This window comes from Mobula birostris, chromosome 6 (assembly GCF_030028105.1).
Source record: "Mobula birostris isolate sMobBir1 chromosome 6, sMobBir1.hap1, whole genome shotgun sequence".
NCBI classification, from domain to species: Eukaryota; Metazoa; Chordata; class Chondrichthyes; order Myliobatiformes; family Myliobatidae; genus Mobula; species Mobula birostris.
Window position 1 is genome coordinate 156,486,720 of NC_092375.1, and position 142,530 is coordinate 156,629,249.

The 142,530-nt window shown below is 41.9% G+C and overlaps 1 protein-coding gene across 1 annotated transcript; it reads left to right on the top strand.

The window, feature by feature from the left end:
- Positions 1-52,800: 52,800 nt before the first annotated feature.
- On the top strand, positions 52,801-110,235 carry slc40a1 (solute carrier family 40 member 1). Its single transcript, XM_072261698.1, has 8 exons — positions 52,801-53,289; positions 53,465-53,532; positions 72,119-72,278; positions 80,863-80,978; positions 84,947-85,073; positions 100,933-101,178; positions 105,391-106,035; positions 108,337-110,235. The coding sequence occupies exons 1-8, from the start codon at positions 53,247-53,249 to the stop codon at positions 108,669-108,671; spliced, it is 1,740 nt and encodes a 579-aa protein (XP_072117799.1). The 5' UTR covers positions 52,801-53,246; the 3' UTR covers positions 108,672-110,235.
- The last annotated feature ends 32,295 nt before the right edge of the window (positions 110,236-142,530 follow it).

The window sequence follows — 142,530 nt, forward strand, 5'->3', positions numbered from 1 at the left end:
ATCCCCTGATGGCCTCGTGGACGCCGCAGACCCCGCAACCTGCTGGCGAATCGACCACGGTTGCTGTCAGTTGTGAGTCCGCAAAGTGCTACTTCTGCGGACTGGAGAAGCACCCCCAGAAATGCTGCCCAGCCCGAGAAGCTACCTGCTCCAGCTGCGGAAAGAAGGGCCACTTCGCCAAGACCTGTAAGTCCAAACTGCAAGTGGGATTGAGCAGCACCACGTGCGACGCATGGTGGTCGCCAGCTTGCCTGCACCCCGCCACCATGTGCGAGACATGGGGGCGGCCATCTTACAACCCACGGGTGCTCACGGGGCACCCCACCGCGCCCGGACCAAGACAGCGACTCAAATTGGCCTCCGTGACCCTTGATTAAAGCACTCCCCACCAGCTCGCAAGGTCAATGATGGACATCCCGGTGGAGGGGCGCAGGTCAAGCTGCCTGTTTGACATGGGCAGCACGGAGAGTTTTATCCACCCGGACACGGTGCAGCATTGTGGACTCGCGATACAGCTGGTAAGTCAGAGGATCGCCATGGCTTCTGGGTCGCATACAGCAGACATCTGAGGTGGTTGTGTAGCGACACTAGTGGTGCAGGGCACAGAATATCGAGACTTTACGTTACTGGTCATGCCTCAACTGTGTGCCCCTGTGCTATTGGGGCTCGACTTCCAGAGCCACCTGAAAAGCGTGACAATGGAGTATGACGGGCCCCTCCCACCGATCACTGTCATAAGTCAACAGGAATTCTGCAGATGCTGGAAATTCAAGCAACACACATTAAAGTTGCTGGTGAATGCAGCAGGCCAGGCAGCATCTCTAGGAAGAGGTGCAGTCGACGTTTCAGGCCGAGACCCTTCATCAGGACTAACTGAAGGAAGAGTGAGTAAGGGATTTGAAAGTGGGAGCGGGAGGAGGAGATCCAAAATGATAGGAGAAGACAGGAGGGGGAGGGACGGAGCCAAGAGCTGGACAGGTGATAGGCAAAAGGGAAATGAGAGGATCATGGGACAGAAGGTCCGGGAAGGTGGGGTGTGGGGGGAAACCAGAGGATGGGCAAGGGGTATATTCAGAGGGACAGAGGGAGAAAAAGGAGAGAGAGAAAGAATGTGTGTATAAAAAATAAGTAACAGATGGGGTACGAGGGGGAGGTGGGGCCTTAGCGGAAGTTAGAGAAGTCGATGTTCATGCCATCAGGTTGGAGGCTACCCAGACGGAATATAAGGTGTTGTTCCTCCAACCTGAGTGTGACTTCATCTTTACAGTAGAGGAGGCAGTGGATAGACATGTCAGAATGGGAATGGGATGTGGAATTAAAATGTGTGGCCACTGGGAGATCCCGCTTTCTCTGGCGGACAGAGCGTAGGTGTTCAGCAAAGCGGTCTCCCAGTCTGCGTCGGGTCTCACCAATATATAAAAGGCCACATCGGGAGCACCAGAAGCAGTATAACACCCCAGCCGACTCACAGGTGAAGTGTTGCCTCACCTGGAAGGACTGTTTGGGGCCCTGAATGGTGGTAAGGGAGGAAGTGTAAGGGCATGTGTAGCACTTGTTCCGCTTACACGGATAAGTGCCAGAAGGGAGACATCTTCCCCTCCCCCCCCCTCTCTGCCACATCTTCCCCTCCCCCCCCCCTCTCTGCCACATCTTCCCCTCCCCCCCCCTCTCTGCCACATCTTCCCCTCCCCCCCCCTCTCTGCCACATCTTCCCCTCCCCCCCCCTCTCTGCCACATCTTCCCCTCCCCCCCCTCTCTGCCACATCTTCCCCTCCCCCCCCCTCTCTGCCACATCTTCCCCTCCCCCCCCTCTCTGCCACATCTTCCCCTCCCCCCCCCTCTGCCACATCTTCCCCTCCCCCCCTCTCTGCCACATCTTCCCCTCCCCCCCTCTCTGCCACATCTTCCCCTCCCCCCCTCTCTGCCACATCTTCCCCTCCCCCCCTCTCTGCCACATCTTCCCCTCCCCCCCTCTCTGCCACATCTTCCCCTCCCCCCCTCTCTGCCACATCTTCCCCTCCCCCCCTCTCTGCCACATCTTCCCCTCCCCCCCTCTCTGCCACATCTTCCCCTCCCCCCCTCTCTGCCACATCTTCCCCTCCCCCCCTCTCTGCCACATCTTCCCCTCCCCCCCTCTCTGCCACATCTTCCCCTCCCCCCCTCTCTGCCACATCTTCCCCTCCCCCCCTCTCTGCCACATCTTCCCCTCCCCCCCTCTCTGCCACATCTTCCCCTCCCCCCCTCTCTGCCACATCTTCCCCTCCCCCCCTCTCTGCCACATCTTCCCCTCCCCCCCTCTCTGCCACATCTTCCCCTCCCCCCCTCTCTGCCACATCTTCCCCTCCCCCCCTCTCTGCCACATCTTCCCCTCCCCCCCTCTCTGCCACATCTTCCCCTCCCCCCCTCTCTGCCACATCTTCCCCTCCCCCCCTCTCTGCCACATCTTCCCCTCCCCCCCTCTCTGCCACATCTTCCCCTCCCCCCCTCTCTGCCACATCTTCCCCTCCCCCCCTCTCTGCCACATCTTCCCCTCCCCCCCTCTCTGCCACATCTTCCCCTCCCCCCCCTCTCTGCCACATCTTCCCCTCCCCCCCCTCTCTGCCACATCTTCCCCTCCCCCCCCTCTCTGCCACATCTTCCCCTCCCCCCCCTCTCTGCCACATCTTCCCCTCCCCCCCCTCTCTGCCACATCTTCCCCTCCCCCCCCTCTCTGCCACATCTTCCCCTCCCCCCCCTCTCTGCCACATCTTCCCCTCCCCCCCCTCTCTGCCACATCTTCCCCTCCCCCCCCTCTCTGCCACATCTTCCCCTCCCCCCCCTCTCTGCCACATCTTCCCCTCCCCCCCCTCTCTGCCACATCTTCCCCTCCCCCCCCTCTCTGCCACATCTTCCCCTCCCCCCCCTCTCTGCCACATCTTCCCCTCCCCCCCCTCTCTGCCACATCTTCCCCTCCCCCCCCTCTCTGCCACATCTTCCCCTCCCCCCCCTCTCTGCCACATCTTCCCCTCCCCCCCCTCTCTGCCACATCTTCCCCTCCCCCCCCTCTCTGCCACATCTTCCCCTCCCCCCCCTCTCTGCCACATCTTCCCCTCCCCCCCCTCTCTGCCACATCTTCCCCTCCCCCCCCTCTCTGCCACATCTTCCCCTCCCCCCCCTCTCTGCCACATCTTCCCCTCCCCCCCCTCTCTGCCACATCTTCCCCTCCCCCCCCTCTCTGCCACATCTTCCCCTCCCCCCCCTCTCTGCCACATCTTCCCCTCCCCCCCCTCTCTGCCACATCTTCCCCTCCCCCCCCTCTCTGCCACATCTTCCCCTCCCCCCCCTCTCTGCCACATCTTCCCCTCCCCCCCCTCTCTGCCACATCTTCCCCTCCCCCCCCTCTCTGCCACATCTTCCCCTCCCCCCCCTCTCTGCCACATCTTCCCCTCCCCCCCCTCTCTGCCACATCTTCCCCTCCCCCCCCTCTCTGCCACATCTTCCCCTCCCCCCCCTCTCTGCCACATCTTCCCCTCCCCCCCCTCTCTGCCACATCTTCCCCTCCCCCCCCTCTCTGCCACATCTTCCCCTCCCCCCCTGCATTCCGCAGGGATCGCTCCCTACGCGACTCCCTTGTCCATTCGTCCCCCCCATCCCTCTCCACTGATCTCCCTCGGCCGAGGATGGTGCTCGGAGAGGCTGTGTCGGAGGGGCTGGTCAGAGGCTCGAAGTTTTCGGACGGACTCAGAGTCTGCTGCGGTTGGGTGCTTCTAGGATGCTGCATCGGCAAGTTTGCGGCGCTTGGAGGTTCATGGCAGGGAGAGTTTCTCCCTTCTGCCACCTGCGTGAGATGATGAGGCTATTGAGACTTTGAGACTTCTTTTTTACCGTGCCCATGGTCTGCTCTTTATCAAATTATGGTATTGCTTTGCACTGCTGTAACTATATGTTATAATTATGTGGTTCTGTACGTTTTAGTCATGGTCTGTCCTGTGTTTCTGTGATACCATTCTGGAGGAACATTGTATCATTTTTTAATGCTTGCATTTCTAAATGACAATAAACGAGGACTGAGGGTCCTCATAATCTAAATCTAATCTACAAAAAAACTTTAAAGTGTTAGTAGATGCCCATGCTGGCATGATTCAAATGAATCTTTGATCCTTATGACCTGTGCTGTCTAATCCTTAGAATTGCAGTCCAGGTAACTCCTTCAAATCAGTACCTGTTTAAGCTGTGGAAATCAAAGGCACAGTCATTCTCAGCTTCCTAGCCCTGTACCTTGCTGTTTTTATGTAACCCATAAATCACAGAGTATTGACTGACTACCAGTGTTTCTTATTGCATAAAGAAAATTGAACTACCTCAACATTATCACACTTTAGTTATACTTTGAACGAGGAAGTAATTATACTGGTATGTGTGGATGATCAGCTTGTGATTTTGTTTTTGAGATTTAGATTCAAAGCTTAAAGTACAAAGTACATTTATTATCTAAGTATGTATATGATATACAATTTTACAGGCAGCCACAAGACAAAGAAGCCCAATGGAACCCTTTTTGAAAAAAGGCAGTAAAGCACTCAATGTCCAGAGAAAAAGAAAGACAAATTGTACAAACAATAAAAGTAAGCAAATAATATTTGGAACTGAAGTCCATGAAAGTGAGTCCACCGCCACAAAGCCACTCATCACTACAGACGATTCAGGAGCCTGTTAGTTGCAGGCCGCAGCCTCGGCTCTGCACAGTAAACCTCATGGAGTAGTGAGTGAACTGGCCTGCCCCGCGCCTCTGGGCTTGGCCTTTTCAATCATGCCCAGCGCTTAAATTGTTCATACCTTGGTTATTTCTCACTCTTGTGCCTGGGCCTTGCTGCTTCGATTCGGCCCATACCTGACCTTTCCAATTCCGCCCGGCACTTAAATCAATCAAACCTCAGGTCTTTCCTTGCTGTAGGCCTGGGCCCGGGTCCAGGGCCGGATTAACCTAGTAGCATATGTTACGGGCCCTGCATTTTCGAGGGCCCCACCCGCACTAAATGCTTACAAGCTGCAGTCTGGTGCAGCATCTCACCGTATTCTCATGACTGTTAGAGTGAGTTTTGGGTAGACGATTCATTTACACTTAAATAAGTGACTTTGGCCATCAGTCTTCTGTTCTTTGACAAAGTATTGTGGATTGAGTTCATAACAATGCATTTCCTAAAAGCTGTGAACCCAGTTTCATTTGTAACAATGCATCTCTGGTGCCTCTGAGACAAGAATGCTAAGCTTACAGGTAGTTGCAAAGACACCATATCTATGCTTTTTGAATATGAATTGTCCTCTATGTTAGCACGTAACATACCAAATAATGTATTATGGATTTTAACTTGCATTCCTAAAGGCCATGAATGCTAGCTTAGGCATACTGGCGCCGGTAGAATGAACTTAATCAAAAGATGTGAAAACCTCAAAGAATTATCTATACTTGTAACTATGAACTGTCCTTCGTGTTTAGCAAATAAATATCAAGCCTCAATCACAAGGCGGTTAGACTGTTTTGCCAGGGTCTCTGCCTGCTGTAATCTTGTTTTGTCAAATAAAGAAACTGCCTTGTACCTACTGGTAACGCAACACTCTGTGATTTCATCCACGCCACAACAAGGATGATAACTCATTGCCTTCTACCATAGGCCACAAACTTATCAATCACCCCTGTTGTGTTATTAACTTCAAACTTTCTGCATAATCACTCAAAGAGTTGTGCATGTAAAGAGCTGTATAACTCATCTCCTTCTACCTTAGGCCACGAACCTATCAATCACCCCTGCTGTGGGCACTTTCTGGAGATCCAAGATCCGTATGCTTCATGACAGCTGGACTAAGTATGTAAATGTAGGAGGGGACTATGTTGAAGAATAAATGTGCTAGGTTTTCTAAAATTGACTCCTTCTACCTTAGGCCGTAAACTTATCAATCACCCCTTGTAATGACATTTCAGGAATAAATGGATCAGCCATGATGAAATGGCAGAGCAATCTTGATGGGACAAATGGCCTAATTCTGCTTCTGTATCTTATGGTCTTATGTTCTAAGAATCACTCAATTCTGGAATGGTTCTGGAGGACTGAAAAATTGCAAATGCCACTCCATTCTTTTGCAGGGAGGGAGGAAGAAAAAAGTCATTGTAGGCCAGTTAGCCTGAATTCAGTGGTTGTCAGGGTGTAAGGAGTCCATTATTAAGGATGAGGTTTCAAGGTACTTGGAGTCAGATGATAAAGTAGGTCAAAGTCAGCATGGTTTCCTTAAGGGGAAATCTTGTCTGACAAATCTGTTGGAATCCTTTGAGGAAAAACAAGCAGTATAGACAAAGGAGGGTCAGTGGATGTTGTATACTTAGATTTTCAGAAAGCCTTTGGCAAAATGCTGCACATGAGGCTGCTTAACAAGATCAGAGCCCATAGTATTACATGAAAGATAGTAGCATGGATAGAAGATTGGCTTCCTGGCAATGTTGGAAATGAAGGGGTCTTTTTTGGTTAGCTGTCATGACTAGTAGTGTTCTGCAGGTGTTGGTGTCGAGACCACTTCTTTTCACACGATATGTTGATTTGGATGACAGAATTGATGGCTTTGTAGCCAAATCTGTGGATGATACAAAGATAGATGGCCAGGCAAGTAGTGTTGAAGAAGCAGGAGTCTACAGAAGGATTTAGACTGGGGTGGGGAATGGACAAAAAAGGCAACTGGAATAGAGTATAGGCAAGTGTATGGTCATTCAACATGGACAAATACTGCAAAGGCAATTCAAAGACGTTGTAAAAATGTAATAACAGAGCCTGTTAACTATCCAGTGGTAGAATAGCAGTCATTATCATGATTGTGCATAAATGAATACCAGGATTCTATTTTAAATCAGAGCACTAAAGATTCATTGAAGAAAGATGGGATATGAAATACGATTTTTGTTAAAACATGGTAGTTTTGTTTCTGTGGAGACAATTGAATTGACTTTACTACTTATGTCCTTTAAATACTTCAGTAAAGATCTTTATGTTACATCTCTGTTCAAATGTGCAATGTGCAATTATGGTCATTTATAATTTACAACAGGACAGTCAATATAACATAGAAATACAATTGTGTCAGCATGAATTAACCTGTCTGATGGCCTGGTGGAAGAAACAGTCCCAGAGCCTGTTGGTCCTGGCTTTTATGCTGCGGTACCGCTTCCCGATGGTAGCAGCTGGAACAGATTGTGGTTGGGGCGACTCAGATATCCAGTGATCCTTTGGGCCCTTTTTACACACCTATCTGTGAATGTCCTGAGTAGCGGGAAGTTCACATCTACAGATGCGTCGGGCTGTCCGCACCACTCTCTGCAGAGAACTGTGATTGAAGGAGGTACAGTTCCCATCTAGGCAGTGAAACAGCCAGTCAGGATGCAACCTAAAAAAGAGGCCTTTTCCTTTTAGAATGGAAAAGTTGAAAACAGAACCGGACATCTTTCTGCAGGGATTACTCCCTCTGTGATTCCCTTCTCCATTCAAACCTTCCTACTATTCTCCCTTCTGGCAAGTGACAGAAATGCTACACCAACAGAGGCTTGACTTGGATAATAGCTGGAGCAATTATAAAGCTAAGATACTTGACTGTATCCCTTTCTACTCTGTCCCTTGTAAAAATGCTATTCCCTTTACTCAGTTACTTCTTCTCCACCGCATCACTCCCTCCATGTTTCCATTGTCCATTTGTCGCTCCCTCCTGACTCATCTCCCTGCAAGTGAAAGAAATGGTACACCTACCCATTCACCTCTTCCCTCGCCTCCATTCAGGTACTCAAGCAGTCCTTCCAGCTGAGGCAACAGTTCAACTGTGAATCTGCTGGGGCTATCTATTGTGTCCAGAGCTCACAATGAGGCCTCCTCTACATTGGTGAGACCGGTTTTTGAAGTTAGAAAACATAACTTTGGCGACATGGTAGTTTTAAAATGAACCGGATATGGCTACTGACCTGTTGAAGCAGAGCAAGACGTTTGAACTAAAAAAAGAACGGAGCGAGGAGTGGTTGAGTTAAACACAGCACAGAACGGTTGAGTTAAATGCAGCCCAGCACACGCAGAGACGTCGAGTTTAAAAAAGGGCAGTAAACGGAAGAATTTAGGGTTCATAAAGAATGAATACTGGGTGATAACAATGATTTAAAAAAAAGTCAGAAATGGCTTGCTACGTTGGAAAGATTGACAAGTTTGAGTACATGACAGATGACTGGATTTTATATACTGAGCAAATTGAGCAGTATTTTGAAGCAAATGAAATAACCAATGAAAAGCAAGTACCAGAGAGAGATGATGAGAATTAATCTAAGGGAATTGGGGGTCAGGGTACTTTTTGCTTTCTGAAGGAATACAGGGTTTCCTTTAAGAGGATATGATGGATAAGCAGGAATAGGGTACTAGGGTGGCCAAAGATGGGAGGATAAAGTGTAGGTTAGGGTGTGTGTGTGTGTGTGAGTGAGAGATCGGGTGAAGGATTTAGAATGTAAGTCTATCGTACACTCCGGAGCAGAAGGTGGTGGTAATGCACCATTAAGCTGGGTTCCAACCACCGTAAAACAAGACGAGGAAGAAGTACCACCAATTTTACTGTGTTCATTGGATTTAAAGGCATACAATTTGCTTTGAAGTTCAACTGCTCCAGCCAAACCATCAGAAGTGAGTTTTGCTGCCATTGTAAAAGTGATGCAGGAACACTTTGAACCAAAGCTATTGTTGATTGAAGAACGTTTTAGGTTTCATAAGTGAAATTGAAAGGAAGGAGAGTCTATTTCAGTATAAGTAGCTGATTACATAAGAAATTGGCCGAGCATTGTCAGTGCTGTACCGGGCTTTAATGATGCACTGAGAGATTGTTTAGTTTGTAGAATCTTCAAGGAAAGCATTCAAAAGTAGTTCCTAACTAAAATAAAGCTTTCATTTAAAAGAGCAGTGGAAATCATTGTTTCAATGGAAACTATAGCGAGAGATTCAATTGAGTTGCAGCCGGGGGTGGAGAAGATTAAATTCCTGGGTGTTACTATTTCAAAGCAACTGTCCTGGACCCGGCACAAAGAAAGCACGGCAGTGTCTCTACTTCCTTAGGAGTTTGTGGAGATTCAACCTGACAGTCAAAACTTTGACAAACTTCGATCGATATATGGTGGAGAATATATTGACTGGCTGCATCAGGCCTGATGGAAACACCAATGCCTTTGAACGGGAAATCCTACAAAAGATTCTGCCCAGTATATCATGGGTAAAGCCCTCCAAATCAATGTGCACATCTATATGAAATGCTGTTATAGGAAAGAAGCATTGACCAACAGAGATCCCCACCACCCAGGACATGCTCTCTTCTTGCTGCTGCCATCAGGTAGAAGGTGCAAGAGCCTCAGGACTCGCACTACTAGGTTCAAGAACAGTTACTATCCCTCAACCATCAAGCTCTTGAATAAAAGTAGATAACTACACTCACTAAACCCATCATTGAAATATTCCTGCAACCAATGACCTCACTTTAAGGACTCTTTATCTAATTACCTCATGTTCTCATTATTTATTGCTATTTATTTATATTTGGATTTGCACAGCTTGTTGTCTTCTGCACTCTGGTTAACCTTTCATTGATCCTGTTATAGTTACTATTCTTTTGATTTGCTGAGTAAGCTCACAGGAAAATGAAACTGAGGGTTATATATGGTGATATATATGTACTTGATAATAAAATTTACTTTGAACTTTGAATGAAAGATAATAAAATTGCAGCATCTAAACAGAAACCGGTCTGGCCAAACAAATTGTGCTAACATTGTGCCGGGGCTCAGGTTCACCAAACAAATGTAGGTTTAAAGGCAAAATTTGCAGAAAATGTGACAAAGTAGGTCATATACAAAGAGCATGTCAGGCAGACAAAAAGTAAATGGTCAAGTTGCAGTTTCAAAAAGAGCATTAATCTGCACACGGTTGATGAAAAATCTGATAATGATGAGTGTGACACAGGACTGTGTAGCCTTGAGATTTATCGTGTGAACATTAGCAATAGCCAAACAATATGGCTTATGCCAGAAGTGAATGGCAAATTCATTAAAATGGAATTACCGACACTGGTTCAGCTGCTTCAGTCATTCCACAAAATGAGTTTGAATGGCACTTGAAAGATATTAAACCAAAGCCTGTAGATACTCAATGAAGAACTTATATTGGATAAAAGATAACTCCTATGGGAATGACATTCATACTGAAATACAACAAGCAACAAACCACATTACGCTTGTTTGCAGTAAAACAGAGGGACCAGCATTGTGGGGTCATGATTGGCTGAGACAACTAGAATATTTTTGTAAATTTTATGTTAGATCTTTAATTGGATACATTAAGTAATTATGCAAGGGTCCAGACTATGCAACTGCAATGACAGTGGAATGGTGAGCACTTGGTACACCAAGAGCAAATTCTGTCATCTGCACATGCGCAGTTAAACATGGAACTACAAAAGCTGCCGCAGTGTTCCACCTCTTTGTTTCTACTTATTAGCTTTGCAAGTGTCCTGAGTGCCGCAAACACGAGGAATTCTGCAGATGCTGGAAATTCAAGCCACACACATCAAAGTTGCTTGTGAACGCAGCAGGCCAGGCAGCATCTCTAGGAAGAGGTACAGTCGACGTTTCGGGCCGAGACCCTTTGTTCTTCCTTCAGTTAGTCCTGACGAAGGGTCTTGGCCCGAAACGTCAACTGTACCTCTTCCTAGGGATGCTGCCTGGCCTGCTGCGTTCACCAGCAACTTGTATGTGTGTGGCCCGAGTGCCACATCATTGCTTTCTGATGACATTTAACTTCTTAATTTAAGAGCCATTTAAAATGATAAGCATTATTGAAAAACAGTGCATCAAAGTGTTTAATGCCTTATTAAGATAAAATAACTGCTGAACAACTTCACCAATCGTAAATAAAATAACTTAATGTATGTAAAATTCTCATTCCCACAGAATAATATATTAAAAATCTGTAGTTTAAAAAATGGGGAAACTTGACTTTGATTTTTTTTAATTTACCAATAATACTTAAGCTTCTACTTTAATAACTTTAATATTTATCTCCACTTCCATGAACTATACAAATGTAGTGCCTTTCACTTCCTGGTTGACTAGCAATCCAAATGTGTCAAGGGAATTGTCCTGACGAAGGGTCTCGGCCTGAAACGTCGGCTGCACTTCTTCCTACAGATGCTGCTTGGCCTGCTGCGTTCACCAGCAACTTTGATGCGTGTTGCTTGAATTTCCAGCATCTGCAGAATTCCTGTTGTTTGTGTCAAGGGAAATGGCTGTTTACCCAGTTTAATGACATAACGGATATTGGATGCTACAGATGCCCCATAGATGGCGCTTTACTGCAACCCCTGGGGAAAGACCTTCGGAGGCAGGTTTATGTGAAATCAAAGGCTACTTGACTTGGCAGAAAAACTGGTTTTACAGTCTATGAGTTTTCCTTTAAAAGGTTATGAACAAATCTTTTCTACAATGGTTGGAAACCATGGTAGTTTTGAATGGTATGTACTTTCTGACCATTGAAAACTCGGGAATTTCACCGAAGTTCAAAGTTCAAAGTAAATTTATTATCAAAGTACATATACGTCATCATATACAATTCTGAGATTCATTTTCTTGCAGGCATACTCAATAAAGCCAATAGCCATAATGGAATCAATGAAAGAGTGCACCAACAGGGCAGACAACCACTATGCAAATGACAACAAACTGTGCAAATACAAAAAGAGAGAGATAAAAGAAATAATAATTCAAGAGCCTGATGGTTGAACCTGGGGTGGTGTGAGTTCTGAGGCTCCTGTACCATCTTCCTGATAGTACAGGTGCACATTCCTTTATCTGAAATTCTGAAATCCTAAAAGCTCCGAAAACCGAAGTTTTTCCGCCAACAACTGACGTCACTCAGGTGTGACGTGGCAGCACTAACATAGGCCGCCATACGTCAGTTGTGGCTCAGCGCTCGTACTGGTTACACGTGTATTTGCTGTTCACTGATATTTTGTGTTCACTGTTGACTTTGTGTTTAATTTCACTGTGAAAATGTCAAAAAGAGCTGCAGATACCCCTATGGGTAACACTGAGAAAAAGAGAAGGAATCTTCTCCATCAATAACGCAGAAAGTGGAGTTATTGCAGAAGCTTGATCGTGGTGTGTCTGTGCGGCGTCTAACTGAAGAAAATAGTGTCGGAGCTATCGCTGTATATGATTTAAATAAACAGAAAGACAAGTTACTGAAGTTTTATAGTGACAGTGATGTTCCATATTTAATCCAATAAGTCATTTACCATGTGTTTGATTTGGTTCGTTTGAAGCTGTATATTTTAACGTTTTATTGAATGTTTTTGCTGGAAAAAAATCTCTTCTTGTCATTATTCCCTAAACAATACAGTATAACAATTATTTACATAGCATTTACATTGTATTAGGTATTATAAGTAATCTAGAGATGATTTAAAGTATACAGGAGGATGTGTGTAGGTTTGGTGCGCTGCTGGGTCCTAAAGTCCTCTGCACTGAGACAGGTTAAATAAGGGACTTGGGCATACGTGTTTTTTGGTATCGGGGGTGGGGGGGGGGTCCAAAATCCGAAAAATTCTGAATTCCGAAATGCAACTGGCCCCAAGGATTTCGGATGAGGGATTGTGGACCTGTAGCTGCGAAAAGAGAGCATCACTAAGTGGCAGTTTGATACTTATTATTGTTGATCTGAAGAAGTGTACAGAAGCAAATATCTCTCAGTTCCATTCATACTTGGCTTTCATACCACCTATTTCTTCTGCATATGTGTTTAGTTTGCTGATGACACAAAGGTTGGGGGTGTTGTGGATAGTGTGGAGGGCTGTCAGGGGTTACAGCAGGACATCGATAAGATGCAAAACTGGGCTGAGAACTGGCAGATGGCGTTCAACCCAGATAAGTATAAGGTGGTTCATTTTGGTAGGTCAAATATGATGGCAGAATACAGTATTAATGGTAAGACTCTTGGCAGTGTGGAGGATCAGCGGGATCTTGGAGTCCAAGTCCATAGGACGCTCAAAGTTGCTACGCAGGTTGTCTCTGTGGTTAAGAAGGCATACGGCACATTGGCCTTCATCAATCGCGGTATTGAGTTTAGGAGCCGAGAGGTAATGTTACAGCTATATAGGACCCCGGTCAGACCCCACTTGGAGTACTGTACTCAGTTCCTCACTACAGGGAGGATGTGGAAACTATAGAAAGGGTGCAGAGAAGATTTACAGGGACGTTGCCTGGATTGGGGAGCATGCCTTACAAGAATAGGTTGAGTGAACTCAGCCTTTTCTCCTTGGAGCATCGGAGGATGACAGGTGACCTGATAGAGGTGTACAAGGTAATGAGAGGCATTGATCACGTGTATAGTCAGAGGCTTTTTCCCAGGAATGAAATGGCTAACACGAGAGGGCATAGTTTTAAGATGCTTGGAAGTAGGTACAGAGGAGATGTCAGGGGTAAGTTTTTTTACACAGGGAGTGGTGAGTGCGTGGAATGGGCTGCCGGCGACGGTGGTGAAGGCAGATACAATAGGGTCTTTTAAGAGACTCCTGGATAGGTACATGGAGCTTGGGAAAATAGAGGACTATGGGTAACCCTAGGTAATTTCTAAAGTAAGTATATGTTCAGCACGCATTGTGGGCCGAAGGGCCTGTATTGTGCTGTAGGTTTTCTATGTTTCTATGTTTTAACCTGTCTTCGCAGTTAAAAAACTTATTCTGCAGTGATATTCATTGTGTTGTTTTAATGTCACTTCTACAAAGAATAAGTACAGCCATTTGAAATATAGCTTTTAATATAGTTTGTCTCCATATTTTAGATAATTCTATTAGTAAAGTAATTGAGAAAGATGATTTTAAACTAGATTAACAGCTGCTGTTCAATGCAGCACAAATAAAAAAGGCCTTTAAAGTTCATTCATCATTTGTGACAAATATTTCATTTGTTGGTTTGGAGCCACAAGATACAATGATGCAAACAGCATCAACAGACATGGAGCATCTGGCCCTTTGCCCCACGATGCTGTGCTGATCTTTTAACATGCTCTAAGATCAATCTAACCCTTCTCTTCTATATAACCTTCCATTTTTCTCTCGTCCATGTGCCTGTCTAGGAGTTTCTTTAACGCCCCTAATGTATCTGAATCTGCCACCACCCCTTGCAGGGCATTCCACATGCAGATCTCTCTGCAAAAATGTTACCACTCATGTTGCCCTATGCTCTCCTCCAATCACCTTAAAGGTACCCCTGGGAAATGATGCTATAAGCCACAAACATCTCTTCAGTTTTTTTTTGCCACTACAAGCAATATTTCATGTGGATGTGGGCTTCAGTGTACAAACCAAGATCTACGTGATTATCATGTGATGACGGAAAGATATTATGTTAAAGGAAGATCAAATTTCTTAATTTCAGGAAGCTCCAATTGCCTTTTAGCCTATCTAGCCATTTGAACAGTATTTACTTTTATATTGTATTTACAACATCAAAATTATATAATTATGTGTTACATTTTGGTGCATATTTTGTCCAATGAACAATAATGACTGAGGAAATAATATTGCTGTATACTTTATTCAAGTGAGAACCATGTTAGTTCAATTATGGAACTGCCTTTGGCTAAAGAATGTAGACAGTGGTCATACAGCTAAATTTATAGGCATCCTTGAAAACTTTTAAGGCCCTTTAAATTTTAATGAGTAGCTTAAAGCCAATTACGAATATTCTGTTTTACACTTTGTTTTATGAGCACAACTTTTTGTACAGTTGAATCATAAGCAGCTTGTGCAGTTAATTTTGTGTAGGAATACTCATTAAATATCATTAGTTTACATTCTACAGCCAAACCTGGTGAGAGGGAATGGGATGAATAAAGAGACAATATAAAATGTCTCTGATGATGAGAAAAGAGAGGAAAAAGGAATCACTGACACAAGAGTGTGCAGATGCTGTAATTTAAGAGCAAAAAAAAACCAAACAGCTGTAACAACCCAACATCTATGGAGACAAAAGGGTGGCTGATGTTTCAGGTCATATCCCTACATCGGGACTGAGGGTGCAGAGGGAAGGTAGCCAGTATACAGTATAGCAATGAGAGGGAGAAGAGAGACACAGGTTGATAGGTAATGGGCAGAATCAGATGGGGGTATATGATGGTTGGATGGAGCCAGGTGGGGGAGGAACAGTGTTGAGACAGAGGCTGGAAGCAATTGATTTTGGCATAATTATCATCATTGTCCTGTGATTTCATTTGCTTTTCCACCTACAGGTTATTCCTGAGCAACAAACGTATTTCAAGTTGATTTTGTCCAAGTCAGAATCAGAACACAGAAGACTGGTAAAAGCGAGGAAACCAGTTCTGCCATTCACAGGAACTAACGTTTGTCGGACTTTTGATTTTATCAATATCATGGGAGCTCATGCGGGTTCACAAGTGTCCATAAGTTGTTCGCTCGTAACCCTGGGACAGTCTATATATGTCTCACACGAGGAAATCTGCAGATGCTGGAATTTCAAGCAACACACATAAAAGTTGCTGCCTGGCCTGCTGCGTTCACCAGCAACTTTTATGTGTGTTGTTATATATGTCTCTTAATTTTGTTGATCATTTTCTCTCCTCTTCTGTTGTACTTTGCTGTCACAATCAGAATCAGAATCAGAATCAGGTTTAATCTCACCAGCATATGTCATGAGAGTTGTTATATGACAGCAGTACACAGCAATACATAATAATAAAACTGTGAATTACAGTAAATATATATATATTTATTAAATAGTTAATTTCAATAAGTAGTAAGGTAGTGTTCGCGGGTTCCATGTCCATTCAGAAATCAGCTGACAAAGGGGAAGAAGCTGTTCCTGAGTTGTTGAGTGTGTGCTTTCAGGCTGCTGTACTTGCTTCTTGATGGTAGCAATGGGAGGAAGGCACGCCCTGGGTGATGGGGGTCTTTCATAACGGATGCTGCTTTTCCAAGGTTTCGATTCTTGAAGATGTCCTGACTGCTATGGAAGCTAGTGCCCATGATGGAGCTGACTGAGTTCACAACTTTCTGCAGCTTCGTTCAATCCTGTGCAGTTACCCCCCACCAATACCAGGCGGTGATGCGGCCGGTTAGAATGCTCTCCAGAGTACATCTGTAGAAATTTGTGACTATCCTTGGTGATCTACCAAATCTCCTCAAACTCCTAATGAAATATAGCCACTGTTGTGCCTTCTTTGTAACTCCATCGATATGCTGGGCCCAGTATAGAACCTCAGGGATGTTGACACCCAGGAACTTGAAATTGCTCACCCTTTCCACCACTGATCCCTCCGAGAACTGGTGCGTGTCCCCTTGACTTCCCTTTCCTGAAGTTCACAATCAATTATTTGGTCTTACTGACATTGAGTGCAAGGTTCTTGCTTATGACACCACTCTATCTCGCGCCCATACACCATCTGAAGTTCCACCAACAATAGCTGTGTCATCACCAAATTTAAAAATAACACTTGAGCTGTGCCTAGTCCCACAGTCGTGTGTAGAAAGAACAGAGCAGTGGGTTTAGCACACATCCTTGAGGTATGCCAGTGAGGTGGAGATGTCATTTCTGATCCACACAAATGGTGCTCTTCCAGTAGGAAGTCGAGGATCCAGTTGCAGAGGGAGGAACAAAAGCCCAGGTTTTGGAGCTTTTTGATCAGAACTATAGGAATGTTTGTGATAAATGCTGAGCTGTAGTCAATAAACAGCAGCCTGACATAAGTGTTAATATTGTTGAGGTGCCCCAAGGCCACATGAAGAGCCAATGAGATCTCACCTGCTGTAAACCTTTTGCAGTGGGTCCAGGTCCTTGCTGGGACAGAGGTTGTTTAAAGCCATAACCAACCTCTCAGAGCACTTTATCACCATAGACGTGAGTGCTAGAGGACGATAGTCATGAAGGCAGCTCACCCTGCACTTCTTGCGCATTGGTATAATTGTTGCCCTTTTGAAGCAAGTGCGACCTTCCGACTGTAGCAATTAGAGATTGAAAATGTCTTTGAACACACCCGCCAGTTGGTTGGCACAGGGTTGCAGATCCTTAGCAGGTATCCCATCGAGGGCTGCTGCCTTGTGAGGGTTTACCCCTTGAAAGATGTTCTGATGTTGGCCTCTGAGACAGAGATCACAGGGTCAATGGACGCTGCAGGAATTCTCGTAGCTGTAGTTAAAGTCTCCCTTTCAAAGCGAGCATAAAAAGCATTGCGCTCATCTGGTAGTGAAGCATCATAGCCATTCATGATGTTAGGTTTCGCTTAGTGGGGCGTTACGGCCTGCAAACCCAGGCAGAGTTGACGTGCCTCTGATTCCTCCTCCAATCTCGTTCAAAATTGTTCCTTTTCTCTTGAAATAGTTCTCCATAAGTCGTACCTGGCCTTCTTGTATAGTGTTGGGTCATCAGATTTGTATGCCACAGATCCAGCCCTCAGCAGACTATGAATCTCCTGGTTCATCCATGGTTTTGATTTCGATATGTACGGTAAGTTCTTGTAAGCACACACTCATTCACACAGGTTTTAATGAAGTCGGTGACAACTGTGGCGTAGTCATTCAGACTCAAAGATGAATCCCTGGATACAGTCCAGTCCACTGACTCAAAGCAGTTCTGTAAGCACTTCTGCACCTCCCTTGTCCAGACCTTCTTGGTCCTCATTACCAGTGCTGCAGTCTTCAGTCCCTGGCTGTACCCAGGTAGTAGAAGTACAGCCAGGTGATAGGTGTTCAGACTTCCCAAAGTGTGGGCGTGGGATAGTACGGTAAGTGTTCTTGATGGTAGTATAACTGTGGTCCAGTGTGTTGGCTCCTCTGAATCCACAAGTGATATGCTGGTAATAATTATTTATGAACTTTTTCAAGCAGGTCTAGTTAAGATGCCCCCAAATTATGGTGAAGGCATCAGGGAGCACTGTTTCATGCCTGGTGATTACGTCGCTCAGTTTGTCTAAAGCCTGTTGACACGGGCCTGAGGCAGAATGCTCTTAATGTCCCTCTTGTATAGCAGTCTTGCTCTGCATTCTTTGATTTTATTTACCAGAGACTCTTTGGTACAGAGACTGTACCAGCTATCCTGTTAGATAGCTGGTATTATGAGTCAAAAACCTCATCTCACTAAAAGACATTTTAAACCAGCACGGCATTCACTCTTCCGCCGTCTAATAGGGAAACCACACCCTTTAACTATTCTTAATAACTTGGTGGCACATTTTTATTTATGTGTAATTTTAGACAATTAACAACTGCAGTATCAGAGCCACTTGTAATTGGACTCACGGTTCAATGCATAGCAGGAAGTATCCTGTCCCTGAGGTGCACAGGACGCTGTAATGATAATGACATGACTCTTCCTCTGGCTAAAAGCAGAAACTCCACAGTCCAGGAATCAAAACTTGTGTCTGTTGTCTATATGGGTTAACCATTCAGGGCACCGAACTTTGAAGTAATTCTCTTCATATGATGTAGTTTCCATCATCTCTCTCTCTCCCACCCACATACACAACTATCTACCGATTGTTCTGTGCATTCCTTTTCAAACATTATAGTGTTTTTTTGCCTTTGGGTCTTTTGTTAATCATTGAAACATAGATTTAATTCTGTCTTTCACTGGTTTTGCCACTTGAAAAGCATAGGCTTATTAGAGATAGCCATCATGGCTTAATGCAGGCCAGCCCATTCTTTACAAACTATTGCGTTTTATGAGAAGGTAGTGAAGGTGATTGATGAGGGTAGGGCAATGGATGTGGTCTACATGGACTTCAGTGAGATATTTGATAACAAACCTTTCTGTAGGCTAATGAAGAAGATTAAGGAGCATGGGATCACTGGCGACTTGCAAGATTGGTCTCAGAATTGGCTTGAGCCTAGAAAACAGAGGTAGATGTGGATTCTGATTGGAGGTCTGTGAACAGTGCTGTTCGACAAGGGACCAGTGTGGGATCTCTGTTATTTGTGATATACAATTCTGTGCAAAATTCATAGGCTCATGCATATAGCTAGGGTACCTAAGAATTTTGCACAGTACTGTAGTAATTTTATGCATTGCACTATACTGCTGCTGCTTCTGCAAAAAACAATTTTCATGACATGTGTAAGTGATGATAAACCTGATTCTGATATAGGTCTCAATTGTGGACTGAGAGTGGGAAGTGGGTGGGGAAGGGGAATCATTATTAGAAAAAGGGGAAGGGGAAAGAAGAGGGGAGGGAGCAGAAAGCACCAGGGAGACATCCTGTAATGATCAATAAATTGGTTGTTTTGAATTAAATGACCTTGCCTTGTGTCTCAGGGCAGGGTGTATCTGCACCCATGCCACCCTCACCCTTGGCACTCCTTCTCTGCCACCTGTCACACACCCCTCCTGTGGTGCATCATCCTCATTATTCCCAACATCCTTTGCTCCCGCCAGATCGACAGACTCACTCTCCGCTCTGCATTGACAAATTACAGTACTGTACAAACGTCTTAGGCACCCTAAATGATACAAACATTGATGGAATTGTGGATGGTGAAGAAGGCGTGAAAGGATTCAGCAGTATAGAAACATAGAAACATAGAAAATAGGTGCAGGAGTAGGCCATTCGGCCCTTCGAGCCTGCACCGCCATTTATTATGATCATGGCTGATCATCCAACTCAGAACACCGCCCCAGCCTTCCCTCCGTACCCCCTGACCCCCGTAGCCACAAGGGCCATATCTAACTCCCTCTTAAATATAGCCGATGAACTGGCCTCAACTGTTTCCTGTGGCAGAGAATTCCACAGATTCACCACTCTCTGTGTGAAGAAGTTTTTCCTAATCTCGGTCCTAAAAGGCTTCCCCTCTATCCTCAAACTATGACCCCTCGTTCTGGACTTCCCCAACATCGGGAACAATCTTCCTGCATCTAGCCTGTCCAATCCCTTTAGGATCTTATACATTTCAATCAGATCCCCCCTCAATCTTCTAAATTCCAATGAGTACAAGCCCAGTTCATCCAGTCTTTCTTCATATGAAAGTCCTGCCATCCCAGGAATCAATCTGGTGAACTTTCTCTGTACTCCCTCTATGGCAAGGATGTCTTTCCTCAGATTAGGGGACCAAGACTGCACACAATACTCCAGGTGTGGTCTCACCAAGGCCTTGTACAACTGCAGTAGTACCTCCCTGCTCCTGTACTCAAATCCTCTCGCTATAAATGCCAGCATACCATTCGCCTTTTTCACCGCCTGCTGTACCTGCATGCCCACTTTCAATGACTGGTGTATAATGACACCCAGGTCACGTTGCACCTCCCCTTTTCCTAATCGGCCACCATTCAGATAATAACCTGTTTTCCTATTTTTGCCACCAAAGTGGATAACTTCACATTTATCCACATTAAATTGCATCTGCCATGAATTTGCCCACTCACCCAACCTATCCAAGTCACCCTGCATCCTCTTAGCATCCTCCTCACAGCTAACACTGCCACCCAGCTTCGTGTCATCCGCAAACTTGGAGATGCTGCATTTAATTCCCTCATCCAAGTCATTAATATATATTGTAAACAACTGGGGTCCCAGCACTGAGCCTTGCGGTACCCCACTAGTCACCGCCTGCCATTCTGAAAAGGTCCTGTTTATTCCCACTCTTTGCTTCCTGTCTGCTAACCAACTCTCCACCCACACCAATACCTTACCCCCAATACCATGTGCTTTAAGTTTGCACACTAATCTCCTGTGTGGGACCTTGTCAAAAGCCTTCTGAAAATCCAAATATACCACATCCACTGGTTCTCCCCTATCCACTCTACTAGTTACATCCTCAAAAAATTCTATGAGATTCGTCAGACATGATTTTCCTTTCACAAATCCATGCTGACTTTGTCCGATCATTTCACCGTTTTCCAAATGTGCTGTTATCACATCCTTGATAACTGACTCCAGCAGTTTCCCCACCACCGACGTTAGGCTAACTGGTCTATAATTCCCTGGTTTCTCTCTCCCTCCTTTTTTAAAAAGTGGAGTTACATTAGCCACCCTCCAATCCTCAGGAACTAGTCCAGAATCTAACGAGTTTTGAAAAATTATCACTAATGCATCCACTATTTCTTGGGCTACTTCCTTAAGCACCCTGGGATGCAGACCATCCGGCCCTGGGGATTTATCTGCCTTCAATCCCTTCAATTTACCTAACACCACTTCCCTACTAACGTGTATTTCGCTCAGTTCCTCCATCTCACTGGACCCTCTGTCCCCTACTATTTCTGGAAGATTATTTATGTCCTCCTTAGTGAAGACAGAACCAAAGTAATTATTCAATTGGTCTGCCATGTCCTTGCTCCCCATAATCAATTCACCTGTTTCTGCCTGCAGGGGACCTACATTTGTCTTTACCAGTCTTTTCCTTTTTACATATCTATAAAAGCTTTTACAGTCCGTTTTTATGTTGCCTGCCAGTTTTCTCTCATAATCTTTTTTCCCCTTCCTAATTAAGTCCTTTGTCCTCCTCTGCTGAACTCTGAATTTCTCCCAGTCCTCAGGTGAGCCACTTTCTCTGGCTAATTTGTATGCTGCTTCTTTGGAATTGATACTATCCCTAATTTCTCTTGTCAGCCACAGGTGCACTACCTTCCTTGATTTATTCTTTTGCCAAACTGGGATGAACATTTGTTGCAGTTCATCCATGCAACCTTTAAATGCTTGCCATTGCATATCCACCGTCAATCCTTTAAGTGTCATTTGCCAGTCTATCTTAACTAATTCACGTCTCATACCTTCAAAGTTACCCCTCTTTAAGTTCAGAACCTTTGTTTCTGAATTAACTATGTCACTCTCCATCTTAATGAAGAATTCCACCATATTATGGTCACTCTTACCCAAGGGGCCTCTCATGACAAGATTGCTAATTAACCCTTCCTCATTGCTCAAAACCCAGTCCAGAATAGCCTGCTCTCTAGTTGGTTCCTCGACATGTTGGTTCAAAAAACCATCCCGCATACATTCCAAGAAATCCTCTTCCTCAGCACCTTTACCAACTTGGTTCACCCAATCTACATGTAGATTGAAGTCACCCATTATAACTGCTGTTCCTTTATTGCACACATTTCTAATTTCCTGTTTAATACCATCTCCGACCTCACTACTACTGTTAGGTGGCCTGTACACAACTCCCACCAGCGTCTTCTGCCCCTTAGTGTTACGCAGCTCTATCCATATCGATTCCACATCCTCCCGACTTATGTCCTTCCTTTCTATTGCGTTAATCTCTTCTTTAACCAGCAACGCCACCCCACCTCCCCTTCCTTCATGTCTATCCCTCCTGAATATTGAATATCCCTGAACGTTGAGCTCCCATCCCTGGTCACCCTGGAGCCATGTCTCTGTGATCCCAACTATATCATAATCATTAATAACAATCTGCACTTTCAATTCATCCACCTTATTACGAATGCTCCTTGCATTGACACACAAAGCCTTCAGGCGCTCTTTTACAACTCTCTTAGCCCTTATACAATTATGCTGAAAAGTGGCCCTTTTTAATGCTTGCCCTGGATTTGTCGGCCTGCCACTTTTACTTTTCTCCATAGTACTTTTTGTTTCTACCCTCACTTTACACCCCTCTGCCTCTCTGCACTGGTTCCCATCCCCCTGTAGTCAACTAACCTCCTCACGCCTAGCCTCTTTAATTTGATTCCCACCCCCCAACCATTCTAGTTTAAAGTCACCTCAGTAGCCCCCGCTAATCTCCCTGATCTAGATTAGTATCTAGATTATTTGAAGATATGGTTGAAAAATGGCATCACACCAGACAAGTGTAAGGGATTTTGCACTTAGGCCGGTCAAATGTAAGGAGAAAGTAAACAGTAAATGACAGGATCTTTAGGCACATTAATGCACATTGTGATGTTGGAGTGCAAGTCCAAAAGTCTCTGTAAGTGACTACACAAGAAGATAGGGTGGTACAGAAAGTGTACAACATACTTGCCTTCATTGCTCTGTGCATGAAGTATGAATGTCAGGAAGTCATGTGGCAACTCTATAAGAACTTCAGTTGGCCACATTTGGAGTATTGTGTGCAATACTGGTGATTGCATTACAGGAAGATGTGGATGTTATGTTTTGCAACTTCAGAACATGAAACTAATTCAAAGGGAGACTGGGGAGTCCAAAATGTGAGTCTAACTTCGTGTTTCCTTTAAGTGAGGCGTGCACGTATCACATGGTAGTGCCAAGATGTATGCAGTTAATGTATTTTTACATAAAAACTGTAATGAGTTATTGATATGAACAAGAATGCTTAATCAACCAATATATATGAAAGATTACTCAAATATTATTGAAGTATTAAATACACATCCTTCCTGCTTAGCTATAAACTCCAACACAATAGTGAATGCAGCTCAACTATATACATAGTATAACAGAAATACAACTACTATACAGACATCCACAGCATAGTAAATTGTCCCAGTCAGCTCTAAAGATTTAATCACTGTGTAGGATTTCTTACTCTTGTGGGATGAAGTCTTTCCTGACAAAGAGTATGACTTTGCTTGGCAGGTGAGACATGTGACAGTGAAACTAATCTCATGTTCTGGGATTTCTGTGTGGTGGCTATAGGTATGACTCTGAGACTGCAGGAAATGCTTATGACAGCTATGGACACCTTTCTTCTTCCTTTTTCTTCTTCTAGTTTGTGCATCTGATCTAGGGAAGGTGCATTTAGTTCACTAGTGTATTCTTTTATTAATCCTTCTATTGCCCCATTATGATCTGATCTTTCCTCTTGGTTTCTGCATCACAATACCATCTCATGAATTTGCTGTTTTCTTATCTCCATTAACTCCTTTCTCTTTGATCTTCCATTCACCCAGCTGGCTTTTGGTCTTTGTGTCTACTTTCACCAGCATCTTCTTTGTCTCCGACTTGAAGTTCATGCAATAACCTTAATGCACACAGAGCAGATTCTGGTTCTTTATGCTCACAAAAACCGAATGCTTGCAACTTTCCTGAAACTCCTTGAACTCTCTTTCAGCTTAAAACCAAGCCACATTTCTCAAGTAACTGCCTGATTAACATATCAGAGGCTTTCTCAGATATGTTGCCTACAAAAACTGTTGTAGTCAGACTGCTGCTTTTGTCACTTTCATGATTCCTCTAAGCATGGTCCTTCCTTGGTTCAATATGCTTTCCAACCAGGGGCACAGAGGTCGGCACCAACACCTGTTGGTCAATGGTTTATGGTGTTCGGCATGGAAACAGTTGTGGCATCATCCAATAACTTTCTTAATTCACTTTCAGTTGGCTTTATTGTAGGGGATGTGGCATGCAAATGATGGATGGATCTCCAATCAAGTTCTAGTTTTCTCATCCTATAACATCCCCACAATGCTGGCCCTCCTGTTTTTACTACATACAAGCCCAATGTAGCTTGTTGGTTGTTGTTTCTCATTGTCAAAACAGGAGGTTGGGTATCTGCAGGCTTCAGTTTGGTATCTTTGAAATGTCATTCGAACTAATTTTGTAGAATGACTGAAACAGCCAAGCTGGTATCCAATTCTGTTTTAATTAATTTGCCATTCTCTTCTGGGGTAGGCTTGTCTGTTGTTAATTTTCTCATTGTAAATCTCAAGGCTACACATTAGTGTGTCACTCTGATCATTACCATCAGCATTATGCAGATTGGTGCTCTTTTTGAAACTGCAACTTGAATTTTTATCTTTTTCTCTTCTCTATGCTGTCCATTTATTTTTGGCTGCTCGACATATTCTTTGTATGTTATTCTACTTTGTTGCCTTTTCTACAAGTTTTGCCTTTAAATCTGTGTTAGTCTGGTGTATGTGAGCCCCTGCCTCAATGGTGACACAATTTGTCTGACCAAGCCGGTTTCTGTTTAAATTGCAATTTTATCCATGCTCACTTTCTTTTCTGACTGCAACTCTATTGCGTCTCTGACAACTGTTTCCATTGATACAGAGATTTCAACTGCTCTTTTAAATGTAAGCTATGTTTCATTTAGGAGTCATTTTGGAATGCTTTCTTGTAAGATTGCATAAAGTTAAAGAATCTCTCAGGGCATCATTAAGCCCATCATTGAACTGACAATGCTCAGACAATCTCCTTAATTCAGCCATGTACATTAAAATGCACTCCTTTTCCTTTTGATTTTGCTTATGAAACCTAAAGTGTTCTGCAAACAAAAATGACTTCCCTTCTCTGTGTTCCTGCATTACTTTCACAATATCAACAAAGCTGATTCCTGCAGGTTTGGTTGGAACAGTCAAACTTCAAATGCTGTTGCCTTTAACCCCATGCACTCAGCAAAATTGGCACTCATTTCTCAATGGCTATTTCATTTGCTTCAAAATACTGTACAATTAGTTCAGCGTACATGAGCTAGTTAACCATCAAGCAATTGAATGTGTCAATCTTTCTGATGTAGCCAGCTGTTGCTGCTCCTTTCTTAATGATTATTATCACCCGATACTCACTCTGTATGAACCTGTGAATTCTTCTGTGTCCTGCCTTTTTTCAAAACTGGATTGTATCTTCCCTTCCAAAGGACATCTGCTGCTCTGCTTTTTTTAAAAAAATACTCAACTGTCTTTGTACGTGTCAGACTGCACTGTTTTTCTTTTACTCACTTAAAGTAAACTTTCTCTTTACTTTAAGTGAGGCATGTGTATCACGTATTTTACATATAACCCATAATGAGTTATGTAAATAAACAAGAATGCTTAATCAACCAATGCTTAATACAAGATTACTCAAATATTATTGAAATACTAAATACACAACAGTGGAAGCTTTAGAGAGGGACTGAAGGGGTTTATCAGGCTGTTGCCTGGATTAGAAAGTATTAGCTGTATAGGAAGTTTGGACAAATTTGGATTGCTTTCTGTGAAGCATTGGAAGGTTATGAGAGACTTGATAGAGGCTTATAAAATTTTGAGAGGCATATATCACATATGTAGTCAGTCGTTTCTAGTTGGAATTTCAAATACTTGAGGGCATAGATTTAAAGTGAAAGAGGAAGGTTTAAAAGAGATGTGCGGAATATATATTTTTTTTAACAAAGTAGTAGGTTCAAAGGTTCATTTTATTATCAAAGTATGTACGCAAGATACAACTCTGAGATTTGTCTTCTCCAGATTGCCATAGAATACAGAAAAACTATAGACGTAGTTGAAAGGAAAAACATCAACCATCCCCCACATGAAAAGAAAGAGAATCAAAAACTCACAAACCCCAAACTCCTCCCTTGCTCACAAACTAACAGATCATCCACACGGAGAAGCAGCAAGAAATCACACCCCAGATCCCCAGCCTGCCATTCAGTGTCTGGAATGTACTACTGGCATGTGGTGTGGGTTGGAGCATAGGTGGTGGTAGATGCAGACATCAAAGTGGTGATTAAAAGGCATTTAGAAAGGCACATAAAAATGCAGGAAATTTATTTTTATTTATTGAGATATAGTGCAGTGTGGGCACGTGGCCAAGTAGTTAAAGCATTGGACTAGCCACCTGAAGGTCGTGAGTTCAAGCCCCAGCCGAGGGAATGTGTTGTGTCCTTGAGCAAGGCACTTAATCACACATTGCTCTGCGACGACACTGGTGCCAAGCCGTATGGGTCCTAATGCCCTTCCCTTGGACAACATTGGTGTCGTGGAGAGGGGGGACTTGCAGCATGGACAACTGCTGGTCTTCCATACAACCTTGCCCAGGCCTGTGCCCTGGAGAGTGAAGACTTTCCAGGCGCAGATCCATGGTCTCGCAAGACTAACAGATGCCTTTATCACAGTGCAGAATAGACCCTTCCAGCCGTGCCACTCAGCAACCCCCCGACTTAACTCTCGCCTAATCATGGGACAATATACAATGACCAATTAGCTACCAACTGGTATGTCTTTAGACTGTGGAAGAAAACTGAAGCACCCAGAGAAAACCCACACACTGGAGGAGAACATACAAACTCTTTACAGACAGTGGGAAATGAACTCAGGTCACCAGTAAAGTGTTGTGCTAACCACTAGGGATGCCAGCAGAAGGTGTTAATTTGGTGTCATGGTCAGCATAGACAATGTGGGTCAAAGGGCCTGTTCCTGTGCTGTGCTCTTCTATATTCCATGTTTCAAATTTGTCCTCAGTTGTGGGTCATTTTACAGTTCAAGACTGGTATCAGTTTTTCTGTGGCCAAAGGAATGACAATAAGATGAAATCATATTTTAATTGAGACTATAATGTCACTCTTACACATCAACTTGCGTCAGAATGACAACTGTGATTGGTAGCATCATGAAATTAACACAAGGCATTTGAAGAGCACATCTACTTAATTCCATCAGAGGTACCTGATGAAAATTGCATTCCTGTCATTTTCACAGTTCTTTGAAAGTACTGAGATGTAAAAATATTCTCCCTTTATTTTGCATTTGATTGCTTTCCTTTTGACACTTGTGGCAAACTAATGGTAAATGTCAATACAAAGTTATCTCTTAATTTAGCTCCAGACTCCTGCGTGAGATGTTTATTCACTTTAATCAGCAAGTATAAAGCAAAGTTAGAGAAGTTTGAACAAAGAACACAACCTGCTCTTGTGACTGCATCATATGATTTTCGAGCACAGTCAATGATGCAATATACAGTATCTTCACTTCCCTTTTATAAATTACTGCTGAATCATCTTATGTTAGCATTATTTTCTGTTCCTTATTGCTTCACCCTGAAGCCAGCTGACATGACAAATGGAGAATAAAGTACAGTATGTAAACATTTCTGGAAGGAGAGTCAATCTTCAGCTTTTAGTAAAAAACATTGAGGTTGAGAGACCTTTACACACCAGGAACCACTGGGACTAGTTAGAGAGAGGTTCTGGGAGCAGTGACAAAGGCACCTAACATGGTTACATCAAGGCTGTTCTGCATGCACTGTACTTTATATATATATATATATATATATATCTGGGTACACACACACCCGACTTAAGAGCCCCGCATATAGGTAGGTTGGCAGAATACAAACTACTGTGACTACCGTGTCGTCCTCAGCAGCTCCATCCCTCACCCATTGTCTCTGACACCCTATAGTCCTTCCCCTCTATCCTGATCACCATCACTTTGATTCCTCTTATTTCCCACTTCATTTCTCCTCCCACACTCAATCCTCCCATCCTCTTCCCATTCAGACCCCACTTTGGCCAGGTTTCATTTTCCCCTCCTCACTCCTTGGCATTCCTGATTTGCTGCTATCATTTCCCCTCACACCCACCACACTGACTGTTCTTTCCCTGCCCCAGCTCTCCAGCCCAAGAAAAAACATCAGGAAATGCTTACACATGTTCACTGCTGCCTGAAGTTCAAAGCTTTAGAAAACGTTTCAGTTGGTGATTTTATTCAGGCTGAACCCACTTTTCCCTGGACCTAGAGCCCTCACTGCCTGAGGCCTGCATTCTGACAAAGACCCCTCCCGGGCCTCCTCCGGAAGCTACAGCAGGATTGCAGCTGCTTGGCCGATACTGACTGATACCAGTAATGTGTGATCATCTGGTGTGTTGCTTGGTCCTGGTGTGTTACCAGGCAATAGGACAGCAACAAACACCATACATAATTTTTTCCCTAAGCTTCCAAACTCTTTTGACTCCCCATTAACCGAGGGGAACTGTGGAGACTCCTCCTCAAGTTTGGCTGTCGTTGGAGATTTTTGTCAATTTGAGACTTGCTACAAAATGGCATGAAATCATGACTCTCTCCAACAGATCCCACACTCCTCCAATTCCAGTGCAGGAACTATCAAACGAGGTTGTGTCTTTGCTCTTGATTCTTTTCTTAGTCTATCTAACTGTATCACAAAAACTCACCTCCAAAAAACTTCCCTCTGGAGTGAGGGAAATCAATGGGATGAATTGAATTGACTTTATTTTTACATCCTTCACATACCCGAGTAAAAATCCTCATGTTACATCTCTGTCTAAATGTGCAATATGCATTCATAATATGTTATAATTTATAATAAATAGAAGTCAATGTAACATAACGTGAGTTAATCAGTCTGATGGCCTGGTGGAAGAAGCTGTCCTGGAGCCTTGTTGGTCCTGGCTTTTATGTTGTGGTATCATTTTCCGGATGGTAGCAGCTGGAATAGATTGTGGTTGGGGTGACTCAGGTCCCCAATAATCCCATGAGCTCTTTTTTCACATCTCTCTTTGTAAATGTCCTGAATCATGGGAAGTTCACAATTACAGATGTGCTGGGCTGTCCGCACCACTCTCTGCAGAATCCTGCAATTAAGGGAGGTACAGTTCCCATACCAGGCAGTGATGCTCTCAATTGTGCCCCTGTAGAAGGTTCTTAGGATTTGGAGGCCCATACCAAACCTCCTCAACTGTCTGAGGTGAAAGAGGCACTGTTGTGCTTTTTTCACCACACAGCTGGTGTGTACAGACCATGTGAGGTCCTCGATGATGTGGATGCCAAGGAGCTTGAAGCTGTTTACCCTCTCAACTCCAGATCCATTGATGTCAATAGGGGTTAGCCCATCTCCATTCCTCCTGTAATCCACAACCAGCTCCTTTGTTTTTGTAACATTGAGGGGGAGGTTTTTCTTGACACCACTGTGTCAGAGAGATGACATCTCCCTGTAGGCCTCCTCATTATCGTTTGAGATTAGGCCAATCAATGTAGTGTTATCGGCAAATTTAATTAGCAGATTAGAGCTGTGGGTGGCGACATAGTCATGGGTATACAGGGAGTAAAGGAGGGGACTTAGTACATAGCCCTGAGGAGCTCCTGTGTTGAGAGTCAGAGGGAGCCCAGTCTTACCACCTGCTGGTGATCTGAGAGGTAGTCCAGGATCCAGCTGCACAAGGCAGGGTCTAGGTCGAGGTCTCTGAGCTTCCTGTCAAGCCTGGATGGAATTATGGTATTGAATGCTGAATTGCAATCCAAGAAATTTAAGGAGAACATGAGGGGAAACTTCTTCCCTCCAAGGGTCGTGAGAGTGTGGAATGAGCTGCCAGCACAAGTGGTCCATGCAAACTTGATTTCATTGTTGAAGAGAAGGTTGGATAGGTACATGAATAGCAGGGATATGGAGGACTACGGTCCCAATGCAGGTCACTGGGAGTAGGCAGTTTAAATGGTTTCAGCATGGACTAGATCGAAGGGCCTGTTTCTGTGCTGTACTTCTCTATGACAGATTGAATAACACAGTGGATTTACATCTACCCCTTTCTGGTAGATTATTTCACAAACTTAATGTATCCCTGTCCAATGATTTTGTTGATTTCTGATGCTAAACATAACCCTCTGTTGGTTTAAGGAGTCAGCCTTTGCTCAGTGGCAGATTAAACTCACCTAAGTCAGGGATTTGTGGTTTCAACTCATGCAGAAGAAATCTGAATGTAATAGGTTGAGCCATATTTCCCTATTGCTGCACGTTCGGTAAAGGATCCAGTGATATCCTCTCCACAAGCCACACTTTCCTGACCTCTGACTCTGCTTAGCACTGACTCCAGGGGCACAGCTCCATTATCTGAACGAGGGACTTATTGTATCTGGCCACTTACACATATACCAGCCAGAGCTCGAGTTAGTCCTCTGGTTCCATACGTTGAGTGGGGTCACTAACTGTGTGCTGGAGTGCGCTCATTAAACACATTCCTTACACACAAACATTGCTTTGTCATTCTGCTGTCGTTGTACTGAGTGAACGCACTTCAAAGTCTTCCCCCATATATTCTCATAGTCGGCCCTAAACCGAGCTGATACACTCGGGTTTGCTTTATGGTGCCTTTCCTGCCATACACAGAGGAATATTCCATTTCTTTAGTAATCAGGATATGGAAATGTGTATATGTTGTTTGTATACTGTATTTAAGGTAGAAACTTTGTTTATTTTGTAATATGATTGTAACTATATTGTGCAGAGCATCATATTCTAATTCATGTGGAGTCTTAAGTTAACTTTGTTGGTAATTGAAGATAGTATGTCCTAGTGCCAAATAAAAAGAAGCTCATCGCCCTCACTGGAAGAATGGGGCTGCTAGGATCTCACAGTGGACAAAATACAGAGCTCTTCTTTCATTTTCTGACAGATATCTTTTTGTAAATATTGTCAGTTTTCTTTTCAACTTTTTCACAAATTTTTGTGAGTTTGATTTTTGATGTACCTAATAAAACACCCTTGTACTAAAGTGCTAAACGACTCCAGGCATTTCTCCTTTGGTCATAATCCAAGTATCGAACAAACTGCAAAAAATGTTGGTGCATATGAGTGTTTTGCTTTATATTATTCATTTTAATTAATCAATATGAATGTTTTAATGTCTGAAAATTAAAGGTGCTTCATTAAATCTATTATTTGAAAAAAAATTAACTTTGAATTATTTAAATCTATTTTAATAGCTTTTAATTGTCTCTGATTGTCAGAGATATTTTATGAACAATTGAACAGGCTTCTGACAGAATGGGTTCTCTGATGTTTCAGCACTGCCTGCATCAGACCAGGAAGGACCACATCCCTTTTGATCTTTCCACCCCTTGTGATCACCCTTCAGTACATCTCTATGAATGCACTAAGCTTTTGCAGTCTTGCAAGTCTAATCAAGCTCTAGGTTTTGCTGTTCCTTGCCCATCCTACAAAGCAGAGGTTTTGTGATAAGGTCATAGGTTCATTGCCTCATGAAATTTGGTGTGTTACCTATGCCATTGACACCGAGTACTAAACTTTAATCTCACTTTAACTTATCTCAGCTGAATGGAAAAAGTTGATCAGGGTCACTTAATTGCAATACTCATATTAATTCTCATGATTTATGATACCATGAAAACTTAAGTAATAAAGAATTAAAACAATTAGTAGTCCAAATACCTGACACCCAGTGATGTTGCAACATGATTAGTTAATTACAGGGCAAGAGCATGAATCAGCTGATAAACTGAACTAACCTCCCATTAATTACATCCAGACTGCCTCTACTACTGCTTATTGAAGCCACACTCCAGGTAAGGAGGTATTGCAGCTCCTGTATTTTTAGCCCCTGGTTCTGATCCGCCCTACAGGTTGAAAAGGCTTCTGTATACTTCCTCTACAAAACCTGTCATACCTTCAACAGTTCTGTCCAGTTGCCTCTCCCTATAGATTAAAAAATGTTCCAACTTGTTATGTGATTCAATATTGATTTATTGAATTATTGATTTATTGATTTCTATATCATTTCAGTAAATTATTTTCATAACCTCTTTTATTACCCCCATATCCTATTAACTAATATCAAAACTAGATCATTGCAGTGCTCCAAATGTCATCTAACCTAGGATTGACATGTTCAGTGTGCCATTTCTGCTTTCTGTTATATTCCTCTGGAAATGAATTCCATTGCTTGATCTACCCTTTAATGGATATACTCATGTTTTTGCTTTTAGTGGTCAATATACTGTAAATCTGAATCCCTAGATCTTTTTGACCACTCGCATCATTTTAGAGCCTTACTTTCTTATTTTCCATACTGAAGTAGACCAAATCACACTCAACTCACTGAAAATCATTGTGGGCAGCCATTCTCAAGTTTAGTAATGTCTTCTGGTAGTTTGTCACATTTTGCTCTACTTTATCTAGTTTGGAGTCATCCAGAATATTTTGAATATTACTTTTTCCCATTTTACTTGCTTCTGTTAAAGTTCAAAATAAAACATATACCTATATTTTTGGAAGGTATTTAAACTGCTTTCTTCAATGTTACTTTCCACAGGAATACTGACCTTTAATTCACGAACAAATTAACTCGGACAATCCAATACTGTCCCTCCCAGGATATGCTTCCCTTCTGTTATTCATCTCTTCAATGCCCTCCTCACTCCCCAACCACACTCTCTCCAACAAGGTAATAATTTGGCAGCTCTCCTGCTATTGAAATCTTCCAAGTGTCATTCTTCTCCTTTCCTCTGCCCTTAAAATAAAAGAAAATGAAATCAAATCCTTAGAAAGAGGTGACATAGGATCAGAAGCCGGAGAATCTTTGTGGGTAGAGTTAAGAAAAAGCAAGGGTAAAGAGAATTATATACAGTTTTCTGTACAGTAGCCAGGATGTGAGCTACAAATTACAAAGAGATTTTTAAAAAAGCATGTAAAAAGGGCAAGGTTATGATTGTCATGGGGGATTTCAATATGCAGGTGGATTGAGAAAATCAGATTGGTGCTAAATCCTAAGGGAATGAATTTGTAGAATGGTTTTTTTAAAGAGCAGTTTGTGGTTGAGCCCAGTAGTTGTGCGATGGGTGTTGTGCAATGACCCAGATTTGATTAGGGAGCTTAAGGTAAAGGAACCCTTAGAGACAGTGATCGTAATTTCACAGAATTTGCCAAGCAGGTTGAGCAGCAGAAACTAAAATTGGATGCATCGGTATAACAGAAGAGTAAAGGGAATTATAGAGGCATGAGAGTGGAGCTGGCCAAAGTTGATTGGAAGGGGATACCGGCAGGGATGATGGCAGAACAGCAATGGCTGGAGATTCTGGAAGCAATTCAGAAGGTGCAGGAAAGATACATCCCAAAGATGAAGAAGTATGTATTCTAAAGGGAGGATGAGGCAACCATGACAGACATGGGAAGTCTAACACAGAATAAAAACAAAAGAGAGACCATATAGTAGAGCAAAAAAAAATGGGATGGCAGAGGATTGGGATCCTTTTAAAAACCAACGGATGGCAACAAAAAGTCATAAAGAGGGAAAGGATGAAATATGTAGGTAAGCTAGCCAATAATCTAAAAGAGTATACAAAATATTTTTTTCCTCCAATGTATAATGGGTAAGTGCGAGCACGTGGCCAAGTGGTTAACGCATTGGACTAGCTACCCGAAGGTCGTGAGTTCGAGCCCCAGCCGAGGGAACGTGTTCTGTCCTTGAGCAAGGCACTTAATTACACATTGCTCTGCGATGACACTGGTGCCAAGCTGTATGGGTCCTAATGCCCTTCCCTTGGACAACATTGGTGTCGTGGAGAGGGGAGACTTGCAGCATGGACAACTGCTGGTCTTCCATACAACCTTGCCCAGGCCTGCGCCCTGGAGAGTGAAGACTTTCCAGGCACTGATCCATGGTCTCACAAGGCTAACAGATGCCTTAATAAAGGGTAAAAGAGAAACAGGAATGAATATCAGACCACTGAAAAATGGTGCTGGACAGGTAGTAATGGGGAACAAAGAAACTGTGGACAAACTTAGAAGTGTTTTGCATCAGTCTTCACTGTGGGTGACACAAGCAGAATGCCAGAAAAGCAAGAGTGTCAGGGTGAAGAAGTGAGCATCATTGAGAGGGTGCTTGGGAAGCTGAAAAATTTCTAGATAAGTCTCCTGGACCAGATGGACAACACTCCAGGGTTCTGAAAGAGATAGCTGAAGAGATTGTGGAGGCATTAGTGATGATCTTTCAAGAATCATTAGATTCTTGAATCATTCTGGAGGACTGGAAAATTGCAAATTTTACTCTTCAAGAAGAGAGGGAAATAGAAAAAAAATAATTTATAGGCTGGCAAGATGTGGGAGTCTATTAATAAATATGAAGTTTTGAGGTATATGACAAAATTAGCCCAAGGAAGCATGATTTCCTTAAAGGAAAATCTTCCCTGACAAACCTATTGGAATTCTTTGAGGAAATAACAGACAGGATAGCCAAAGGAGAGTCAGAGGATGTTGCTAACTTGGATTTTCAGAAGTCCTTTGAAAAGGTATGAGGCTGCTTAACAAGATGAGAGCACATGGTATTACAGGAAAGATACTAATATGGATAAAAGAGATAACTGGTAGGAGACAAAGAATGGGATAAAGGGGGCCTTTTCTGGTTGGCTGCTGGTGACTAGTGGTGTTCCACAGGGGTCTGTGTTCGGATTATTTCTATTCATGTTATATGCCAATGACTTGGATAAAGGAATTGATGGTTTTGTGGTCTGGTTTATGGATGATATGAAGGTAGGAGGAGGGGCAGGTAGTGTTGAAGAAGCAGAGAACCTACAGAAGGACTCAGATGGATTAGGAGAACAGGCAAAAAGTGGAAGATGAAATATAGTGCAGGGAACTGTATGGTCATGCACTTTGGTAGAAATAGTAAACGTGTATTCTAATTTCTAGACAGAGAAAATTTAAAAAATCAGAGGTGCAAAGGGAACTAGGAAACAGGATTCTCAAAGGATTAACTTGCAGGTTGAGTCAGTGGTAAGGAAGGCAAATACAACATTAGCATTCATTTCAAGAGGACTAAAGTATAAAAGCAAAGATGTAATGCAGAGGCTTTATATGTCAGGCCTGCACATGCAGGCCCCTCCCAGTCTCCAACCAGCTAATAGGAGTCATCTGCTAATCCTTTCTAACGCAACACCTGCAGCCTATTTAAACCCAGCTCTCATTCATAGTCCTTGTTTACTCATTCAACCAGCCAGCCTCAACCAGTTGCTCCTAGCCTTCAGTTACCTTGTGGCTATTGTGTCTGGTATTGATTCTCTCGTTTTGTGGCCCCTCATGGCTTGTTATTTTGGTAGTCTATTATTAAATTTAATCCCCATTGCTGAATCATCTCTGCTTTTGGGTCCAGCCTCCTCTATATTTTCTGACAGGATGAGTGAACTATCTTTTTCTTTTTAAATCTTTTTATTAAATAAGTATACAAAAGGTAAACCATATAAGCACTAATACACTATTAGAAATTACAGGAGATATTAATACAGAAAAAAATTGATACAAACAGTACAATTTAAACATAAAATAATAAGGTAAAATAATAGTATACTAATTATATATATCAATAGAGAAAAGGAAAAAAAAAAACCCAAAAAAACCCACTATGCAACTAAACTAAAAGCAAAGCAATGGGCTAACTTGGAAACAGGTAGAGTTAAAAAACTTAAAATCACATCCTCAAACCCGACCTCCATTAAAAAGAGTTAAAAAAAAAAGCAAGGGAATATAAATATGAAACAAAAGAGAAAAAAAATTACATTAAATGAAAATATTGAATAAAAGATCTCCAGGTCTGTTCAAATTTAAATGAGGAATCATAAAGATTACTTCTAATTTTCTCCAAATTTAAGCATAATATCGTCTGGGAGAACCAAAAAAAGGTAGTTGGAGCATTAGGCTCTTTCCAATGTTGTAAGATACATCTTTTCGCCATTAAAGTAAGAAATGCAATCATTCTACGGGCTGAAGGGGAAAGATTACTGGAAATTTTAGGTAATCCAAAGATAGCAGTAATAGGATGAGGAGAGATATCTATATTCAATACCTTTGAGATAATGTTAAAAATGTCTCTCCAAAAAGTTTCCAGAGTAGGACAAGACCAAAACATATGAGTTAAGGAAGCTATCTGCCCCGGACATCTATCATAAAAAGGATTAATATAATAAAAATGAGCTAATTTATCTTTGGACATATGTGCTCTATGAACAACTTTAAATTGAATTAAGGAATGTTTAGCACAGATAGAGGAAGTATTGACTAATTGTAAAATCTGCCCCCAGTCATCCACGGAAATAATAGAACCCAATTCTTGTTCCCAATCTGACCTAATCTTATCAAATGGAGCTTTCCTAAGTTTCATAATAATATTATAAATAATAGCCGTTGCACCTTTCTGACATGGATTAAGGTTAATTATAGTATCTAAAATATATGTAGGAGGGAGCATTGGAAAGGAAGAAAGTATAGTACTTAGGAAATTTCTAACTTGAAGATATCTAAATAAAAATGTATTCTTGGTAAATTATATTTATTAGATAATTGTTCAAAAGACATAAGGGAACCATCTAAAAATAAATCCAAAAACCGTGAAATACCCTTAGTCTTCCAAATTTGAAACACATGATCCGTGAAAGAGGGAGGAAAAAATATGTTACCTAAAATAGGTATCGCTAGCCCAAATTGGTTAAGATCGAAAAATTTTCTGAATTGAAACCAAATATGTTAGGTATATTTAACTATCGGGTTAGAAACCAGTTTGAGGCATTTCAAATCGAAAGGAAGAGAAGAACCTAAAATAGAGCCAAGTGCATAGCCCTGAGCAGATTGTAATTCCAATACTACCTATTTAGGGATGGATAGTGTATCTTGCTCAAGTAACCAAAATTTCATGTCGAATATTAATTGCCCAATAATAGAATCTAAAGTTAGGTAATGCTAAACCTCCATCTCTCTTAGCTTTCTGTAAGTGTATTTTACCCAGTCTCGGGTTTTTATTTTGCCAAATAAATGAAGAAATTTTAGAGTCAACTTTATCAAAAAAAGATTTTGGAACAAAAATTGGTAATGCCTGAAATATATATAAAAATTTTGGCAGAATAAACATCTTAACTGCATTAATACGACCAAAGTTAAATATAATGTAAAGCATTTAGATGAAAGTTGAGTAATATGATCAATTAAGGGTAAAAAAATTAGTCTTAAATAAATCTTTGTGTTTATAAGTAATTTTAATCCCAAGATATGAGAAATAATTATTAATCAATTTAAACAGGAAGTTATGATACAAGTTGTTTATTAATCAGAAAAAGTTCACTCTTACTAAGATTTAATTTATAACCTGAAAAAAGACTGAATTGTGCTAATAAATCTAAAGCAGCAGGGATATTTGAGGATTAGAAATATATAAAAGTAAGTCATCAGCATAGAGTGATATTTTATGGGACTTTAAGCCCCAAGTTATCCCAATAATATTTAGAGATTCTCGAATGGCAATTGCAAGAGGTTCTAATGCAATATCAAATAATAAAGGACTAAGAGGACAACCTTGTCGAGTACCTCGAAAAAGAGGGAAAAATGGTGAGCTTAAAGAGTTAGTACGGACCGAGGCCATAGGAGAATGATATAACAGTTTGATCCAGGATATAAATTTCGAGCTAAAATTAAACATTTCAAGCACCTTAAATAAGTCAGGCCATTCTACTCTATCAAAAGCTTTTTCAGCATCTAAAGAGATAACACACTCAGGAACATTTTGCGAGGGGGTATAAACAATATTTAACAGCGTGCGAATGTCATAGAAAGAGTAACGACCTTTAATAAAACCAGTTTGGTCTTCCGAAATAATAAAAGGGAGAACTTTTTCTAATCTGTTTGCTAATAATTTAGAAAAAATTTTTAGAATCAACAGTTAATAAAGATATTGGTCTATAAGATGCACATTGAGCAGGATCTTTATCCTTCTTTAATATTAGAGAGATTGACGCTCTATAGAAGGATTCGGGAAGTTAACCAAGTTTTAATGAAGCCTCCAAAACCCTACCGAACCAAGGGATTAATGAAGGTGCAAAAAACCTATAAAATTCCACAGTAAACCCATCAGGGCCAGGAGCTTTCCCCAGGTTCATAGAGGAAATAACATTCTTAATCTCATCAGTGGTAATGGGAATATCTAGCATAGAAGACATATCCTGTGAAATCTCAGGGAAATCTAGATTATCTAAAAAGTCATTCATATATTTAGAGTCTCGTAAAGACTCAGATTGATATAAGGAAGAATAAAAATCAAAGAAGGTTTGATTAATCTCCGCATGAACAAATATCAATCGATCATTTTGATTATAAATCTGATTAATTTGAGATTTAGTATAATTAGACTTCAATTGGTTAGCCAACAATTTGCCAACTTTGTCACTGTGTACCTAAAATTCACTTCTTGTTTTCTTTAATTCGTTTACAATCGAAGACGAAAGTAATAAACTATGTTCCATTTGAAGTTCAGTTCTTTGTTTATACAACTCCTCAGAGGGAGCTGTAACATATTTCTTATCAATTTCCTTAAGCTTGTCCACAATGACCAGCTCCTCCTGCTTCAGCTTCTTCCTCAAAGCAGCAGAATACGAGATAATCTGACCATGAATATAAGATTTAAAAGTATCCCAAAGAATGTTCACAGAAATATCCTCTGTGTAGTTGATTGTAAAAAAAAAATCAATCTGTTCATTCATAAAGTTAACAAAATCCGAATCCTGAAGCAGCAACAAATTAAAACGCCATTGTCTATTATTTTGTGCATTGACCTGAATTTTAATAGAAAGCTTAAGTGGAGCATGATCCAAAATGGTTATAGAGTCATAATCACATTTAATCACTGAAGAGATAAGCCGAGAGTCAATAAAAAAATAATCAATTCTTGAATAGGAATGGTGAACATGTGGAAAAAAAAGAAAAATCTTTTTCCTGAGGATGCAAAAAAAAAACGCCAGATATCCGTCGACCCAGAATCGGAGAGGAATGAGTTCATCAAAGTTGCAGATTTATTAGGATGAGTGAACTATCAATTGACCCAGAGTTTGTGTACCAAAAGGAAGTTGTCCATTGACATGAGCACATGATAAAGAAGCAGCAGGAAATCATTGACCATCTGCTCATCACTCTCAACCAACTCTCCCTTTCGATACAACAACCAGTCAACCTCCTCCAGTGCCCAAACCCGTCGATGGATCCCCAATCCGAAGCTGCAATTTCCTGCTCCAGGGCCTCTTATACTTCAAGCTCCAGTCATTTATGTATTTAATGGACTGAACGAAGATTCTCTTCATCATCTCTCTTTTGACTGAGTTCTGACCTTGGCTCCTGCTAATCAAAACCCCATTTGGAACAAATCTCAAGATTTCACTGCTGAGAGGTGCTGGGTTTTTGACCATCTGGGAGTGGAAGAGAGGTGGTGGATCAGATACTTCACCTGAGTTGAGGCTTATGCTCTGTGCTGGATTACACCATGGAGTTCAGGACCTTCGCGGTGAAGTGCAGCATATGCAAATGAGCAGAGAGCACTGGAGGTCCATCCAATTCCTCCTGGTCAACACACCCAATACTCATCTCATCTTGAGTTACACCTGGCTCTCCAGTCAGTACCCTCACTTTACCTGGTCATTTGGTCATTGCTGAGTTGGGACATGCTTGCCAGCCCACCTGCCTGCAACCCCAGTTGATTGCCCTCCGTAAATCCGTGGTGACGGAGGAAACACCCGACTTCACCAAAGCAACGCCATGAATTAGCCATCACCCTCAATAAAAAAGAAACCAGCATCGTGCCACATCACAGACCACACAACTGTGTGATTGACCTTCTCCCAGGCCCCACCCCTCTCTGAGGTTATGTTTTTTTTTCCCTCCCCTCTCCCTCTTTCCCTCATCCTGAGACACAGGCTATGAATGACTACCTTGCCAAAGTGTTACAGCATAGCTTCATTTGACCATCCCAGTCATCAGCCAGTCCAGGATTCTTCTTTGTTAAAAAGTAAATTGCAGGGTCTTTGTTCATGCATTGACTACTGTGGACTCAACAAAATCACCATTAAGAATTGCCACCCTCTCCCCTTGATGGATAGCACATTCCAAACAATCCATGGGGCCAAGATCTTTATCAAGTTAGATCTACAAAACACTACAACCTTATCCCCACCTGTCAGGGGAACAACTGAAAGACAACATCAATACACCCCCTGCTCACTATGAATACTTGGTGATGCTTTTCTGACTTTCCAACAGTCCAGCTGTTTCCCAAGCCTTCATCTATGAGATATTCCAAGACATGCTACACAGGTATGTGTTCGTCTATGCCATCCTCATCTCCAAGGACTCCCAAGATTATGTCTGCCACATCTGTTCAGTCCTTCAGCATCTCCTCAAAAACAAGTTGTACTGCAAGTTAGAGAAATGCTAGTTCCATACCCCACTCATTTCCTTCCTAGTGTTATGTCCTCTCACCCCAAGGCATAACCACAGATCAAGAGAAAGTGTGCGTTGTTGTTGAATGGCCCCAATTGTGCTCACTCAAACCACTACGGCACCTCTTGGTCTCCAGCTTCTACTGCTTTATCAGAAACTACAGACAACTTGCCACTCCTCGGATCTCCCTCTCCAGGTCACCTACCTCATCGATAACCTAGTCTGCTGCCACTCATGGAGCTCAAGAGACACTTCACTCCTGTTCCATTCTCCACCATCTGAATCCCCTCCAGCTCTTTTGTGGTAGAGGTGGACACCACCAGAGAGTGGTGGATGTATGGAATGCTCTGCCCCAGAAGGCCGTGGAGGCCAAGTCTCTGGATGCTTTCGAGAAAGAGATGGATAGAGCTCTTAAAGATAACAGAATCAAAGATTATGGGGATAAGGCAGGAACTGGATACTGATTGTGGATGATCAGCCATGATCACAGTGAATGGCGGTGCTGGCTCGAAGGGCCGAATGGCTTACTCCTGCACCTATTGTCTATTGACACATCTATCATGGGCATTGGGGCCATCCTCTCCTAGCAAGGACCAGATTGGAAGACAGACCCTTGTGTTTTCTTGTTGTACAAGTTTAACTCTAAACAGTGCCATAATGGAGTAGGAGATAGGGAGCGACTCACCATTAAATAAGCCTTGGAGGAACGGGGACATTGGCTAATGGGATATATCAAACCTTTAATAATCTGCATTGACCACCAGAACCTCATCTTCATACAGCATACTGGCTATATCAATCCATGTCATGCTTGCTGGGCACACTTCAAGCCATTCAACTTCATCTCTTATCCACCCAGTTCCAAAAACCCTATAGCAAAAGACTGCTTCGGCCGATGCACCTAACAATTGTACGTACCAGCAGCCACGCGCTCTGAGACAGTCTAGTGGACCATGATCGCAGATGTATATCAGTTCATCACTGCCTGCCCTTAATGTGCCCAGTCCATTTCCCCTAACCAGTGCACCCCTGGGCTCATGTATCACCTTGGGTTTCATCACTGGTTTACCATCTTCTGATGGGGCCAGGATGACCATGATAGTGTAGGCAAGGCAGCCCACTTTATTGTCCTCCCCAAACTACTGCCAGCTATCGAGCCAGCCTATCTGGTTCTCCAACATGTAGCTAGCCAACAAGGCTTCCATCTGGACATGTCAGACTGGGGTTCAGAATTCACATCCCACTTTTGTTCCCTGCTGCAAACCTCAGCAAGTTTGTCCTCTGGCTATCATTCGCAGACCAACAATCAGTCCAAAAGAGGCAAACAGCAAGTGGAGAAGATTCTGTGATGCTTTGCTACCTCTAACCCTTCTACAAGGGAAAAGTATCCCATGCAAGGCTTATTGAGAAAGTAAGGAGGCATGGGATCCAAGGGGACCTTGCTTTGTGGATCCAGAATTAGCTTGCCAACAGAAGGCAAAGAGTGGTTGTAGATGGGTCATATTCTGCATGGAGGTTGGTGACCAGTGGTGTGCCTCAGGGATCTGTTCTGGGACCCCTTCTCATTGTGATTTTTATAAGTGACCTGGATGAGGAAGTGGAGGGATGGGTTAGTGAATTTACTGATGACAAAGGTTGGAGGTGTTGTGGATAGTGTGGAGGGCTGTCAGAGGTTACAGTGGGACATTGATAGGACGCAAAACTGGGCTGAGGAGTGGCAGATGGAGTTCAACCCAGATAAGTGTGAAGTGGTTCATTTTGGTAGGTCAAATATGATGGCAGAATATAGTATTAATGGTAAGACTCTTGGCAGTGTGAAGGATCAGAGGGATCTTGGGGTCCGAGTCTATAGGACACCCAAAGCTGCTGCGCAGGTTGACTCTGTGGTTAAGAAGGCATACGGTGCATTGGCCTTCATCGATCGTGGGATTGAGTTTAAGAGCCAAGAGGTAATGTTACAGCTACATAGGACCCTGGTCAGACCCCACTTGGAGTACTGTGCTCAGTTCTGGTCACCTTACTACAGTGGAAACTATAGAAAGGGTGCAGAGGAGATTTATAAGGATGTTGCCTGGATTGGGGAGCATGCCCTATGAGAATAGGTTGAGTGAACTGGGCCTTAACTCCTTGGAGCGATGGAGGATGAGAGGTGACCTGATAGAGGTGTATAAGATGATGAGAGGCATTTCTCATGTGGGTAGTCAGAGGTTTTTTCCCAGGGCTGAAATGGCTAGTATGAGAGGGCACAGTTTTAAGGTGCTTAGGAGTAGGTACAGAGGGGATGTCAGGGGTAAGCTGGTTTGTTTTTTTTTAAATATACACAAGAGTGGTGAGTGCGTGGAATGGGCTGCCAGTGACAGTAAAGGAAGCAGATACAATAGGATGTTTTAAAAGACTCCTGGATAGGTACATGGAGCTTAGAAAAATAGAGGGCTATGGGTAGTTCTAAGGTAAGGACATGTTCAGCACAGCATTGTGGGCTGAAGGGCCTGTAGGTTTTCTATGTTTTCTATGTTTCATGCTGACTATTCCTAATCATATTATGCTTCTCCAAATGTTCATAAATCCTGCCTTTCAGGATCTTCTCCATCAACTTAACAACCACTGGAGACTCAGTTTGGAGTCATCCAGAAATTTTGGAATGTTATGTTTTACCATTTTACTTGCTTCTGTTAAAGTTTAAAACCAAATGTATACCTATATTTTTTGGAAGATAATTGAATTGCCTTATTTCATGCTCCTTTCCATAGGAATACTGACTTTTGATTCACTGACAAATTGACTCAGACAATGCAATACTGTCCCATCCAGATCATGCTTCTGTTCTGTTTATCTTGTCAGTGGCAGCACAGTCGAATTGGCAGAGGAGGCCTCAAGCAGTAGCAAAGCTAAATAAAAGTACAGCAGGGACAAGTGGAGCAGCCATTGTTGGAGTGGACCAGTGTTAGAGTGGGGAGGCTTTGGCTCATCAAGTTTACATGATGCACATATCTGGTAAGCTGTTTCTTCATTCTTTGTTTGGTAGTACTTGGAGCAGTCAGAACAGCTCCAGGGGCTGAATTGTGTTGTTTATGTGAGATGTGAGAATTCTGGGAGACCTCCAGCCTCCCGGATAACCACATCTGCACCAGGAGCACTGAGCTGCAGTTCCTCAAAGAATGTATTAAGGAATTGGAGTCTCAGCTCATATGGGAAACTGAGAGGATGAAATATAAGAACTACTGGGAGATAGGCACCCCTAAGTTGCAGGAGGCAGAAAAATGGGTGACTGTCAGGAGAGGAAATGGAAATGAGCAATCAGTACAGAGTCAATCCAAAGGAACACACACAAAATGCCGGATGAACTCAGCAGACCAGGCAGCATCTGTGGAAAAGAGAAAACAGTCAACGCCTTGGGCCAAAACCCTTCATCAGTTCCTTTCTATAGATGTTGCCTGGCCTGCTGAGTTCATCCAGCAGTTTGTGTATGTTGCAATATATTAATTTGACAGTTTTCCTGCTATTCAATGCTTCCAAATATTATTATTCTCCTTTCCTCCGCCCTTAATTAACACTCTCATGTTCCCCTCTGCATTACTGCACCCATTTTCCTTCCTTTTTCCCCTTCCCTGAGGTACCAAAACTCCCCTCCCCCCATTCCCTTGCTTCAAAGCCAAGGAGACTCACTGGTAGTCTCCAATTTGTCACCGTCACCTCTGCTGCCAGAGAGGTGTCCCACTGCACAGTATGGGTGGAAATCTCATCTTGAAGGTATTTCATTAACAACGTGGACCAACATTTAATTGCTGACAGTAGTCCAGCTGGCAGATGAGAGTCCAAGACTTGCACTTTGAACTGGGAGGGGCACAAAAGGAGTACCATAATCTAAAATTATTTTTCTAATCTGGCTGAATATTTGACACAATTATGGACTCACTTTCAAGGATTCTACAACTCGTCCTTGATATTAATTGCTTATTATTAATATTTTGCTTTCTTTTTTTGTATTCGCACACTTTGTTGTCTTTTGCATATTGGTTGCTTGTCCATCCTTGTGTGCAGTTTCCTTGTATTCACTGTGAATGCCTGCAAGAAAATGAATCTCACGATAGTATATGATGACATATGTACCTTGACAATAAATTTGCTTTGAACTTTGATTTAATTTCTCAATACTCTCTTGCATTATAATGCTCAGAGAGACTCAAATAATTTTGATTTTTTTTTAAAAACTCTCTGCTCTTGTCAGTTCTGCCAGCTTTTACTCCAGACTAATTTCTCCTAAAACAGACTGAATAGGTTTCCTTCTGCCATTTTAAGAATAATCCTCAATGACGCTGGGCTGCCCAATCTTGGAAGAATATTTCTGATCCTCAATATGTGGCAGATCTGGGGTAATCTCATAGGTTGATTACAGGTTCAAGTTTAATTTTCATTCAACCATACACATGAATACAGCCAAACAAAACAACATTTCTCTGGGGCCAAGGTGCAAAACACAGAACCAACAGTCACACACAGCACAAAGCACATACAATAATGACAGCAGTCATACAGTCACAAAGTAATATAGCCCAAGACCCTGAATGTCATCGTCTGTAGATTAATGTTGTCCTGAAGCCAAGTTTCCACAAAAACCGCATGCAGCAGTTTCTCATCATGTGCTAATGCTGCCGCAGGCAAACACAATCCAGCTTGTCTTCCCCCGAGTGAACACAGGAGTGCAGCACCAATGGGAGGGGCCAGCCTCCAATCCAGCCACACCACACCGCACCTCCTGCGGCGCCTCCTCCCCTGAGCAGCTGCAACAGGCAACATTGAGGCATGAGGGCCTAGTCCACACAACACTCAAGGCAACACAGCTCCCTCGTCAGTCTTTCCAATGAACCGGGCTTGCAGTATCCGACATTAAAATTGTCCAGAGACTTGAGATCTCAAGAAAAATTTCCAAGATGATAATTTGCACTGTTTGTTGGACTGTGCACTGCCTCTGACGCCTTCCTCCTTGGGTGGCTGTGGCAGGCAACGTAGTACACAGTAAGTCTGGCTCCACCACTATCAAGCAACTCCCTGATGGGGTAGATCTGCAGTACCTAATGCTCTTAATATCTAGCAGTGTCTAGTGATAGTAAAAAAAAACCACGTAAAGGACAAACAATTACACCTTTGTTTGGACCCACAGAGGCCACTGCTACCGAGCACGCCACCATTAATGTATGCAAAACATTATGAGCCACTTAGAAAAGCATGTGGATCATATCCATCATGGTCAGCATGGACACTGTGGGCCAAAGGGCCTGTTTCTGTGCCGTGCTATTTGTGTTCTATATTCTGTTGTGAAGATACTCACCAGCTTATGAAGATTGACACACTACCTTCCAGCTGAACTCACAGTCATCATCTTGTGAACCTGTACTCACATCACAAAGATCTACAGCAACAGTAAAACAATTTACCAGCCCATTTGTTTATGTTAACTGTCAAGCAACAGAAGGAGAACTTCTGTTCTTCACGGAGGCGCCTAGTGATCTATTTACAGTTCTGTGCAAAGGTCTTAGGCACCTTAGATTTTTTTTTATGTAAATATTGTTTTAGATGTTTATCTTTCATCTTCTGTATCTGTGTTTCAATAGAAAAGAACAAATTTTAGATTTCCAAAAATTCATTTTCCAAAAAATTAAATGTCACAGAATTTCTAGTATTTTTAAAAAGGTAACATATTAAGTGATAGGCTACTTTTCAAAATAAAACTTGATGACTTGTAGGTATACAAGACCATAAGACAGAAGAGCAGAGTTAGGCCATGTGGCCCATCGAGTCTGTTTCACCATCAAATCATGCCTGATATTTTTTTTCTTCCTCTCCTCTGCCCCACTCCTCGTAGCCTGTGATGCTATGGCCAATCAAGAACCAATCAATCTCTGCCTTAAATACACTAAATGACCTAGCCTTCAAAGCTGCCTGTGCTAACAAATTCCACCAATTCACCACCCTCTGGCTAAAGAAATTTCTCTGCTTCTCTGTTTAAAATGGATGCTCCTCTATCCTGAGGCTGTGCCCTCTTGCTCTACACTCCCCCACCATGGGACACATCCTTTCCAGATCTACTCTATCTAGGCCTTTCAACATTCGAAAGGTTTCAATCAGATCCCCCCTCGTCCTTCTAAATTCCAATGAATACAGGCCCAGAGCCATCACATGTTCCTCATATGATAACCCTTTCATTCCCAGAATCATCCATGTGAACCCCCCTCTGAACTCTTTCCAATACCAGCACATCTTTTCTGAGATAAGGAGCCTAAATCTGTTCATAATACTCAAGGTGAGTCCTCCCCAGTGCCTTATAAAGCCTCAGCATCATATCCCTGCTCTTATATTCTAGGCATCTTGAAATAAATGCTAAAATTGACTCCAACATCTTCCCAACCACAGAGGTCAGGCTAACTGGTCTATAATTTCCTTTCTTAAAGAGGGGAGTGGCATTTGCAATTTTCCATCCCTCCAGAACTATGCCAGAGTCCAATGATTCTTGAAAGGTCATTACTAATGCTGCCACTATTTCTATTGCTACTTCTTTCAGAACTCTCGGGTGCAGTTCATCTGGTCTGGGTGATTTATGTAGCTTTAGGTCTTTCAACTTTGTGAGAACCTTCTCCCTTGTAATAGTAACTGCGCTCACTTCTCTTCCCTCACATCCTTCAACATCTGGCACACTGCTAGTGTCTTCCACAGTGAAGATTGATGCAAAATACTCATTTAGTTCATCTGCCATCTCCTTGGCCTCCGTTATTATTTCTCCAGTCTCATTTTCTTGCACTCCTATGTCTACTCTCCTCTCTTTTTTTTTAAAAATATACAAACATCAGTGTGTGTATATACACACACACACGAAAAAGATTTTTCTATCAACCTTGATATTGTTTGGTAGCTTGCTGTCATATTTCATCTTTTCCCTTCTAATGATTCTTTTAGTCACTTTCTGTAGGTTTTTAAAAGCTTCCCAATCCTCTATCTTTTTGAAAATTTTTTCTTTTACATTAGCTTTGACTTTCCTTGTCAGCCACCGTTGTACTATTTTGCCATACTGAGTATACTTAGTTTTTGGAATACACCTATCTTGCACCTTCCTCATTTTCCTCAGCATCTCAAGCCATTGCTGCTCTGCTGTCATTCCTGCCAGCATCTCTTGGCCAACTCCTCTCTCATACCACCGTAATTTCCTTTACTCCACTGAAATACTGCTATTCTTTCTGCTGTACCTTTTCCCTATCAAATTTCAAGTTGAACTCAATCATATTATGATTTCTGCCTCCTCAGGATTCCTTTACCTTAAGCTCCCTAATTGCCTCTGGTACACTGCATAACATCCAATCTAGTATAGCTGATCCCCTAGTAGGGTCAATGACAAACTACTCTAAAAAGCCATCTCACAGGCATTCAACAAATTCACTCTCCTGGGATCCATTACCAACCTGATTTTCCCAATCTACCTGCATGTTAAAATCTCCCATGACAATCATAACATTTCTCTTTTGACACACCTTTTCTTTTTCCCATTGTAATCTGTACTCCACATTCCATCTACTGTTTGGAGGCCTGTGTATAACTACCAGTGTTCTTTTACCTTTGCAGTTTCTTATCTCAACCCACAAAGATTCAACGTTATGATTATGGTTTTATCTTCCGATCCTATGTCACATATTTCTAATGAGCTGATGCCACTCTTCACCAGCAGAGCCACGCCACTCCCTCTGCCTACTTTCCTATTCCTCCGATACAACGTGTAACCTTGGACATTCAGCTCCCAACTACAACCATACTTCAGCCATGAGTCAGTGATGGCCACATCATACCTGACAAACTGTAAAAGTGGAACAAGATCATCCACCTTATTTCTTATACTTTGTGCTTTGAAATTTTGCAGTTTGAGTTCTGTATTTGCTACCCTTTTTGATTCTATTTCCCTAATGCACTGATGCACATCCTGGTGGCTGCAATTTTGTCCTGTCATCTGCCTACCCTTCCTGACAGTTTGACTGCACACTATCTTTGTCATTTTACCATCCATCCTATCCTGAGCTCCTTCACTCCGGTTCCCATCAGCCCAGTGTTTGATTAAACAAAGATAACAAGCTGGTGCTAATGATCAATGAGCTGAATGGAACTAAACTGAAACAAAAGGAATCAAACTGGGTGAAGGACAACCAAACTGAAAGGTAACGTTCTGCCAGATGTGGCAATTTAACCTTCAAATCATCAATTGTTACACCATGGAAAGTGTAAGCAGAGCAACAAAGTCAAGATGGTCATCCTGCATCAGGAGGGTCTCCCCCGAGCAGAAATTTCATGACCGTCTGGAGTTTCAGGATGTGCTGTCCAAGCTCTTTTGGGAAAGCACCAAGAAATAGGTCTTAGAGGCAACACGCAAGGCAAAAGTAAAAGAAGTCATAAAGGAAGATCCCAGACCCATCCCTTTGTTACCAAACTTGCTGGTACGTACAATACGAATCTGAAGCCAAAGAATGACAAGAATCAGGATCCAATTGAAGAAGTGAAAGCACAAGTGAAGGAATTGGGAAGTTTTATTGAAATGATGTCTCAGCATAAAAAAGATTACACAGTTAATGAATGAATTGCGATTTCTTCTCAAAGACCTCAAGAAAGAGCCAACTTCAGAGTTTCAGTTAACTGATGCAGACCAGACAAAACATGAAAATAACAATGAAACACAAGAACTGTGTGACTCGTGTTCATAAACCTCCAGAGAGACTGATAGAGACATGTTAAATTATGCATTTGTTTTGATTAATGTTGCTAATTGTTTTTCTTTTTAAGGAAAGGAAGATGTGCTATCATGTGTCACGTGACAGAGTTCGGAGCATGTGCAGATATGACAACGATTGAGAAGCTTGTATGTTAGACATAGTTGCTGTTTGCTGTTAAATAAAAGTTCTAGTTATGTTCTTCCAGAATATGTGTCTTTATGAGTAACCCATGGTACATATAAAGAACACAACAGGAATAAACTACCAGCTGATTTTCTTAAAAACAGAAAATCTGCAGGTGCCAGAAATCCAAGCAACACACACAAAATGCTGGAGGAATTCAGCAGGCCAGGCAGCATCCACGGAAAAAGAGTACAGTTGATGTTTTGGGCCTAGACCCGATTTTCTTATAAAACTGCACAGCGGTGTATCTAAAAGAATTGATCTATAAGATGATGAGGGGTATTGATCGTGTGGATAGCCAGAGGCTTTTTTCCAGGGTTGAAATGGTTAACACGAGCGAGCATAGTTTTGCGGTGCTTGGAAATAGCTACTGAGGGGATGTCAGGGGTAGGTTTTTCACACAGAGAGTGATGGGTGCGTGGAATGCACGGCCAGCGATGGTGGTGGAAGTGGATACAATAGGGTCTTTTAAGAGATTCTTAGATAGGTACATGGAGCTTAAACAAAAAGAGGGCTATGTGCTAGGGAAATTCTAGGCAGTTTCTAGAGTAGTTTACATGGTTGGCACAACATTGTGGGCCGAAGGACCTGGAATATGCTGTAGATTTCTATGTTCTATGATGCGATTTTAAAGGCAAAGGTAGTCACACCAAAAATTGATTTGATTTAGTTATTTTCCTGTTTAAAGAACAGTAATTTATTTGATATTTAGAAACTTGTCATTTCATTACTACTGAAATAATCTTTGCTTTACAGATTTTTTCCACACGTGCCTAAGACTTTTGCATAGTGATGCTAACCAAGAAAGCAGACAACAAAAGACATGTCAGAACTGATGAAGAATTTGTTTTTGGGAAATTACTATATTTAGCATTCAGCTCTATTTAGAAAAACATAAAAGCAAAACACAGTAGTTGCCAGATTTTATAATTCAAACAGAATATCCTGGAAATACTCACCTGGTCAGTCAGTATTTTCTACCAGACATAAACACCACTGGCAGGACAACAGAAAGTAGCTGTGTCTGATTGTCCTTGAGAAGACAGTGAACTATCTTTAACCACTGGAGTTCTTCTGGTGAAGATTATCCCCCAGTGTTGTTAGAATGTGTTCAGTAAAACTCTGATGGTCTGCTGGTTTGGCATTTGGTTCACTAGGTAAAGTAGGCTGTAACCCTTCCTAATTTGCCAGACCCCAATTCCCTCTTTTCCCACACTCCCACTCACTGGTGCTTAATTATCCATGCTTCCTTTCACTCACCCAGCCTCCAGTTCCACTGTTCTCTTTCTCCTCACTGGGGCATGGTTCCTATGCTCTTTTTCCATCAGCTAGGCCCAAGTTCCCACCTTCCCTTTTCACTCACCTCTAAATGGGGCCCTGATTCTCACACTCCCATTCAGTTCACTGGGGCTCTGTTTCCCCTCCTCCCTTTAAACTTAAGAGATTCACTGGGAAATTCATTATAATACTCTATAACAGCTTAAAAAATGTGAATTTAAATATATTGGTCCATTAGTAGAATGACATCCAATTGCTAACCCAACACCACCAAAGACCAGAGCTTCATTGGATATTGATTATATACCTATTCTTTCACAATTATGTGCACCACCTGGAACAACTTTTGACAGATTATTGCATCAGTCACTGCTGAAAGCTTAATAGTATGCACCCTCAGTCGAGGATGTTTAGTTAACTCTATGCTTCCAATGATAGAGACATACAGAATTGAACCACACCAAAACAGGTCCTGCAGCCCACCATGCCTGTGCTGACATTTTTTGCCCACTTTAGGACCATATCTCACTAAGCCTTGCCTATTTAAGTATCCATCTAAATGCCTCTTAGGAATTGCGATTGTCTCTATTTCCACAGATCTCCTTTGCTGGCAGGTTTCAAATAGCAACCAAAAAACAACTTACCCTTCAGGTGAACTTTCTGCCCCCAACCTCTCAACTTATATCACCCCCTCTTTCTTTTTGATACCTTATTAGTTACTTTACTAAGCAGCAACACAGAAGAACATGTGGTTACCCCATTTAGGGAAATCCAGGACCTCGACCCAGACTGAAGGAAGAAAGGGCGAACAACCTGCAAGTGATGGTGTTCCAATAAATCTAATACCCATGCCTTGGTCTAAGAACACTGAGGCTGTCTACAAGAAGTGTCAGAGCCGTCTCTATTTCCTGAGGAGACTGAGGTCCTTTAACACCTGCCGGACGATGCTGAGGATGCTCTACGAGTCTGTGGTGGCCAGTGCTATCATGTTTGCTGTTGTGTGCTGGGGCAGCAGGCTGAGGGTAGCAGACACCAACAGAATCAACAAACTTATTCACAAGGCCAGTGATGTTGTGGGGTTGGAACTGGACTGTCTCACAGTGGTGTCTGAAAAGAGGATGCTGTCTAAGTTGCATGCCATCTTGGACAATGTCTCCCATCCACTACATAATGTACTGGGTGGGCACAGGAGTACGTTCAGCCAGAGACTCATTCCACCAAGATACAACACTGAGCGTCACAGGAAGTCATTCCTGCCTGTGGCCATCAAACTTTACAACTCCTCCCTTGGAGGGTCAGACACCCTGAGCCAATAGGGTGGTCCTGGACATTTCATAATTTACTGGTATAATTTATATATTACTATTTAACTATTTATTACTATTTTCTATTACTATTTATTATTTCTATGACCATTACTATTTACTAATAGTAATATTACTATTACTATTTATTATTTATGGTGCAACTGTAATGAAAACCAATTTCCCCCGGGATCAATAAAGTATGACTATGACTTGGGGTGGTATAGGAGCTATTGGGTTCAGGAGGTGATCTCCGACTGGCCTGGGACAGAAACAGCTCTGAATCTGGAGGAATAACCCGACTTCTAGACTTTGCATTCGCAACATGCCTTATACATATGACATAGCTCCTATACTTAGTCACAATCCGGGTGCTCATTTGAGTCTTTATGTATCATACACTATTTGACGTTCCCTTCACATATTTCACAGACGGTTTTTCTCACAAGCAGTGGGTTTACTGATTACGTTCTTCTTGTTCTTGGGGTGCTGTGAAAGGAAAGCTGCAACAGAGTGGAGAAGGGGGCGGTGACGGGAACGTTGACTCTGCGTGACACAGCCGCCCGGTGTTCAGAAGCGGAAGCCAGCCGGAGGAGGAGCTCGAGTGTATTTTCAGTTTTCGTCGCCCGCTGCTGCAGCTCTGTGTTCGCAGTCGTCGCAAAGTCGGGTTTTCTGCATCGAATCACGTCACGGGGTCGGACTCTCTCCCCTGGAAACGCCTTTGATCAAGGCTCACAAAACTCCCAAATGATGTGAAAGTTTGAGATTCAGGAGCCGGACCGTGCGGTTGGTCTGAGGAAAGTGGCGCAGTGTAAACCTATCATCTTATTTTAACGACCACTCTCCAGACTTCAGCTACAGTGCTAGCTAAGTCTGGAAACACAAATAGCAAAACACCTGGCGGAGCTTCATTTTTTGAGACTGTTGCTTTTGTTCAGGGACAATTTTCGACGTTTTGTTTTTTGTGAAAACAATTTACAATAGCAATCAAACAGAAAATAACCTGTCAGGGAAAAATAAAACTACCTTAATCCATGGAAAAACCGGGAAAAGAGTCGAGGAAGAAGGGGTGCTGTGGTAAGTTGCTGACATCATTTGGGCACTTTTACACCTGAATTTAGTTGTGATACTTACTTAAGACTATTTAATATATTCAGACGATAAGCATCAATATTTAATTGGGGATGCATAATTTATGTTTATTTGATTTCATTTTAAAGTAACTTTTTTTTCTTTGTTCTTCATATGACAGCCTCTTTTGTTGGTTACTTCAAGACCACCAGATTTCTTATTTATCTGTGTCACGGACTGTCTTCATGGGTAAGTTGGTCTGCAAAGACAAGGCTCTTGTTTAATTCTGATTTGCTTCCTTCGGGTGAGATCTGGTCAGTGAGGCTCAGGATTCACCTGCCAGTCCTCAGCCACGCACTGGTATGAAGTTTCATCGGTGTAAAGCTTGCTATGAGATGGTAATAGGTTTCTTTTGGAAGCAGTCTGAAGTTTTTCTGGAAGTGGTTGGTGAAGGGAGAAGGGCCTCATTCATAAGATTGGACCTAAACTTCGAAAAATTGCAGCTGATTTGCGGAGAAGATGGGCAAAATTGGGTTCAACTATCACTGACATTTTATTAATAGCTTCTAGAATTAGTGGACATGTGTATTACTGAGAGCAAGACAAAAGGCCTTTTTTATACTTGGCTCCAAAACTTTGCTTGCATATAATGGTATGACTTTATGGTCCATGTTGTGAACCTGCTGAAGTCCACCTCACCCGTCATCCACTGAGCATTGGAGTCTGAATAGGAATGACAAAAATAATATGGAGCAGGGTAGCGGTGCTGCTTTGTTCTGTCTCACACCTGGGCTGGGGGTGGTAAGTTGAAAGTTATTTGTTCAGTTGAATGTAGCACATAAGACCATTCAAAAAAAAATGCAGTGTTTCCTTCCTCTTTGGCAACATTCCTCTTTCAGCCAACATAGCCAAAATGCGATCAATTGGCTTTTTATTTTATTGCTAGTTGTAGAGCCTGACAGTGCGTAAATTGGTTGCTGTATGGAACCTGGGAACAAGGCCAGCTAACTTCTTGTCAGCTACGCAGACACTTGACCACGCTCATTATTTTTCTGTGCTCCGACAGTTATTGACCCGGGTCCATGATGATGCACCCTCCCCACCCTACGTGGTGTAGATCTGCCTATTCCCTCTCTTCCAAAACAGAATAAGTGAGTGAATGAGCAGCTAACACCTAATGCCTCATTTGGATGAAATCCACAAAATCACAATTTAGTCCATCAGAGGATGCTGACTTTTCAACTACATTCACGTAGAAATGATTTATTTCAAGCTTCAGGTATTAATCAGTTGACCTTCAGAAATGTTTGATAAGATCAGTTGAAATGTTCAGTCCTAAAGATGAAAAACTCCTTATTCATCAGCGAACATCAGCTTGAATGTAAGCATGAATCTTTTGAACATTACAGTTAGGGTTTTCTGAACAAGGATCAGTGAGGGTTTTAAAAGGGAGCTAAATAACTGCTAGTCAGAAATTAACTTCCAGATGACAGGGAAGCAGAAACGCACTGGGAATCATGGAATTGTTCTTGGGAAAGCCAGTACGGATTCAGCGGACCACATGACTTCCTGTGATCCTTAGACCAGATTGTAGGCTGGGCGATGTTTTGCTGGCTAAAACTGATTTCCTCATACAAGTGTGTGAAGTTCGCAAATTGAATTTTTAAATATTTGAATTGTTCAGGGATCCACAAGTCTAAGATAAAATGTTGGGATTAATCAGGAAAATCGTTGTGAGGAAATGGCCTCCCAATGAGTAGTCAGTAAGAAATTTTATTTTGTTTTGACAAGGTAATTTATTTTGATTTATGTCCAAGGCATATGTCTATAGCTAGTGAGAAATTTCAACCAATTGTTTCATTTTAAGTACACTAGAATATTAAATCCAAGATGTTTTCCTTTTTATCGTCTTAATTTCTACCACTCAGTGTCAATTTGGTTTACTCTTGCCTCTAAATCAACATTGGAACTCATTATAATAGTTGGTAGCATACTCCCACACTTGAGTATATAATCTCAGCTGACACTTTGTTGCATCACTGAAGAGTAATGTGTTTTTGATCCAATTGTATAATACGGATGGAATGTTAAATTGAAGTTATTTGTTCAGTTGAATGTAGCATATAATACCATTTTTTAAAAAAAATGCAGTGTTTCCTTGTTCTTTGGCAACATTCCTCATTCAGCCAACATATCCAAAATATGATCAATTGGCTTTTTATTTTATTGCTATTTGTAGAGCCTGACAGTGCGTAAATTGGTTGCTGTATGCAAATAAAGAACAACTTGTTGCTACATTCCAAAGGTAATTTATTGACAGTGAAAAACTTTGAACTATCCAGTGGGCAGTGTTGGAGCAGGTTGCAGAGTGATAGGGCTTTGGCTCAACGGGCTTAGGCAGAAACGGGAAGAGGCTTCCTGCGACCGTTGAGTCTCATAATAAAGGGGTAATTTACAGGCTTATTTATTTAGTAATAACAGTAGCATTAGAGGTATGCATCTAGGATTAGTGTTGTGCTTAGAGTGCCAGATGTGGGGATCCTGGGAGACTCCCAGCCTCCCCAAGGATTACATCTGCACCGGGTGCATTGAGATGAGGCTCCTTAAGGACTGTGTTAGGGATCTGGAGCTACAACTTGATGACCTTCAGCTAGTTACGGAAAGTGAGGAGGTGATTGATAATACCTATAGAGAGATAGTGGACAGCACCCCTGTGACAGTCCCCCTCAGAAATCCCTCTTAGATATTGTTGGAGAGGTTGACCTGACAGAAGAAGACCACAGCGAATGGGACTCTCGCACTCTGCCCAGTGCCGTGATCAAGAGAGCAAGGAGAAATGAAGCAGTTATAGGGGATTCCATAGTGAGGGGAACAGACAAGAGATTCTGTGAGCCGTACAAGGATACCCGGATGGTGTGTTGCCTCCTTGGTGTCAGGGTACGAGATGTCTCAGATTGGGTCCAGAGTACTCTGAGGAGAGAGGGCGAGCAGCCAGAAGTCTTGGTACATGTTGGTACCAATGACATAGACAGAAAAAGAGAGGATGTCCTGAAGGAAGATTACTGGGAGCTAGGAAAAAAATTGAAAAACCAGACCTCCAGAGTAATAATCTCAGGATTACTGCCTGAGCCACGCGCTAATGATGGTAAGAATAGCAGAATTAAGCAGACGAATGTGTGGCCAAGCAACTGGTGCAGGGGGGCAGGGCTTCAAATTCTTGGATCATTGGGATCTATTTTGGGGAGGTATGACTTATACAAAAACGATGGGTTACACCTAAACTCAAAGGTTACTAATATCCTGGTGGAATTGTTTAATATAGCTGTTAGGGAGGGTTTAAACTAAGTTGACAGGGGGAAGGAAAACAGGGTGTTAGGGTCGAGGAAGAGGAAAATAGAGATAAGTCAAAGATACTGTGCAGCAAAGATGGCAAGAAGGACAGGCAGGTGAATAGTTAGGATAATTTGCTGTGCGATAGAAATATAGCAAAATCGGTAACAGATACTTATCTAAATGTACTGTACTTAAATGCGTGCAGCATTAGAAATAAAGTGGATGACCTTGTTGTACAGCTACAGGTTAAAAGATATGACATTGTGGCCATCACCGAGTCATGGTTAAATGATGGATATGATTGGGAGCTGAATGTCCAAGGATACACAGTGTATAGGAAAGATAGGAAGGTAGGTAAAGGGGGCAGCGTGGCCCTGATGCTAAGTAACGATATCAAATCACTAGAAAGAGGGGACATAGGGTCAGAAGAGGTAGAATCCGTATGGGTCGAGTTAAGAAATGGCAAGGGTAAAAAGACACTAATAGCAGTTATGTACAGGCCTCCAAACAGCAGCCGGGATGTGGACTACAAGTTACAGCTGGAAATAGAAAAAGCGTGTCAGAAGGAAAATGTCAAGATAATTATGGGGGATTTTAATATGAAAGTGGATTGGGAAAGTCAGGAAGGTTACTGGATCTAAGGAGAGGGAGTTTGTAGAATGCCTACGGGATGGCTTTTTGGAGCAGCTTGTCCATAAGCCCACTAGGGGATCGGCTGTTTTTGATTGGGTGCTGTGTAATGAACCTGAGGCGATTAGGGAGCTGGAGGTAATGGAACCCTTGGAAGTAGTGATCATAATATGATTGAGTTCAGTTTCAAATTTGAAAAGGAGAAGCTGGTATCAGGCGTATCGATATTTCAGTGGAACAAAGGAAATTACAGTGGTTTGAGAGAGGAACTGGCCCAAGTCAATTGGAAAAGTAAGCTAGATGGAGGGACGGTAGAGCAGAATTGGATGAAATTCCTACAAGTAATAAGGAAAGAGCAGGTAAAATATATTCCAAGGAAAAAGAAAATCATGAGTGGAAAAATGGCACAAATGTGGCTAACGAGAGAGGTTAAGGCTAAAATAAAAGCAAAAGAGACGGCATACAAGGAAGCAAAATTTAGTGGGAAAACTGAGGACTGGACGACTTTTAAAAACTTAACGAAAGAAAACTAAGAGTCATTAGGAAAGAAAAGATGAATTATGAAAGGAGTTGGCAATTATCATAAAAAAGGATACTAAGAGTAAAAGAGTGACATGGGTAGACATAGGACCAATTGAAAATGATGCTGGAGAAATTATAATGGGTAACAAAGAGATGGCAGAGGAATTAAATGAGTATTTTGCATCAGTCTTCACAGTGGAAGACATTAGCAACATACCTGATAGCCAGAGGTCTCAGGGAATAGAATTAGGTACAGTCAAGATTACTAGAGAGAAAGTGCTCTGGAAGCTAAATGGACTAAGAATAGATAAGTCTCCCGGTCCGGATGAGGTGCACCATGGGTTCTGAAGGAGGTGGCTTTGGAGATTGTGGAGGCATTGGAAATGATCTTCCAGGAATCAATAGACTCTGGCATGGTTCTGGAGGACTGGAAAGTCGCAAATGTAGTTCCACTGTTTAAGAAAGGAGGGAGGCAGCAAAAAGAAAATTACAGACCTATTAGTTTGACATCGGTAGTTGGAAAGTTTATTGGAGTCAATCCTCAAGGATGAGGTTATGAAATACCTCGAGGTGCATGACAAGATAGGCCCAAGCCAGCATGGTTTCATGAAGGGAAGATCCTGCCTCACCAACCTATTGGAATTTTTGAGGTAATCGCAAATAAGATTGACAAGGGAGAGGCTGTGGATGTTGTGTATTTGGATTTTCAAAAGGCCCTTGACAAGGTGCCGCATAAGAGGCTGCTTAATAAGATGAGAGCCCGTGGAATTACAGGAAAGATATCGGAATGTGTGGAGCATTGGCTGATAGGCAGAAAGCAAAGGGTGGGAATAAAGGGATCCTACTCTGATTGGTTGCCGGTTACTAGCGGTGTTCCACAAGGGGTGGTGTTGGGGCCGCTTCTTTTTACAATGTATATCGATGATTTAGATTATGGATTAAATGGTTTTGTGGCTAAGTTTGCAGATGACACCAAGACAGGTGGAGGAGCAGGAAGTGTCGAAGGTACGGAAAGGTTGCAGAGAGACTTGGTCAGTTTAGGAGAGTGGGCAAAGAAATGGCAGATGAGATACAATGTTGGGAAATGTACAGTTGTATATTTTGGAAGAAGAAATAATCGGGCAGATTATTATTTAGATGGAGAGAAAATTCAAAAATCGGAAGTGCCAAGGGACTTGGGGGTCCTCGTGCAGGATATCCTAAAGGTTAACCACCAGGTTGGATTGGCGGTAAGGAAAGCGAATGCTATGTTGGCATTCGTTTCAAGAGGAATAGTGTATCAGAGGAAGGTGTTGATGAGGCTCTATGGGGCACTGATCCCCTATCTTAGAAGGGATGTACTGATGTTGGAGAGAGTTCAGAGAAGAATTACGAGGATGATTCCTGGAATGCAGGGGCTAACATATGAGGAGCGTTTGTCGGCTCTTGGACTGTATTCATTAGAGTATAGAAGAATGAGAGAGGATCTCATAGAAACATTTCGAATGTTGAAAGGGTTGGACAGAGTAGATGTGGAAAGGCTGTTTCCCTTGGTGGTTGAGTCCAGCACAACAGGCCATAGTCTTAGAATTAGAGGGTACCCATTTAAAACAGAGATGAGGAGAAATTTTTTTAGCCAGACGGTCGTGGATCTATGGAATTCATTGCCACGTACAGCTGTGGAGGCCCGATCATTGAGGGTGTTTAAGGAGGAGATTGATAGGTATCTAATTAGTCAGGGTATCAAGGGATATGGGGAAAAAGCCAGAAATTGAAACTAGATGGGAGAATGGCCTATTCATGGTGGAGTTGCGGAACAGACTCAATGGGCCGAATGGCCTACTCCTGCTCCTTTGTCTTGTGGTCTTGAAAAATTCTGAAGACAAGAAAGACTGTTGTTGTATCAAGTAACACCAAGTTATTTTATGATTTTCTATCTGCAAAAGGGGAAAAATATGTATTTAAATCTAACTCTGTAAACAATCTTTAAAGGCAAAGCACATCGGAATTTTTCTTATGATTGCCTTTCACTTTATGCTAACTAGACCCAGTTTTCTTCCTCTTACTTCAAATACTTTTGAATTGATGCTTGAATATAATTTCTTTAAGGAAACCTGCTTATCTTTTTGCCCCTGCATTTTTTTTTCATTTTTTATTCCGATTCTGCTGTGCAGTTCTTAGTTTTGCTGAAAATCTAATCTTCTAGCTGTTTGGCACAGTTCCTTTTTGCTTGTTTAGTTACCAGGAGATGGTTCAGGGGTGCTTGAGAAAAAAACGACTTTTCTGTGCCACAAGCACGTTACTGTATACAGAATACAACTGGCCTTGCAGAGCAAGAAAAAAAAGCTTTTGCTTCTTCTATTGAAATAGTCTGCACATCTTTCTCCTTTCTCCCAGAAGAATTCTATATAGTAGTACTTTGCTTAAAGCATTAATCAGCACAATTCTGCTTTGCAGCTAATTGGACTCTCGGAGATTTCGCAATTACTTATGTTTGGCGAAACTTGTTTTAGACTTTAAATTCATTTGAGTATAATGCAGGATGTTTGAGATCCAAGAGTGCTAGGATATATCACTTCTGATTTGTAGTGTTGCCCATCTGCAAGATGAGCCCACTTCCCCAAGACTGACACTACATCTCCAGTTTTCTGGTTCACTTCAGCAGAATAACTACTGCTGACCTGTGTTGCCTATCTGTAGTGAGGGATAGCTTCCAGAATACCTGATTACTACTCTTCACTGGAAATAAAAATGAGTCATTCTGCAAAGAGCAATTCTGAAGAATATCTATTTTGACTGTAATAATGAAGTAAGATGATTCAATATTTTGCATAGTTTTGATACCTGTAATCATGGTGTATTAAAATAATGGTATAAGTATTTAGCTGTCCTAAATATAGGCAAACCCAGTGTTATAGCCATTGTGGTGGCTGAAATTCACATTTACTGAAATTTCAAATCACTGTCCTTAAATTTGAGATATGGAATAACACTTCTCACAGAACTTACGTGGGGAAAAAAAGTCAATTCACGTTTCTTGATAAATGTGAAGATGATGTAGCTTGGTTTACTTATTTATTTTGAGACAGTGTGCAACAGACCCTTATGGCTCAACGAGTTGCACTACCCAGCGACCCACCTACTTAACGCTAGCCTAATCACTTTGACCAGTTAATCCTCTGAGTTACAGAAAATTGTAATACAGACAGGTTGGCTCGGTCATCGCCACTGTTTATGATTGTTCCCTTTCTCACTCACATAATTAATTGGTATTCAGCTATTAATTCTCTTCTCCATCATATGCTTATTTAGATGCCTTGTAAATGCAGTTGTACCGTTCACCTCAACCATTCCTTGGGAAGGTGAGTTCCATGTTCATAACTCTCCATGAGTAGATAGGTTCCTTCTGAACTCTCTGCTAAACTTCTTGGTCCTATTCTATATTGATCCCATTCAGTTTGGCTCTTCCACACAAGTAGAAATCTATACTCTTCGTCAACCCAAGTGGTCAGCCCAAAATATCAAGATGAGAGACTCAAAAATTTTACTTTTTTTTTTACAAGTGTAACCTCACCATGCCTGCATCAACTTGATAGAAACCTTGTTCACTGTCTCCACCCTTTATCATGTTTGAATTGTGGTAACAAGAACTGTTTGTGGTGCGGGGTTGTGGCCGCAGTGCCTTTAAAATAATCATAATGAAAGTCCTCGTGGCCATCATTGTTTTATGAAGTGAAAATTATTTTTGAACATAGATCATAGAACATTACAGCATACTACATGCCCTTTGGCCTTCAGTGTTGTGCCAAACTATATAAATGTACTCAGAGATCAACCTTTCTTCCTTCACAGCCAATAACACTACATTTTGCTTACATCCATGTGTCTGTCTAAGAGTCTTTTAAATGTCCCTATATTATCAACCTCTATCAACCCAGTCAGTGTGTTCCAGGCACCATCAACTCTCTTTAAAAACAATAAAGCTTCCTCTAAATTCTTTCTAAATGCATTTCCCCTGGTATTGGCCATTGCCACCCTAGGGAAAAAGCTGTTCTCTGTCTACTCTATCTATGCCTCCCATATTCTTAAACAACTCCATCAGGTCACCTCTCATCCCCTGTCACTGCAAAGAGGAAAGCCCTAGCTCGCTCAAGCTTTCCTCAGAAGACATGCTGTCTAATCCAGACAGCACCCTGATATGTCTCCTCTAAACTCTCTCTAAGGCTTTCACAACCTTCCTCTAAATGAGGCAACCAGAAATGAACACTGTACTCTTAACTGTGATCTGTCCAGAATTTTATAGAGCTGCAAAATAGCCTCACAGCTCCTGAAATTAATTCCCTAAATAATGAAGACCAGCAAACCACACACTGTCTTAACCACCTTGTCAGCTTATGTGGTACCTGTGAGGTATCTGTGGATTTGGACCCCAAGATCTGTCTGTTCCTACACACTGCTAAGAATCCTGCTACCAACCTTGTACTTCACCTTCAAGTTCAGTCTTCCAAAGTGATTCACTCACACTTTTCCTGATCGAGCTCCATCTGCCATTTCTCTGCTCAACTCTGCATTCCGCCTGTATCTTATTGTAACCTATGACAACCTTGTATGCTATTCAAAGCACCACTGATCTTTGTACCATCTGCAAGCTTACTAATGCATCCTTCCAGTTCTGCATACAAGTCCATTATAAACTTTACAAAGATCAGGGACCCCAGAATGGATCATGCAGAACACCACTACTCGTAATATTTTCCATCTACTGCCAACCCCACCTCCTTTGAGCAAGACAATTCTGCATAATGCAGCTAAGTCTCCATGGATCCCATGCCTCAATGCTTTTTGGACGAACCTAGTATGGGGAAGCTTGTCAGAGCCCTTATAAAATCCATATACACCACATCCACCACTCTACCTTCAATTTGTTTTGTCATCTCCTCAAAAGCACAACTTGCCCTTCAGAAAGCCACTTTGACTATCCCTAATCAGGCTATGCTTTGTAAATCCTCATAAATCCTGGTACCAAGAATCCTCTCCAATGGTTTGCCCACCATTGATGTAAGAATCACTGGTTTATAATTCCCAGAACAACATTTGCACCCTCCAATGCTCTGGAACCACTCGTGTGGCCAGGACAGATGCATATATCATCATCAGTGCTGCAGCAATCTCTTCCCTCACTTCCTAAGGTAATCTTTTCTGGTCCTGGTAACTTGTCTATCCTAATGTTTTTCAGAAGCTCCAACACTATCTCTTTCATAACCTCAACGTGTTCCAGTACTTTAGCCTGTTCTATATTGACCTCCCAATTGTCAAGATCTCTTGCCCTGGTGAACACTGAAGCAAAGTTGAGGAATTCTGCAGATGCTGGAATTTCAAGCAACACAAATCAAAGTTGCTGGTGAACGCAGCAAGCCAGGCAGCATCTCTAGGAAGAGGTACATTCAACATTTCGGGCCGAGACCCTTCGTCAGGACTAACTGAAGGAAGAGCTAGTAAGAGATTTGAAAGTGGGAGGGGGAGGGCTCTTCTTTCAGTTAGTCCTGTCGAAGGGTCTCGGCCCGAAACGTGGACTGTGCCTCTTCCTAGAGATGCTGCCTGGCCTGCTGCGTTCACCAGCAACTTTGATATGTGTTGCCTGAAGCAAAGTATTCATTTACAACCTCTCGACCTCCTCTGCCTCCAAGCACATTCCTTCTTCATCCCTGAGCGGTTCTACCCTCACTTTAATTATCTTTCTGCGCTTCATGTACATGTAGTATGGCTTGGGGTTTTCTTAATCTTACTCACAAAGGTATTTTCATGTCCCCTTCTAGCTCTCAGGTCATTTCTTAAGCTCCTCCCAGCCTAACTTATGATTCTCAAGAACCCTGCCTGTTACTTGTTTATTGAAACTTAAGTATGCTTCCTTCCTCTTGACTAAATGTTTTGCCTCTCTTGGCAACCATGGTTCTTTCACCCTACTATCCTTTTCCTGTCTCAGTGGTGCAAACCTATCCTGAAGCCTGTACAAGTGGTCCCTCAACAATCTCCACATTTCTTCCCTGAAGATCCTTGTAGCAGGAGAGCTAAGAGACTTGTTGTACCTGAATTTTCAAAAAGCTTTTGATAAGATTATTGAACAAAGGATTTTACATAAAATAAGTCCCAGGGCTAGAGATAATATAGTAAAATGTATTATTTAAGGTTGTATACGAGATTAGTTAAAGATCAGAAAACAAAGAAAAGGATTAAATAGCTCTACATCAATTTGGCAGATTGCCATAGATGGGATATTATTTGGCCCTCCACCATAATACTTAGATGAAAGTACAGGGAGCTCGTTTAGTTTTTCTGCTAATATTATGCTCTTTTGGAAAAGTAAGCTATTAGGATGCAAAAAGTATTTTCATCATGGGGCTAGAAGGTGACTGATGGAAAATGTCAGATTATCCATTGTGCTAGGAAAAAAAGAAAAAAACAAAATGCAGATTAAATTATAAGATACTGGTGAATGATTGGGAAACAAAGGATTCATGTGTGTTTGTTCATAAAGAACAGAAAGTAAACATGCAGTTACCTTGGTGATTGTGAAGACAAATGGCCTTAATTACAAGGAGGTTGGAGTACAAAGGCACAGAAGTTTTGCTGAGGTTGCAGAGAACTCATTCGGAGTACTGGGCTCTCAACATAAAGAGGGATGCACTGAGGTAGGAGAGTGTTCAGATTAGATTGACTGGGTTGACTTGGTTGTCCTTTGAGGAGAGAATATGTAAGATTATCGTGTACTAATTGGAGTTTAGAAGTATCAGTTGATCAGCTGAGGAGAATTGAAAGACTAAACACTGCGAGGAAGTTTTGCTGCCTGCAGTGTATAGAAATGAGTGCACTCCTTTGTTTACGTAATTCATTAAGGGTTATATGTAAAAGTACATGAATGGCATATGTTATTATGCCATGGCATCATAGGTGTGTGCCTCACTAAAGTAAAAATAAATATACACCATCATCCCGACTCCAGTATTTTTCTTTCAAATAGTTTGGAGTTACAAAACATAACGGGTAGCTTTACCTCTGTTTCCTATCCTTTACAAACTCTGCGCTCATCTGTATGTTCTGAATTTCATTCATTTATTATATGGTAACTTTTGGAAGTCTGATTTTGTAACATACATGACTGGTTGTGTAGCCTGTTAACTTCTCAAAGAAATAGCCTTTGTCAAAGCTGGAGACCAGCCACATCCTCAGCCCAGATCACCAGCAGGCCTGCTGGCCGTGGCATCTGATGGTGACTGAACGTCAATCTTGGCAAGCAATTAAAGTTCCCTGACTTCATCGTATCATCATCCCTGAGGCCTGACATGGTCATTCTGTCAGAAACCTCAAAGCAGGTGGTAATGGTAGAACTGACAGTTCCTCAGGAAGACCGGATTGAAGAGGATTTGAGCATGAGAAAGCCTAATACAAGGAGATGGTACAGCTGTGCCAAAGACAAGGGAGGAGGGTATGATGTAGACGTTTTGCTGGCTGCTCACTGTGCAGAATCTACTCTCGTCTTGGCATTACAGGGGCTGTTTAGAAAAGAGACATCAGGACCATCACAGAGTCTGCTGAGCAAGCCTTCGGATGGCCTTGGATCAAGAGGTGTGACCCCGTGAACCAATGCTGCTGGGATACCAGCCAGCGTCTGATCAACCCTGGCTGGGTCGCTGATGATGTTTCCCAGCACACCCTAGGATGTACAGTGCCTATTAAAAAGTATTCACACCTCATGGAAGTTTTCATGTTTTAGTGTTTTACAACATTGAATCACAGTAGTGGATTTAATTTGGCTCTTTTAACACTGATCAACAGAAAAAGACTTCTTTTGTGTCAAAGTGGAAACAGATCTCTACAAAGTGATCTAACTTAATTACAAATATAAAACAAAAATAATTGTTTGCATAAATGTTCATTCCCTTTAATATGACCCAACAAATCAGCACTGGTGCAGCCAATTAGTTTTAGAAGTCACATAATTAGTTAAATGGAGATCACCTGTGTGCAGTCAAGGTGTTTCAATTGGTTGTAGTAAAAATACACTTGTATCTGGAAGGTCTAACTGCTGGTGAGTCAGTATCCTGGCAAAAACTGCACCATGAAGACAAAAGACTACTCCAAGCAACTCTGCAAAAAGGTTATTGAAAAGCACAAGTCAGGAGATGGATACAAGAAAATTTCCAAGTCGCTGGATATCTCTTGGAGTACAGTTAAGTCAATCATCAAGAAATGGAAAGAAAATGGCACAGTTGTAAATCTGCCTAGAGCAGGCTGTCCCCAAAAACTGAGTGACTGTGCAAGAAGGGGACTAGTGAGGGAGGCCACCAAGAGACCTATGACAACTTTGGAGGAGTTACAAGCTTCAGTGGCTGAGATGGGAGAGACTGCGCAGACAACAACTGTTGCCTGGGTGCTTTACCGGTTGTAGCTTTATGGGAGAATGGCAAAGAGAAAGCCACTGTTGGAAAAAAAATCTCACATGAAATCTTAGGTAGAGTTTGCCAGAAGGCATGTGGAAGACTCTGAAGTCTGCTGGAAGTAAGTTCTTTGGCCTGATGAAACCAAAATTGAGCTTTTTGGCCATCAGACTAAATAAGCGAAACACACATTCCCTACCGTAAACCATAGTGGTGGTTGCATCATGCTGTTGGGATGTTTCACTGCAGCAGGCCCTGGAAGGCTTGTGAAGGTAAAGCCTAAAATGAATGCAACAAAATACAGTAAATCCTAGAGGAAAACCTGATGCTGTCTGCAAGATAATTGCGACTTGAAGAATTGTTTTCCAGCAAGACAATGACTCCGAGCATAAAGTCAAAGCTATACAGAAATGGCTTAAAAATAACAAAGTTAATGTCCTGGAGTGGCCATGTCAGAGTCCAGACCTCAATCCAATTGGGAATTTGTCGCTGGACTTGGAAAAAGGCTGTTCACTCACAATCCCCATGCAATCTGACAGGTTTGTAAAGAATGGGGAAAAGTTGCAGTGTTCAGAACTGCAAAGCTGATACAGACCTATACACATGGATTCAAGCCTGTAATTGCTGCCAAAGGTGCATCTACTTGAAGGAGGTGAATATTTAAGCAATCAATTATTTTTGTGTTTTATATTTGTAATTAATTTAGATCACTTTGTAGAGATCTGTTTTTATTTTGACATGAAAGAATCTTTTCCTGTTGATCAGGGTCAATAAAAGCCAAATTTAAACATGCTGTGATTCAGTGTTGTAAAACAAAACGTGAAAACTTCTGGGGGAAGGGGGTGAATTCTTTCATAGTGTCAAAGAATTTTAATCCCGGGGAACAGGACACTAGGTCTCCGATCTTCTCTCCAACTAGTAACAATGCTGCCTTTCATTTGCTGTGCCATTGACTTAGACCTTGTGCTCCTACTATTTGATCTCTCTGTTGTGGAAAGTAACCCAAATAACTCCATACACAATTACTTACTTTATACATGCAAGTAAATCCCAGTTCAGAAAAATACAGCCATAACTCAAAGCATCATTCTCCACTAAAGGCAGAATCCTCACAGTTCTCCGTTATTACCAATGTAGTGCTATCAATTCCTTCCTACAATGTAATAACTGGAACTAGATGAATTACAATTTGGCACTTCTACCAAAATCTTCTCCAGGCAGTTAAATTCTGTCAAGGTTGTTTCAAGTCATTTCCAGTACACTCCGGATCCAGTGCAGCACAAAAAAACAGAATAAAATAAAGAAGACAATAATTTAAAAAAAAATATAAATGCCTAAGATAGATCATATACATTGATTGTATGTCCATAAAGTAACACAAGGCATAGGTATGTCTGTACATAAGGTAACAGGAAATGGTGGTGGAGGGGTGGGTTATTGGGTGGAAGTGTTGCTCAGCCTTACGGGTAAAATAACTGTTTGTGAGTCTTATAGCCTTGGTGTGGATGCTTTGTAGCCTCCTCCTTGGTGGGACAAACAGTCCATGAGCAGGGTGGGTGAGATCCTCCTTGATGTTACTTGCCCTTTTCCAACACCTTTCTGTATACCTGTCCTTGATGGCGAGTAGGCTGGAGCCAGTGATGCATTGGGCAGTTTTGAGTACCCACTGTAGAACCTTCCTGTCTGCCACTGTGCAGTTTCCGTACAATACAGTGATGCAGCATTTTAGGATGCTCTGTACTGCACATCTGCAGAGTGACATGAGTAGAGGTGTGTATAGTCCAGCACCCTTCAGCCTTGAGGCATTGGTGAGGCATTTGCAGATGAGAACTCTTGTATTCAAAGTGCAAGTGTGATGTGTGCATTGAAGGTGGCCAATCAAAGACTTCAGAATGATCATGTCTGAAATTACCGAGAAAATTCAAAATCCAGGTTGAAGAGCCTACGTGCTGTCATTGAAAGGATGGAATGGAAATGAACTGTTGACAACAATTTCTGAAACGATACACAGTTGCATCAATGAGTTGTTGTGTGAGCTTGAGTATATCAAGTGGGGTCATTGACTGACGATATCCATTCCTCTGAGGAAAACTGATGTGCGGGAAATTCGTACTTTATACACAAAACAGAATGAAAACGATTGCAAGAAGTTGTTATAAACTGGCCTTATTTGGCCCGTAAATCATTGTTAAGCAAATAGTGTTTTTATCAAATTTGTACAAACAAGCTAACAAAGACACATCAATGCAATAGTGGTCATGGTATTCTAAACCCTTTCAGAGAGTGATCGTGACAAAGTAATGTAACTGTTTCCTAATATTAAATAATAATCACATAAAGTGGGTTGAAGTGAAACATACTGGTTGATGTACCATGAGTATATATGCATGACAATGACCTTAAGTTTAAATAACTCTGCTTGTAAACTTCATGTAGGAAGTATAACTCAGTCATGTTTCTTCAAGTGAACTGCTTTAAATGGAGAAACTGAAAAGTTAGTCAGAATACATGAGAAATCACCCAAGCAGCTAGTGTAGAGCGATAGTCAAAACTAAACATGAAGCATCACTTGGACAATTTCTAGCTGAAGTACAGAACAACTCTGCAAACTACCCCACAATATACATGTGCCAAACTCAGTGGTAAGGAAATAGAGAACACAGTTGAGCTTTGTTCAACAAAATTTTGCTTCCACAGCTGCAGAAAACTGATTAAGTCAAACATGTCACTGTGATACTAATCAGAAAAAATGCATTTTCAGGCAAAATAAGCTTGTTTGGATTCTCAGCTTTCCAGGGGTCAAGGACTTCACAAGGAGGAGATAGCAGTCTTAAGAGAGGTTTGCAAAATCAAGTCTTTATGAAGATCAAATGATCATTCAAGTCTGGATGGTGAACCTCGTGGTCATAAAGTTGTCTCTGAGTTGGGTCCAGGCTAGTCGGACAGAAGCTGAACTTATTCCAGAACCAAGCAGTGTTAAAGTATTTGGCAAGAAGAAAGATGCTGAAAATGGTTTCTAGACTGGATTTATTCTTGTTAAATTAAAAAGAAATCTGGTGAAGTGTGTAAGTTGGTACTTGTACGTCGTGTGGAAAAGGATAGAAACAAAACTACCATTTCATAAACACAAGCGATTCTGCAGATGCTGGAAGTTAAGGACTTCGTGATGAAGGGTCTTGGCCTGAAATGTCGACTGTTTAGTCGACTCCATTGATGCTGTGTGACTTGCTGAATTCCTCTGGCAATTTATGTGCGTTGTTCAAAACTTCTGTTTCCATTAGATAAAGGAAAAAATATATCTATATGAATGGATATACTGTTTTGTGTAATGTGTGTGGATATGCAGTTGGACAAATGAACTGTGACACCGTATGTAACAGGACCTTGAACACTAAACATGTGTATTCATTACTTGTTTAGTCTTTCAGAATAAACTATTGTCTCTTTTCGTGAATACATGCAGTGCAATAATAGATTTGAGAAGTTGTTATGGATTAGATGTAGGGGCTATTAGGAGAAAAGTTAAGAAACACTTTTACATGGCCAGAGTCTGGAGCTTCCTTATACAAATAGTTTTTCATTTTGTTCCATTGTTAAAACTGAAACTTTTGTTCACCAGAGGTATTAAGGGATGCAGAACAAAGGCAGATGTTTAGAATTGCATTGCACATCTGTCAAAATCTCACTGAGTGGCAGAACAGATTCAAGAGTTTAAACTACAGGCACGATAAAATCTGCAGATGCTGGAAATCCAAAACAAAACACGCAGAATGCTGGAGGAACTCAACAGGTCAGTCAGCATCTATGGAAAAGAGTAAGCAGTTGACGTTTCAGGCCAAGACCTAGCTCCTCCAGCATTTTGCATGTGTTGCTCAGGAGGTTAAATGACAGAATCCTATTCTTATGTACTGCTATGTCAAACTGACTCTTAGAAGAAGGCTTATACATGTGAACAGTGTGAGAGTAAATCATTGATCTGCTGACAAAATGGTTGCTGGTGTAACCCAAAGTTCTGGGAACCAGACTTTTATATTTGCTGTTCTCCAGAAGTCATGTAGGAAACCAGTTCCTGAGAAGATTTACTGTAGCAGTGAGATGGTGATTCAATAATTGATTCCATTCCATCAGTGCTCAGTCTGACCCATGAATAGTCAACTGGCTGTGCATAACACAGAGGTGTTAAACATGTCTAGAGCATTATTTCAAAAGTTAGTTTTTAAAAGAATAGTAATAAATCCAATAAATGTATTTTCTGATAAAGAATCTTAATTTTACTGAATATTCAACATGCTGAAATGCTGAAAGGATCACTCTTGAATCATTTCCCTTAGAAGTCCAATCTGAGTTTAGAAGGTACAATTCTTCCATTACACTGGCCAATAACCAGCCCCATTTTCTCAGGCAATGTGTGCTCGGTGATGTCTGATTACACTGAATAACAAAGAGTTTGCTTCCTGAATACTTTTGGGTGTATGTTATGGATTTTGGGCTACTGATCATAAATATCACCGTGAAATTTTCAAATCATGCACAATTTGTTTTGGAATCATCTATATTTGTTATTGCAATTCATAATTCAAGTCAATTAAACTGTTAGCCACATTGTAAGCTTTGGGTTTCCAGCATGACCCACAACAATGGTGTATTTTTATTGATCCTTCAGTGTTAAGCTTGAAAGCTGTGCTGCCACACAATGGCAATGTCCACCCTTCAATACCAATCGACTGTGCAGTACACATGAAAGAAAACTACCGAAATTTGTGTATCTCGTTGAAACACAAACAGTATGGCAACTACAACTGGAACACCTGTGGTGATCTGAAAGTAGTTTTGCTGGTACTTGGGAATGCTGCTCGGATACACCAAGCAGTGTCGTTTCATTTGTGAATGGGACAGCCGTGCTAAAGAATCTCATTACTTTAAAAAGGATTGGCCACTCTGTAAGCAGTTGGTTCCAGGGCAAAAAAAGTGTGACTCATAAACCACTTGTAGAACCAGCAAAAATAGTTTTGCCTCCTCTTCATATAAAACTAGGGCTTAAGGAAAAATTTTGTGAAAGTGATGAACAAGGAATTTGATATTTGAGACCGATGTTTCCCAGAATAACTGATGTCAAGATTAAGGAAGGCATTATTTGTTGGTCCAAAGATCAAACAGGTTATTGGTGACTGCTAATTTGAAGAACTTAATGAGGCACCAGAGAAAATCGTATGGAAGGCACTCAAGGATGTTGTTGAAAATTTTTTTAGCAACTGCAGTACACCAAACTTCATGCAACTGGTTCAGAACATGTTTCAAGCATACGAAACCATGCAGTGCAATATGTGAATAAAGATTCATTTTCTGCATTCCCATTTAAATTTCTACTCTGTAAATCTTGGCACTGTCAGTGATGAGCATGGTGAAAGGTTTCTCCAGGACATTGAGGTCATGGAGAAACGGTATCAGGGCAACTGGAATCCATCAATGCTGGCTGATTATTGTTGGACACTTAAGTGAGAAGCCTGAGAATCTGAATACAAATGAAAATGATCAACAAAACATTTTAGCTTAGTTGAACTACAGCAAAGTGTCAGCTCTGTTATGCAATTAAGCACATTATTTTCAATGAAAGTTAATTTCTTGTTTCTCTAAATTCGTATGTGATACAAGTAGTCTGAAATTATATTTGCATTCGGCTTCAAGCAGTCTATCATAACCACAGAAAAATTCTGAGGAATCAACACTTCTGGAAAAAAAATTGCTGCCTAGTGTTATATGGACTAAACAAGTTGCTGGCCTGCAGATCATTTTCAGCCTGAAGTCAGTGATAAAGATGTTTATTCTTAATCATATTTAAAATTCTGTTGAATGGAAACAAGTTAAGATGCTTAATTTGCTAAAAATTGCACTTCAATTTGTGATCTGTGCTAAATGGAGTCTGTGCTTTGTTACAGGGAGATAGAATGTGGCACTTTGCTGTGGCGGTATTTCTGGTGGAACTTTATGGCAACAATCTGCTTCTGACAGCTGTCTATGGTTTGGTCGTAGCTGGGTCAGTCCTATTGCTGGGAGCTATCATTGGTGACTGGGTGGACAAAACGCCCAGACTTAGAGGTATGAACTGGCACACTACACATTACCTCTGTGTACAAACCTTTTAAATATAGAGATTTGGAAAAAAGATAACAGCCAATTAGCCATTTATTGCAATGGCAACATGCTGTGCAAGGATTAGAACAATTCAGATAACTTTAACTAATACGAGACTGTTTGTTTAGTATCCTGTTACAAAGACGTGTAAATAGGAGAAGACTATTGAAATAGCTCACCTATTCAACCATGACATGGCTAAATAGTGTTTAAACTCTATTTGCTTTGTCTATTGTCATGCATACCCTTCCCTAACCAGACCTTACTCAATTAAAATGTATTTAATTCAACCTTAAAAATGTGATATGAATCACCATCCTCAATTTCTGGTGTGAGGGCAAGGTGGGTTCCAGATTCCAACATATTCTCTGAAGAAATAAATGACCCCCCACCCCATTCTTTCCTATGTAAATGGCCTAAATCCAAAGTTGTGCCACACAATCCATTCTGTGAGATATTGAGTATTTCTATTGCTAAAATGTTATTGTCATTATAGAAACTCAATTAGATTGGACTACAACTATCGAAATGAAAGGAATGCAAAGCAATGTTATAAAATCTGTCATATTTTAATGCTTTAAACAACCCCAGGTATTACCTTGAGATGCATTTCCTAAAATCTTGCTTTTAACTGAAGCACTCCAAGTTGGGTCTGACCCTACTCCTGCACAACTGGAGGAAACATTTCTTCACTTCAGTTGTTCAAGTCTATAGAGATAAAGTTCAACATTTTTTTATACCTGTGCACAAGTGTTTGGTGATTTTTATGTCTAAGTTCCTGAGGAAGAGCTGTAATGTTAGGGCAAAAGATTTTACATTCATCAGTGAAAATGTGCATTAAGTTGCACTAAATTAGACTCTATTTAAAATCTGGACTTCAGATACAATTTTGGTCCTAATTTGCAGTATGAACTTTGTTCCAGCACTTGTTCCAGAAAATCTCCCAATGTGTTTAATGCCCATTTCTTAACTCCAGCGGCAAGTGCAATGTGAGTGTCTCCTGTAGGATTTGCATGAAATCTACACTAGTTAGCAGGCCATTGTTGGGAGAGGGCAAGTGGATTAGCACTAGCCACAGCAATGCTATATGACCTGCTTAATGAGCAGAAGTTGGCATTTAATTGGCAGTCAACCCTTGTGAAGCTGTTGCAAGTACAAGCTTTATCAGTATTCGGTCTGGTGCTAAGTGTGCACTAAATGGCCCTTTTAGCTCAGCATATGACCTACTTATTTTGGACAGTCATTTCTGCCAAAATTAGAGTGCAAGAAATCATCCCCAAATCACTTATCAGAAAGATTCAAAGTGGATTGCTTCTTACTTGTACATCACGTTATTCAATGATATATTAAAAAAAGATCCTGTCATAAAAGATTTCATAAATTATTTATCTGTTTTTGTGCATTAACATAATTTGCATTCTTTAATTTTAAACAAAATTATTTTATTGAAAAGATTATCCAGCTTAATAATAGTAAATGTGATATCTCTAGTTAGATGGCAACCCTATGCAAAGCTTACATGATATTGAAATTCTTTCTACAAAATAATTCAACAAGAGAAGAACAGAAATAATTGTTTCATCTTACTTTATTACAGCTTAGTACTCATATTACTTTAAAGAATAAACTAGAAAAAGATCATTGGTTATTTTTATCCAGTGAAAGAATAGTTAACCAGCTGTATCTGGTCACGAGAACAATAGTATTGGTATACATAAGGGAAATGTAACAGCAAGCTCAGAAGTTAAACATATTTTTCATTGCAACATGTACAAAATGGAGGAACTCACCAGGTCAGGCAGCACGGGTTGCCAGTCAACATTGAACTCAGTGTCAGACTGCCTTAGGGCCTCCAGCTGTGGATTTTTCCCTTGGGGGTTTACTCCTGAAGCCTTCCCCAAGGGGGGGGTATAGCTGCAAGGCAGCAGAGGTTTGAGATCAGAGCTTTCCTTCTAGATGAGCTGCCAATCGTGGCTGGTAAGCCCCATCTGCACCAAGCGACTATTTTAAGGCTCCAGTAACCCGCCTTTGCCCCTTCTCCTGTCAGTAGAAACATAGAAATCTACAGAACATTACAGACCCTTCGGCCCACAACGTTGTGCTGACCATGTAACCTACCCTAGAAACCGCGTAGAATTTCCCTACTGAATAGCCCTGTATTTTTTTACTAAGCTCCGCCGGGTTCCACCGGGCTTAGTACCTAAGCCACACATGAAGGCCAGGGCTGGACTTGGTTGTCAGAGGCTGTTTGAGGTGCATACCACAGGGAGCACTTAATAGTTAGTAGGAACTTTCTCCCCACTACCACCACCATTTATAACAATGAAAATTTCTATGGAGGAATAACCTGTCGACGTTTTGGGCCGAGTTCAGAACTGAAATGGAAGAGTCAAGACACTTGAATGTTTTCTCATTGCAGTCTATTCTCTGGTATCACTAGGCTGTCACTTGTCAGTTTTACTGGTTTTTTTTAATCCATCGAATTATGCCTTTGCATTTCAAATCTGTTATTCCTTGGAGTCCTCTAATTTTTTTGTCTCAACTTCACTGAATCAACTTCTCTATTTATTTCTTCAGTTTGCCCACTGCACTTATACAGTTTGACTTTTCCGGAAATGAAATTCACAGGTGTGCTGTAGATACCAAATGAATTAAGTGCGTATTATTGGATAGTAAGTTGGTATATCATACACTGTCGACTTGGGAAAAATATCATTGTTCCTTCACTGTCACTGGGTCAAAATCCTGGTGCCCTCTCCTTAACGACATTGTGGGTATATCCTCAGGTTAAGGATTGCAGTGCGCCATGAAAGCAGCTCAGTGCAACGCTCCTGGTGATTCTCAAGTGCAGTTTCAGATGGGCAATTAAATGCTGGCTCAGTCTGCAAAACCCACATTCCTTTAAGAATATAAAAATATTTTCATTCCCAGATAATTAACATATTCATCAATTTCCAATAATGTTTGGTGGATCTTGAATGACGCACTGATGTTTAAGTTATGTTTGGATTGGCTAAATATGTTAGAGATTTCGTAAGACATGACTCTTCTTTGCTTTAGAGTCCACATTACATTTGCTCTGCTGTGGCTTTGAAGAAGTTGTGGTGCAGGAATGGGGCATTTGGGAGCTGGAGTGGAACTAAAGGGTGATGAAAAGGTTACTAGGCTTCTGTAAGATTCTTTTAAAAATTTTTTACTGGGTTCTCCTGCCTAATAAACAATCATTTCACTAAAAAATGGTATTGCTGCCTTCTAGGTTGAAAAGCTGTGTGGTTACACTCCATTTTAAGAAATCAAATTGTTCTGACGGATGGTGGTCGGACTGTATTTATTCAGGCTCACTGACTGTGCCATCAGACCCTCTTCCTGTTTACTTTTTCCCCCATAACCCTGCAAATCATTCTTTCTCATGCACGTGTCCATCTCCCTCTCAGAAGTCTTGGATTGTTTTCACCAACACTGAGGGCAGTGAATTCCAATTAAAGTACTCTGTGCATTTAAAAAAAAACAGAATTAATCTCCCTGCACTGTTTGCTGATTTCTTTACATTTTTGCCCTCATTCCTTAGGAACAGTTTAACATAGAACATAGAATAATACAGCGCAGTACAGGCCCTTTGGCCCACAATGTTGTACCAACCCTCAAACCCTGCCTTCCATATAACCGCCCACCTTAAATTTCTCCATATACCTGTCTAGTAGTTTCTCTCTGTTTATCCTATCTAAACCCATCATAATCCTGCATATTTCTGTCAAAACTCCTCCTAAACCTTGTATGTTCCATGGAGAATAACATTTGCAGTAACTTTTGTACAAGTATTTATAACACCAAGAATTCTGTAAAGTAGCCTGTTGGTTAAGTTTCAGGACCACAACCAGAGGCCAGGTTCATTGTTTCAGGAAAATAAGTTCAAATGACAGTTTCAATCATGATAATTGTGAAACGCTATTGATGTCAAATCTCATCAGATTCACTAATGTCCTACGGGGAATAGAATCTACTGTTCCTACCCATTCTGGCCAGTGGATAACTACAGACTCACCAACATGATTGACTCCTAATAGATTCCTTAAAGCACAGAGACAGACAATAAATACTGAGGTTCTTAGTAATGTCCACAGTTCATGAATGAATAAAACAGTCTAGTCAACACTTTCTCTGTCTTATCTACAACATTTCAACATTGATTTAATTATTCCTTGGTTGTTCCGAGCCAAGGGATATGTTGTGAGAGACAAAATAAATGCAAGGCTTCCTTAAATAAAAAAGACCATCTTTCAAAGTAAAGACAATGAACAGTTTGAGATGGTATGTTTTAGCCTTACTGGGAAAATAATGAAGAGAACTCTGTGCCTAGGTATATGTGGCTCTTGTGACATATTTGCTTTACAACTAGTGTGAGATGTGTTCACAGAAGATCTAGATGTTAGCAGATCTAAAAGTCTTATTTCACTCCATGAGACTCCACCTTCTTAAGGCAGAGGTCAACAAGATAGAGATTTATGGTGAAGTGCGGCCCTCACAAGGCAACTGGAAATTTAAAATAAATGCAGCTTAATGCTGCTCACGTGGCAAGGACAGATCAGCTAAAACATGACTTGGCTCAACATGGCCACATGGGTACTCTGCACTATTTGCTCATTCCTTTTCTCTTCCCTGACAGTCACCCAGCTACCTGCATCCTGCGACTTAGGTGTGACTATCCCCCTGTAGCTCCTATGTATCATTTCTTCATTCTCCTGAATGAACTGAAGGTCATCCAGCTGCAGCTCCAGTTTTTTTTTCTGTTAAAGATGGCGCCGGTAACTGGTACTTTTGTGCGTGCTCTCCCGTGTAAACTGCCCTCTCCACTATCCTATACCTGAGAAACCCTTCTAAGTCTCCAATTTAGAAAGATAAAGATCAACAACACCCTGGCGAAGCTACTGACCCAGCTGGAGACCACCGCGCCAGAACTGCTTTATCCTGCAGAAGATCGTGAACATGGCACAGCACATCACACAAACCAATCTTCCGTCCGTAGACTCACGTTACACCGCATGCTGTCGGAGCAGTGCTGCCAGGATAATCAAGGACGCGACCCACCCAGCCAACACACTTTTCGTCCCTCTTCCCTCCGGGAGAAGGTTCAGGAGCTTGAAGACTCGTACGGTCAGATTTGGGAACAGCTTTTTTCCAACTGTGATAAGACTGCTGAACAGATCCTGACCCGGATCTGGGCCATACCCTCCAAATATCCAGACTTGCCTCTCGGTTTTTTTGCACTACCTTACTTCCCATTTTTCTATTTTCTATTTATGATTTATAATTTAAAATTTTAATATTTACTAATTTTAACTATTTTTAGTATTTAATATTTGTAATCCAGGGAGTGTGAAGCGCAGAATCAAATATCGCTGTGATGATTGTACATTCTAGTACCAATTGTTTGGCGACACCTACACCCAGATGCACATCTCGCAGATGTAGCAATCAGAGAGACTAGAGGTCTCCAAGATCTCTAATACCTTGAATGAGACATATCTCCGAAAATGAGGGAAGAGATTGCTGAGCCCTTTGCAATGATCTTTGTGTACTCACTGGCCACAGGATCAGTTCTAGAAGATTGGAGGGTGGCAAATGTTATTCCTTTGTTCAAGAAAAGTAATAGGGATTACCCTGGGAATTATGACAGTGAGCCTTACGCCAGTGGTTATGAAACTGTTGGAGAGGATTCTTAGAGACAGGTTTTACGAGCATTTCAGGAAGTATAGTCTGATTAGAGATGGTCAGCATAGCTTTGTGAGGGGCAGGTCGTGCCTCGTGAGCCAAATTGAATTCTTCGAGAGGGTGACGAAACAAATGGATAAAGGTAGAGAATGGATGTGGTATATATGGGTTTTAGTAATGCATTCACCAAGGTTCCCATGGGAGGCTCATTCAGAAGGTCAGGAGGCCTGGGGACTTGGCTGTGTGGAGTCAGAATTGGCTTGCCCACAGAAGGCAGAGGATGGTAGCACATGAAATGTATTCCGCCTGGAGGCTGGCAACCAGTGGCGTTCCACAGGGATCTGTTCTGGGGCCTGTGCTCTTTGTGACTTTTATAAATGATTTGGCTGACAAAGCGGAAGGAGTGTTAGTATGTTTGCAGATGTCTCGAAGATCATTGGTGTTGTAGATAGCATAGAAAGTTATCATAATTACAATGAGGCATTAACAGGATGCGGAGCTGGGCTTAGAAGCGGCAGATGGAGTTCAACCCAGAAACGTTTGAAGTAACACACTTTGGAAGTGTGGTGGAATAGGGGGATCTTGCAGACCATGTTCATAGATCCCTCAAAATTGCCATGCAAGTTGATAGGGCTGTTAAGAAGGCATGTGGTGTGTTGGCCTTTATTAGTCAAGGGATTAAGTGCAGGAGCCGTGAGGTTATATTGCAGCTCTAAAAAAGACCTGGTTAGATCACACTTGGAGTATTGTGTTCAGTTTTAGTCATCTCATTATTGGAAGGATGTGGAAGCTTTAGAGGGGGTGCAGAGGAGATTTACCAGGACGATGCCTGGACTAGGGGGCATAGAGCATATGAGCATAGGTGAGCAAGCTAGGGCTTTTCTCATTGGAGTGAAGGAGTATGAGAGGTGACTCTATAAAGGTGTATAAGATGAAGAGGCTTAGATAGAGTGGACAGACAGAGACTTGTTTTCACGGTGGAAATGGCTAATACCATGGTGCAAAATTTTGAGGTGATGAGAGGAAAGTATAGGGGGATGCCAGAGTAAGTTTTACGTATAGTGAGTGGTGGGTACATGCATTGTGTGCTGGGGTGGTTGTAGAGACAGATATATTAGGGACATTTAAGAAACTGTTAGGCACATGGATGAAAAAATGGAGTGCTATATGGAAGGGAAGGGCTGGATTGATTGTAGAGTAGGTTTAAAGGTCAGCACAACATAGAGGGCTGAAGGGCCTGTACTGCGCTGTACTGTACTATATTTCATGTTCTATTTCCAAAGTCAGCATGTTTAAAAAGGTGCATAACAGAGGAGTTTAGCTCAGACTTTAGGAGTATTTTGGAGCTCATATTGTGGTTACAGTACTTTGTTTTTCTTTTGCTTGCGATTTCCTTCCTGTTTGACAGTGGAGTCTGTTTTGTTTTGATTCTCCTCCTCAGCTTTGTTCTCATTTTTGCTTTGTTCCTACTTGCACAATCAGATGCATTTTGCTTTTTGTATTTCCAACATTAATAACTCGTGTGGCTTCCGAATCATAGCAAGACATCAGTGGAGTTTAAAGTAAGTCTCAGGCAAGGAGATGCTAGAAGTGGCGTGAGCAAAGAGAAAGGTTTAAGTGTCATCTGAAAGCAGAATTAGCAAGAATATTCCAGAACTTAGAGACTAGTGACCAGGACAACTTGTAGTAAAAATTGAAAGCGCAAACACGAGGAAATCTGCAGATGCCGGAATTTCAAGCAACACACATAAAAGTTGCTGGTGAACACAGCAGGTCAGGCAGCATCTCTAGGAAGACGTAAAGTCGATGTTTCGGACCGGGAACATCGACTGTACCTCTTCCTAGAGATGCTGCCTGGCCTGCTGCATTCACTAAAAATTGAAAGGTTGTGTTATTCAATTCAGACTATTGAATGCTACGTGCCTTTTGGAACTTTGACTTCTAGACACCACGTCCTTTACTACAATGAATAGAAACTGGACATGAAAGCCACTCTAGGAATGTCATTTCTATGCCCTGGTGAATTTAAAAGCTCTGCATTGTGTTGCATGGCTGCTGCTTATGCCATGAAATCTGTGTCTTTCATAAATATCTCCCAGTTAACAAAATGAACTTCACTTTCAGTGGATACTGGCATGGAATGGCTAATTAGTATGGTGAAAAAGAAAGAGGGAAAATACAAAAAAAAAAATTGAATCGAGTTCAACACTATTTATTCAATTTGTAATAATGGAGTTGGATAAGCTATTTCAGTCATTTCTGTTACACAAGAAACTTAAAAAAAGAGCAACCTACATGCCAGGGAGTTGAAAGGGAATAAAAAGATATACAAGATCTAACATTTTAGAATAACTTGCTGGCAGAGAACCTCAGTTACTTGGAATGCACATCAGTGATTGGTCAGTATTGATTAATTGATTAATGGGTGGAAAATATGGCTTGGGGAAGGTGCATGATTTCATGTCTTGCTGGAATATTTCCACTGATGATCCTTCCTGGCCACATCATTTCAGAAAATGCAGTGTAAAAAATCCTAAATGAGATGAAATCTCACCTACTGATAATTTCACTGAAATTCCACTCTGTTCCCTTGCTTTTCAAAAAAATATATATAACGATGGAATTAGGCATACAGAATTTAGTTGTGACATATCTCTGATGACTTGCATGATATCTTAATTTATTGATTCAAAAATTGTAAAACAGTGAACCTGTAATATCTAAACTGTGAACTAATAGCACAGCACTGCAATATATTGATTTTTAATTTCTAAAAATAATATGTGAATAATTGTGATTCATTTCAATATAACCAATTCTTTTCTCACTCCTACGATAGTTGCCCAAGTATCCTTGCTTGTTCAGAATATCTCAGTCATCATTTGTGGCATCATTCTGATGATGGTCTTCCTGTTCAAACCTTCTCTTGTCTCCATGTTCCAAGGATGGCTACTCGTAAGTTTTCAACTATTAGTTGTTCCATGGTTTAGTTTTGGCATTTTTGACTGTTATACCATGACTGAAATAATGTAAATAAGGTTCATGTTTCAAAATGAGGTCTCAGACGGTGCAGAGCCTGATGGTTTACTGATAGATGAGCAGTACTGCTTCTGGCAGTGTTGTAAAGCAGAGGTGAGCTGCCCCACAGTTCTCTACAAGCAGCCTGCACTTGCACAATCCCACCACCCCACCAGCTCTCTATTTTAATTCCTATATGTTTTGATAATATCATCCTCCTCTAGAAACAAATGATGCAAGTTCTGACCTGGTGAAAATTTAACTAAAGACTGTGTGAACTGTGCTCGCTCCAGCAGCTGTCAGAAGTAGTATGAGCATCGGAAGAGACACTTGCAGATTCCTTTTTTTAAATTTTATTTTTATTTGGATAAGAAATTCACAAGTATCATGTACTTTTTTCACATGTATAACCTTTTCCATTTTTTTATATGTATAAAACTATAATTATTTATACATTCTTAAGTACATATTGAGATGATATAAAAAGAAATTAGACACTTAAATAGATAATTATGTACAGTGGAAATTCTAATCTATTAGGCTAAGTAATGGTATTAATTGTTAAGAAAAATAGTAATAATAGTGGATTAGTAATAGTTTCCATACATCTCTTCTGGATCATTCCTTCTGGTCCAGAATGTTGTATGTAAGCCTATGTAACAACCATTGTAGGTGTTTATATCCTAACTTGTTCATACTTGCTCCTGGCCCCTATGTACTTATTTACTTAATTTTATCATTTTTTATCCCTTACCCAAATCTTTTCCTTTACTTGTATTAATTCTCTATTTTCCAAAAAAAAAACAAAAACAATAAACATTTAGACTAGGGGTGCTTACGTTAGCAATATTACTGTGTTGATGAGAAGAACAATATAAATCATTAGGAGAGTCATCTAAAGTCTGCTCGCATTGGGGTTATATATTCAATCCATTTATTCCAGATTTGATAAAATTTTTCTTTTTGAATTCTCAGGGAGTAAGTCAACTTTTCCATTTTAAATATTTCCAAGATAATTTTGTGCCAATCTTCTAATGTAGGTGGTATTAGATTTAGCCACTTTCTAATGATTGATTTCTTACTTGCCGCTAAAAGGGCCTGCATCAACTTTATATCTTCCTTCTGTTCAAGAAACAATACATGCCCCAAATAGAGTGTCTCAAAGTTCAGAGGTATCTGGGTCCTAAGTACCTTAACTAATGTTCTATGAATATCTTCCCAATATAGACTTAATTTAGGACAATCCCAGAAAATATGGAATTTGCCTCCTTGGAGCTGCACCTTCTCCAACACGCCACGTTTGTATCTTTATATTTTTCCTGATATGGGGTCTTGAAGTATCTTATAACATTTTTCCAACAATGTTCTCTCCAAGTCAAAGAATTAGTCGAAGACCACTGAAAGCTGCATATTTTCCCCCAAGCCTCCTCTGAAAGAACCAACCCCGCTTCTTTTTCCCACTTCTCTTTAATGTACAATGCGTTTACATTTTTAGCATGGGAGAGTGCATTATATAATCGAGAAACTGATTTATTAGGTATTGAACCGTAAGCCGAATTAAGAATCTTGAAAAATTCTAATTCTACTGTTGATAGGTCTGTATATCTACAACTCTGGTTAACATAATTTTGTACTTGAAGGTACCTAAAAAAGTCATTGTGTTCTAGGCCATGTTTGTCCTGCAGGATTTGGAAACTTTGTAATACTCTTTTATGTATAAATGAGAGGTAGGTTGTAAGACCTTTCTTTATCCATAGTTCAAATCTTCTATCTCCTCTGTTGGGAAGGAATTCGGTATCATATGCACACCATCTGAAGAGTTTTAACATGTTATTAATTCCACATGAATTAACCATCTTCTGCCATACTTTTAATGTAAGATTTATCCAACTGTTTTTAAATTTTTCCAATTGGGCCATCAATCCTTTGTCAGCTATTGAGGCCTGTAGAGGAAAACTGTCAACCAATCCAAATTCTATTTTCTTCCATCTAGCCTTATATTCCCTATTACACCAATATAACAGAGGGGTTATCTGTGAGGCATAAAAATAATTTCTCTGGTAAGGAAGAACCATACCTCTTCCTTCCTTTCCTAACTGTAAGGTGTTATATCGAATTCTAGGTTTCTTTCCTTGCCAAATGAAGCGCGAAATCCATTTGTCCCATTCCCTGAATTGATTATCATCCACCTCCACAGGTAAAGTACGGAAAAGATACAGTAACCGAGGAAGAATATTCATTTTTATAGTATTTATCCTTGAATTTAAACTTAAAAAGGGGATAAGATTCCATCTATGCATATCTGCTTTTATCTCTGAGATTAATGGCCCATAATTTACCTGTGACAGCGTTGAAAGATTCTTCGGCAGACACTTGCAGATTCTAATGAATATCTTGTCTGAATATTTCCTTATGAGCCAGGTGATTCTTTTACTTCCCTAGAACTTTACAAATTTAGATCTCCCCTCCTCCCCACCGTGCACCTCCTCCAATCCTTCACCAACTTCCCTTGCCTCACTACCATCTGATCAACAGCTGTAGGGGTTATCCAACTCCTAAGATGAGTTTCTTTGCATTTGGGCAACCGTCACAGTTGTGTGGCTTTCCTTTTGCGTCCACTGGCCTCATACCACCACTGCTAGCTTTGGGTACAATTTTAAATGAGCTCCAGGGGTTATAGAGAGTTGCATGTCAGATTCTGTGTCCTGGGCTAAAACGGGGCTTCGCAGTTTTACTTCAATGATATCCAGAACTGGAGTAAAATCAAATTCTGATAATTTCCAAGGTTTTTCACTGCTTTTTGTTTTACTGCTTTTGAAATAACCTGCATTGTGCTGGTTAACAATATAGTAAATACAAGCACAGGAGAGACTTTATGACTTTGTGTTATCCTATTGTCCAGTATTTTAGCAAACAAGCACTTTTCTTGGTCATTGCAAAATGCTGTTTATGGAGGTCATGGGTGAGGTTAGATTCACAAACACAGTCTTGCTTACGTGGTTCACATTAAATTTAAGATGCTACTGTATATAGACCGTAAGTTATATTGCAGACAAACTTGTGGAATATTGACCTCAGGTGATCTCTTTAATGGCGCAGACTGCTAATTAAATAGGTCAAACTGCTTGGTTGGTTTCTGTAAATTATGTTGCGGTCCTTTAGGATGACATCAAGCCTTCTAAACTGGGGACAATCGGAGAACTAGTAGCAATCTATCTTACCTGAACAAAAGACAGCAAGCTTGTTTTGGAGTGTCACTTACTTTGTGTGGGCCTGACGTGGAAGACAGACACTGCTGGGGCCCTAATCGTGAAATGCAGCCCTTTGGGTGGTAGAGTCTGAGATACATAAAAACCAGGAGGTATTTTTAATGGTTTTTAAAGCTCTATTCAGAGATAAAGAGGTCATATTTATTATAAATAATTTTTAAGTATCCATTACAAAATTTGAAAAAATAAGAATACAATTAAAAACATTAGTTATCAAAAGCATTAAAAGAACAAGCACATAAAATAAATAACCTTTAACTTCCTAATGAGAATTCCAGTCTTTTGCCAGGATTGACTGGAGTAGGGTTGCAGGGCAGGATTGCCAGTTTAATGCTTGGTAATCCCAGCTCAGTTGCACTGTAAAACATCAGTTTGGTTTGTCCCAGAGGTACTAAGGGTCTTTGTAAACTAGGACTTAATTACATGCAGGCATCTCACATATTTACATGAAATTCACTGTATTTAATCTTTTTCATTCTCACAAAAGCTCAAACACAACATTCATTCATTTAAACCAGGTAATAATCTCACAAAGTAAACCAGAATGTAAAACTTGTGCCGTTCTCTTTAAAACGATTAACATAATTCTTTCAATTAACTGTTTCTTAAGTGTTATCTCTCTAACTTTTTTTGTAGACTTTCTGTTACATTTTGGTTATTACGATCGGTAACATTGCAAATCTGGCGAGCACAGCCATGGGAATCACAATCCAGAGAGATTGGATTGTTGTTGTCGCAGGAGAAGACAGAAGTAAATTGGCAGGTAAAAGTCACTGCTATATTCCAATGCTGTTGCTGTTTGAAGTGTATGTACAAAATCATTCGATCATTTTGGACCAACCTTTGAGCAACACATTCTTTGCCCCAGAATCTCGACTCTGGTTCACCTACTGACAGAAAAAAGATCAATGAGATTGAAAGAGTACACAGAAAATTCACAAGGATGTTACCGGGACTTGAAAACCTGAGTAATAGGAAACGGTTATAGGCCTGGAGCGTAGGAGAATGAGGGAGATTTGATTAAGGTATATAAAATTGAGGGTTATAGCTAGGGTAAAGCAGGCAGATTTTTTTTCCCATTGAGGTTGGGTGAGACTAGAACTAGAGTTCATGGGGTAAGGCTGAAGGTGAAATATTTAAGGGGCATATGAGGGGGTGCATCTTCACCAAGAGGGTGGTGAGAGTGTGGAATGAGCTGCCAGAGAAAGTGGTGAATGCAGGCTGAAGTTCAACATTTAAGAGAAGTTTAGATAAGTACATGGATGGGAGGTATGGAGAACAACTGTCTGGGTACTGGTCGATGGGACTGAGCAGAATACTAGTTTGGCAGAGATCAGATGGGCCGGAGGACTGCTTTCTTCCTGCGATGCACTATGACTCCATGAGAACTATTCCTTAGATTACATTGAGGCAGATCTGATGCAAGTCAAATGGCAAGGTCAAATTAATTAATTTAGCTGCATGAATTGGGCAATTATATTTTTACAAATTAAACACAGCTGATTATTAGTTAATAAATGACCAGTGCTGATGCTACCAAGAATATATGGGTAGAGCTGCGTAACACTAAGGGGCAGAGGACGCTGGTGGGAGCTGTGTACAGGCCACCTAACAGTAGTAGTGAGGTCGGAGATGGTATTAAACAGGAAATTAGAAATGTGTGCAATAAAGGAACAGCAGTTATAATGGGTGACTTCAATCTACATGTAGATTGGGTGAACCAAATTGGTAAAGGTGCTGAGGAAGAGGATTTCTTGGAATGTATGCGGGATGGTTTTTTGAACCAACATGTCGAGGAACCGACTAGAGAGCAGGCTATTCTGGACTGGGTTTTGAGCAATGAGGAAGGGTTAATTAGCAATCTTGTCGTGAGAGGCCCCTTGGGTAAGAGTGACCATAATATGGTGGAATTCTTCATTAAGATGGAGAGTGACATAGTTAATTCAGAAACAAAGGTTCTGAACTTAAAGAGGGGTAACTTTGAAGGTATGAGACGTGAATTAGCTAAGATAGACTGGCAAATGACACTTAAAGGATTGACGGTGGATATGCAATGGCAAGCATTTAAAGGTTGCATGGATGAACTGCAACAAATGTTCATCCCAGTTTGGCAAAAGAATAAATCAAGGAAGGTAGTGCACCCGTGGCTGACAAGAGAAATTAGGGATAGTATCAATTCCAAAGAAGCAGCATACAAATTAGCCAGAGAAAGTGGCTCACCTGAGGACTGGGAGAAATTCAGAGTTCAGCAGAGGAGGACAAAGGGCTTAATTAGGAAGAGGAAAAAAGATTATGAGAGAAAACTGGCAGGCAACATAAAAACGGACTGTAAAAGCTTTTATAGATATGTAAAAAGGAAAAGACTGGTAAAGACAAATGTAGGTCCCCTGCAGGCAGAAACAGGTGAGTTGATTATGGGGAGCAAGGACATGGCAGACCAATTGAATAATTACTTTGGTTCTGTCTTCACTAAGGAGGACATAAATAATCTTCCAGAAATAGTAGGGGACAGAGGGTCCAGTGAGATGGAGGAACTGAGCGAAATACTTGTTAGTAGGGAAGTGGTGTTAGGTAAATTAAAGGGATTGAAGGCAGATAAATCCCCAGGGCCAGATGGTCTGCATCCCAGGGTGCTTAAGGAAGTAGCCCAAGAAATAGTGGATGCATTAGTGATAATTTTTCAAAACTCGTTAGATTCTGGACTAGTTCCTGAGGATTGGAGGGTGGCTAATGTAACTCCACTTTTTAAAAAAGGAGGGAGAGAGAAACCGGGGAATTATAGACCGGTTAGCCTAACGTCGGTGGTGGGGAAACTGCTGGAGTCAGTTATCAAGGATGTGATAACAGCACATTTGGAAAGTGGTGAAATGATCGGACAAAGTCAGCATGGATTTGTGAAAGGAAAATCATGTCGAATCATGACGAATCTCATAGAATTTTTTGAGGATGTAACTAGTAGAGTGGATAGGGGAGAACCAGTGGATGTGGTATATTTGGATTTTCAGAAGGCTTTTGACAAGGTCCCACACAGGAGATTAGTGTGCAAACTTAAAGCACACGGTATTGGGGGTAAGGTATTGGTGTGGGTGGAGAGTTGGTTAGCAGACAGGAAGCAAAGAGTGGGAATAAACGGGACCTTTTCAGAATGGCAGGCGGTGACTAGTGGGGTACCGCAAGGCTCAGTGCTGGGACCCCAGTTGTTTACAATATATATTAATGACTTGGATGAGGGAATTAAATGCAGCATCTCCAAGTTTGCGGATGACACGAAGCTGGGTGGCAGTGTTAGCTGTGAGGAGGATGCTAAGAGGATGCAGGGTGACTTGGATAGGTTGGGTGAGTGGGCAAATTCATGGCAGATGCAATTTAATGTGGATAAATGTGAAGTTAAGCACTTTGGTGGCAAAAATAGGAAAACAGATTATTATCTGAATGGTGGCTGATTAGGAAAAGGGGAGGTGCAACGTGACCTGCGTGTCATTATACACCAGTCATTGAAAGTGGGCATGCAGGTACAGCAGGCGGTGAAAAAGACGAATGGTATGCTGGCATTTATAGCGAGAAGATTTGAATACAGGAGCAGGGAGGTACTACTGCAGTTGTACAAGGCCTTGGTGAGACCGCACCTGGAGTATTGTGTGCAGTTTTGGTCCCCTAATCTGAGGAAAGACATCCTTGCCATGGAGGGAGTACAGAGAAGGTTCACCAGATTGATTCCTGGGATGGCAGGACTTTCATATGAAGAAAGAATGGATGAACTGGGCTTGTACTCGTTGGAATTTAGAAGATTGAGGGGGGATCTGATTGAAACGTATAAGATCCTAAAGGGATTGGACAGGCTAGATGCAGGAAGATTGTTCCCGATGTTGGGGAAGTCCAGAACGAGGGGTCACAGTTTGAGGATAGAGGGGAAGCCTTTTAGGACCGAGATTAGGAAAAACTTCTTCGCACAGAGAGTGGTGAATCTGTGGAATTCTCTGCCACAGGAAACAGTTGAGGCCAGTACATTGGCTATATTTAAGAGGGAGTTAGATATGGCCCTTGTGGCTACGGGGGTCAGGGGGTATGGAGGGAAGGCTGGGGCGGGGTTCTGAGTTGGATGATCAGCCATGATCATAATAAATGGCGGTGCAGGCTCGAAGGGCCGAATGGCCTACTCCTACACCTATTTTCTATGTTTCTACGTTTCTATATTATGTTTAACAGCTTCTGATAATTGTGTTCTGCTTAGGTCCCTCTATTTCTTTTTATCTTGTACCCTTTGGTAAAGAATAAATCAATAGTGCTGCATGTCAAGGCCCTGTGCTTTCCTAGTAGATTTACTCAACGAGAATCATTGATGAACTTGCGTTTACAGTTGTTAGACATCTGTCAGGAAAATGTAGAGAAGGACTGACCCAAAAGCAGAGTAACAGAGACAATAGTTTACTAATAAATTGCAAAATAACTAGCCACAAAACAAAAGAGAACATATACTTAGCATGACATGGCAACAAGGTAACTGAAGGCAAGGAGCAACTGGCTGAGGCTGGCTGGTTTGATGACTGAACAAGGGCTGTGGATGAGAGCTGGGTTTAAATAGGTTGCAGGTAATGAGTTAGAAATGAGTGGCAGGTGGCTCCTGTTAACTGGGTGGGGACTGGGAGGTGCCTGCCTGACAGAATACCCCCCACCTATGGCCATCACCTGATGGCCGAGGATGATTTGGATGGATCTGGTGGAGCTTCAAGATGAAACTGGGTGGCAACCAAGATCTCTCCTCTGGGCTGTACCCTTCTCAATTGATCTGGTGCTGCATACCCAGTCCACTGAAATGTGAATCCATCTACTGGCAAACTGTGTACACCGAACTACCATCCACCATCCTTGGTTCTGAAGGTGCAGGCTCAGGGGGGTTGAGTGGTTCTTGAACAATGGGCTTGATGCAGGACATGTGGAAGGTAGATGTGATCCTCGGGGACAAAGGCAGCTGGAGATGGTAAGTGACTGGGGTTGATGCAATGGGTGATCTTAAAGGGACCAATGAATCAGGGCAAGAGCTTGTAGGAGTCGCTGTGCACGGGTGGATATTGGGTGCACAGCCAGACACGTACCCCAGTCCGCAATAGTCTGGCTGGGCACCAGCGGCGATTGGCCTGGTGGCAGTAGGCGCAGTTGGTGATCGGCCTGGCAGCTGTAGGCATGGTTGGCGGTTGGCCCTCCATGCCCTCCTCCAGCATTCAGGTAGCAGTGAACCAGGGCCCTTGCAGACAGGACCTGCACTATGGGCTCCTCCGCCGGGAACAATGGGGGTTGGTTGCCTTGAAGCGCATCAAAGGATGACAAACCGTGGCAGAGGAGGTGAGTGGATTGTGGGACAGCTTAGCCCAAAGCAGATGCAATTCCATAGTGGAAGGGTTAGAAGCAGCCTTGCGTAGCAGAATCTTCTCCACTCGCTGATTGGCTCTTTCTGACTGACCACTGGCCTGCAGCTGATGGCCAGAGGACAAACTCACTTGTGGTGAGGAGGAGGGTGCAGAAGGCTCTCCAAAAACAGGAGGCAAATTGTGGGCTCCAGTCTGAAGCAACGTCTTGAGGGAAGCTGTGGAGGAAAATGCACGTTGGAGAAATAGATCTGCCATTTCAGTGGCTGACGGAAGTTTTGGGAGGGCAACGATGTGAGCTGTTTGAAGAACCAGTTCACCAATATCATGATCACCATGTGTCACAACCACGGATTCAGCAGTGCAGTAGATATGGTAATTGCACTTGTGAATTTGCATGAGTCAGCTAATTACTATTTAACTGTGATGGTATTTAACTCCATACTTGTCGTCATAGTGCTTGTCGATACTTGGACAGAGCACAGCAACACTTCGCTGCTGTTTTGCATTTGGCCTTCCCTGAGATAATGGACTTCCAAGTCAACTGGCTGTGAAGACTAGTGGTATTCGTTTAATGTTTAGATATTCTTTTCAGCCGCAGTGTAGGCTTTGTTTTCCTTTTGAGAGTTTTAGTTAACGGCCCTGTTTGGCCTAGCATTTATTGTTTTATTTTCCCTTTAACTCTGCTCGTATTAAAGTCTGTGAACTCTTGACCTGCTTCAGTGTCTCTCACTCCACACTTGGGCCATATTTGAACCTAGTAACACCATGGGCCTATCGGAAGGTGGCAAACCAGTGATAAAGTCCATGACAATAAGTGACCATGGCTTCAGGGGACCAGTAGGGGCCGCAGAAACCCAGAGGGTTGCTGGTTGGAGGATTGGATTGGGCACATTGAGGGTAGGGTGATGAACTGATGTACATCTGTGATCATGGTGGGCCGCCAGAGCTGACAACGCAGAAAAACCAGGGTCTGTCGTGTGCCTGGATGACTGGAGAGAGGTGAGGAGTGGGCCCACTGGAACGCCTCAGAACGGACAGCTGCTGGCACATACGTGTGGTTGGCTAGAGTAGGCTTGTGTTGTAGGGCCTAGCGATACTGGTTAAAACAGATGATCAGAGCGAGGATCTGAGAGGATGGAATGATAGACTGAGGGTTGATCTTCATTTCAGCTAGGTCGAGCTGTCATGACAGGGCAGACACCGTAGTGTTCTTTGAGCTGGGTCGGTATGAGATGGTGAAATTGAATTGCTCAAAGAAGAGGGCCCAGTGAGCCTGACATGGATTGAGTTGGTGGGTTTGTTTTGTGGATATGAGGTTCTATTCTGGGTCAGTCCAGATCAGGAAGGGCTCAGTATTTCCTATCAGCCAATATCTCCGTTCCTCCAAGGCCCATTTATTGGTGAGTAACTCCTTGTCTCTTGCTCCATAACAGTGCTGTGTAGTTGAAGTTGTGTGAGAAGAAGGCACAAAGGAGGTGACGAAGGAGATGAGAGGAGTGTCGATTTGGCTGTAGTTTACGATGAAACAGCGGTAGAAATTTGAGCTGTCTAAGAAGCACTGTAGCTGTTTGAGGGAGTGTAGTCGGGGCCATTCTATGATGGCGCACACTTTATCTGGGTTCATGGCTATGCCTTGGGATGAAAGGATGTAACCCAGGAAGAAAATGACTGGGGTGTGGATATGGCATTTCTCTAAATTGCAGTGCAGCTGGTTTTTGAGGAGATGCTGAAGCACTGAATGGATATGACAGTTGTGGTCTTGGAAGTCCTTGGAGAAGATGAGGATGTCATCAAGGTAGATGAACACATACCTGTGTAGCATGTCTCAGAGGATCTCATTGATGAAGGCTTGGAAAATGGCTGGATAGTTGGAAAGCCCAAAAGGCCTCACCAAGTATTCGTAGTGGCCAGTGGGTGTTATGAACTTCATCTTCCATTCCTTACCCTGGCGGATGCAGGGCAGGTTGTGTGCGCTCCATAGATCCAAGATGATGAAGATCTGGGCCCTATGGATTGTTTTTAAAGCGCTTTCCATCAAGGGGAGATGGTGACAGAGATACATTGAGAGAGGGAAAGGGGAATGGGGAATGTGAAATGTGAAGGGGGTAGGGGCAAATACTGGAAGGAAGGGAAATTGATATTCATGCCATCAGGTTGGAGGCTACCCAGAAGGAACATAAGGTGTTGCTCCTCCATTCTGAGTGTGGCATCATTGCAGCAGTAGAGGAGGCCATGGACATATCAGAATGGGAATGCGAAGTAGAATTGAAATGGTGGCTACTTGAAGATCCCTTTTTTACTGGCAGATGCAGCGTAGGTGCTTGGCAAAGCAGTCTCCCAATTAATGTCGAGTCTCACTGATATATAGGAGGCCACACCGGGAGGTTAGAGTAGATGACCCCAACAGACTCACAGGTGAAGTGTTGCCTCACCTGGAAGGACTGTTTGGGGCCCTGAATGGTGCTGAGGGAGGAGGTGTAGGGGCAGGTAGGGTACTTGTTCAGTTTGCAAGGGTAAGTGCCAGTTGGAGATCATTGGGGGTGTGGGGGGCATGAATAAACAAGGTAGTTGCGTAAGGAGCGATCCTTGTGTAAAAGTCCAGCACATAATTCTGTGTAACTTCTGCCATCTCCAACATGATCCCACCACCAAACACACCTTTCCCTGCCCCCCCCACTTTCCACTTCCCACAGGGATCGCTCCCTATGTGACTCCCTTGTCCATTCATCCCTCCCTACTGATCTCCCACCTGGTACTTATCCTTGCAAGCTGAACAAGTGCCCTGTCACCTCCATTACTACCATTCAGGGCCCCAAACAGTCCTTCCAGGTGAGGCAACACTTCACCTGTGACTCTGTTGTGGTCAGCTCCTGCTGCGATGAGTCGACACTCAGAGCAGAGTGGAGGAGTAGCACCTTGTAGTGTCTGGGTAGCCTCCCAACTTGTTGGCATGAAACATTGATTTCTCAAACTTGTGGTAAATGCACCCCTTCTTCATCATTCCAATTCTTGTTTCCCCCTCTCAGCTTATCTCCTTACCTTCCTAACACTTCCCTCTGGTGCTCCTCCCCCCCCCCCCTTTGCTTCCATGGTCTTCTGTCCTCTCCTATCAGATTCCCCCTTATCTCACCAATCAGCTTCACAGCTCTCTACTTCACCCCTCCCTCCTCCCAGTTTCACTGATCACCTACTACCTTGTAATTCTTCCTTCCTCCCCACACCTTCTTGCTCTAACTTCTCATCATCTTTCCCCAGTTCTGATGAAGGCTCTCAGCCCGAAATATCAACTGTTTACTCTTTTCCATAGATGCTGCCTGGCCTGCTGAGTTCCTCCAGCTTTTTGTGTGTGTGTGTTGCTTGGGTTTGCAATATCTGCAGATTTTCTCATCCCCTGCACTAGTTCTTTAGGCACGCATTCATCTGCAAATCATCCCATTCTTACCTTCACTGGCACGTGGCACAGACAGCAATCCAGAGATTACTATCGTGGAGGTTCTGCTTCTCAGCTTTCTACCTAACTGCACATACTTTCTCTTCAGGATCTCCTCCCTTTTCCTCCTTGTATCGTTATTGTCAATATGTAACATGGCTTCTGGCTGTTCATTCTCCCCGATTAGAATGCCATGGACCTGAACTGAGATATCACTGATGCTGGCAACTGGGAGATAACATACCATCTGAGTGTCTCTTTCATGTCCACAGAATCTCCTCTCTGCTCTTTTAATTATGGAATCCCCTATCACAACTGCAGTCCTCTTCTCTCCTGCCTTCTCTTTTGAGACACAGCACCAGACTCTGTCTCTGTGGCTTCTCCTGCTAGGTCGCCCCTCCCCAACAGTATCCAAGACAGTTTACATATTATTGAGGTGAACAACCACAAGGGTTCTTTACACTGGCTGCTTATTCAGTTTTGCAAATGACATACAGCTGTATTTGTCTAATACACCAGATGACCCTGAGGCTGTAAACCCGCTGGTCTGGTGTCTTTACAGAGTGGATAAGTTCCAATTTCCTAAAACTAAATAAACAAATTTTGATTACTGGTAACAATAAAAATGTGTGAATTTTAGAAATTTGGTCATCTGGCCTTACAAATCAAACCAGAAGTAAAGAATTTAGGTGTTGTTATTGACTCAGAGCTGCATTTCAAAAAAATATATTCACCCTATTATTAGGACTGCATTCTTTCATTCAAGGAACATTGAAAGGGTTTCATTCCTTAGAACATCTGAAGATGCAGAAAAATTGCCACATGCTTTTGTTTATGGACATTTAGACTTCCGTCATGCACTCTTTTACTGCCTAAGAAAGACATAATATCGGCTGCAGCTTGTTCAAAATGCAGCAGCAAGAATTTTAACCAAAAGAAAATCTGAGCACATTTCACCAGTTTTGGCATCATTACACTGGCTGCTATGTCCTTTAGGAGATCAATTTAAAATACTCTTAATTGGATATAAGGCTTTGAATAATCTTGCTCCTCCATATGTTTTGGAGTGTCTATCCCCTTACATCCCTAATCGTAATAATGTCAGCTCCGCTTACTCCTTTTTTATTGGCCCCACTCTGGTTTCTGCCCACCGAGGGAAAAAGGCTGAAAGCACCCGAGGTCTTTTTAAACCTCACACTGCGTCACCCATGACCAACCCCTTGCGCTGATTGCGGGGAGGCCCTTCCCTGGTGTAGGATTGTAGAGGACACAAGGTTAGAGACAGATCAGTTTCCTTTAGCACCAAATAGATTTTGCTTAGGATGGAAGCCAATTTGATTAAAAGCTTGAATGTGTTTTAATTGGACTGTGGGACTTTGGTGCAAATACTTCACAGATTTTTCCTCTGCAGGCTTCATGATGTTTTTGGATCCAAAAAGTATCCATTGCACTGCCATTAAAGCTAAATAGTAGTAGTTCTGAATATTTTTCCAGGAAGTGATGTGTGGCCTGTGTGGGGATATGCAGCTTATAAAATTTCCACTTTCTTTTTGTACATAATGTATAATTAAAGAATATGAATGTCTGTATGCATGAAGAACGAGAAACTCTCTATTAAACAGATTAAGCTGGTGAGGACAATATAATTTTTAAAATTGTATGAAGTACTATAGTTTCAAATTTTCAATTATAAAGTTCAACAGTATGAGTGCAGTCTTTTCTGCCTTTTACATTAGTCATCTATATTTCAAATCTACCCACGAAGCTACTTGTTTACAACTAACCCAACTTCCATTCACTGGGCGATAATGTTTACAGGTCATTCAGGGAAAAGCCTCTTGAACGAAGGATATTGATACTCCACTTGTTATAATACAGTATGTGAGACAAGGCATCATAACCATGCCAGGTCAACAGCCTTGTGGCTTGACAGTTTGTGAAATATCAAGAGTGCTATTTCCACATACAAAAGGGCCTCCAGCAATGACAGATAATGTTTGCATTTGTAGTCAGCAAATATCGTCCTGTGGATTTGACGTTGGTGTCAGAAAATACTTCATCGGAACAAATCTGGGAATATATTTCTAGGGATAAGTCCTGAGCTGAAGTGAAAAAATAAACATTTTTATGTGAGGAACTGAAACGATGGATCATAACTATGGCCAAGAGGCCTGCAGTGAGGAATTATCATTCTAAGCCAATCATACCAGCTTGTGTTCAAGATGTCACTCTGAGGTGGTCATAAGTGATGAAGAGATCTGGAATCATGAACTGTGAAACCGAGGGAGAGTACAGCAAACATGGCTTATCCAAAGAACACTCCCGCTGAGACAGATGCACGGATGGATTTCCCTTTTGAAAACTATCACTGCAAATAATATAATCGTATTAAAAGTGCAACATTCTAATTCATGGTCAGTACTGGTCAAACTGATAATCAATGCCTGGAGGGTTCAGGAGGAGGCACGATGCAGTATGGTCTGTAAGATTAACAAAAATGCCTCTATGCAAGTTAGTTGAGGACCTTCCGACTCTGTTTAAACACTGGGTGAGTCACAAGACCAACAGAGTCATGTTCACACAGCTAAGAATTTTACATGATACCTTGCAGAGGGTCGGAGGAATAAAAATGATCAGAAAGCTAATCTTAATTAGTTATCTGATATCAAGTTGATCTGCCTCATTTTATAAAGAAATATTTCAAGGAAGGAACCCAACCGTATTTTAAAAATTGGTTTTCCAGGATCCAGATATCACTACCAAGGCCATTTTTTTTTTTTGTTTTTCCCTATTCATGAGAAGGTGATACCTTCGTGAGCCACTGCTGTCCATCTGGTGACAGTATATCCTGAGTACCTTACCAATTCTGTGAGTCAAAGTGAGAAAAGGCCCTAAGCTTTTCAATTTCAACACTCACTTATCAGTTCATGTATGAAATTCAATATTACAGCTTTGCATATAGAAGATGCAAAGCTTCTTGAGAAGATTGAATAAAGGCAGATAAAAGTTCTAAGATGGTTGGTCTAGTGTGTCTCCTTTCATTGAAAATAGTTGAGTGAAGCTCAAACTTTGAGCTGAATACTCCAGTTAATTATTTCAACCCAACAGTTACATTTCAGTTAGCAGTTCCTAGATTTCAACAATTTAATCATCTTGTGTTAATATATAGAGACATCAGTTTTAAACCCGTGTATGGATTGAAGGTAGTTCACGACCAAATCTCAGGCACACCCCATAACATAAGAAAAAGTAGACAAGAATATCGATTCCTTTTCCATAAGACCATAAAACAATAAGACATATAGGAGTAGACTTAGGCCATTCAGCCCATTGAGTTTGCTCAGCCAAACAGCTTTACTTTTATATTCTAGTCCTCTTGAAATGAATACTTACATTGCATTTGCCTTCCCTAACACTGACTCAACCTGTATTAACCTTCAAGGAATCCTGCATGAGGACTCCCATGTCCTTCTGAACCTCTGAATTCTTCCCCATTAAGAAAACAATCTACACCTTTATTCTTTTTACCAAAGTGCATGACCATATACTTCCTCACACTGTATTCCATCTGCCTCTTCTTTGTCCATTCTCCTAATCTGTCCAAGTCCTTCTGCAGACCCTCAAACCTACCTGCACCTCAACCTGTCTTTGTATCATATGCAAACTTGACCACAAAGCCATCAATTCTGTCGTCTTAAGTCATTGAGGAAGGAACAGTAAGTGAAGTTTCCAGATTTACTGGTGATATGAAAAATACTGGAAGAGCATGTTCCAAGGAAGCATGCTTCACTTTGAAAGTGGGGTGCACATGGAGGCAACTCAAATATTTTCAACTAAATTACCAGGAATAGATTTTAGTGTAGCTTCCTCCCAAGTTATTGAAGGTGAGGCAAAATATTCTTGTGAAGCTACTGAGTCCTGTGCTCCATATTGATTAGCTACTGTAAACTCAATATGCTAATTATTGGTTTATGAAGGAAACTGTAATTGGGAACGAAGGATCTCAGACTCCTAAGCAGAGGATTCCTTCATATTTTAATAAGTTTCTGGTTCCCCAGTCATTATTTCCCTATAACATGGTAGAACTGTCTTGTTATGAATGAGATTATTGTGGCTGCCATAGGAGGCTCAACTCACGAAGAGTGAGTAACAGGTGAAGTTTCTTGGTTAATGAATAACTCATGAGTAACAGATATTTTAATTAAATGAATGATTTATTAGAAAGCCTTTATAAGGAAGAATTACTAAAACCATGTTTGGATTAACATCTAACCAAACCAAGATGACTGAAATGTCAGAGGAAGGTTGCAAACAAAAAGACTACAAAATAGGAAATTGGTTCTCAAATGAAAAATTGGACAGGTCAATAACCTGGCAGATAAAAGAATTTCGACGGTACATTCAGGCAGATTGGACTCATTTGAGACATTTGGTGATGTTATAAGGCTCAGGTGATATCTGTGGAAGTTGCAAACAAACTAAACTCAGCCCTAGTTGCATAACCTTTGACAAGCTAGCAAGATGTTGCAGTTTAGATAACTGCACATTTTGATCAGACAACAGATCCTTCATTGTGCTCTTTTAATTGTCCTTTCTAAACAATGGTGACGTAAGTTCACCTGACTGAGGAACTTCAGCCATATTGCAACATTTATTTTCTGCTGTGTATGTTTAAATACTATTCTCAGTACTCAGTGTCGCCTCAGCATTGCCTTGCCCTCAACTCACCAGTGACTCCTGTAGAGCTTTCCATCAGTACTCTCCTGACTGTTGTGCATCTTTTATCAGCCTTCCCATCTGAACTCTGCCCCTCTGCCCTTCAATAATGTTATAAATACTTCCCTTTCCCGTTCTCATGCTGTAACACAATAGCTTCCTGCCAGCCATTCGTGCCTGCTGGTGATCTTTCACTAAATCTGCCCGTGTTAAGTGGTTTTCTACAGTTCATGGCATGGCTTCGTGAACGAAGATTTAGGAAGGGGGCTGCCCACGTCTGCTGCAGGCTCGCTGGTGGCTGACGAAGCCAGTACGGGACAGGCAGGTCCGACCACAGCGGCTGCAAGGGAAATTCTGTTCTGGGTTTGGTGCTGCTGCATCACGGCTCTTCCTCCTTCTCCTTTTGTCCTCAATGCCAGCTCTGTGTGTGTAATCGAAGGAGGAGACAGACTGGTGAATGGTGTGTCGCCAGGCCTCGTGATCGGAGGCTAGAGTAGACCACTGGCGATGGTCAATGTGACAGGCACCAAGGGATTTCTTCAGAGAGTCCTTGTACCTCTTCGGTGCCTGTCTGTCACGGTGGCCAGTGGAGAGTTCACCATACAGCACAATCTTGGGCAGGCGATGATCCTCCATCCTGGAGATGTGCCCTGCCCAGCACAGCTACGTCTTCAACAGCATGGCCTCGATGCTGGTGACCCCCGCCTGTTCGAGGACTTCGATGTTGATGGCAAAGTCAGTCCAGTGGATGTTGAGGATGGTGCGGAGGCAGCGCTGGTGGAAATGCTCAAGGAGTCGTAGGTGGTGACAGTAGGTGACCCACGACTTGGAGCTGTACAGGAGGGCGGTCAATACAACAGGCACAAAGAAACACGAACTGCAGTTCAACACATACTAGATGCTGGAGGAACTCAGCAGTTCAGGCAGCATCTATGGAGAGGAATAAACAGTTGACAATTCAAATCAAGACCCTTCATCAATGTTGAAGAAAGGTCTCGGTCCAAAATGGCACCTATTTGTCCCCCTCCATAGATGCTGCCTGATCTGCTGAGTTCCTCCAGTGTTTTGAATGTGTGTGTGTTGCTCAAGATTTCCATTACCTCCAGAAGCCCTTGTGATACTAATTGAAGTTCCCTGTTTTAAAATGGCTGTTTCATTAATGAATATATCTTGTTAAAAATCTGCATTTTATAACATTCTCAAGGCTTCCTCCACAGCTTGACCACAAGTAATTGTTTTGGAATGTTTGCGCTAAAGTTGTGCAGCTAAGTTCGGGTGGGAGTCTTTACCCAGCAAGCCGTCCATTGCTTCCATGATAGCAAGCATGAGCTCCAGACTTTGCACACAGTCAGTGATGGAGCTAGTATTCTGTATGCACCTTGATATTTCATGCAGACTTCTGCTTTAGCCTTGACAGTGTGCCAAGTGTTCGGTTGTGCCTGCTTCTGTCTGAGGACTATCCCCTTGAGACCCCCACCATATCCCGTGGAGCAGAACACCTGTTTTAGTTACCAGTGATGTGTTACCTAGTCTTTCCTTGCCTTTTCTGGTTTCTCCTGGTCATTCTAAGTGCTGGTATAGTATAAAATATGTTTGAAGCATACATAAAACTCATTTTCTTTCATGTCATACTACACTAACATTCCATTTATTTGCTGTAATTGATTTGTCCATTTGAAACAGTGATGTATATAAAATATTCTTCATTTTTGTAATGTTTCCTTTTTATCCTAAGCCGTGACTCAAAAAAAATTACAGTCTTGAATATAATGGTTTGTGCTTTGCAAGCTATTATGAACTTTGACCTGAATGAATTATATTCAAATGCGCTCATCGGGGACATTTATTTGGCTTTATTATACAAGTACTTCATTATTTTCTACAGCCCTTGTACCCTGCTGATTGTTTCTGGCAAATCTTTCAATAGGTCTCTAGCTATTTTTCAGCTCAGCCTCTACAGCACTTCACATATTGTTTTGCGTGGCATTGTTTTTACTTAGCATCAGTTAGCCATCCTGGTGCAGTTCTTCTAATGAAATCAATTTCTGTCAGAAATGCAAAGTCAATCCAGCTACAATGCCTTCCGGTGGTGATGATACTCAGGTCTTCTTGCCTGCAATGGGTAAAAAGCTTGGGATTTGAGATTGTTCTGGGCCTGAAGATGGAGTGTATTTTTCATTTGCGGTCTATTATGTGAAATAAAGACATCATTCTAACATCCTAAGCTGATGAATCTTGAATTTGGCTTTAGTGTTGAATTTTGATGGTGTCCAGACTTGTATTTCTGCTCCTGAACATGTTCCTGGCTTTGTTGTTCTTGTTTTAATGTCCTGCATATTGTACCATCTTGCCTGATGGTGTTGCCCGAGTATGTGAATGTTTGTACATTGGCCTGTCTGCAGTTGAAGGTCATGATGTTGATTTTATTGTTGCAGTTAATTCTCATCCAAGTTTGCTGCCTCACTGTGTTCTGATTTTGCTTGTGTTGGCGGAGAGCTGGCAGAGTGAGACCAGCTGCAAAGTAAAAGTCTTTAAGGGATAAGAAAATGGACCTGCAAAGAAACACAAAGTTTAGTCCACAATCCTACCCAGTCATCTCTGGGAAAGAGCAATTCTATATATTAAAAAATAGGTATTTTAACTATTAACAGATGTTGCAGGTACATGGTCAGTACAAAAAGTTTCATTTTAAAATCAGTAAAAACCTTTTGTGTTTTAAAATACAGGTAATTTTTTTTTAGAACAGCAGGTTAAATGGTTACGACAGTAAGTGAAATAACCATAGTAATAAAGCCCATGGTGTTATCAGAAGAGGCTTGTATAGTAAAGACCTTTATACAGATGCATAATTGTGCAATCATTCTTGCATTCTTGAGCAGTAAATCAACCCATCAAGCATTCTCCATATTTGTAGAGCTCAATCTAACTGGCAGTTTCTTATATTTGGCAAACTACTTATAGAAACAATGTCCAATATTATTGTTAAAAGCAATGCTACTGTAACTTGTAAAACAATACTGTATATAAGTCTTTTCATGTCAACTGTTAAATGTAAAAGTGACAGCATCTCCAAATAGTATAAGCAGCACTGTCTTTTCCTGTCCCTGTAGATATGAATGCTACAGTTCGCCGAATTGATCAGGTGACAAATATTTTGGCTCCAATGGCAGTCGGACAGATAATGACATTTGGCTCAACGGTGATTGGCTGTGGCTTCATTTCTAGTTGGAATCTGTTCTCAATGTGCTTTGAATATTATCTGCTGTGGAAAATTTACCAAAGAACACCTGCACTGGCCATCAAAGCAAGTCAGAAGGTAGATGAACAAGAGTTGAAGCCACTGAACAAACAAACAGGTATTCAATAACTTTGTCAATGTCTAGTGACCAGTTAGCTTATCAGACAACAGTCAACCTTCTAGTTGGTACGTGCAGTAACTCAGGGTATTTGAGTTTCCTAACATATAGGCTCCAATTTGTTGTTCAATCATAGTCAGTCTCATGTTATCAGTTATAAAAATGCCATTATTGCAATCTAACTTGTTTAAATAAATTACAATTTTTATGATGGGCATTTTAAAAATGTATATAGCCTTGGAGTATTTGGGATAAATGTATAAAATTGTGTTAAATGTTAAAGGGTGACATAAACTCTGAATTATAAAACACCAGCATACTCTGTGAAGAATCACAGTAATAATAGAAACATAGAAAACCTACAGCACAATACAGGCCCTTCGGCCCACAGAGTTGTGTTGAACATGTCCCTACCTTAGAAATTACTAGGCTTACCCATAGCCCTCTATTTTACTAAGCTCCATGTACCTACCTAGATGTCTCTTAAAAGACCCTACAGTATCCGCCTCCACCACTGTTGCCAGCAGCCTATTCCACGCACTCACCACTCTCTGAGTAAAAAATTTACCCCTGACATCTCCTCTGTACCTACTCCCCAGCACCTTAAACCTGTGTCCTCTTGTGGCAACCATTTCAGCCCTGGGAAAAAGCCTCTGACTATCCACACGATCAATGCCTCTCATCGTCTTATACACCTCGATCAGGTCACCTGCCATCCTTCGTCGCTCCAAGGAGAAAAGGCCGAGTTTACTCAACCTGTTTGCATAAGCCATGCTCCCCAATTCAGGCAACATTCTTGTAAATTTCCTCTGCACCCTTTCTATGGCTTCCACATCCTTCCTGTAGTGAGGCGACCAGAACTGAGCACAGTACTCCAAGTGAGGTCTGACCAGGTTCCTATATAGCTGCAACATTACCTCTTGGCTCCTAAATTCAATTCCACGATTGATGAAGGCCAATACACCATACGCCTTACGCCTTCTTAACCACAGAGTCAACCTGCGCAGCTGCTTTGAGTGTCCTATGGACTCAGACCCCAAGATCCCTATGATCCTCCACACTGCCAAGAGTCTTACCATTAATACTATATTCTACCATCATATTTGACCTACCAAAATGAACCACTTCACACTAATCTGGGTTGAATTCCATCTAACACTTCTCAGCCCAGTTTTGCATCCTATCAATGTCCTGCTGTAATCTCTGACAGCCCTCCATACTATCCACGATACCTCCAACCTTTGTGTCATCAGCAAACTTACTAAATTATCTCTCTACTTCCTCATCCAGGTCATTTATAAAAATCACGAAGAGTAAGGGTCCCAGAACAGATTCCTGAGACACTCCACTGGTGTCTGACCTCCATGCAGAATATGTCCTGTCTACAACCGCTCTTTGCCTTCTGTGGGCAGGCAAGCCAGTTCTGGATCCACAAAGTAATGTCTCCTTGGATCCCATGCCTCCTTACTTTCTCAAAAGCCTTGCATGGGGTACCTTATTAAATGCCTTGCTGAAATCCATGTACACTACATCTACAGCTCTTCCTTCATCAATATGTTTAGTCACATCCTCAAAAAATTCAATCAGGCTCGTAAGGCATGACCTGCCCTTAACAAAGCCATGCTGACTACTCCTAATCATATTATACCTCTCCAAATGTTCATAAATCCTGCCTCTCAGGATCTTCTCCATCAACTTACCAACCACTGAAGTAAGACTCACTGGTCTGTAATTTCCTGGGCTATCTCCACTCCCTTTCTTGAATAAAGGAACGACATCCGCATCCCTCCAGTCCTCTGGAACCTCTCCCGTCCCTATTGATGATGCAAAGATCATCGCCAGAGGCTCAGCAATCTCCTTCCTCGCCTCCAACAGTAGCCTGGGGTATATCTCATCCGGTCCCGGCGACTTACCCAACTTGATGCTTTCCAAAAGCTCCAGCACATCCTCTTTCTTAATATCTACATGCTGAAGCATTTCAGTCTGCTGTAAGTCATCACTATAATCACCAAGATCCTTTTCCATAGTGAATACTGAAGTAAAGTATTCATTAATTACCTCTGCTATTTCCTCCAGTTCCATACACACTTTCCCACTGTCACACATGATAGGTCCTATTCTTTCACGTCTTATCCTCTTGCTCTTCACATACTTGTGGAATGCCTTGGGGTTTTCCTTAATAATGCTGCCAAGGCCTTCTCACGGCCCCTTCTGGCTCTCCTAATTTCCTTCTTAAGCTCCTTCCTAATAGCCTTATAATCTTCTGGATCTCTAACATTACCTAGCTCTCTAAACCTTTTGTAAGCTTTTCTCTTCTTGACTAGATTTATTACAGCTTTTGTACACCACGGTTCCTGTACCCTACCATAACTTCCCTGACTCATTGGAACGTACGTATGCAGAACTCCACACAAATATCCCCTGAACATTTGCTGCATTTCTTCCATACTCTTCCCTGAGAACATCTGTTTCCAATTTATACTTCCAATTTCCTGCCTGATAGCCTCATAATTCCCGTTACTCCAATTAAACATTTTTCTCACTTGTCTGTTCCTATCTCTGTCCAATGCTATTGTAAAGGAGATAGAATTATGATCGCTATCTCCAAAATGCTCTCCCACTGAGAGATCTGATACCTGACCAGTTTCATTTCCCAATACCAAATCAAGTACAGCCTCTCCGCTTGTAGGCTTATCTACATATTGTGTCAAGAAACCTTCCTGAACACACCTAACAAACTCCACCCCATCTAAACCCCTTGCTCGAGGGAGATGCCAGTCGATATTTGGGAAATTAAAATCTCCCATCGCGACAACTCTGTTGTTATTACACCTTCCCAGAATCTGTCTGCCTATCTGCTCCTCGATGTCCCTGTTACTATTGGGCAGCCTATAAAAAACACCCAGTAAAGTTATTGACCCCTTCTTATTTCTAACCTCCACCCACAGGGACTCCGTAGACAATCTCTCCATGATGGCCACCTTTTCTGCAGCCGTGACACTATCTCTGATCAACAGTGCCGCGCCCCCACCTCTTTTGCCTGCCCACCTATCCTTTCTGAAACATCTAAAACCCCAGCACTTGGAGTAACCATTCCTGTCCCTGAGCCATCCTAGTCTCTGTAATGGCCACCACATCATATCTTCAAGTACTGATCCACGCTCTAAGCTCATCCGTTTTGTTCACAACATTCCTTGCATTAAAATAGACACAAATCAAACCTTCGGTCTGAGCACGTCTCTTCTCTATCACCTGCCTCTCCTCCCTCTTGCACTGTCTATTTGTTAGCCCACCTCACAATGTTATGAAAAGGCAGCATATCAATGAATTGTAACAACAGATTTGCTTTTCAGCTTTCTCTATTTGTTAGCCCACCTCACAATGTTATGAAAAGGCAGCATATCAATGAATTGTAACAACAGATTTGCCTTTCAGCCTGTTAAGTTTTACCTGCTCTTCCTGGGGTTTGAGTAGCACATCTGCTTCTATTGTGTTGCATTCCCCTAATGAAAGAAATGAAATCTGTAATTTGATGTCATAATAATTGTTTCTCTCATCTACTTCATAATAACCAGCTTGCTTTGACTTTACATTACTTTCAAGTCCAAAATTTTTTTTTGATCACATCTGTCATACAAGTTTAGCATTAGAGCATAGAACATAACATAACATTACATGTTAAACCATGTAAAATAACATTACAATTACTTAAAAAGAGCAGAATAAATTCATGCTATGATTAGCCATTAGCAGAAGTTGTGTTAACACTTACTGTACTTAATTGGCCAAAACACTAAGGAGAGTTGACAGATATCCGAGAAAGGATGTGTTTCAGAGAAATTGGACAGGAAATGGCAGTGGTGGAATTGCTTTCCCAGGATCTGGCACAGACTCAGTGGGCTGAACAGTTCATCTGTGTCAATAAAATTAATTAAGGTTAGATCAATATGAGAGATTGCTCCTGGCACCACGTTTGGTCCATTAAATATCACTGTTTACAGTATTGGCATTTGCACTACAACTGACTGTCGTCCCATAAAAAATCCAGAAGAAAATTAGTAGTAATGAATATTAACATAACCAAGTAGGCATGTATTTATATAGTTATTTCCACATCCCCATCATGAGTCTTTCAACCAGTGAATTATTTTTGCAACATGGTTCTTGGTGTAATATCTCTGGTTATCAATTGGTGATGTTATGTGTTTCCAGATACTGAGTCTGGCCAAGCAAAGACTGGCGATGAAACAGGATCAGGCCGTCCAGTTGAAGATGCATTGAAAAAAGAAGAAAAACATTGTGGTGCCAAAATTCTTGAGCCTTTCTATACATTAAGGGATGGGTGGGTAGCTTATTACAAGCAGCCAATATTCCTGGCTGGCCTGGGCCTGGCCTTCCTCTACATGACGGTTCTGGGCTTTGACTGTATTACAACAGGATATGCTTACACCCAAGGCTTGAGTGGATTTGTCCTCAGCTTGCTGATGGGGGCCTCTGCTGTTGCTGGAATTCTGGGCACCATTGCCTTTGTATGGATACGCCGAAAGTGTGGCCTGATCAAGGCAGGCTTCATTTCTGGTGTGACTCAGTTTTCATGTCTGATTTTGTGTGTGATTTCTGTGTTCATGCCTGGAAGTCCTTTGGATTTGTCCGTGTCCCCTTTTACGGAGCTGACCAACAGAAACCTGGATCCAAAGGCCTGGAAGGAAGTAGTTGTACCAACATCACAACCTTGGCTAAGCACTACAATTGGGTACAACTACTCAACGACTGAATCTCCAGGCACTGAGGAATTTGAACCAGAATCTTACATCTCAGTTAGCTTGCTCTTCGCCGGTATCATTGCTGCAAGAGTTGGTAAGTGTGCAACTCAGCTGATAGGTCAACAAGAAATATGTGTAGCTTAGTAGAAGTTCATGTCAAAAGGAGGACTCTTTAGACCAGGGCTTCCCAGCCTTTCTTAATGCCATGGAACCTTACCATTAACCAAGGGCCCCATGGACCCCAGATTGGGAACCCCTGCTTTAGACCTTCTTCCTTTTAACATGCCTTGGGCTACTATGAACGTCAAAACTAAAGATTTGTACTGTATTTGGAGATAAGCAGTTAACATAAATCAAATCTGTTTTCCCTTATGATGAAACGGATTCATTTCTATGTACTTGGTGCATAAACTTTTTTACCAAAGTCCTGACAAAATTCACTGAGTAGTCAGTCAATACATCCCACACCTCAGGATGCTTAATTCATTTAAAGTATCCAAGATACACCAATGGAGAGAGGCCACTGAGCATATCCATTGATATTAGCATATATTGTTAGACTGCGATCCTTTATAGGAAATTGCACTGTGTATCACTGGAATGAACGCAGGCAAATAGGATTATAAGAAGTTTGTGCGTTCTCCCCATGACCATGTGGGTTTCCTCTGGGGGCTCTGGTTTCTTCCCACATTCCAAAGATGTATGGGTTAGTAGGTTAAATGGTCACATGGGCATAAAGGGACAGTATGGGCTTGTTAGGCCAGAAGGGCCTGTTACTGTGATGTATCTCTAAATCTAAATCCACTTTCCTCTTCCATTTCTCATGTCAAAAAAATGCAGAATTGTCCAAAAAACATACTTGTCTCAGGTTAGTGGTTTAATCCCAGAAAAAGGCAGCAAAACCGGGCCCACGTGATTGCCAACTTTAGTTGCAATGAACCATTTCCATTGTTGTGTCTTTGCTGAGACGCATGAATGGAAGGTGATCATGCTTCAAACGATCCTTTCCCACATCAGCCATGGATCAACTATATCAAAGCCTTGGGGAATATATGGGGAAGGAGGAATGCAGGAATCAGTGTATGCAGTCAACTCCTGTTCTTGCCTTGGTAGCTGTGAGGTACAAGTGGCCCTACAGTGTAATAGAAACATAGAAAATAGGTGCAGGAGTAGGCCATTCGGCCCTTCGAGCCTGCACCGCCATTTATTATGATCATGGCTGATCATCCAACTCAGAACCCCGCCCCAGTCTTCCCTCCATACCCCCTGATCCCCGTAGCCACAAGGGCCATATCTAACTCCCTCTTAAATATAGCCAATGAACTGGCCTCAACTGTTTCCTGTGGCAGAGAATTCCACAGATTCACCACTCTCTGTGTGAAGAAGTTTTTCCTAATCTCGGTCCTAAAAGGCTTCCCCTTTATCCTCAAACTGTGACCCCTTGTTCTGGACTTCCCCAACATCGGGAACAATCTTCCTGCATCTAGCCTGTCCAATCCCTTTAGGATTTTATACGTTTCAATCAGATCCCCCCTCAATCTTCTAAATTCCAACGAGTACAAGCCCAGTTCATCCAGTCTTTCCTCATATGAAAGTCCTGCCATCCCAGGAATCAATCTGGTGAACCTTCTTTGTACTCCCTCTATGGCAAGGATGTCTTTCCTCAGATTAGGGGACCAAAACTGCACACAATACTCCAGGTGTGGTCTCACCAAGGCCTTGTACAACTGCAGTAGTACCTCCCTGCTCCTGTACTCGAATCCTCTTGCTATAAATGCCAGCATACCATTTGCCTTTTTCACCGCCTGCTGTACCTGCATGCCCACTTTCAATGACTGGTGTATAATGACACCCAGGTCTCGTTGTCATGGCTGAGGCAGGGATTACAGCAAGACTACAAACGAGGAAAATGATCAGAAAAATATTTTGATCTATGGAATATGAGGCAAGCAAGTACTTTGATCAATATATCAAAGTTAAAATGGAACTTATTAATTCATGAATAATTTGAAATTCAGCATAATATGCTCCTGATTTAACAAATGTCGTAGTTGTACCGTTAGGGAGCAGTTTAAGTTGGTAATTGTGGAAAAGTGCACCATGTGAATAGTGATGTCATTAGGTGCACACTCTAAGTGATGCCAGTTGCACTAAAGCGCACAGTCCTGTTTCCCACATACTGTAGTTTCACCTGGAACTGAATCCTTGCGCAGGTTTATGAGCAATTTGTATGTAGAGAATAAATGATAAGTGAAGACGGTAGATGCTACAAATTGCTTGTTTAACACAAAAAAGATACGGTTTGATTACCTTTCCTTAATGTACCAGGCTTGCTTGTTGTGTAGATTTGAGCAGGTATTTTATTTTGCCAAACTAACTGTTTTTTTTTCCTCAGGTCTCTGGTCCTTTGATTTAACAGTAACACAACTCATTCAAGAAAATGTGGATGAATCAGAACGTGGCAAGATTAATGGTGTGCAGAATTCCATGAATTATCTCCTTGATCTAGTACATTTCATCATGGTCATATTAGCTCCAAATCCAGAAGCATTCGGTCTTCTTGTAATCATTTCAACCTCTTTTGTTGCTATGGGGCATTTGATGTATTTCGTGTATGCTTACAGATCATTGGGAAGCCAACTCTTTGCTTGTAGCTCCAAAGACACAGCAACTCAGGGCAACAATCCTCAAATAACTGATTGTGTAGCAGTCAGCACAAGTAATGACTAAAGAGATAATATCATTTGTTTTGACCTATACCTTATATTTTTAAGATACCTACTTTTCAAGTAGCTTAGGCATATAATACAGAAACCTTATTAAGCCAGATTTTCTTAGTGGCTACATATCTTTTTCTTCTGCTTCATACCATATTAAAATGTTGCATGTATGGCTCAATTAGATATCGCCAAGTGAATGATTCAAATCTATTGAAGTCATTTGCATTTTCCGTAGGAAGCAATTGACTAATAAGTACAGTATAGCATTATCTGTTAGGGAGTATATGACTTTTTACATAGTGTAGTGGCTGATGTTGGCTTGGTCAGAGAAAAGCAATAAAAAGGTTCTTAGTATAAAAGCTGAATGTTTTATACATGTTACCATGTGAGATGTCAGTTGAATTAACATTTAAATGTAGTTTTATTGAGCTAGCTACTAACAAGTGTTATTGTCTCTTTATCATTTTTAGGCTCCAGAATGGTATATAATTGATTTTCACTAAAATATTGTATCTTCCTTGCTGCTAATATCATGAAGGGAACTGTTTGCCAATCTGCCAATAACATTTTTCAAACTAATGTGGGTTATAAAGGGATTAATATTTTCAACTAAATAGTGCCTTGACATTAAAAATGTGAGATGCTGAAATAACTACTTAAATCACACTGTACCCAAGTACACTGCAGGGAGTTTCAGAGTGTGCAGGAAATGGGAGTATGAACATTTGCCAACAAAATCTGTAGGCCAGGAAATGTGTTTAACACCACAGATCTTTGCTTGATTAATTATAAGGGTGGAAATGATCAGTTCTTGTGTTTTCAAGAGATATTCAATTCCATACATTAGGATCTCCTTATGACATAGTCATTCATATTAAACTCACTGGCACAACTGGAAAATAGATAGTTTTCTATTTGGAAAATTCTTAATCTTAAATGATCTTGTGGAACTTGGGTTTTTTGAGAGGGGGTGCTAGAAATGTTCCACATTACATTACATTCAAAGGGACGCCCTCTGGTTATTCATATGAAATCATTAAGATAGTTGCCAAGTATTTGCAAGTAGTGTTAATAATATTTTCCTCTTAATTGTGGAATAGGAGACATGGCACTTGTCCTTGGCATATTATCCAATACTCAAGTTCAAGTTGTGGTTGAAGCGACCACAAGTAGGGGGATAACAAGTAAAGTTTTCCTTGTTTGAAGGTGGACATTTGTAACATCTATGCAGTCCAATCAATGATTAGATTAATGAGGATATCAAGTCTGTGTTGCATTGAAAATGAAAATAGCAACTGTAAAACCATGAGAAATTAATCATAGCCAATGGATATGGATCTTTGTAATTTTATTATAAATATAGCTTTAGAAGATCTTTATGGTCAATATTTATATGTTAGAGTCTGAAATGGAATTTCTGGATTCATCAAAAGATATGTTAACCATTGTTTTAAACTCCATTTGTAGTTCTTTTATCAGCTTGGCTGAATTTGGTAAGCATATGACAATAGACACTCCAAAAGTCACAGTTTCTGAAATTGAAAACATTGCTAAATAAAATGTTGCTAAAATAACATAGGCTTCTGGTGGTGGTTCTTTTGGCCTTTTCCTGTAATACATTACAACATAAACATAACATAAGCTTGGCAAATTGTCTATCTTGTGTGAATCTGGTGGCGTTTCTCAGTATGAGGAGCATTTTTCCTGGGTTAGGAGGTTTAAGGCGAGAAATTTAAAGGAGATTTGAGGTGCAAGTTTTCTTTTATATACAGAGCGTAGTGGTTATATGGAACAAGAAGATAGAGGCAGAAACGATTATTTAAAGGCATTTCAACAAGTATTTGGACAAAAATAAGCCAATGTAGGTCAATGATATTAGTGTTGATTGACAGCAGGGTCAGCATTAATGAATTGGGCTGAAGAGTCTGTTTCTGTGCTGTACAGTTCCATGATTCCAACTCTATAAGCAGACTATAATAATGCTAAATCATTAACTCAGTGTCTAGACGCTTATCAAATATGTTGAAAACTAGAATGGACAAATATTTTTGTAAGTGTTTCTTCCTCTGAATTATTTTGTTTATGATAGACTGCTTGAATCTGAACACATATAATTTCAGACTACTTGTATCATGTAGGAATTTGGAGAAACAAGAAATTAACTTTTATCAAATATAATGTGCTTAATTGTATAACAGTACTGAACGCTTTGCAATAGTTCAACTAAGCTAAGAATGTTGATGATTTTCATTTGTACTCAGTGTCTGAGGCTTCTCGCTTAAGTGTCCAACAATAATCAGCCAGCATTGATAGATTCTAGTTGCCCTGATCCTGTTTCTCCATGATTGCAATGTCCTGGTGAAACCTTTCACCAGGCTTGTCACCGACAGCACCAAGGTTTGCAGGGAAGAAGTCTAAATGGGAATGCAGAAAATGGATCTTTAGTGACATGTTGCACTTCATGGTTTTGTATGCCTGAAGCATGTTGTCAAGCAGCCGTACGTAGTTTGGTGCTCTGCAGTTGTTCAAAATATTTTCAACAACATCCTTGAATGCCTTCCATGTGATTTTCTCTGGTCCCACTAGAAGTTCTTTGAACTGCCTGTCATTGATGACCTATTTGGTTTGTGGACCAACAAAAATATCTTCCTTTATCTTGGCATCAGTTAATCTGACTTAAATTATGAACTGAAATAACAAATATTGGAGATTTCAAAAAAATGGTGCGTGATAGGGAAATTTCATGGTTACTTTCATGATCAGCAGCCCGAAATCTATAAGATACATCCAAAGGTTTTCGAAAATTAATATCTATGTTGTTCAGCATTATTGATAATCAATTTAAAATGATACACAAAGACAAATAATACTTCTAAACAAAAACATTTAATTAACCACTGAAATAATTCAAACAAATATAAATCATCTAATACTAATCTCACTCCCTCAGAGCCACTTCTCTGAATTTGAGTATTTGTTGCCTTCATTGTGCATGGTGCAACCTGACATAGGCTTAGTAGGTGAATTCCTCAGCCTACATGTTGAGGGATTGTTGTGGAAGCTATAAGAAGTAGGATGTCAGAGTATGGTCAGGAAATGGCTGATGGAGAGTCATCAGCAAGTCCACCATTTTGTATTTGTCTGAGAATTCTGCATTTGGGAATTATCTGTACAAAACAATTACATTTTACCCCGGTAACATATTCACTGACTCTTTAATAAACATGACTTCTTATACATTTACACTGTGGTTAATTCATTCCAATTTTTTTTAAATACTGTAAGACTGATTGAGTTACGGCCAGTATTATGTTGTTGGTTTGTCTGCCAGGATATTCATGAACCAATTGAACTTGTTATTCGTCACTAAGAACAGTTGCCAAAGACAAAAGTTTCTTTTATTCCTTTAGCCTGGGCTAGTTCTAGAAGTTGAAAGATAGTGTTCTAAAACAATCTCTCAAAACCAAGGCATAAATTTCCTTTGAAGATTTCAGATTGATGGTGGATATTTGGTTTGTTGGTTTACACTGACTTTTTAACACATTCGTTACAGAATTACAGCCACAGTGTACAGGCAGCTCAGATGAAGTCCCTGGTCATGAATCAATTAGTTACAAGATGCCAAATGGAGCAGAGCCAGCGCATCAACTATAGAGAATCATGGAAGAACAGAATGTATGGAGTGGGAAATGAATTTACAGTTCAGTTTGTTGGTCCAAGTCATTGATACAGTCAGTCAACCACTCTATCCATTCTCTATCTGATTCTTTATTGAATACACCTGCTCAAATGCTATCTGCTATATACATACAGAGTCAGTGCCATACCATCAGCTACAGAAATTGGAAAGCCCAGACACACAGCATCAGATAATCAGCATATACGTGCAGTATGTCCCAGTCTTATCCAGCTTCTCTCAGGAGACTGGGAAATTCATCTCTGAACCTACATAGTACTGGATATCTGGATACAGATGCCAGAATCTGGAGCAAAAAAACAAATTGTTGGAGGAACTCAATGGATCTGGCAGCATCTGCACAGGGAAATGGACTGTTATCATTATCTTTCAACCAGTTGCAGGGTGTCAACATAAAACACCGCCAATTTCCTTCCCCAGATGTTGCCTGACCTGCCGAGTTCCTTCAGCAGTTTGTTCTTTGTCTATTTATTTGGGTGGTGTTCCTTTCAGTGTAGCAGTCACAAGACTTTCTCATCTGTACCGGCCAAGCTGCCAGCAGATCAGTGACGTAGGTACTTCATTCCTACGACTTCCCCTCCAAGTTCAGATTCAGATTTATTTATTCATCACACGTTCATCACGATGTACAGTGAATTGTGCCATTTGTGTTAACAACCAAGACAACCTGAGGGTATGTAGGGGGCAGCCCATAAGTGCCACCACATGTTCTGGTGCCAACACAGAGTGCCCACAATGCTCAGCAGAACAACACAAACAATAACAGAAACAACAGCAACAAAACAAATAACAATAGCAAAACCCTTTCCCATCCTCCCACCCACTCATACAGACACAGCCAGGCCTCCAAACCCAGGACAGGCTGCTTCAGGGCCTCTGATCCCAGTCCTTGGCCCTGGACTCTCAGTCTGGCAGACATCATGCCTCCAACATTCAGTCCCTGCCCCGGACTTGCAGACATTGGCCCTCTGGCCTTCAGGCCTCAACCTCCAGACTTGCTGACTTCAGTCTTTGACCTCTGGTATTGATCCCAGGACCTGCTAATCATGGAACCCCAGGCCTTGAACTCCAAACTCGCATGGAATTGCGATTCGCTGGGGAGTGGTCACCTGCCACATGGATCTTTAGTCCTAGTACTTTCTGACCTAGGGAGTCAACAGCCCTTCGTGCTTTTCAGGGAATGCAGCATTGGTACTGAATGGTTGCCTATTTGTGTGGAGAAGACTGCAGTAGCCTTGCAGAACAATATGTGGGCCTGCACTCAGTGGCCACTTTCTTAGGTATAACTTTATAGCTGCTCATAAACGCAAATGACTACACAGCCAATCATGTGGCAGCAACATGCCAATCAAGGCATGTAAGCAGGGAAATGTTACAATAGCTGTGGGGCATTTCAATTTGCAGGTAGATTGGGAAAATAAAGTTGGTGCTAGATCCCAAGAGAGGGAATTTGCAGAATGCCTATGAGATGGCTTTTTAGAACAGCTCGTTGTTGAGCTAAGAGGGGATCATCTATTCTGGACTGTGTGTGTGTAGTGAACCAGATATGATTAAGGGGTTAAAGGCAAAGGAAACCTGGGAGGTGGAATAGAATCTACCCTGCTGTTTGAGAGTGAGATGATAAAGTTAGAGGTATCAATATTACAGGTAAAGGGAATTACAGAGGCATGAGAAAGGAGCTGGCCAAAGTTGACTGGAAGGGGACACTAGCAGGAACGACAGCAGAACAGTAATGTCTAGACAGTTCTGAGGGAAATTCAGAAGATACAGGAAAGATATATCCTAAAGATAAAAAAAGTATTCTAAGGGGAAGGCAGGGGAAGTCAAAGACAGCATAAGATCTAAAGAGAGGGCAGATACAATATAACAAATATTAGTGGGTATTTAGAAAATTAGGAAGCTTTTAAAAACCAACAGAAGGCAACAAAAAAAACACACACACACACACGCACGGAGAGAAAAGATTAAATATGAAGGCAAGCTAGCCAAAAATATCAAAGATGGTAGCAAAGGTTTTTCAGATATATAATCTGCAAAAGAGAGGTGAGAGTGGATATTGGACCATTGGAAAATAACACTGGAGAGGTAGTAATGGGGGACAAATAAACAGCAGCTGAACTTAATAAGTATTTTGTCTCAGTCATCACTTTGGAAGACATTATCAAAATGCCAGAAATTAGAGAGTGGCAAGGGAGAGAAGTGAGTGCAGTTGCAATCACTAAGAAGGTACTTGAGAAACTAAAAGGTCTGAAGGTAAATAAGTCACCTGGACCAGATGGACCACACCCCAGAGTTCTAAAAGAGGTGGCTGAAGAGATTGTGGAGGCTTTAGTAATGATCTTTCAAGAATTACTAGATTCTGGAATGGTTTCAGAGGGCTGGAAAATTGCAAGTGTCTTACCTCAGTGGTTGGGAAGATGTTAGAGTCAATTATTAAGAATGAGATCTTGGGGTACTTGGAGATGCATGACAAAATAGGTCATAGTCTGTATTGTTTCCTCAAGGGAAAGTCTTGCCTGACAAATCTGTTAGAATTCTTTAAAGAAATAACAAGCAGGATAGACAAAGGAGAATTAGTTGATGTTGTGTACTTGGATTTTGAGAAGGTCTTTGACAACATGCTGCACATAAGATTGCTTTAACAAGCTACAAGCCCATGGTATTACAGGGAAGATTCTGGCATGAATAAAGAAGTGACTGATTGGCAGAAGACAAAGAGTGGGAATAAAGGGAGCCGTTTCTGGTTGGCTGCCAGTGACTAGGGGTTTATGTTGGGATTCTTTTTATGTTATATGTCAATAATTTGGATGATGGAATTGATGGCTTTGCTTCAATGTTTGCAGACTATATGAAGATAAGTGGAGGGGCAGTTAGTTTTGTGGAAGTAGAGAGGCTACAGATGGACTTAGACAGATTAGGAGAATGAGCAAAGATATGGCAAATGGAATACAGTGTTGGAATGTGTATGGTCAGGAACATTGGTAGAAGAAATGAAAGGGTTGACTATCTTCTAAATGGAGAGAAAATACAAACAAAAAAACTGAGGTGCAAAGGAATTTGGGAGTCCTTGTGCAGGACTCCCTAAAGGTTAATTTACTGGTTGAGTCTGTGGCGGGAAAGGCAAATGCAATGTTAGCATTCATTTCAAGAGGACTAAAAGCAAGGATGTAATAACGAGACTTTAGAAAGCATTGGTGAGGCCTTACTTGGAGTATTGTGAGGAGTTTTGGGCCCCTTATCTTAGAAATGATGTGTTGAAACTGGAGGGGATTCAAAGGAGTTTCACAGAAATGATTCCAGGATTGAATGGCTTGTCATATGAAATGTGTTTAATGGCTCTGGGCCAGCATACACTCGAATTCAGAAGAATAAGGGGTGGCCTCACTGAAACCTATCAAATGGTGAAGGGCCGTGAGAGAGTGGATGTTTCCTAAGGTGGGAGAGCCTAAGACCAGAGGACAAAGCTTCAGAATAGAGGGGCATCCTTTTAGAACAGAGGTGAGAAGGAATTTCTTTTGCCAGAGAGTTATGAATCTGTGGTATTCTTACCACAGGCAGTTCAGGAGACGAAGTTTTTACATATATTTAAGGCAGAGGTTGATAGATTCTTGATTGGTCGGGGTATGAAGGGATAGAGGGAGAAGACAGAAGACTGGGGCTGAGAGGAAAATTGGATCAGCCATCATGAAAAGGTGGAGCAGACTCGAATGGCCTAATTCTGCTCCTATATCTTACAAACTCAGGAAAATTTCTATCCTTCAACCTGTACCTATCCCCGACCTTCTTCTCCTCCCCAAAACCTGGATATCCTCATCGTTACCTTATGACCTAATAGAGGGACGTCCACTTAGAGATGAAAAGGAATTTCTTTAGTCACAGATGGCTATGGAGGGCAAGTGATTTAAAGCAGAGATTGAGAGGTTCTTGGTAATTCCAGGTGCCAAAGTTTATGGGGAGAAGGCAGAAGAATGGGGTTGAGAAGGGTAATAGATCAGCCACGGTGGAATGGTGGAGCAGATGATGGACCGAGTAGCCTAATTCTGCTCTTATGGCTTGTGGTCATATGGTCAACTCAATGCATAAAAACATGCAGACATGATCAAGAGGTTCAGCTGTTGTTCAGACTAAACATCAGAATGGGTAAGAGATGTAATCTAAGTGACTTTGATTGTGGGGTGATTGTTGGTGGGGTGGTTTGAGTATCTCAGAAATTGCTGATCCACCTGATATTTTCACGCACAACAGTCTCTAGAGTTCACAGAGAATGGTGTGAAACATAAAAGACATCCAGCGAGCAACAGTTCTCTGGGTGAAAATGCCTTGTTAATGAGAGAGTTCAGAGGAGCCTGGTTCAAGCTGACAGGAAGCAACAATAACTTAGATAGCCACGCATTACAACAGTGGTGTGCAGAAGAGCATCTGTGAATGCACAACACATCAAATCTTGAAGTGGACGGACTACAGCAGCAGAAGACCATGAACATGCACCCAGTGGCATCTTGATTAGGTACAAGAGAGACCTGACAAAGTGGTCACAGAGTGCAGTTCCACACTGCAGACTTGTCACTGTTGCCATCAGGCTGGCTCATGGCAATATTGAGTTCACCAGTGCTGTTGTTTTGCCATGTAGATTTAGTATGATTCCCAAGGTAGAACTTCAACATTCCTCGGAACATAACACAGGGTAGTCTGAAGGCAGGTTCAGCAAGTAATTAGAAAAATGAAGAATGTTATCATTTATTGCTAGGGGAATTGAAAACCAAAATGGTTATTACTCATGTATAGAAGATATTTGGTTAGAAAACATCTGGAAAATATTACCAAACGTTACGTACCTATTTCATATAAGAAATATTTCTAAAGGAGGATGTAATACATTAAGTAGGTCAGGCAGCATCGAAGGAGGCAAATAAACATTCGCCATTTCAGGCTGAGACACTTCGTTTCCCTCCATTGATACTGTCTGACTTTCTGAGGTCTTCCAGCATCTTGTGTGTGTTGCATAGTATCTCCAGCATCTGCAGAATCGTTTGTGTCCGTAATTCACTAGGAGTAGTTTGGAGAAGATTTACTGGACTGATTCCCGAAATTGGTGGTTTGTATTATGAAGAAAGGTTGGATAGTCTATACTTGTATCCACTGGAGCTCAGAAGAAGAAGGGAGGACCTGACTGAAATGCTTCAACCCTCAGGGATGTTGGATGTGGAGAGCACACTTATTTATATATTTGTTTAGCGATACATGGCAGAGTAGGCCCTTCTGGCCCTTCACGCCATGCTGTCCCAGCAACCCCCGACAACACCAACCTAACCCCAACCTAATCACAATGAACAATTAACTTACCCAGTACATCTTTGGAGTGTAGGAGGAAACCAGAGCACCCAGGGAAAACCCACGCATTCCATCGGAAGGATGTACAGAGACTCCTTACAGAGAAGGTCTGAACTTTACTGCAAACTTCGATGCCCCAAGCTGTATTAGCTTCACACTAACTGCTAGACTACCGTGACAACCACTCATGAGTGCTCCCACTTTTGGGAGAATCTAGAACCAGGGGTTTCGCTTTAAAAAGTCGGGGTAGCCCATTAAAGAAAGCAAAGGAGATTTTCTTTCTAATAGAGGGAAGAGAATCTTTTGGCACACTTCTTTAAAGAGCAGTGAAACCAAATTCTTCGAATATTCTTAAGGCAGAGCTAGAGAGATGCTCACTAAGTAAGTGGGTGAAAGTTACCAGGGATTGTAATGGCGTCCTGGCCTTCATAACAAGGGGAATTGAGTATAAGAGCAAAGAGGTCGTTCTGCAGCTATACAGGGCCCTGGTGAGACCACACCTAGAGTACTGTGTGCAGTTTTGGTCTCCAAATTTGAGGAAGGACATTCTTGCTATTGAGGGAGTGCAGCATAGGTGCACAAGGATAATTCTCGGGATGGCGAGACTGTCATATGTCGAAAGATTAGAGCCACTGGGCTTGTATACTCTGGAATTTAGAAGGCTGAGAGGGGATCTTATTGAAACATATAAGATTATTAAGGGATTGGAACACGCTGCAGGCAGGAGACATGTTCCCACTGATGGGTGAGTCCAGAACCAAACGCCACAGTTTAAGAATAAGGGGTAGGCCATTTAGAACGGATTTGAGGAAAAACTTTTTCACCCAGAGAGTGGTGGATATATGGAATGCTCTGCCCAGATGGCAGTGGAGGCCAAGTCTCTGGATGCTTTCAAGAAAGAGATGGATAGAGCTCTTAAAGATAGCGGAATCAAAGGTTATGGGGATAAGGCAGGAACTGGATACTGATTGTGGATGATCAGCCATGATCACAGTGAATGGCGGTGCTGGCTCGAAGGGCCGAATGGCCTACTCCTGCACCTATTGTCTATTGGTTGACTGGAATGTGGAGTTGAAGTTATGACAGAACAGCCACAAATTTATTATATGGTGATGTGGTTTAAGGCAGTGGTCTCCAACCACCGGGCCGCATAGGTGTGCTACCGAGTCGCGAGGAAACGATATGATTTGGCGATATGAAACAATATGAGTCAGCTGCACCTTTCCTCATTCCCTGTCACGCACTGTTGAACTTGAACACCCCCCCCCCACCCCCCCGGTCAGCCGATCCGCAAGAATATTGTCAATATTAAACTGGTCCGCGGTGCAAAAAAGGTTGGGGACCCCTGGTTTAAGGAATACTCCTGCTCGTTATTCATATGCTAATGTGGCAATAGAGCAGTGTGTGTGGCTTGCAGTGCACTTGGTGGGAACTGAGAACTGATCTTGCTTCAGTGACTGTTGTGTAATTAATATTTCAGTAATATTTGAGTAATATCAGACTCAGAATCACAATCGGGATCAGGTTTAATATTACCGGCGTACATCGTGAAATTTGATAAATTAGCGGCAGCAGTAGAACACAATATATGACAAACATTGAAAAATAAATAAATAAATCACCGTAAGTATATGTATATTAAAAATAGTAGTGCAAAAACAGAAATAATAAAAAAGAGTGAGGTGGTGTTCATGGGTTCAATGTCCATTTAGAAATCATATGGCCGAGGGGAAGGAGCTGTTCCTGAATCATTGTGCGTGCGCCTTCAGGCTTCTGTACCTCCTTCCTGACAGTAACAATAAGAAGAGGGCATGCCCTGGGTGCTGGAGGTCCTTAATAATGGACACTGCCTTTCTGAGACACTGTTCCTTGACAATGTCCTGGATACCTTGTAGGCTAGTACCCAAGTTGGAGTCGACAAGAGAATACAAGGGAAATTTACAACCCTCTGCAGCTTTTGATTTGTTTTTGGAAGTACAAAACACAAAACTGACCTGTGTGGAGCTGAATCAATGTCCTTAAGGCTTCACTGATGGTATTGATGACCCCTGAAGAGCACCTGGCATCCCTAGGACAGAGGACCTCTCCCCTCCCTTTTCTTACAGCTTCCAAGTCATTTCTGAAAAATTAGGCTTCCTGCTCTGCCATGGCTTCCTCCATGTTCCTCTACGTAAGTACAATAATAGGAATGGGACAATGTTTTGCCATTACCTTGTAGTTAATTAGTTTGTCAAATGTAATGCTTAATGTGATGACTGCTTGTGTTACTTATGTTGTCGTGTTCCAGATCATGTTTCGCCAAACAAGGAAGATTTATAAAGCAAGGTCAAGTTGGAGGATATTGACCTTTGTTCCACAGCACTCAGCTATGATGCAAAGTGTTCTCATAATGCTGATACAAGAGAAACCTTTGGTTAACCAAATAGAAAAGATCTTGGGACATTTGCCGAGGGACTAAGACTGCAAAAGTTACATTTCCTTTAATTTTAAAACCTAGGAACTTAAAATCTACAACTGATCTTTATTTGTCCAGTGTAGGCATCATGGGTCAAATAGTTGAGTGTTGCAATTTCACTTTCACATCCCCTCAACAATAATTTTTAATCCAATTTTTGCATTGACATAACCCTGTGAAAACCTGATGACAATTTTTGCTGCAGAAGACATCATTATAGTGACCCATCTGGGATCACAAACTACAACCTTGACACTGGTTGATTGCTGAAACTCTAATAGTTAATTCTCCAATCCATCAACAAGAAAGTAGCCCAATTGCTCACACAGGTCATTCCGGGGCTAAGAAAGCCTGACTTATAGCTACTGCTACAGACCAACAAGCTCCCATAACATTATTAAATTCAAATTCAGACATATATGCAGGTGTTCTTTCCTACACATGGCAGAAGTAGTCTCCACTTTTAGTAATTGTTCTTTCTTATCAGTCATGTGCTTTTGGTGTCAATCATTACAATATTATGGAGGAATGGTTACTATACAGAATGATTTTTTTAAGAAAGTAGACAATTTTATTGTAAAAAAAACCCTCAAATTTTGTGAAGTTAAATGGACATAGCATATCATTGAAACAACTTCCCAAAATTCCAAGGGTTAAGTAACTAATTTTTATTTTGCAACTAATTACCAAGATGAAACTTCTATATTTCAAGAATTTGGCAATATTTGTATACAATGCAAAAACCCAAATAACATTTTTCTGAAAAAGTTCTATTGGTTAATTCAAACACACAAGATACTTAATCCAAACAAACATTGAGTGCAATAATATGTATAGGATAATGTATATAAAACGATTAGTTATCCCCCCCTCAACCTCTACCAATAGTATCAAAAAAAATCTAAGTCACAAAGAAAATTTAAAAAGTCACAAAAAAAATTAGACCTGGAAAAACAGACCAAGAAAAAGGTAAAGGAACTAAACTTTAGGGCTCACTGACTGTACGTTTACATTAGGCAATACAGAAATGTGAAGATCTACTTGCAGAATAATATTCATAGAAAGGTGGTTCAGCAAACCTTCAATAATTTCATTTCCAAACACTGAAGTGGACTCAAGAAAAGTAAACAGAATGATTTTTGTATGTTTTCTGACGTGGACAAAATTGACTTATAGATGTCTCTACAAAGGAGACCTGTTTGTTAACCAGGGAAGGCTTGTAAATATGAATATTTAACCAACTACAAAATCTCTTCTCAAATTAAGAAAATAAGATTATTGGGAGCTTTAATAAATTGCCACGCAAAGCAAAAACTCTAAAAATAAATTTGGAGGAAGCAAACATTTTTTGATTTTAAAAGGATGCTTATCGCAAGGAATTCAGAAGGAAGGATTGCAAATAGCTGAGTCGTGCACACAAGCTGTAACCTGATTCTGTGAGGCCAAGCACAGGAGCAGTCTATGCAGAATGTACCCACTGGTCTCTTCACCTGGCTATGCCGATAAGAGTTTGCAGAGTGCATTTGAATGGTGTTAATTTAAAAGACCAGTTTATGCAGGAGAATTTGAGAAATCATTACACAGTGAAATTCATGTTCTGACAGAGAGAAGCTATGTATGCAGCAGCTGTGTTTGCTGTTTTCAAGTCCTTTTACTTATTTACTTTGTGAGGAGGGGGTGGTGGCCAATTATGACCTTTGTGCAAAAGCTAAATAATATGGCAGTCATGTGCCTTAAAAACAAATACAATGCTTTACCAGTATAGAGTGCAATAGACAAACTCAACAAGACAACTGAGCACTGAACCTAACATAAATCTACCCTACCCTTCATGTTCGGTGAACCTCCCCTCTGTTTTAAAACACCAACTCTGTTATAAACAAGAGTACAAAAGAGTGAAGCTAATATAAATGTTGTTTAAGTCCACCCTGCTTCTCCAGTTTATGGATTGGAGGATTAGTTTGTTAAGCTTACAATAAACAGTCAGTGGCCAGACCATTGTTTGTGATTCCAGCCTCTGTCCATGTAATGGGAACACAGGATGGAGTCACAAAGTTTTATGATTGACTGCCTTGCTTTTAGCCAAGTGCAGTAGGTTCAGGATATCAGTGCCTTAAGATGATTCACTCTCAGGCTCAAAGCAGCCTCTTTACTGTCTTCTGTATCCATTTGGACATCTAGTGCCCACAAATTTAGACTTTACATCACTTTGTGCCCAACCTCATCCCTAACAGCACTGTGGGTGTACCGACACCTCAGGGACTGCAGTGGTTCAAGAAGGCAGCTCATCACCATCTTCTCAAGGGTAACTAGGGTTGGGCAATAAATGCTGGTTTAGCTGGTAATCCCACATCCTGTAAATGCATAAATATACAAAAAGTCTTAAACTTTCTGAGAATGGAAGCAATCTTTCATTCATTTCCAACTCTCCATTGCACTAAATCCGGCTTTCTGTGTCCTACCCAATCCTTTAGCTCTTCCCTTTACCAAGACCTTACCTCAACTTGACCCACACACCAGAACTGCTTCTCTAAACCACCGCCCCCCCCCCCAACCCCAGGCCCCTCACTTCCTCAAATTAAGAGCAGAAGTGAGGCAAACCGGGGCTCTGAAGTCAGCAGTTTCAGAGGTGAAGTGGAACTTTGATCAAGCTTTATGATGCTGAGGAGATCTGACAGGGGGTTGGGAATTAAAGATTTCCACAGTTCTTGGAGTCAGGGAATGGGGCACGGGGTCTGGGAAGCAGGACCAGGCCTTGCTATGGTGTAGTTAAAAAATGGAAATTTGGTACCTTTTGTCGCAAAATGAGACCAGGTCGGCTGTTAGTCCTGCACTAGATTGGACAATTATTAACACAAATAAGAACATCGAAATGGGAGCAAGAAAAGGCGATTTAGTCCCTTGAGCCTGTTCAACCACCCAACAAGATCATGACTAATCTTTTACAACCGACGTTAAAAAAACTATTGCTCTCTCTTTTAAATTAACATAGCGATGAGCCTCCACAATCCCCATTCCTCTTCCCTCACTCTTGGAGTAAGGAAGTCCAACATCTCAGCACCCTCTGAGTGAAGAGACTCTCATCTCAGTCCTAGACAACCAACCCCTTATTTGCAAACTGTGCTCACAGCCCTTGACACCCTCGCAGCTTCAAACCTGACAAACTCTTCCAAGTATCTTTGTGTTTTGCTGAGATCTCTCATTCTTCTAAAAACTAGAGAAAACAGTCCCAGTCTAGTTAATCTCTCCTTATATGTCAAACCGGCTGTATCTGGAATCAGTCTCATGAATCTGTGCTGTACTCCCTTGACAGCAATTGCCTTTCACAGTATGAAAACCAAAACTGTTCTGTCTCTGTCTTCTGTCGAGGAGTTTTGGGTAGGGCACTTATACCGTCATCCTTGCTGGTGAGACAGTGCGTTATGAGACGCACCAGTTTCCAAGGTTTAGACGCTCTAACTCTCTGGAGTATGGATAGCTGGCTCAGCCCTTTTAAAGGTTCAGAACCATCTGCTAATAGGAAATCATGTTTTGGGTGCCAAGAAATGAATATTCAAAGAGCACCTGACGGAGTCTCAGTACTAAATTGTAAGCCCGTTTGCGCTCAGTTCTCATTCCAGTTTTATACTGTGTCTCGATCCTTGCCTTTGATCTCCAGCATTTAGGTCAAGGTCCCCCATCACACAATAGTGTGCAGTGTCAGATCATACAGCCGAGTGGAAGCAGGAGATGACCTCTGGTGGCAAGTCTGAACTAAGGGGCAGTATCCAGCTCATGGAAAATGTTCTAAATCCCCTTTAGTGCTGCCAGCAGAAAACAGAGAATAATATTTTTGATATAAAACTTTCTTCACAAGAGCAGCGAAGTTACCTGTGATGGATTCCGGGTCCATTGATCAACAACAATCAGCTCCATTCGTAACTTCTACTGGTTCAGTTACAGGGGTATCCTGCTGGGTTGAATCAATGCCATGCTTTCAGAAAAAAAGGACTATTAACGGTGAAAAGCTGATAATTTAGGAATAAACTAAAACTAACCAATTACTATTGCCATTCATTGTATAAATCCTGGAGTGCAAAGATATCCACTGGAGATTTTCTCTCTTCTACAAACCATCTCCTTAGGCCCTCTCTTCTGCATCTTCCAGTGTAGCATCCAACAACAATCTCAAGGACTTCAGTGCCTCTAAGATGGCAACCATCTCAACAGTAGGCTCTTCCATCTTTCTCCCCTCTCACGTCCTCAGGGCCAGGATTTCTCTCTCACCCTGCATCAGAATCTTTCTCCAACTCTCCACATCCATGACCATCCCATCTCTCCACATGGCTTCTCTGATCTCAGCCTCCATTACATCCACCTCTTGCACCATAGGCCTAGTCTCCACCAGCTTCTTTCTGTGGCACCCAAGTAAACTGATGCATTTCAGGGCTCCCTCTCCACCCATACTAATCTCTTCAAAACTCCTGGACTCATGATTTTTATGAATTATAAGTTCATCTCCACTGCCACCCAAGCTCCCCCATTTCCTTCCCAAAGTCCTTAAATGTTCTATATCAAACAGAGAATGTTGAAAACAGTCAGGTAATGAGGCAGCATCTGTGGTAAGAGAACCAGTGTTTTCAGATCCAGGGCACTTCATCTTTGAATGTGTTGTTTCTTCTTTTCTTTGAAATGCCTCCAATCAGATTTTTACTCTTGCTGGAGTACAGGTGTAGCGAAGTACATCTGTGGCCCTTCTATCATCTCCCCAATCCCATTTACCAATAACTTCCCTGAATGATGTTCTATCCTGGCTCCCTGTTGAACAATGACTTGACTTTAATGTTCTCAACTTCGTTTCCAAATCCCGTCATGACTTCAACATCTCTTTCAGTGCAGCAGTTCTTTGGGAAAAAGTTGGTCATTAACCCTAAAGATTGAAGATGAGCTTTACTGGTCAAATATGCATTGAAACATTGAAACATACAGTGAAATGTGTTGTCAGCATCAAATCAAACTAGCAAGGATTGGACTGGGCAGCTTGCACGTTTCTCCATGCTTCTGGTGCCCACAGCTCAGTAACACTAAGCAACTTTGGCATGAGGGAGGAAACTGGTGGAAAGTAACATGCTCACAGGGAGAATGTACATATTACTCACAGGCAGAGGCAGGAATTGAACCCTAATAAGTGATTGCTGCCTCTGTAAAGGAATATGCTGACTGCTATGCTGTCATGCCACCACAAATACTTCTTATTTCCTATTTTAATATTCTAATACTTTCTATTATCAATTGGTTTCAATTTTTTATGATAATGTTCTAGTGGGGTGTTTTAGATTCGTTTTGCTTTAAGGATGCTATATATTGTGGTTTATTACTAATAATCTAGAGATTTTGAAGATGACAACATCATTGTATCATTAAAGTTATTGCCCACTGCTAAACCATCTCCGCTGCTCCGCATTTGTGTCCAGCCTCCTCTACATTTCCCAATAGGATGAATGAACCATCAACTGACCCAGCAGGTTAAGCTCACTGAAAGGAAGTCATCCATTGACATTGGCACACGACCCAGAAGCATCAGGGAATCGCTGACCATCTGCTTGCCACAGCAATCCCAGGACTCCTCCCTCTGAGCTCTGGATTCCAGAGCCTGAATGTTTCAGTGGATCCCCAACCTGATGCCACAACTTCCTGTCCCAGTGCATCAAACACTTTGAACTCCCTACCAAGCCTATTTCTTATGCCTTCTGCATTAGGCTACTGGTAGATGTCCCTTGGGACCTGGGACGGTCAGAGTGCACACACAACCTGTGCACATGAACATCAGAGATCACCATGAGTCCCTCCAATTCGTCCTGATCGAATGACCCTACACTTTTCACACCTTGGGTTAAGCCTTACATCTCTCACTTTGCCTGCTCTTGGGTTTACTGTTGAGTTGGGGACCCACTTGCCTGCAACCTCGGTTGACCTCACCCTCTAGAGATGGATGACTAGAGACAGAGGAAACCCTTGACCTCACCAAACACACACAGTAATACCACAACTTAGTCATCACCATCAGAAAAAGGGACATCAGTACCCTGCTGCCTCACAGACCACACAACTATACAATCAATCTTCTCCCGGGCACCACCCCTTCCTAAGGTCATCTATTATCCCTCTCCCCTCCTCAGGCCCATGCCATGACTGACTACATTGCTGAAGTGCTACAGCACTGCTTCATTCAACCATCCCTGGTCCCCAGCCAGCACAGGATTCTTCTTTGACAAAAACAAATGTAGCCTCCCCTGGCCAGCCTCAGGGTCGCTCAACTCACTTTCGTCTAGGGAAACAGCCCTCGGCCCCACCAAACTGGGTAATTACTTTGTGTGGATGCTGTGTGATGTACCCCACCCCACCCAAATAACAGACAATACACCAGATACGATTAAATGAATTACAGTTTATAGATATTACTGGAACTATATAATTAATAGAGAATAAAATATAAAAGGTAAATAAAAGGCACCACACTTATCAAAGTTCATCTCTTTGTGCACAAGCAGTCGGAGCTCAGAACCCTCCTTCTTCACCCTGCGACCCTTCGGACCACCTCGACCGGCCGCCTGGGACCAACAACGGTGGTCGACCAGACGCTCCACGAGTCCGTCTCCGTCTCCTCTCCTTGCCAAACACCCTGAACCTCGGAATCCCGATCGCGGTCCGACCCCGTTAGCTGACTCACAGCACCCTGTCCATCCTCTCTCTCTCGCGCCTTCTGCCCAAAAACCCGCACATCACAATAATTTACAGACACACAGAAAGAATAACATCTATCCCAATTTGTTCATGACATCCTCTTATCAATAACATAATCCAAACAAACTGCTAGCGGGAGGACTTTCTCAGCAGTTAACATAATAAAGAAGCCATTTTAATTAGCCTACGTAGTAACATAAAAGAAGAAACCCCTTACAGAAAGATAAGGATCTTCGCCCTGCATTGACCACCGTGGACTCAACATAATCACTATTAAGAACCGTTACCCTCTCCTCTCGATGGATAGCACATTCAAAACATTCAGCAGGGGCCCAGTTCTTCATTAAATTGGACCTACAGAGGAAGTACAACCTGATCAGCATCCACCAGCGGGGTGACTGGGAGGCACCGTTCATAACACCCACTGGCCACTACGAATACTTGGTGATACCTTTCGGACTTTTCAAAACTCCAGCTGTTTTCAAATCTTTCATCAACGAGATCCTGCAAGACATGCTACACAAGTATGTGTTTGTCTACATCAACACCATCTTCATCTTCTCCAAGGACCCACAAGACCACATCTGTCACTTTTGTTCAATCCTTCAACGTCTCCTCAAAACAACTGTACTGCAATCTAGAAAAATGCCAGCTCCACAGCCCAGTCTTTTCCTTCCTGGGCTACATCCTTTCACCCCAAGGCATAAACATGGACCCACAGAAAATGGGCATCATTGTTGAATAGCCCTGACTGTGCTCCTTCAAAGACCCTTCTACCACTTCTGCTACCGGTTCATCCAAATTGGCTGCAGCCAAATCACCACTCCTCTGATCTCTCACCAAGTCACCTAACTCATGGATAATTAGTCTGCTACCATGGACTTCATTTTTGACAACTGCTCCTATTCTCTGCTACCTGAATCCCTCCAGACCTTTTATGGTAGAGGTGGACTCATCTGATGTGAGTGCCATGGCAATCTACTCCTGACAGGAAGACACATCCTTGTCCCCTCCTCTCACATAAATACAACTCTACACAACAGCATTATGGAGTAGGAGATAGGGAGCTATTCGCTATCAAATGTGTCTTGGAGGAATGGAGACATTGCCTGATGTGAAACATCGAGCCCTTCCTGAGTTGGACTGGCCACCAGAACCTCATATCCATTCAACAGACCCACCCATTCAATCCACATCAAGCTCACCGCACCCTCTTCTTCATGTAATTCAAATTCACCGTCACCTACAGATCCATTTCCAGGAACACTAAAGCGGACGGACGCCCTGTCACAACAGTTCAACCCAATGGAAACAGGGATCGATCCTCAGCCCACCATTCCATCTTCCAAGATCCTTGACCCCATCGCCTGACCTTCCAAGCCAGGTCTGCCTGGCCCTACCAGTTGAAGCACAGCATGATTTTCCTTCGTAATGGAACAGGGACATATGAGTTTTTAAAAAATGCACAGCACATGTTTCTTCAGAAGGGGAGAGGAAGATATGGTCAAGTTAAAAAAAAATGACTGTAGATATCCAACTAAGAACTTATACTGGAGAAAAGATAACTCCTATGGGAAAGACATTTGTAACGGTGAAATACGAAAACCAAGAAGCCATATTGGGCTTGCATATGGTAATATCAGGAGGGAGGGCCAGCATTGCAGGGTTGTGATTGGCAGAGACAACTACAACTTGATTGGTGATCCCTCCCCTATTTGCATGCCACATCCCTTGCAACAGAGTCAACCGAAAGCGAACTAAGAAATGTACTGGATGATGCCATGGCAGTGTTCAAGGACGATATTAGAAAACTCAAACATATGAAGGGTAAAAATAGTTTTAAAGAAAAATGCCATAGCCAAGTTTTACAAGGCCCGTCCAGTTCACTATTCCTCCGTGATAAAGTAGCCAGTGAGCTAGACTGCTGAAGGAATTCTTTCCAAGGTTGAGTGGAGCCCATGGGCAACACCAATGATCCCAGTAGCCAAAAAGAATGGGTATATCAGAATCTGTTATAATTTTAAAGTCACCACCAACCCAGTGCTTAAAGTAGTATTTGCAAATCTTTCTGGAGCACAACACTTCAGCAAACTGACTTACCAGAGGCCTACCTCGTAATGTTGAATCAGGTTTGTGGGTCCGGCATGTGAGAGAGGAAATGCACTGACTTTGAATAGGTATATTAATCATTTATTAACAAACAGTAAAAATTCGACCAAACATTCATGTTCCCCATGTCAGGGACACTCAAAAGCTGAATACTGTATTCAACAAACATACTTAGTTAAAAGTGCGCACAGAATATCGCTTCCCAATCGTCATGAGCATCCTTGCCTTAAACAAAAGAAGAAGAGCAAGACCTTTCCACGAGCTATTTAGTATACTCAGGATATTTGAAATTGGACATCATGCAGCTATCTAATAGGAAAAGCAGCTGTGGTTTCTAAGCTAACCAATCACAATAAAAGGACTTTTAACAATCTGAATAAGGCACACCCCCACAGAACATACCTGCCGATGGAAGAAGAGTCTAAAGTGTTTCTCGCCACAAGCACTCACAAAGTGGGTGAAGAAGTCACTCTTTACATCGGAAATAGGCTGCAGTGTGGGGCTGAGTGTGGGGGGCCCAAAATGATGGGAAATTGAAATAATGCAAGTTCCCAGTTATCACTTGTCTCACTCTAAATTATTGCTGTGAGGTGTCAAAATAACCGTCATTGCAGAGAAAATTTCATGCACAGTAAGACAAAGAACAATGATCCTAAAATATATTTTGCCAATGGTTATGTGAGGTGTTATGGGTTGCATAGATCACAGATGAATGTCAATAATTCTTATGACATCATCGATACCATTCCTTTGTTGAAATACCACATCATCTAACTGTTCATATGACTCCCTCCTGCATCCAAAACTGTAACTCATATGTGTTCTTTAAAATTAATGCTTCTGTTACTTAAACAGAAAAGAGCTAACTATAGTTTTTTATTTACTAATGGATGGACATGAATGGCTGAGGCAGGGCTTCTGCTTGACTTTTCTCATGCCCTACAGTTCCAAAAGCGTTTGTCCTCAGAGCTGAGTTTGAGTTAAAAATACACATGGACTAAGATGTTAACTGTCCTGTGCTATCACCAGTGAGATCATCAGTTGATCTGCCACCTGTCTTCAGGAGTTTCAGCCCGCTTATGAACAAGACTCCCTCGAGGTGGTGGGCCAGCTGTGCTAAAGCACCACCTCCCACTGGTGAGCTTAAAAACTTGGCATCTGCCTCTATCAGTCACTTCCATCCAACAGATAGTCTGCTCTTCAGGTGTCTATGCGACTACTGAAGGGTTTGCAAGATATGTATACACTGACTATCTGCCCCTCTGGACATACTTGGTCCACACCCGTGCTGATCCTTTCTCTGCTGCCTCAGCTACAGCCCTGCTGGTTGACTTGATCTCTCTTCTAGTGAAGCCAAGGTCACGTAGCCAATTCTGGAAAGTGAACGCAATAAACCCACGGCAGCCTACTTCAAATGGATAGCATGAGACCTTCCACCCTCTGTCTCTGTACTCTGATCTTAATTCTGCATACTTGGTTAACTTGCACTCATGGGCTTCATCAACGTTGTCTTCCCAGGGGACTGTGAGTTCACCAATAACCACTTTTCTACTGGTGTCAGACCATACGATTATATCTGGACACAATGTGGTGAAAGCTATTTGCTCCGGGAAATTGCCTTTCCCATCCAAGTCGGCCTTGACACACCAATCATTGGCTGAAGAAAGTATGCTTGATCGTAGGCCTGCGCTGTACACCCTTGACTTGGAGCCTTCTTTCACAAATGATATGCGATGTTCTGTGCAGCATGGGGCATGAGATAAGTTGTGCTGCAGTACCCTCTGCTCAACCGCTTCTGTTACAACTTTGAGAACATTGTTATGTCCCCAAGCGTACATGCCACTGGAAAGATTGACTCTGCATGCACTCAAAATATGTTGAAGTGTTCCCTTCTCGCCACAAGCAGCACACCTGTCTGTCTTATCTTCATACCAGGTGCTGAGGTTGGCAGGTGTTGGGAACAGATTGTACGCTGCTCTGCATAGAAAAGAAATGTGGAGCGGTTCCATCTGCCACAGAACATTCCAAGATAGATGTTGCTGCTCAACACTTTTCCACCAGGTCCAAGCCCCTTGTTTGGCCAGGCCAGCTGTTTTAGCTAACCTCTTCTCCTCTTCTACCTCTTGTACTTCTTGTGTTACAAGCTCACGGCGCTCCTTACCTGTAGGAGATGACCACCACTTGTGGGTTGTCCACCCAAGTCCCTGGCAGCCTAGCTGGATAGCCCCAACCGTCTCCTTGTGCTTCAATCTAGACTCTGCCTCATCAACTGCTACACGGGCTGACCACTTCCTGCCTGATCTCACATCCGGCTGGGTGTTCTTGATGACAGGGTCTTTTGAATCTCGAAGCATCAAGAATGATCTTACCTTGGCAACCTTGACCTCTTCAACAAGTGACTGCACTGTGATGGTAAGCTTTGCCTGGCTACTGTGGATTACAACATTGGTGAGGCTGCTCGGTACTCCCAGCTACTTCTTCACATACTTGTTGATCTTCCGTTCCATTGCCTTAACATGGGACCTTGCTACTTCATAGACAGTTAGTGGCCACATTATCCATGGCATCAGTCCGTACTGCAAGCACCACAACTTCAACTTGCCAGGCAAGCCACACTTGTCAACAGACATCAGATCTCTGCTGATCTGTTCTCTTGTCTCTTGAACCCTCTTGGTGTCTATCAGCTCCTCTGTGTACCATTGCCCGAGGCTCTTAACTGGTTGGCCCTGAATGGATGGAATCTCCTCTGCACAAAGCATGAAATGAAAGTCAACCAGCTTTCCTCTCCTAAGAACAAGGCTCCTTGACTTCTTGGTCTTGAAATTCATTCTTCCCCAATCCATTAGCTCCTCGAGTCTAGATAGTACATTTTCCACTGCCTCCGTGCTGGGACCCAAAAGGGTGAGATCATCCATGAACGCTTGTATTGGTGGTAACTCCTCTCTGCCATCAAGTGTGACACCTCGTCCCACTGATTCTGCAATCCTCACAATGACCTCCATGGCTAACACAAAAAGGATGGGTGAAATTGCACATCCCATTGGGATTCCAACATTCAAGCTCTGCCACCTAGTTGTAAACTGCTGAGTGGAAAACCTCATCCGGAAATCGTTTAGTACTGCATAACAAAGTTTCTCACCTTAGCAGGAATCCATAGGAATTCCATCACAAACTCAATCAGGACATGGGGAACACAGCCATACGCATTTGCCAGATCAAGCCAAACTACAGCCAGATTTCTTCTCAACCTTTTTGATTCCTGGATGGTATGCCATATCATACTAGAATGTTCAAGGCATCCTGGGAAGCCTGGTATTCCTGCCTTCTGCACAGATGTATTTACTAATCCATTCTCTATCACAAATGAAGATATTCTTTCTGCCAAAATGCAAAACGTAATCTTCCGCTCTACGTTCAGGAGTGAAGTTGGTCGGAACTGATTCAATGTAGAAGAATTCTCTTCCTTCGGGGTGTATACTCCTTCAGCCTCACTCCATGACCAAGGAACAACACCGTGTCTCCACACCACCTTTAACAATCTCCACAAGTATTTCCTCAGCGGTTCACACTTCTGGAACACCTTATACGGCACTCCATTAGGTCCAGCCACTGAGCCTGACCTTGCCTTTCTGATGAACCGTTCGACTTCTGCCAATTTGGGTTCTGACAGATCAGACTTCACTCCTGGCTTGGTAGGCTTCACAAGCCTTGAAATGTCAAGCAAAGGAGCCTCCCGCTGTTTGTTAGAGTAAGTGCTTGCCAGGTGATCCTCAAGTTTTTGTTGAGAGATGTTAAGCTGCCCGCTCTTACTTTGTTCAAACAGTTTCTTTGTAAACTTGTGAGGGTTCTCAAAGAACGACTTTCTTGCCTTCTCTCTCCTTTCTCTTTTTTTGTTGTGACTCTGCACGACGGAGTGATGCTAACTTTATTCGAAAATGCTCTCGGAGATCAGCAAGCCCTGGCTTGTCACCCTCACTTGCTACTTTCCACCTCTGTCTCAACGATCTAAGCTCTCTCCTCAACCTACTAATCTCTTTCTGGTGCCTGCTTGGTTGCTGTGTAGGCTTTGCTTTCTTCAACTCAACCAAACCAAACCTGTACTTTCCAATATTGTAAATCATATCACCCATCACTTCCAACTTTCTCTTTGATGTTCCCCGACAGTGTTCTCCAACATCATACAGATATCCTCATCAAATACACGCCAAGCCTTCTCATCTGCCATTGCTGGCCACTTGACCTTCCTCTTCTTCTCTACCTCCTCACCACCGCCATCATGCGAAGGATCTACCTGGGTACTGTGGTCTGAAACCTAACCTGGGTTATCTCTCGTCTGACTTGGAGTATGATGACTCTCTCTAGAGCGAATCGCTGTGGCTTGTGCTAGAAATGTGAACAGATACCAACACTGTGAGAGCGACAGGTATCTGGGTTCCAGTGGACAACAGGAGGAAATACACAATATGACCAGGTACCTGGGACCTGAATAACACCCTAAGAGTGACAGGGAATCCTAGACCTTGCGAACAATAGGAGGGACACACGATGTCATGATCAAAGAGATTTCAGGATGTTGAGGTGAACAGAGGAAAGAATGAAATGTAAAATAAATTAAGAGTGACAAACAAGAGAAAGTCTGCAGGTGCTGGAAATCCAAGAAACACACACAAAATGCTGGAGCAACTCAGGAGGCAAGGCAGCATCTATGATAAAGATGTTTCTGTCCCAGATCCTTCATCAGGACTCAGAACTAAATTAGAGTGGGTGAGTTCAATCCTTGATCAAGTATGAAAAATGGAAGAGGAAGTTATGGAAGTATAGTGTTGAAACTCTGACTAAACACCAAGTTAAGTTGGAGCCAATGAAGACAGAGTCGTAGTAAGGTTAACCATTCACCGTTCACTCTTCCACATTAACATCGTATGGTGAAAACTGTTGATAAAAAAAATACAAATATATACAGCGTCTGTTTCATTCCGGAGACCACGCGTGCTCCCTTCTTTTAGCGAGTGTCTGCAGCCGCCCCGAGTAGCGGGCGAAGGGGGTCCTGTCAAACCGCCGCCAGGCCCGAGCCCACACCGCGTTTGAAATTGAAAAACCGACGCGCGCCACCCAAACCGCCGCTTCCTTAACAGAAACCGCGTTAATATTTTTACTTCAAATACATTCTTATGAACTTACGGCGTTGCTTCTATAATGATTTTTTGTGGGCAGAAACGGAGCTCTTCACGATCACGCTGCACGCATGGCACCCACCTTCACACCTTCTCCGAACCGGAGGTTGCACACAAGACGCGGCGAAACCGGAGGTGACGTCATCACATGCCGCGATGTACCATAGACAAGGAATTTACCTTTGTTAAACTGTAACTTAATTATCAACCTTCAACTTTAACTAGAAAATAGTTACAAACAAATCACTTAAAATGTAGACTCAACAAAGTCAAATAAATGCCTTAAGGGCAACACAGGAAGGGTTAGGTTAAAGGAGGAAAAGGGTACAGTTAAGGCAGATTTTCAGTTTATAACTTTGACAGCTACAAGAACCAAGAAAAGAAATATTGTCTATTTTAGGTGAGTCCTGAAGAAGGGTCTTGGCCCAAAACTTCGACCATTTACTCTTTTCCATAGATGCTGCCTGGCCTACAGAGTTCCTCCAGCATTTCGTTTGTATTATTAAGATAATGGTTTTGCTGAGTTACAATTTCCCAAACCTTAGATGGCATTTTCCTTAAATTTATAGAATTTGTAAAATGAATATTATTAAATTTTAATTACGAGCTCTGTGTTTTTGGATTGTTATACCAGCGCCATGGTTACTAGCCTGCAGTGTTCTGGGCAACATATAGGAGCTGTATCCGTTGTTAGATGGCACTTTGCATCAAATATAATTATAGTCAGAAGTTTACATACTCTTTGATAGTATTTGGTAGCATTGTCTTTAAATTGTTTAACTTGGGTCAAACATTTTGGATAGCCTTCCACAAGCTTCTCACAGTAAGTTGCTGGAATTTTGTTCCATTCCTCCAGACGGAACTGGTGTAACTGAGTCAGGTTGGTAGGCCTGCTTGCTCACACACGCAGTTCTGCCCACAAATTTTCTATACCTTATAATGTTAACATTACTTCTGATGTGCTGAATAATGCAACTCCTGAATAACTCATTAACAGTAACCTGCATAATATAATTAACAAATACCTTTTATGTGCTAATTGGAAACTCTACACTTTGTGCATCTCCAGTAGAACTCAAAGTGTGTTTGTTCGAAGATCTAGCCATGGATTGTGCTAAATTGCATGTTACTTTGCAACAATTACACAGCACTAACATTACAAGAACAAACAGCCTGACTTGGACAACAATCCGTAGTTCACGTTGTCTGTCAGGAAATGCATAGGAGGTTTGACCCAAACGCACAGCAGTGAATCCATTAACCGACAGACTGTGTACTCTGGACCACCTTCCACCATCTTTGGTAGCCCGAGCCAGACTCAGTTGGGTTGAGTGGTCCATGGACAATGGGCTTGAGGCAGGACACATGGAAGGAAGATGTGATCCTGAAGGACGGCGGGAGCTTGAGATGGTCAGTGAGTAGATTGATGTGATGGGTAATCTTGAAGGGAACAATAAACTGGAGCGAGAGCTTGCAGGCATCATTGCACAGGGGCAGATCCTGGGTGGGCAGCCAGACACGGTCCCCAGACAGGAGCACACTGCAACTTTTTCCCGTTCTTTACAAAACTGCTCAAGCTCTGTCAGATTGCGTGGGGATCATCAGTGAGCAGCCCTTTTCAAGCCCAGCCACAAATTCTCAATTAGCTTGAGGTCTGGACTCTGACTTAGCCATTCCAGGACACTAACTTTGTTGTTTTTAATCCATTCCTGTGTAACTTTGGCTTTATGCTTGGGGTCATTGTCTTGCTGGAAAACAAATCTTCTGCCAAGTCACAGTTCTCTTGCAGACTGCATCAGATTTTTCTCCAGTGTTTCCCTGTGTTTTGCTGCATTCATTTTACCCTCTACCTTCACAAGCCTTCCAGGTCCTGCTGCAGTGAAGCATCCCCACAACACGATGCAGCCATCACCATGCGTCATTGTAGGGATTGTGTGTTTTTGATGATGTATGATGTGTGGTGGCCAAAAAGCTCTATTTTGGTTTCATTGTACCATAGAACCTTCTTCCAACTGACTTCAGAGTTTTCCTAATGCCTTCTAGCAAACTCTAGCTGAGATTTCATGTGAGCTCTTTTTCCAACAGTGGCTTTCTCTTTGCCATCTATGCACAGTGTCTCCCATCTCAGCCACTGAAGCTTGTAACTCCTCCAGAGTTGTCATAGGCCTCTTGGTGGCCTCCCTCATTTATCCCCTTCTTGCACAATCACTCAGTTTTGAGGATGGCATGGCATGCTTTGGGCAGATTTACAGCTGTGCCATATTCTTTCCATTTCCTGATGATTGTCTTAGTTCTACTCCAAGGGATAGTCAGTGATTTGGACATTTTTCTTATATCCACTTCCTGACTTGTACTTTTCAATAACCTTTTTGCAGAGTTGTTTGGAGTATTCTTTTATCTTTGTGATGTACAAACGCAGTTTTTCCAGGATACTGACTCACCAGCAGTTGGACCTTCCAGATACAGGTGTATTTTTACCACAATCAATTGAAGCACCTTGACTGCACACAGGTCTCCAAAAACAGATCTCCATATAACTAATTATGTGACTTTGGAAACCAATTGGCTGCACCAGTGGTGACTTGATGTGTCATGTTAAAGGGCGGGGTGTGGGTGAATACTTATGCAATCAATTATTTTATGTTTTATATTTGTAACTAATTTAGATCACTTTGTAGAGATCTGTTTTCAATTTGACATGAAAAAGTTTTTCCCTTGATCAGTGTCAAAAAAGCCAAGTTAAATCCACTGTGATTAAATGTTGTAAAACAATATAACATGAAACTTCCGGCGGGGGGGGGGGTGTGAATACTTTTGTTAGGCATTGTACATAATATTTCTCTGCATTGGTAAGGAAATGTGATGTGAAGGCTATGGGGCATTTATTTCCATCACCCATAACACATGACATGACAGCACCTACACCATAAGCGAGGTGTCACAAGCAAGCTTCACTAGACAACGTGGATCGAGATGTGTGAGTACAGTGTGTGATGTCACCATTGCCCTCGTCTTTTGGAAAGCCACTTCATGCTACTTTGTCCATTGCCATTTCTTCCTGATCTGCATTAATGTATTCAAGGTGTGGAGAACAGTAGCCAGGTTTTGAAGGGACCTGTTATCGTAATTGACAAATGCAAAAAAAGGACTCATCTAAAATAGATGATATTCATTTTCTTGATTCTTGTAGCTGTCAAAATTATAAACTGAAAATCTGCCTTAACTGTTCCCTTTTCCTCCTTTAATCTAATCCTTCCATACCTTCCTCTTCCATTTTTCACACTTGATCAAGGATTGAACTCACCCACTCTAATTTAGGTCTCAGTCCTGATGAAGGGTCTCGGCCAGAAATCTTGTTCCATAGATGCTGCCTAGCCTACTGAGTTGCTCCAGCATTTTGTGCGTGTTGCTTGGATTTCCAGCGCCTCCAGATTTTCTCTTGTTGTTCACTCTAATTTGTTTTACATTTCATTCTTTCCTCTGTTCACCTCAACATCCTGAAATCTCGTTGATCATGACATTGTGTGTCCGTCTTGTTGTTCGCAAGGCCTAGGATTCCCTGTCACTCCCACTGCGCAGTTTATCAGGGTGTTGTTCAGGTCCCAGATACCTGGTCATATTGTGTATTTCCTCCTGTTGTCCACTGGAACCCAGATACCCTGTGACTGACTGTGTTATCACTCCTGCTGTTCATCGAGTCTCAGATACCTGTCGCTCTCACAGTGTTGGTATCTGTTCACATTTCTAGCAGCTCTGAGGACAAACACTTTTAGAACTGCAGGGCATGAGGAAAGTCAAGCAGAAGCCCTGCCTCAGCCATTCATGTCCATCCATTAATAGATAAAAAACTGTAGTTAGCCCTTTTCTGTTTAAGTAACAGAGCATTAATTTTAAAAACCACTTATGGGTTATAGTTTCGGATGAGGAGGGTGTCATATGAACTGTGCAACATAAGAATGGTATCGCTTGACTCCTAATGGCGAATCCTTTGCTTGCATCTTCAGAAACAGCTCTATTTCCATCTTTAATATCTCTATTTTCCCTTTCAGGGTTCTTTTGAAGACCCTGACCTGGGGTTACACACTGACTACGGTTCTTCATGGGAATGGGACCTGCCCCTGGGGTTTCACAAATGGTAGTTATTCGGCATGCCAAGGGCTTGGCCTAAGAGCTTCGCTTGCCTTGGGAGGACCGAGATTTTGTGGCTCTGGAGATGGGGGATCGGAGGTTGGTGTCCAGGCAGAAGATCAGTGTGTTATGGGAGATGGAAGATCTAAGGCTGTGTGCCCAGAGACCCGAGATCCTTGGCACAGAGCTCGGAAAAAGTGACGCAATGGACTTTTAGCATCGTAAACCAGCTAGTTGTCTGTTACGTCTCCCCCTTTGCTGTGAAACGGAGACATCTCTTTCTCCCTTATTAGGGAGAGAGAGAACCTGTGGCATGTCGAATACCGGGTGAACAAGTAGTCTTTGGGGTACTGAAACCTTTTCTGTTGCTTTGCTCACACGAGTGCTCGATGGTGGGTGCCAATGCTTTTTGTTTTGCCGGTGGGGGAGGGGGGATCATTGCTTGCTGCCACGTACGTGTGGCGGGGGAGCTTTGGGGTTCTAACATTTAACTGTCATTCATTCTTTGGGGGCACTTCTCTGTTTTTGTGGATAGTTGTGAAGAAAAAGCATTTCACATTTCTCTGACATTAAATGTACCTTTGAAGCCTTTGATGTCATTCATAAGGACTATTGGCATTCCGCTGTGATCTAGGCAGTCCGTATCTGCTCGCATAATCACTGGCAAAATATATTTCAGGGTCATTGTTTTGCTTTGCGTGAAGTTTTCTTTGCAATGATTTTTATTTTAATACCTCACAGTAATAATTTAAAGTGAGACAAGTGACATCTGGAAACTTGCATTATTTCAATTTCCCATCATTTCGGGCTCCCCACGCTCAGCCCAGGGCAGCAGCAGCTTATTTCCGACGTAAAGAATGATTTCTTCCCCCAAAGCATGATGGGCCATTGGAATACTCCACCCACTGGGCTCAGTTGCTCAGCTGCTGAGCTCAATCAAGAAGGAGACTGATAAGATTTTCAGATATTAAAAGAATCAAGAGCATGTGCTGTAAAGTGGCACTGAGCCATGTTGGATCAAGCATTCGTGTCAATTCCCATTCCTATTTCTTATATTCCAAAGATCTTTCAGCACCTACAAGTACCTGGGGTTGCACCTGGATAACAGATTTGAGTGCAGTACCAACACAGAGGCTGTGGACAGGAAGGGCCAGAGTCACATCTACTTCCTGAGGAGATTGAGGTCCTTTGGAGTATGCAGGCCTCTCCTTCACATGATCTGCTAGTCTGTTGTCACCAGTGCAGACTTCTATGCAGTGGTGTGCTGGAGCAATGGAATCAGCATGGGTAACGCCTACTGGCTCAACAAATGATTAGAAAGGCTGGCTCTGTTATAGGAGTCAAACTGGACACACTGGAGACTGTGCTAGAACAAGGGATCCTACGAAAAATCCTGGCAATTCTGGATAACGTTTCCCACCCTCTGCATGCCACCTTGGTTGAACAGAGGGGCACTTTCAGTAACAGACTAAGACAACTGCGTTGCCCCAAAGAGTGCGATACGAGGTCATTCTTAACCTTGGTCATTAGGCTCTATAATGAGTCAACCTATAGCCGGGGAAGTGATGATCCCTTTCTGTTAGACTGTTTGAGGTAACTTTTTAAAAATTCTTTCTTACTTCTCTTCTAATATTTGTATATTTGCACTTGTAATGCTACTGTGACATTGTAATTTCCTTTGGGATTAATAAGGTATCTACCTATCTATTTTACCACATTGTGTTCCCTCAATATGATGTAATCTCTATTGCACTGTTGATTGGGTGCCTGCTTTGGGGAATACATACAATTGTAAGCACAACGTTCAACTTCTGGTTGCCTTTCTCTTTAGTTTTCTGGCCCACTCCCATTCGGGCCTAGACCATACTTGGCTAAAGCTTGTTACAGCTTCAGCGCTTTCTGGTTTTGACCTAGTACAGTTCACTGATTCTGGCAGGCCTGCTGTTCAAAGTACTCTCTCTTAACTGGACAGGGCAGGAGGGAAAGGGCATGTACTGGGTAGAATGGACTGCAGAAAGTAAGGGAAAGGGCAGAGGAGTTTCTGACTGCGATGAGAGAGTAACAAGATTCTCTCATTGTTACTTTCAATGTAGAAAACTTGGAACATATGGACATAATTCCCAGTAGGGGAGCAATGAGTGCTGGTATGTGGCTGAAGATTTCAGCTATCAGATGGGTTAAGTCTACTGAGGAATAATTTACACTGATTGGGTGGGGAGGGGGGCTTAGACTAATGATGTTTTGGGGATAGAATATTATTGCCTTTATAATGATAACTATGTTTAAATGAGTTACAGCCTGCAGAGCGTGAACCTGACAATTTCTTCAGCATTTTGCTTAAAGTAATAAAGTTTGACAAAGTGTTGGGATCAGTGGAGAAAAGTAGAAGTAAAATCAATTTTAGTAATGCTTTCGATATGCATTCCCAGTTGGAGAGAAAGTAAAACACATGATTTAGAAGTATAATAAAAACTAGGGCTTAGTCAGCAATCAGATCCCATCTGTAGCAGTTCACTGCAAGGTCAAGGCAGTAGATTATAATTGGTGTGACTTGAGCAATCACCCTCCTATACACTTCGATTGATTTTGAACTTCCTCATTTCAAGTTGTGCCTTCAGTATTTAACATGCACCCAATTTATTTTATGCATACTCTTCATCGTAGAAACAGGCAACAGATCATTTGGTATGTTGCAACTTGAATGGCATGGCAAGAAAGTCAAATTACGGAACAAAAATTGTCAGAAGCCCATTTTGTGATAGATTGCTATCATACCAATAGTTTAAAAGAGCACAGAAGAAAGATGGTAAACTGTTTCAAATTGACATGCACTTAATAAATCATAACCAAAGCTTCTGACTCTAGGTTATAACATGCAGCTTTCTGAAATCCTACAAAGATATGATTCTTGCACGAAAACTTAGAAACACAATCTACTTATGAACTAATTGCAATGGCTGTAATCTCCAGATACTTTGCAATGTTCATATTTTGCAAATCTATTGGAGTTGTAAAACAAAACCCAAAACAAAATTTGTTAACTGCTAGTTTCAGCAAATACAACCTTCACAATCAGCAGGACAAAATCATATGATCATGAGTCCTGAAGAAGGATCTCAGCCTGTTTACTCATTTCCAGACATGCTGCCTGGCCTACTGAGTTCCTCCAGCATTTTGTGTGTTCCTTTGGATTTCCAGCATCTGCAGATTTTCTCCTGTTTTTCATATAATCATTTGTTTTGTTACCATCTATATTTAAATCACACCTAATTCCTCAAACCCAGATCTACTTCACTTCCTTGGGGGAAGAGGTTAGGGAGCGGTGACTAATGATGTGTTGAGTCCATTTCATCCACTTCATTTTTGCAGCTCATGGAGGTTTAAAAAGAGTTGAGTTGGTGGTAAGGAAGGCAAATGCAATGTTAGCGTTCATTTCTAGAGAACAACAACATAAAAACAAGGTGCAATGCTGAGGCTTTACGAGGCATTGATCAGACCGCATTTGGAGTGTTGTGAGCAGTTCTGGGTCCCTTTTTGAAGGAGGAGTGTGCTGGCATTGGAGAGGATCCAGAGGCTGTTCACAAGAATGATCCTGGGAATAAAAAGGTTAACGTATGAAAGGTGTTTGATGGCTGTGGGCCTGTATTTGTTGGCTTTTAGAAGAATGTGGAGTGATTCCATTGAATCCTATTGAATATTGAAATGCCTGGACCGACTAGATGTTGAGATGTTTCCAATATTGGGAATTGACAGCATAGCCTCAGGATACAAGGGCGTCCCTTTTTAACGAAGATGAGGAGGAATTGCTTTTGCCAGAATTTGGTGAATCTGGAATTCATTACCACAGACGGTTGTAGAAGCCAAACCATTGTGTATATTTAAAGCAGAGGTCGATAGGTTTCTTGATTAGTAAGTACAGAGTTACGGGCAGAAGGCAGGAGGATGGGGTTGACAGGGAAAATAAATCAGCCATGATGGACAAAGAAAATTTGACGGGCTGAATTACCTAATTCTGCTCCTATATGGTCTTATTATAAGGTCCCCAGTATCATACAATTGCCTCACATAAGATTAACAGGGTTGGAATTAGCTGGCAAACAAACCTAGCAACTTGATTGGTGTGATGAGAATGTATGTTAACACTGGGCCAATTACCAGCAAAAAAAAAGGTCTCCAATGTAAATCTTGGACTCAAAATCATTTCTTTTTTCATTATTTGCTAATTTACTGCAAACATTTCCAACTATGGAAT

What these genes read in the sequence shown, in the direction of transcription:
- slc40a1 (XM_072261698.1), top strand. Translation starts at nt 53,247, where the DNA reads ATGGAAAAACCGGGAAAAGAGTCGAGGAAGAAGGGGTGCTGTG. An exon ending in CAAAACGCCCAGACTTAGAG is followed by an intron (nt 72,279 to 80,862) that starts GTATGAACTGGC and finishes CTCCTACGATAG; the next exon opens with TTGCCCAAGTATCCTTGCTT. An exon ending in TATCATTGCTGCAAGAGTTG is followed by an intron (nt 106,036 to 108,336) that starts GTAAGTGTGCAA and finishes TTTTTTCCTCAG; the next exon opens with GTCTCTGGTCCTTTGATTTA.